The 138,004-nt window shown below is 52.1% G+C and overlaps 6 protein-coding genes across 10 annotated transcripts in view; 5 read left to right on the top strand and 1 right to left on the bottom strand.

The window, feature by feature from the left end:
• LOC122915421 (protein FAM178B-like) overlaps positions 1-40,348 on the top strand; it is a 48,598-nt gene extending 8,250 nt beyond the window's left edge. The window contains exons 6-13 of the mRNA XM_044262222.1: positions 6,662-6,767; positions 10,530-10,614; positions 32,556-32,661; positions 36,934-36,942; positions 38,827-38,920; positions 39,189-39,365; positions 39,660-39,757; positions 40,249-40,348. Coding sequence (XP_044118157.1) covers positions 6,662-6,767; positions 10,530-10,614; positions 32,556-32,661; positions 36,934-36,942; positions 38,827-38,920; positions 39,189-39,365; positions 39,660-39,757; positions 40,249-40,348 — 775 coding nt within the window. The remainder of the gene's footprint in view (positions 1-6,661; positions 6,768-10,529; positions 10,615-32,555; positions 32,662-36,933; positions 36,943-38,826; positions 38,921-39,188; positions 39,366-39,659; positions 39,758-40,248) is intronic.
• A 13,684-nt stretch (positions 40,349-54,032) lies between these two features.
• On the top strand, positions 54,033-79,182 carry FAM178B (family with sequence similarity 178 member B). Its single transcript, XM_044263849.1, has 5 exons — positions 54,033-54,264; positions 62,328-62,453; positions 76,826-76,903; positions 77,234-77,386; positions 78,856-79,182. The coding sequence occupies exons 1-5, from the start codon at positions 54,037-54,039 to the stop codon at positions 78,883-78,885; spliced, it is 615 nt and encodes a 204-aa protein (XP_044119784.1). The 5' UTR covers positions 54,033-54,036; the 3' UTR covers positions 78,886-79,182.
• A 4,577-nt stretch (positions 79,183-83,759) lies between these two features.
• Positions 83,760-94,078, top strand: SEMA4C (semaphorin 4C). 5 transcript variants are annotated; one of them, XM_044263848.1, is made up of 15 exons: positions 83,760-84,184; positions 86,736-86,876; positions 88,402-88,550; positions 88,899-88,961; positions 89,138-89,236; positions 89,326-89,422; positions 89,559-89,675; positions 89,770-89,921; positions 90,009-90,184; positions 90,515-90,659; positions 90,772-90,994; positions 91,130-91,242; positions 92,210-92,367; positions 92,455-92,522; positions 92,607-94,078. In XM_044263848.1, the coding sequence occupies exons 2-15, from the start codon at positions 86,768-86,770 to the stop codon at positions 93,434-93,436; spliced, it is 2,499 nt and encodes an 832-aa protein (XP_044119783.1). In that variant the 5' UTR covers positions 83,760-84,184; positions 86,736-86,767; the 3' UTR covers positions 93,437-94,078. The 5 variants fall into 5 exon arrangements, with proteins under 5 accessions (XP_044119783.1, XP_044119781.1, XP_044119782.1 ...); XM_044263846.1 differs by having other exon boundaries at positions 86,733-86,876; XM_044263847.1 differs by lacking the exon at positions 83,760-84,184 and adding an exon at positions 84,603-84,676.
• A 1,729-nt stretch (positions 94,079-95,807) lies between these two features.
• Positions 95,808-107,051, top strand: LOC122916440 (ankyrin repeat domain-containing protein 39). Its single transcript, XM_044263843.1, has 4 exons — positions 95,808-95,925; positions 100,834-100,937; positions 101,345-101,548; positions 106,658-107,051. Exons 1-4 carry the CDS (start codon positions 95,826-95,828, stop codon positions 106,799-106,801), a joined length of 552 nt encoding a protein of 183 aa, XP_044119778.1. The 5' UTR covers positions 95,808-95,825; the 3' UTR covers positions 106,802-107,051.
• A 497-nt stretch (positions 107,052-107,548) lies between these two features.
• LOC122916439 (ankyrin repeat domain-containing protein 23-like) lies at positions 107,549-114,715 on the top strand. The gene is made up of 9 exons (XM_044263842.1): positions 107,549-109,381; positions 110,693-110,839; positions 111,026-111,154; positions 111,946-112,071; positions 112,343-112,441; positions 112,528-112,626; positions 112,720-112,818; positions 112,949-113,047; positions 113,133-114,715. The coding sequence occupies exons 1-9, from the start codon at positions 109,355-109,357 to the stop codon at positions 113,226-113,228; spliced, it is 921 nt and encodes a 306-aa protein (XP_044119777.1). The 5' UTR covers positions 107,549-109,354; the 3' UTR covers positions 113,229-114,715.
• Positions 114,716-118,517: 3,802 nt separating this feature from the next.
• On the bottom strand, positions 118,518-135,760 carry LOC122915420 (metal transporter CNNM3). The gene is made up of 8 exons (XM_044262221.1): positions 134,410-135,760; positions 126,465-126,608; positions 125,319-125,468; positions 124,795-124,964; positions 124,497-124,593; positions 124,132-124,265; positions 123,545-123,683; positions 118,518-120,046 (listed from the first exon to the last, which is right to left on the bottom strand). The coding sequence occupies exons 1-8, from the start codon at positions 135,758-135,760 to the stop codon at positions 119,982-119,984; spliced, it is 2,250 nt and encodes a 749-aa protein (XP_044118156.1). The 3' UTR covers positions 118,518-119,981.
• Positions 135,761-138,004: the final 2,244 nt, after the last annotated feature.

Raw genomic sequence — 138,004 nt, 5'->3', positions numbered from 1 at the left:
ATGAAATATGTCTCACATGTCGACTTACCATATTTAATTTACCGATTTAGATGCACATACTTTAAAAAGCCCTACATTGCAGCAAATATTAGGTCGCTTATGTATTTATGTATTCATAGCGCCTTTTCCTCCCCCACACCTTGGGAGCATAGAACTCTATCTAGTCAGACTCACCATACATGCCTTTGGGGTGATGTCTCTGCCGACACTGGAGCTACTTTCTGGGCCATCCAGCAGTTTTCCAGCACACATCATCGTCATTTCCGTCTGCTCATTGGAAACAACACCCTTCCGTCATGTGTGATGCTAGCAGTGAAAAGTTCGTCCCCAGCCCCAAGTGCACACTGTAACATTAGGACAGCTGCCCTGTCACACTTCTCCATGGAAGGAAATTTACGTTCGTTATCACACAGCCATGGGTTCTGTTGCTTTTTTTTTTTTTTAAAGATTTTATTTATTTATTTGACAGAGAGAGATCACAAGCAGGCAGAGAGGCAAGCAGAGAGAGAGAGAGGAGGAAGCAGGCTCCCCGCTGAGCAGAGAGCCCGATGTGGGACTCGATCCCAGGACTCTGAGATCATGACCTGAGCCGAAGGCAGCGGCTTAACCCACTGAGCCACCCAGGCGCCCCGGTTCTGTTGCTTTTTAAGGGGATTTTAAAAGCTTGACCACAGCCACATCCAATATTTGCAGTTGGGAGTTCATCTATCTAAGAACGAGAGAGAAAGCCCGCAGGACTCAGGGCAGCTATCCACTCGTGCTCCGGAGGCCAAACCCTGCGGGGTCTTGGTGGCCAAAAGGGATGGGGAGGAGGCCACCGGACTCACACCAGACAGTAGGGAGCCCAGAGGCTGAGCTGTCCGTGGTCTCTTGGAAGCAGGAGTCTTGTCTTTTCCAGCTCTTCAGGGTTTCCTTATGTCTGTTTCACTAATTCTAAAGCCATCTGATTGTCACGGGAAGTTTCAAGTATACGTAGAATAGTGTAATGATTCCCCATACAGTCATCACTCAGCTTTGGCAATCAACTCTAAGGTGATCCTGTTCCGTCTCTACCTCTGCCCACTAACATTATCCCCTCAGGATTATTTTTAAGCAAATCCCAGGCACATATAATTGAATCTGTAAGTACTTCACTGTGTGTCTCTAAAAGATAGGGCTCTATCTTTAGATAGAAGTTAAATGCCATTATTACACCTAAAAAATCCAAATCCTTCAGAGCACTGATATCAGTCGGTGTTCAGCTTTCCTCAGCCATCTTCTAAATGTGTCTTATATGTTGTGCAATGAAGAGCTCAACAAGGCCCTAACATCGCCATTGGTCATGACATGAATGCTGAGAGAATATTGCCTAGCACGAGGCCTCAACACCTTTAGCCATTCTCCTCAGCATATATGTTACTTCTGACCTTCCTCCTTTATAAATGTTGTGGTAGAGAACAACTTCATACCCAGAGCTTTGTCTGGAGCGTAGCCCCGGAAGCAATACGAGGTGACTGGACCTGAGCATCTGCATATCGGTAAAGGCCGATGTCACCACGCTAAGAAGGTGTCTCATAAAGGGACGATGAAAGGGGGGAAAAGAAGCAAGAAGGGTTGAAGGGAAAAGAAGGATAGCAGCGCTGAAGAGAGAGGAGGGGCGAGGAAGGAACAGGAGAGAGGAGAGGAGAGAGGAAGGCATCTTGCAGTGCTGCTTCGCTGCCTTGGCCGGCCATGGTCTGTGTGACAGCAGGTTTCCTGTCCCAGACTGGACAGGCAGCAGGAAGTGTTTGACAGACAAGAGGGCCCATGCGGCAGTGACCCGGGGACTGAGCAGCCCTGCCAAATGGGGCCAGGTGGCCGGCCAGCTACCCCAGAGTGAGGAATTCAGACCCTCCTCCCTCAAGTATGCTAATAAGGCACTGGAGAGGCGGCCTGGCCAGCCCTGGGAGCCCAGGGCCTTTCTGGAGGAATGCCCACCGCCTTCCACATGGTCCGGTCAGAGGGCTCCTGCTACACAGTGGGTAAGGGCCACTTCCTGAAGGTCACCACTTAGCCTTGGGGTCACTCTTATTTCCTGTTTATGCCGAGGACCACAAACCCAGACACAAGAGAGGAAAATTGTGGTTCAATAATTACCCTGTTGTGTTCAGCCGGAAGCATGAAAATGAAGGGAAAATAAAAAGTTACTTGATCTCTCAAGAGGCAGTATGTTCAGTGTTTTGCTGTGCAAAAAGTTAACACTTGGAGGTTACAGGTAACTTTTATTTTCCTTATTATATTCTGTATTTTATGAACACATCTCATTTTTACCATTAGAAGTTTTGGGGGGGGAAGTGAATGCAAGTTTTAAAAACCACCTCTTGAAAGAGATCCATGCCTCCTTACCCATCTGTGAAGAGGGGTATCAGTACAAAGTGGGCACTCTTGGCACGGTGGGGCAAAGGGCAGCTGCAGGAGTCCTCGTCCTCACCGGGCAGCACCTACATAGGTTTCCATGCAAGAACGCATCTCCTGGAGCCCAGAGTCCCAGGATCGGAGATGGCCTGGCCGGTCTGCTCACATTCATCACTCAGCTGGATGTGTGACCTCAGGTCAGTTCCCTGGAACCAAAGTCACGTGCCTTTATAACAGAAGTTGGTATCAGGGGCTGAACTTTTTCCTCCCTTGACAGCCGTTCAAAAGGAAATCCGAATCCCCTGAGTGGAGAAGTGTTGGGACCTATGCCCACATGCAGCTCTGAGGCCAGAGCCGTCTCCCCAGGAAGGGTGGACATTGCCCGCTGAATGATTCATGGTCTTCCCTGGGCCCCCACAGAGCACGCTGGAAGGGGGTGGGAGGCTGTCCACCTCACTGTTCCAGTGAGGTGCTCATTGTGTATGCTCAGGGAGCCCTTCCTCCAGGAAACGTCTTGGCAGGAGGAGGCGGGTGGCACTGAGCTGTGTGTGTGTGTCCGTGTGCTTGAACACTGGGTCTCCCTGAGGCCAGCTCCCAGCTTCTGTTTTGCCAGGACCTCTTCCTCTTCCTGGTGTTGCTGGCAAGCAGGTCTGAGGAACTGGGGGTTGGGGGGAGTGGGGGGTTCCCATGAGGCCAATCAAACGGTCTCTGCCTTCATGCGGGACGGAAATCAAACATGAGCTAGCAGAAGGCAAAAGCAGAATTTGGTGAAGACGTGTAAAGAGAGACACAGAGCGTCCAGACAAGTGGGAAAGGAAAAGAGCAGGAGCCTCGTCTTTGTTTGGGGGTCTGAGGTTTTTACTGAGGATGGTGGTCTGATGTGTATGTCCCCTCAGATATCCAAAGATGAGAGCCCCGGGGGTTACTCCTTGGAATCAGGGGGTCTTGGCATCCAGATGTCTCGTCAGTGGTCTGATATATGCATGTGATGGCTTCCTCTCATCCCTCTCACCTGGTCCTTCCTTAGGTGTTATTCTAGAGAATCATTGATTCCTTGTCCCTTACAAGGAAGACATAACCTATTGACATTACCAGGAATGTGTAAAGTGAGGTGAGGGGTGCAGGTTTTAGCAAGAACAGAAACAGGATAAGAAGCAAAAAAAATAGGTTTGTTTTTTTTTTCTCTTCTCATGGGGTCCCTTCTGTTTCTCTGTCTCACTGGCACAACGGGGTTGAAGCCCCAGGTGAAATAAATCCATCAGTTACAGAGTGTGGATGGACCAGAGCGCCCAGCTGGTCCAACTGTCCCCGAAAAATAAAGAGCCAACAGAAGCACCCTGCTGGGGCATTGCTGGGATCCCTGGACTTCTGACCCGAAGGGTGCTCACTCATCTTTAAACAAAAGAAAGAGAAAAAGAGGAGGAATGGGGATGGAAACTCTGACCATTATTCCGTTCTGTTCTCCTTCGGCATTTTACTTAAACTTGCTCTTGAGGAACTTGGCAAAGACACAGAAACTGATACTGTATAAATAACTACACTTGGTGCTTATCCCTCTGCCATCGCTTGGGATTCCCAAGGCATTTGGATCCTTTGCCCTCCAGGACTGCTGCCCAGAAAATATATGAAGATAGAGAGCCTAGAGGAATGTTGACTTGGGCATTATCAGGAACATACGGTCCAGGTAGAAGGTCCCAGCTCGGCCCAGGAGCCCAACCTGCTGACCCAAGCTGACCTGTGTTTTGTTCGATTCCCCTTTGGGACTAATCCCCCTCTCAATTTCCACCATCCCCCTCTTATTTCCTTCAGCTCCTGCAGCCTTCTGTCTTTGCCATGGGGTCTGAGGGTTAGCAGTATTCTTGGCTGTGGCTGTGTCTCATCCCAGATGGGAACCTCTCTTACTGGGATCCTCAGGGCTGACAGCTGGGACTTCTCATCCAGCCAGGCCTGCATGGCATCTGCTGCCCAGGAGGCCCCATACCTCCCCTTCTCACTCCGGGGTCCTCTGACATTCTCAGGATGACTTCGGACTTAGCATTGGCTTTGCAAAAGGCAGAGTCACCCAGTTGGACCCAGTGTCCGCATTCTTGGTTTGTGGACATGCCGTGGGTTTTTGCAAACTTAACAAGTGATTCTGTAACCCAAGGGTTTTGAGTTTTCAGTACACACTCCTACTTTGCCAACCCTTTTCCTCCAGGCTTCCCTTCCCGCCGCAGATCAGGACAGTGGCTACAGTCAGCCTTGTCCCTTGCACCGAAGGGGAGAAGGCTCGTGGTTCCACTGAGATGAAGCAGCATTCCCCTCCTGGAGCGTGCACACTGGGCTTGGGGTCCAGCAGCCTGCAGAGATTCCTTGCATCTCATGGAGCTCGAAGTTCAGAATTCCTTGAAAGCCATTCGCTTCAAGGCACAGCTGGGCTGCCCTTCTGCCTATCTCTTGCTCCTTGCCTTACCGGCTAACCATCACTGGGCAGCAGAGAACTTGAAGGCAGACTGATCTTTTCTCTGGCAGAAACTGTGCTGCGAGGCTGGCATAGCCCAAAGGAGACATTGCAAACCGAAGGGTATTTCTCCCTCGGAGCAGCATTTGGAAATGTGTTGATCCGAGCCAACGGGGGCTTGTACAATCAGTTCTCCTACTGAGAAACTAGAGAGGTGCCCCCCTGAGCAGAATGCCAGAGCCAGAGTCTCCCTAGAGTCCCTGGGGCACCAGCCTTCTTGCCACGTGGCCTCCAGCCAAGACCTGCCAATCTGTGAGGTTTTCTAGGCATTGTCTGCTGGGGTATTGTCTGCACTCGGGGTGCAGGGCTCGAACCACACATGCATTGCAGGGTCGGCCCCTGAAAGTATCCGGGTGACAGAGCACGTGAATTAGAGCAGAGTGTGCCAGCAGCCCTGGGGTGCACACGTGTTCGTATGTACAAATAAAGGTCTGTTTGAGAGTGGTCAGCTTCACAGACCTAGGAACAAAGCCGCTTTCTCCTCTGAACTTAAATAATTTGGAAAAAAAATATACAATTTGTAAATTGCCTGGACATACTCAAGGAGACAGCAACTTGGCTCAGAGGAGAATCTTTGTTTTGGAGCATTCTGTTCCTGGCAGATTAAAATGTGTCCTTTTTAAAAAGGAGAAGAAGAGGCTGGGCCAATGGAAGAAATTTCTATCTAGAGTCATGACTTTAAATGCTGTCTGAAATATTCTTTGCGTGGATTTGGCCATGAAAAAAAGGAGGACAGACCTGAAATTCCTTTTTTCATTTCCTAGAATCCCTATTCATTGCCTTAGGAACATCATGTAGAACAAGAGAGCAGAGGAGAAGAAGCCTGCCCCAAACTCAGCCTCTCTGGGGGTCACCAGAAAGGGTGACACAGTCCAGCCAGCCCTTCTGAAGTAACTTCTGAAACACCTTCCACCAAAGGCCCTATGACCACATGAAATACTTCAACTCCTTTTACAGGACTGTGGGATCCTGTCTTCCCAGACAGTCTGTGGGGTGGCAAGAGTACTCAAAGCTAGGCTCCTCTCCACACCGGCCCTTTGAGTCTGGGAGCTCCCGGGAGCAAGGAAAGGCCCACTAGGGTCCTGCGATAAGGGAAAGCGCAGGGTAGGAGCACAGGTGGGAGGCGAGTCTCAGTGCCACCATCTCCTCTTGACTCGGCCCCTCCTGTGAACCCTCCACAGCACCCTTGTTTGTTCTTTCCTTCCCCGAATGGCTCTGTCTTGGGCCCCTTTCTGTTATTTTCCCATCTTCTCAGGTGTGCTTTGTTTCGGAAAAACACAAGATGGGGCAGAAATGCTCTGTGTAACCAGAGCTCAGACGCCGGCCCCACGTGGGCCCCGCTGGTAATTCTGCCTGCCTGGGGGCCGCCCAGGGCCCTGGGCTAAGGGCCGTGACTCCTGGGTTCCCTCCTCACCTCCACAGGGGTCCTTTCTGCAACCTCGGTAAATACCTTCCTTTCCCCCTCCCCCACAGGGAAAAGGACAAAAAACGTCCCTTCCCCTCTTGTGCTTCGAACACTGAGCCATGTTCAGGAAGGTCAAATGACTCCAGTGATGGCATGGGTGTGGGTGGTTTTTCCTTCTGACAGCTCCTGGCATCGGAGCTCGAAGCGTTTGTGTCCCTAGCAGTTGCTGCCATGATTCTGGGGTCAGGTGAGGATGCAATATGGGATCCCCACACCCCCCGCCCCCCGTGGCTTCCTCAGACAGGTGTGTTGAGGAAAGGCTTCCAGGCCGCCTGCATGGAGGGCCTCCCACCTACCCTGACCTCACTCCTCTGCCTTCGCAGCTGCCCGCCCGCCCAGCAGCTCTCCTTCCTGCACATGGGCCTCCTGAGCAACCTCTACTTGCACATCCCCGACTGCCCAGTGGCCCTGCTCCGGTGGCTCTTCCAGGTGAGGAGCACAGACCTGCCACTAGGTGGCGGGAGCACGCTGGCCGAAGAGCCTGGGCAGGAGTGGGTGGGGTGGGGGGATGGGCCTGTCCCTTTTCTGGCCTTGGGTGCTGCCCGGTGTGTCCCAGCGGGGGCAAGAGGTTCGAGGGAGGCAGCCTAGGATGCCCCCGTCATCACAGAGTCCCCGGACCAGCCCGTGGTCTCGATCCACTCACCACCAGAGCCTGGGCCTCACCAGGTATCACCTGTAACTCCCAGAGCCCTCTGTGACTCCTGGTTACTCAACAGGAGCTTCCATTGTGTCCAGGCTGCTCCTCGCCCCTCCCAAGTCCCAGGTCCGGGCCCTGCAGCACCCTTAGAAGGGTGAGGGCCCTCGTGCGTTCACGGCTGGGTGTGTGCTCAGGTGTTGGAGCATTTCCCCCTCTCGGTGGAGTTGTAGGATGCCTGGAAAAGTCTAGAACAGCTACTCTGTGTCTACCCCTTTCTCCTCTGGCTGCTGAAATGTTTTGCCTTGGGGTAACATGCCCAGGGCTTAAAACCTCCACCCTGAGAAAGACAGAAGCCGGCAGGAATAGCCCAGGGACAGGACCACCTGCTGTCATCTGAATGCAATGTGTGAGGATGCTGGCCTTGGCCCCTACCCAGAGCCATCCCTGCCTGGGGACGGGCAGGTCACAAGCTCCAGCTGGTCTCTTCCTGCCAGTTGGGGCCTGGACCCCAGCTGTAAATTAGAGCCACCATGCAGGGTGGGTTGTTTAGGAACTCCTCAGCCTGGGTGGACTGGCTGGCTGCCTTCCAGAAAAGGCCCCCCTACTCTCTCCTCTCCCTTCTGGGATCCTTCCCATCATGCCCCTCCCTGCCCCAGAGGAAAAAGACACCCTCAGCTCCTGGGGCCCAAGAGTGTGGCTGCTGCCCTCCCCCAGGTCCAATGGGACAGGCAGAAGGGAACAGGGAACAGTGCTGCCATTCTTCTCTGCCCCTAGTCAGTGCAGTTTCTCTCTGTTCCTTGCACAGTATATGGCCAAATGCACAATCAGGCATTGGGAGGCACAAAGAGCCCATCTGAGATGTGGCCCACAGAGGGTCCTTGTGTGACCCTGACACTGCATGAAGTGCCTTCCCTGTCAGTCCGCCCGGGGAGGAGTGGGTGAGCCCTGCCCAGCTCTTCTCCCAACTCGGTCACCTCTGCAGGGGGCCATAGAACAGAGAACCCAGCCCCAAGGCCAGATAGACACTAGGTGTGAGTTCCAGCTCCGCCCTGTTCTACCCTGTGACCCTGGATGAGTTATTTAATGTCCCCTCTTTGACTCAGTTTCTTACTCTGTAAACTGGGACTCACAGTCCCAGGTGACAACTAAGTGAGAAATTCCTGTGACCTACCTTGTCCTTATGGGTCCCACCACAGCTCAGCCCCGGGCCTGGACATCATCAGGAAGGGATGATGTTAGTGCAATGGCTCTGGTTCTCTATCTTCAGGAAGGAGAAACAAAAGCTCCCCCTAACCCAATGGCTGAAGATAGATAAGTGAAAAGGATGCTCTTGGCCTTGGGAGCCTTCTGGGCAAGACTCTGCCCAACAGTTTCATCTCCGGAAGGGGAGGGAGGAGCACAGCACCTGAGGTCTTCCAGGCCTTAGCAGGATGGACTCTGCTATTTCACTTTGGAGGTTTTGCCTGTTAGAACATATATTCCTATAGAAACAGTAGCATTCATTCATTCATTCATTCTCAGGCTCGGGTGAGTTCCTGCTACTTAGTAAGCTCTATGGATAGAAAGATCTTGGAAATGGTGTCCCAGGTAAATGCACAGACTATGCCCATGGTGCTCAACCTACTTCAGAACCTCACATTGTGACTGAGGAGTATGGCTAGGAGAAGGCAGAAATCCTCGGGGGCTCCCTGAAGCCATTGGTGGGATTCTCCTAAAGGTGCAGGAGTGGTTCCTGGAATCCAAGGGTAGGGATATGGCTGGGCTTCAGAAAAAGCTGGAACCACAGTGGGGAAGGTTTAGGGTCCCAAGACTGGCTTCAGTTTCTCTCTGTTCGCCAGGCTCCATGGCCAAGTTAATTACCAGGAAGGAGTCTTGTTGATCCAATAAAGGTTTAGTGACAACTCCCTTCCCCAGTCCAAGCAAATGCAGCTAGGAGTGTAGGGTCATGGGGCTGCTGGGGGCTCATATATGTGCCTGGGGTTGATTTGAGAGCTAGGGGATGGGTGAGCTAGACAGATTTCTCCAACCCCACTCATTCAACTGTTTTTTTGGAAAAGGACATCCTGTGTTCCCATGGAGACTAAATCCTGCTCCCCACCACCCTCCCTCCTAGTGGAGTGTGTGGTGGCCACTGGGTGAATAGGCTTTGGCTTTAGTGTTCACGAATTCCTAAGCCGGTCACTGAAGCCCTAGTGTATACTTGGAGCAAGGTGAGCCTTGCTGGGGAAGGTGAACAGAAGCAGGTAGCATATGCTGTCAGTGAATGTATATTCTTGTTGGGGAATGGTAGGTATGTAGAAGTTACAAGAAGCTATGAGAAGAAGAGGAAAGCAGAATTCTGGTTATCATAGGCCCAGATCCTTGAGACAATGACTCTGAGATGTGGTTTCCCTGAGGTTCCCTGGGGAGGGTTCCCATAAGCCACACTTCCTGCAGAGTGAGAGCTGCTGGGAGAAGGGGAAGCCAAATGGCAGGGCAAATTCAACAGGCTACAGCCAGTTCTGCAGATGCTCCATTTGAGGCTAGGGGTCCAGGCCTTTGGATTCCAGTACCAATGGGGCCAGATAGCAGACTAAGGCTGCACTTGGAAAGGGAGCGTGACCTCGAGTGAGGCTCCCTTATTGCAAGGCCATTGCCCAGAGAGGGACTTGGCTCAGGGCTCTCATCAAGCAACAACCCCAGCCCCTGGAGATGAGAGCTTCAGGCCTGAAGAGGGGATGTGCCCAGAGAGTCCCCCACAGCAGACTTTGCTCTGCACTCTCAGAAGGATGGTATAATATGCAGCATGACTGACCATGGCAGGAAGAGGGCCGCCAAGGTTCTGCCCTGTCTCTAAGGCCTGGCCTCATTGGTGTGTCCCCAGGCTGGATGGACTTTTGGGGGTGGGGTGCTGTCCCATTGTTCATCTCCACATCATGTTCTCTCCACATTCCAAATCCTCACTTGATGACCCTCAGACTCAAGGAGCATTCAGGTAAAGATCCCAGTGAGTCAGATTGGTGACCTGCCCCCCGATACCAGGTTATTTGAGGGTTGGTACTCAGTACCAACTTCTTCCCAGAGCATGGCCTAAGATGATTCTAAGTTAAGGCAGTGACCTGGAAATGATGTAAGGATCATGGACAGTAGCTGGCTTGTCATTGTCCAGCTGAGTATACTTTCTGCTTTTGAGCTGTGTCTCTTCCTCACACTAGTAAATGCCCTGGAGGGGCATGGCTGTGGCCACAGGACATGAGGGTAGAAAGACGAAAACTCTCACACAGAGAGATGGACAGAGTAGGAGATTTCAAGTCACAGAGGCCTGGGATTGAATCCTGGCTTTGCTCCTTACTGGCTATGTGTCCCTAGGAAGCTGCTTGAGCCCTCTGAGTATGATTTCCTCACCTGTAATATGTCAGTAATGGCAAGATCCTTCTACCACGTGGACTTGTGAGGGTTAAATGGGATTTATTTAATACGGAGTAGTAAAGGTTTACTACCATTATACCATACTGCTATTATACCAGCTAACCTAAATGGCATTTTTTTTGTTTTTGTTTTTGTTTTTCTCCTAGCTGTTGACATGGCCTCCAGAAACTTCTTCGGGAGCCTTCAGTCTCCTATGGGATCTCAGCGTGGATGGGCTCTTCCATCTGTCTGGTCAGTACTAGGGAGCAGGGTGGAGACTTGAGCCCTGAGTAACCCAAGCCCGAGAGCCTGCATAGTACACAGCTCTCAGCAGCCGTGGAGCCCAGCATGCAGGAGAGGTGCTGGTGGGGACTTTGCGTCACCACGGCATGGAGACATCAGGCCATCTTTGGCTCTGGCTCCAGCATTAGTAAAAAGCTGAGCCAAGAGGCTCCTTGGCACCTTGATCTGGCTTCAGATCCATGTCACTGTGGCCAAGTCCAGGCTGACCTCACAGACTCTTGGGATCCCAGAACAGTCTGGAAATTGTGTTTTCTGGATTTAAGGGGACAGCTTGCCTCTGAGTTCTTCCTGAGAGTCCCAGTTTGCTTGCAGCTGGGGGGTGCGGGGGAGGGGTATTTCAGGAACATCTGCATCAACTCAGGGAAGCTCCTCAAGCTGGAGTCACAAAGGGGAAGAGCCTTGAAGCTATGCCCCCACCAGCAGTACCCCTTGGCTCCTACGACATCAGAGGAGCCCCTTAAGTTTGGTCTGGGCGAAAATGAGAGCTTTGAGTCTATACCTTGGTCCTGGCATCGAAGGGGTGATTTAAGTCATCTTTATACTTGAGGATGTTCAGAGCTCCACAGAGCAATCAATTTTCCCTTTAGTGGTGCACCTTCCCAGGCTGTCCTCATTTGGTATCTGAACCTAGACACTTTGGCACCAAAAAATATCACGTAGCCAGCAGAAAGGTGCTTACAGCAGACTGGGAGAGGGATTCACAGGCATCTAGACCCCACCTTTGCCCACAGCTTCAGTCTGCCCACACTCCCACTAAAACGCAAAAGCATGTACGTAGCTCAGAAGGCCAGAGTTAGAGACCTGCAATGCACCCTCAATCTCCCCCCCAACCCCGCCCCAACCAGCCCTTCGGACTTCTGCTTTTGTGCCTCTTGTACTTCAGGAGTTGGCTGAGCAGAGGCCCATCTGTCAAATGAGAGCATTCCAGACTCCTCCTGCTCCCCCCTCCCACACCCTTTACCCCTGATCTGTATGCCGGGACCCTTGCAACTGAAGTTTTCTGAATAGCACCAGTCCCGGCATCCCCATCCTTTTCATAACCTCTGCCCCTGCAGCCTGGGCTGCCCTTTCTTGAGCGTCTAGGGCCTCCTCTGCGGCATGCCTGCCCTTTTGGGGAACAGAGGCTTTCCTTGTCTTGCTCTTCTCCTCTGTGCAGTGGTATGTGTCTCCTCCCGCAGGGGCAGAGGGGACATCCCACTCTTCTTTACTTCTTGCCACATTGTCCCTTATTTGCCTTCTGTCGGGAGAGGCAGGAACCTGCTCTGGAGTTCCCAGCCGGTTCAGCTCTGGCTTGCATCACCTGCAAGCCCAGCCTAGGCTTCTCTTTCTCTCCCACTGGAATAGAGACTGGCCTAGAGAATTCCATCCCCAAGGTCAGGATCTTGACTGATTTGGGGAAAGTCAAAGGCCAGGTCTGCAAACGAACCAAAAGAAGGTACTTAAACATATTTGTACATCCACATTCGAAGTAGCATTAGTCACGATAGCCAAAAGTTGGAAGTAACCCAAATGTCACTGAAAGATGAGTGAATAAACAAAACATGATATACACATGCAGTGGGATACTGTTTAGTGTTAAAAAGAAGGGAAATTCTTAAAAAAAAAAAAAAAAAGGAAATTCTGACACGTGTTACAATGTGGATGACCTTTGAGGAGGACCTTACGGCCTTACGGTAAATGAACAAGCCAGGCACAAAAGGACAAACACTTTCCACTTATCAGAAATACCTATGGGCGTCAAATTCATAGAGGCAGAAGGGTAGAATGGATGGAGAGTTCATGTTTAATGGGTGCAGAGGATGAGATAGTTCTGGAGATGGACGGCGGAGATGGCCGCCCAACAGTGGGAGTGTACTTTATACAACTGAGCTGTACACTTCCAGACGATTAAGATGGAAAACTTTATGTTACGTGTTTTTTGTTTTTGTTTTTGTTTTTCCAAAATTAAAAACAAGTTTAGAGACAAGAACTTGGTACCATCAGAGAGTCTAGCAAAAGCTGTAACTAAAAATCAGCCACCAGTTCAAGAAGCATGTGCAAGGTGAAGTTAGAGCCAGGATTGATATAAAAGGAAGTCCTGCTACTCAGGATTTGTTAGCAACTTGAGGTGCTCCGAAGGACCCCATCCTCTGTGGGACACAGCCCCCCAGGCCAGAACCTTGAGCTGCCTTCCCTCCCATTGGGACTATGTGTTTTCAGGTTGCCTGGCCTTTCGGAGATTTGCATGTGTATACATTTCCATCCTTTCCTGGATGTGTATACATTTCCATCCTTTCCTGGATGGGGAACGTTTTAGAATATTACCTGTATCCCAACATGCCTCCCAAGTAAAGGGATTGCCAAGGCAGGCTGAGGCTTCAGAGCGGACTGTTATAGGTGTACTCTGGGTCACCAGGGCTGAGGGCTGAACAGAGTTCAGGTCTTCACTGAAGTTTGGGGTAAGGTGGATACTATTGTCCTAGTTCGAGAAGAAGCACAAGTCACTGGTTAAAAGCTCCTTGATGAGCTTGGAGAATGGGATATTTCAGAACACTGACATTTTTCACTGCAGGGGCTTTTCTTATTTAGAAAAGATGCATTGAGTGTGTCCTGTATTCGGTACTTTGCTAGACGGCAGAGGGAGATTCAGGGATGAATAGAGTGTGGTTCCCGCCCTCAGAAGGATGACGGCCAAATGAGAGGGGACGGAATGCACAATTATGACAAGAGACGGACACAGCCACAAAACTATGGGAATTCCAAGGAGAGGAAGATTACTTCTAGCCAGGTGGGGTTGAGGGTGCAGGGAGGCTGGAGACAGGGAGGGCTTTGTAGGAGAGAAGACAATTGATTCATCTCTCCAGAGATGTATAAAGCAGGGATTGTAAACTCGTTGGCCTATGGGGACCAAGCAAGTCTATGACTAGAAAGGTCTTACCCTAAGAGGCTAGTAAGTCTGGTCTTGCCAGATCTCTGTTTTCAAGAGAAGCTGTGTTTTAGTTAAGATGTACTTTTACTATAAACAACAATTAAGAGAATTAAATACCCAATCAAGAGAAGTTTATTATCTCACATGACAAGAAATCCAGAGGTGGGGGGTTCTATGGTATATTAGCAGATCTGCAGTATCAGGGCTCTGGCTTAGCTTCTGTGTCTCCCTTCTCACTACTACTCCTCAAGGTTGCAAAATGGCTGCCATAGCTCCAAGTATCATCATGTTCTCCTGACACAGCAGTACAAGGCAGAAAGAAGGGTAGAGGAGACGAGGTCACTCCTTTTCTCTTTTTACCAGGACACTCCATTTTGTCTCATTAGGCAGAACTGGGTCACAGACTTCAGAGCTAGACACTTGCCATGTTTTCTGACTGTGTGGTGCCCTTGAACACCCTACTATGTTTGAAGAACTTTTAGCCTCATGATCCTACACCCCCCAGGGTAGAATCCCGGAGACTTACTCTTCTAGCCTCCTTTCAAATATTTGAATTTTTGGTTTTGGAATTTCCAGTTCTGTATAATTTTTTTTTTAACAGTTTCTATTTCTCTACTGGGATTTCTCATTTGTTCATTCAATATAAGCATCTTTTCATTTATCACTTTGAGCATAGCTATAATAGCTGCTCTAAAATCCTGGTCTGTAATTATAACATCTGGATCATCCAGTTCATTAACATGGAAAATTAAGTATGAAAATGAACATTTGTTTAGAATGAGTAGAGAAATCATACTAAATACTTACTTTGGAAAGTTCAGGTCCCATTCTCCTGGATATCTTTAAGGTATTTTCCAGAAATGTTCACGTAGAAATGCCCACTGATTATAGCTTGGCTTCCCTTTCTAACCTAGAACACTCACAGGGGGCCATGCAAGGAAGGGCTCCAGCACTTAAGCTACATTAACTTGATGGTCAGCTGGCTTCCGACACATAATAAACCGTTTTCTGTTCAAACAGCTAGAGCTTTCCTCTGTTGCCTGTGGCTCAGAGCTCTGACTGCTCAAATAGCCACCCCAGATCAGTCCCTGCAGAGGTAAGTGGGATAACATGGTTCATCCACTGAGGTGGTCTGGGTTCCCTTAACAGGGAGGAAGAGGAGCATGGCCGTTGAATCAGCAGCCAGCAGAGTCTGCCTTAGCCAGAATACCAACATTCATGTGAAATCTCCTCTTGGTAACTAATTCAGTTAGAAGATCAAACACCCAAACCCCCACTGTGAACCCATCTGCAGGCTAGATTCAACTGGAGATGGAATACAGCTCCACTGGTTTGCAGCCCTGGAGGTAGGATTCAGGTGTGGAGAGATGCAAGGGAAGCAGGAATCAGTGGGAACAAAGACAAGGAGGAGGGGAGAGTAGAACTTCCTCAAAGGGGGCAGAGTTGGGGATAAAACTGGACGTTTGGGGCCAGATCTTGGAGGACAGTGGGGGCCATTGTAGACACAGTGAAGCTTTATTAATATTTATTAAGACTGGTACAGAATTAGAGTTGTTTAGATGTAATTCACACGCCGTGTAATTCACCCTTCTAAAGCAGATGATTCAATATGATTCATAGAGTTGCTTAACCATCACCACTATCTAATAATTCCCAAACATTTTCATCACCCTAGGAAAAAACCTCATACCCATCAGAGGCCGCTCCCCACCCCCAATCCTCCTAGCCCCTGGCAACCCCTAATCTACGTTCACTATGAACTTGCTTATTCTGGACATTTCACATAAATGGAATTATACAATATGTGACCTTTTGGGGGGTTTTTCCTTAAGATTTTATTTATTTGAGAGAGAGAGAACAAGCAGGGAGTGGTAGTGCAGAGGGGCAGGGGGAAAGGAAGAAGTAGGCTCCTCTCTGAGCAGGGAGCCTGATGTGGGACTCAGTCCCAGCACCCTGGTATCATGACCTGAGCCAAAGGCAGACGCCCAACAGACTGATCCACCCAGGTGTCTCCGTATGCAAACTTCTGTGTCTGGCTTCCTTCACTAGCATAATGTTGCAAGGGTTCATGAACCTTGTAGCATGTATTAGTACTTCATTTGTTTTCATGGCTGAGTAGTATTCCATTGTGTGGATATACCATATTTATCCATTCATCCATTGACAGACACTTGGGTTGTGTCCACTTTTTGGCCATTGCAGATAATGCTACTATAAACATTTGCACCCAAGGGTTCATGGGGACATATGTTTTCAGTTCTCTTGGGTGTACATTAAGAGTAAAATTGCTGGATTGTATGGTGACTGTATGGTTAATTTTTTGAAGGACTGCCAAACTATTTTCTGAAGTAGCTGCATCCCTTTACATTCTTACCAGCAATGTATAAGGCTTCACACCCTTGTCAGCATTTGTTATTGTCCATCTTTTAATAGCCAAGCTGGTGGGTGTTAAATGGTATCTTGTGGTTTGGGTTTACATTTCTTGAATGACTAAGGATGTTCAGCATTTCTTCATGTACTTAGTGGTCATTTGTATATCTTCTGTGGTGAAACATCCATTCAAGTGCTTTGCCCATTTTTTGATTAGGTTGTTGGGTTCTTTCTTTGCTGAGTTGTAAGAATTCTTCATAGACTCTGGATACTAGACCCTTACCAGATATGTGATTTGCAAATATTTTCTCCCATTCTCTGGATTCTCTTTTCACTGTCTTGATGGTGAACTTGGATGCACAAGGGGTTTTTTTGTTTGTTTTGCTGTTTCACTTTTAAATAGGCTCCACACTGGGTGCCCCTAAAGCACAAGTTTTAATTTTGATAAAGCCTAATTTATCTATTTTTTTCCTGTTGTTGCTTGTGCTTTTGGTGTCAAACAAAGCATCATTTCCTAGTCCAAGGTCATGAATATTTTTCCCTTATGTTTCCTTCTGAAAGTTTTAAAGTTTTAGCTCTTGCATTTAGTTTTTTGACCTATTTTGAGTTTGGTTTTTATTTTTTTTTAATATGGTGTGAGATAGGGGTCCAGCTTCATTCTTTTGCACATGGCTATCCACTTGCTGAAAAGCACTATTTGTTGAGAAGACTATTCTTTCTCTATTGAGTGGGCATTCATGTTGAAAATCAATTGACCATAGATGTATGAGCTTATTTCTGGATTCTCCGTTCCATTCCACTGATTTTTTAAAAAATATTATTTATTTATTTATTTGAGAAAGAGAGAGAGAGTGTACGAGCTGGGGTGAGGGGGCAGAGGGAGCGGGAAATAGAATCTTTTTTTTTCTGTTTAGAATGCAACTTTCTTTTTTGCTGTTGTTCAGATTCAATTAGCCAACGTAAAGTACATCATTAGTTTTTGATGTAGTGTTCAGTGATTCATTAGTTGCATATAACACCCAGTGCTCATCACATCACATGTGCTCCTTAATGCCCATCACCCAATTACTCTCTCCCCCTATCCAGGGAGAGAGAATCTTAAGCAGGCTCCACATTCAGTATGGGGACCAGTGTGGAGCTCTATCTCACTACCCTAAGATCATGACCTGAGCCAAATTCAGATCACGCACTTAACAGACAGCCACCCAGGTGCCCACTACGCCAAATTCTTGTTCACTGCAGCTTGCAGTATTGAAATTGGAAGTGTGAGTCTTCCAGCTTTCCTCTTTTCAAAATTATTTTGGCTATTCTGGGTCTCTTGTGTTTCCATATTAATTTTCGGATGGTTTATCAACCTCTGCAAAAATGACAGCTGGGGTTTTGATAGTGATTATGTTGAATCTGTAGATAACTTTGAGTATTACTGCCATCTTAATTATATTGAGTCTACTAATCCATGAATATGGGATATCTTTCCATTTATTTAGATCTTCTTTCATTTTTTCCAAAACTGTTTTGTGGTTTTCAAAATAAGTCTTATACTTATTTTGTTACATTTATTCCTAAGTATTTTATTATTTTTTTTAGATTATTTATTTATTTATTTGAGAAATAGAGAGCATAAGCAAGGGGGAGGAGCAGAGGGAGAGGGAGAAGCAGACTCCACACTGAGCAAGGAGCCCAATACAGGGCTTATTCCTAGGACCTCAAGATCATGACCTCAGCCAAAGGCAGATGCTTAACCAACTGAGCCACCCAGGCACCCCTTCTTATTTTTGATGCTATTGTAAATTGAATTATTTTCTTAATTTTTGTTTCAGATTGATCCTTGGTGGTGTGTAGAAAGAAAAAAGATTTTTGTATACAGCCCTTGTATTTTGCAACCTTGCTGAACTCATTTATTAGCTCTAATCATTTTTTTAATGACAGAATTTGGTTTTGAAAGCAAACATGTTCTTGTGCAACTAATTGCTTGAAAGAAATGACCTCATGTTTCTTTAACAAACATGCTTTGGCCGTGCCAATGTAGGACTGGCCAGTTAGTCTGCCAAGCACACTGAATAGGCAGCAGTGCCTGGAGAAAGGGAGCTCATCAATGAGATCAAAACACTTTAGAGAGGGAGTAAAGCATGCGTAGGTTCTGTCCCGTCAGCTTCCAAGACAGTGTTGTTCATTTTACCTACCCGTTCCATTCCCTACCAGCTTCTATAATATTTGTGTGGGAGGGGAAGAATATAACAAAATAAAATTACCCTGGCCAGTACATTCTTTGGATATTTTTTAAGTGGGTGAGAAATTTAGTTCTCAGAACAAATCAGTTTCATTTTCATGAGCAGTATCTTTGGACACTTTGTTCTTCCTCACGTGATCACCATACTTTCTCCCCTTTGTTCCTGGGGTTTCAGCATTATAGACATTGGGGCCTCAGGGCTCCCTGGGACAGGCCTCTGTTCTGTGGGTCACTTTCTTTTCTTGCTTGTATTCTGTCTCCCTCCTTCTCACCCTCCTCCCTATTCCCTTTCAGATAATAATTATAAGATTGCTGCTTGTAAAAAGAGTTAAAACAAAACCAAGACCAATAACCTCACTAGCTAGGTAATCCCTGTTGTTATCTTAAAGTATTCTATGTATCAGGTGCAGAAAATTCAAATGTTAGAGACAGGTACAAAATGAAAAGTGAAAACCTTCCTGCACACCCACTCCCTGTGGTACTTCCTCTCCCCAGAGAGTTATTATTAAGAATCATTTCTTGTGATGATTTTCAGGAGCAAAAGCCACATAATACACACACTCCACAATCCACATAATCCATGTTTTTGTATTTATGGATTTACTTATACCATATTTCTTCTGACGCTTTGGTATTCATCTGAAGTTACCTCCAGCCGAGGGTTAATCTAGGACTTTCCCAGCTCTCTCCCCTGGATGTCAGGAGAGATCACAGCCTACATACAGGATTTTCTAGACCAGAGTCTCCAGGGTGGAGGACCTTTGAGGTGGGATGAACCACCAGATGCAGGAAGAAGCATTAACACCTGTATTTACATTTTAGCCCATCTTTTTTTTTTTTCCACGTTTTATTGAGGTGTGTAATTGACATACATTAACCCGTACACATTTAAAGCATGCAGTTTATACACTTGACATATGTATATATCCATAAAACTGTCATCATCATCCAGATAATGATGTCCGTCACCCTTGTTGTTTTCTTGTGCCTCTTTGTAATTAATTTCTCTCTCGTTCCCCCTTTGTAGGAAACCGCTAATCTACTTTCTGTCTCTGCAGATCAGTTTGCATTCTCTAGAATTTTATATAAATGGAATCACACAGCAGGTACTCTTTTTTGGGGGAGGGGGTCTGGCTTCTTTAACTCAGGATAAAAATTATTTTGAAATCCATCAGTGTTGTTGTGTATCAATACTTTATTCCTTTTCGTAGCTGAGTCCTATTTCACTGTATGGATATCCTATCCCTAATGACAGTTTGGGTTTGTTTTGTTTTCAGTTCGGGGACTATTAAAATCTGCTGTAAACAGTCTTGTGCAGGTCTTTGTGTATACATCTGCTTTCTTTCCCCTTGGGATAAATAACTATGAATGGATAGGTTGAGTCATAGGGTAAATGTTTAAATTTTTTTTTAAAGCTTACTTATTTTTGTTTTAGGAATCTCTGCACCCAAGTGGGGCTTGAACATGTGACCCCCAAGATCAAAATTTGCCTGCTCTTATCACTGAGCCAGTCAGGTGCCCCACTGATACTTTATAGTGGGTGCTTTTAGTGCCATATTTAAGAAGTATTTGTGAAGTGTCGCCTCGGTGGCTCAGTTGGTTAAGTGTCTGCCTTTGGCTCAGGTCATGATCCCAAAGTCTTGGGATGGAGTCCTGTGTCAGCAGGGAGCGTGCTTCTCCCTCTGCTTGCGTCTCCACTTGCTTATGTGTACTCTCTCTCTCTCTCTCTGACAAATAAATAAACTCTTTTTAAAAATGAATAATTTTCTTAATTTCATTTTCAAATTGTTCGTTGATAGTGTACTGAGGTATACTTGATATTTGCAAACTGATCTTGTATGCTATAACCTTGATAAACCCCTACTTCATTGAGAACTTTTATCAGGGATGGATGTTAGATTTTGAAATGCTTGTATGGTTTTTCTTCTTCAGTCCCTTAATTTGGTGAATTACATTGACTGATTTTTGAATGTTTGTTTAATCATCCTTGCATTCTGGACTAAATCCTACTTGGTATTAATTTTGTATGTATTATTGGATTCAATCTGGTAACTTTTTATTGAGAACTCTTAATGTTTATGTTCATGAAGGATATTAGTCTATAGTTTTCTCTTTCTGTTTTGGTGTCAGAGGAATACCAGCTTCATAGAATGTGTTAGGAAGTATTTCTTCTTCTTCAGTATTCTGGAAGAGTTTGTTTAGAACTGGTATTATTTCTTCCTTAAGTGTTTGGTAAAAATTAGCCAGTAAAACCATCTGGGCGTTGAGTTTTCTTTATGGGAAGATTTTAATTTACAAATCTAGTTGTTAAAAATAGATATATGGCTATTTATATTATCTGCTTCTTCTTGAAGCAGATAATTTAAAAAAAAAAAGATTTTATTTATTTATTTGACAGAGAGAGATCACAAGCAGGCAGAGAGAGAGGAAGAAGCAGGCTCCCCACTGAGCAGAGAGCCCCATGCGGGGCTCAATCCCAGAACTCTGAGATCATGACCTGAGCCGAAGGCAGTGGCTTAACCCACTGAGCCACCCAGGCGCCCTTTGAGTGAGCTTTTAGTTTGTGTCCATTTCACCTGAGTAGTCAAATTTATCAGCATAGATTTGTTCATAATATTCCCTTACTATCTTTTTAACGTCTGTTGGATCAGTGATGATGATCTCTTTCTCATTCTGATACTGGTAATAATGTGTGTTTCTTTCTTCTTCAGTCAGATCAGTTGGGTTTCAGGTTTATCAACTTTATTAATCCCAGAGAACCAGCTTTTGGTTTCATTGAGTTTTTCTGTTTTCTGTTTTATTGATTTGTGCTCTTATCTTTATTTCCTTTCAAATTCTGCTTATTTGGGGTTTGATGTGCTCAATTTCCCCCCAGTATTTTAAGGTGGAAATCATAGTAGCTCATCCTTTTTTAATTTTTTACTTTTTTTTTTTAATTTTATTTATTATTTGACAGAGAGAGAGACACAGGGAGAGTGGGAATACAAGCAGGGGCAGAGGGAGAGGGAAAAGCAGGTTTCCCGCTGAGCAGGGAGCCCGATGCAGGGCTCGATCTCAGGACCCTGGGATTATGACCTAAGCAGGTCAGCACCCAGGTGCCCCTCATCCTTTTTTTATTTGTGTGTCAAAAGTAGCTCATCCTCTCCTTTTTTTTTTTTTTAAGATTTTATTTTAAAGTAATCTCCACACCCAGCATAGGGCTCCAACTCATAGCCATGAGATCAAGAGTTATGTGCTACACCGATTGAGCCAGCCAGGCACCCCATAGCTCATCTTTTTTAAATTTACTTTTTAAGGGGCACCTGGATGGCTCAGTGGGTTAAGCCTCTGCCTTTGGCTCAGGTCATGATCTCAAGGTCCTGGGATTGAGCCCCAAATTGGGCTCTCTATTCAGCAGGGAGCCTGCTTCTTCCTCTCTCTGCCTGCCTCTCTGCCTACTTGTGATCTCTGCCTGTCAAATAAATAAATAAAATCTTTTAAAAAAAATTCACTTTTTAACATGTTATATCACAAACATGGCATATTAGCATCAAGGTACATTTGTAGAGCTTATAAATGTGTATTTGTTAGAGGTATACATTTTTAAAAATTTAATGATGGATATGCACATCAAAAAAGTTTTGGAGGGGCACCTGGGTAGCTCAGTAGTTTGAGCCTCTGCCCTTGGCTCAGGTCATGATCTCAGAGTCCTGGGATCGAGTCCCGTTTTGGGCTCTCTGCTCAGCAGGGAGCCTGCTTCCCCTACCCCTCTGCCCGCTTCTTGGCCTCCTTATGATCTCTCTCCCACTCTGTCAAATAAAGAAATAAAATCTTTAAAAAAAAATTGGAGAGCAGCACAAGCATTCATTGATTGGAGCTGCAGGCTGAAGCCTTCCTGGGAATTTTGACATAATGTGGGAACCTGGTGATGCACGATGGGTGACAGAGCATAGGATGGGGTGGATGGAGTGGATACAGGATGTCTGACAGTCACTCCTTTGGGAAGACCCCTACAGCAGCATGCAGCAGCGTCAGGACACAGATGGAACTTGGCTATTCGACTGACCGAGTCCTCCTCCAAGTGGCCAGCACTGAGCACTCAGGATTTCAGAGTTTTCAGGGTTGGCAGCAAGAACAGAGGGGGAGCACTGGGTGTAGAATGGATACTAGAAATATGATCGCTATTAGCAGGGCAAAAATGTATTTCTACTTGACTCAGAGATGGCTAGATAAACCAAAGGAGCCAAGCAGCACAAATACTCTGATCCCTCTTCTTCTTTTTTTTTTAATAAAGACTTTATTTATTTATCTGACAGAGAAACACACAGCAAGAGAGGGAACACATGCAGGGGGAGTGGGAGAGGGACAAGCAGGCTTCCCATGGAGCAGGGAGCCTGACGTGAAGCTCGATCCCAGGACGCTGGGATCATTACCAGAGCCGAAAGCAGACACTTAATGACTGAGCCACCCAGGCACTGGCTCTTCCCTCGTCTTAGTTCCTCTAGTTCTGTTTTAGCTGTTCCTATCTCACTCTGTTCTCAGGTGATTGGTTTTTGTTTTTCTTTCCTCAGGTGGTTTCTAAGCAGTCAAAAATCCCTTAGTCTATCTATTCGGTTGACACTTTGCACCCTTCACTGTCTCATTAGAGGTTGTCCTCACTTACCCTGACCTGCCTCTCATGGTGCAGGGGAGAGTTTCCCTCTGGGGTGGTTGGAGCAACCCATCCAGAGCGTCCAGCAGCCTCCCAGGATAGAGGCCCTGCCGAGAACAGCTGCCCCTTGGGCTCCACACAGCCTGGGATCCCATGTCCCGTGGTAGCAGTGGTGGCCATCCACGTACAAGGAGCACTCCTGTACGGGGCCCAGAGCCCAAGCCCTCTGTTCACGTGAGGGTGACCTTCACTGCTGACTTCACAGAGCAGGTGCCTCTCTCCCTGGGCCAAGGAGGCAAGCTGGGATCCAGCTGTACTCTTAATCCCCACACTGGTACTTCGAGAACATGGTGCAGACCCAAAGGAGCAGGCAAACCCTGTGAGGACCACCTTGGAGAGCCCAGCCCCCTCAGAGCTGTCATTTGCTGGGCCCAGCCCCTTCAAAGTCTCCAGTTGGAAAGTAACAATAACAGTAATTCAACTTCAGAATTGATCCTCATTTTAAAAACATATTATTGTCTATAGTGAGCATAAAAGTTGTTTCCTTGAAAATAATAGCTCACGTTTCTAGAGAGCTTGTGCCAGACCCTGAGTGCTGGGCCCAGCCTATCTCATTTAATCACCACGGCAAAAGTCTCCAAGTAGATACTGTGATTTTCCCTTTTCCTAACAGGGGGCTGGAAAGCCCAAGCTTCACACAATTTTCATGACCCACAGCCTCCTGGGGGACGCGGACCCCCAGTTCTAGCTCATTTATCACTTTATCTTCTTTTCTGTTTTGCCGTCTGTGCTCTAGAGTGCAGGGGCTGTGGCTTTGCTTGCCTTCGTTTTACCTTCTCTTGAGTTCCTGGTGGCTCCAGCAGCCGGGATGCAATAGACTCGGGCTGTATTCTTTGGATGTGCAGTTGAGTGTCGGGAATGTGTGCCTTGTCCGCAGCAAGACATCAACATCTTTTCCCACCAGCCCCTCTGATCCTGTGCTATCAGGCGACTTTGAAGCTGTGTGCGTGGGCCAGACTCCAGACGTGCTGTCCAGCTGTCCAAGGTCAGAAAGCGGGATCCGCCGGCCCTGTGAGGAACAGGCATGTGTGTGATACCCCAGCCCAGCCAGCATCTCCTTCGTGTCCCTGCCAGGGTTGTGTGCTGCCCCCCAGGTGGATCAGCACCTCCAACACGGTGACGACAGTGCCTGGCATGAACTTTTAAAACTCCCAGGTGCTTCTCATGTGCAGTCAGGCAGAGAGAGCACCAGGTTATGAGGCTTTAGCCACGTGCATAAACCTCACGCAGTAATATGGTGAGCACTTCTTCATGTTAGTCTTTCAGACCCTGATCAAAAAATCTCCATGGCTCCCCTAGGACACAGCCTCTAGCCCCAGTTTTCAACTGTGTCTAAGCTTTAAAAAGGACCAAGTCTGGGGTCCTGCCCTCTGAGACTGGCCTGGAGTACAGCCCGGGCAGGGGCATTTTAAAACCTCCCCCAGATGATTCCAGTAAACAGTGGGGCTGAGGACCTCTGAGTTCCTGCACCTTGAGAGCAAGGCTGAAAGCTGGGGGTATGCGGGGAGCTGGGGCTGCCTTCCGTGGGCTCCTCCCCACACCCATCCTACCCCAATCATCCCCCAGAGCATGTGTGGCTGGGTCCCTGTACGCTGTTCTGGAGTGAGGGCCACAGCTCTCTTTAGCTCGGTGGTTTCCCAATGTAGCTGCATTTCAGAATCTCTCGGGATTTCTTTTTTAATTCTAGAGCCCAAGCCAGGCTAATTAAACCACAGTAGTGGGGCACTGTGGGGGACAGCTGACAATAGTTTGTGAAGCTGCTCCCTAAGAGATTCCAGAATGTGTGCACAAGTCTGAGAACCACTGCATTCGGTTCTCAGCTGGGTCCTTGATCCAGAATGCAGTGAACCCCAGATCCCTTAGATGGCAGGGAGGGGCCGCCCACCCTGCTGTAGTGGGAGGGAGACATTTTCCGCTGTTCCCTTTTCTCAAGAGTTCCTTATTTTTATTGTTGTTGTTTAAAAATTTATTTATTTAGGGACGCCTGGGTGGCTCAGTTGGTTAAGCAACTGCCTTCGGCTCAGGTCATGATCCCAGCGTCCTGGGATCAAGTCCCACATTGGGCTCCTTGCTCGGCAGGGAGCCTGCTTCTCCCTCTGTCTCTGCCTGCCATTCCGTCTGCCTATGCTCGCTCTCGCTCCCTCTCTCTGACAAATAAATAAAATCTTTAAAAAAAAAATGTTAAAAATTTATTTATTTAGGAGAAAGTGAGCATGCGCAGGAGGTGCAGAAGGAGAGGGAGAATCCCAAGCGAACTCCAGGCTGAGCGCAGAGCCCAACACAGGGTGTGATCCCACAACCCAGAGATCAGACCCAAGCGGAAACCATGAGTCAGATGCTCAACACACTGTTGCCCCAGTTGCTGTTGTTTTAGAACAGTTTTAGGCTTACAGAATATTTGATCAGAAAGCAGTTCCCTATGACTCCCTCGGCCTACCAGCACCGCCCCCAGTGCACACTAGTTTCTTCTATTGACATCTTAGATTTGTACGGTGTATGTGTTAGGATTGATGAGGCACTATTGATAGATTATCATTAACTGAAGGCTATTGTTGAAATTAGGGTTTACTCTGGAGCGCTTTGGTGGCTCCAGCAGTCAAGCGTTCAACTTTTGATTTCGGCTCAGGTCATGATCTCAAGGTCCTGAGATCAAGTCCCACATGCGTTGGGCTCCATGCTCAGCAAAGAGCCTGCTTGTCCCTCTGCCCCTTCCCCTGCTCTCTCTCTCTCTCTGTCTCAAATAAGTAAATCTAAAAAATATTAGTGTTCACTCTGTGTGTGTACATTCTGTGGGTTTGGGGAAATGTATGACGTGTGTCCATCATTCCTGTGTCATACAGAGTAGTCTCGCTGCTCTGAACATCCTCTGTGCTCCCCCTGTTCATTCCTTCCCCTCTTCGTCCAAACCCTGGTAACCCTGGATCTCTTGGTTGTCTCTAGAGTTTTCCTTTTCCAGAACGTCATCTAGCTGGAATCATGCAGTATGTGGACTTTTGGGACAGGCTCCTTTCCCTTAGCAGTATGTATTGGAGGTTTCTCCGTGCCTCTTCGTGGCTTCTGAGCTTATTTCTTCTTGCTACTCAGTAGTAATCCACGGCCTGAATGTACCACAGTTTGCTAGCCATTCACCTCCTGAAGGATATTTTGTAGTTTCCAGTTTTTGACAACTACGAGTAAAGCTGCTGTAAACATTCCTGTGCGGCCTTCTGTGTGGGCATACATTTTCATTTCATTTGGGTAAATACCAAGGAGCACAATTGCAGGATTGTGTGGCAAGAGTGTTTTTAGTTTTGTAAGAAACCACCAGACGGTCTTCCAAAAGGGCTCTTTCGCATTCCCACCAGCAAAAAACGAGAGTTCCTGTTGCTCCACGGCCTTTTCAGCGTTTGGTATCTTTTGTTTCATTTTAGGTAGACATCAGGAATATTCCAGAAATTTCAGGTTCAGAAATCCAAAGTGAGAGAAATCCTGAAGGGCCATGCATTCAAGGGACATTACTGGGAAGCTCTTGATTGACTCTAAATCCGTCTCATATTCTTGCTTTTTAAATGTGAGAGGGTGGTTTGCTCCTGCCTTCCTGAGTCATACTGAGGGGGCCTTGCATCATTAAAAATAACCCAATAGTGCATCCTGAGGTAGGAAAGTGAGGAAGTGGTTGCCTAGAGTAGAGACACGACAGCTGGGCCTCTGGCAGCCATCCTGGACCATGAGGCGATCTTAAGGAGAGGCACATGCTGAGAAGGGCAGAGCAGAAGGGCACTCAAGATCCTACAGATCAGTCAGGTCCCTGCACTAGTGTGAGCCACCTGCTTCTAGACTTTTTCATCAGAGAGAAATAAAATTCTAGCTTATCTAAGCCCAGGTAGGTTTTTTGTTTTGTTTTCAGTCTTTTTGTTATTTTTCAGCAGAACCTAGTTCTAGCAGCTCTGGCGGTTTGGTGGTTTGGCACAATGCAAGTCTGTCCTACACAGGGGGGCCAGCAATGCTCCATGGTGTTAGGTGACAGTGGTGTCAGTTACAGAGGGCAGGAGAGAGGAGAGGTGGCCTGGGGACGGCCTCACCTACCCTATACACGCCCTCACGCCCATGAACAAAAGGACCAGGGGCTGACACGGACTCTGTGTCAGGGCGGGGTGGGGGTGTGATTGAGCTGGATGGGTGCTCTGTGTGTGTGTATGTATGTGTGTGTGTGTGTGTGGATTGGCACTGTATGTCTGGTGTGTATGTCTGGTGTGTGTCATGATATGTGCAGTGTGTGTACAGATGGGGGTGTGTGCATAGTATGGGTGTGGTATAGGTGTGCACAAGTCTGTGTGTAGGTGGGTGTTGTGTGTGTCTGTGGTATATGGTGTGCAGGTATGGGGTGGGGGGGGTTGTGTGAGTTTATATGACTGTGTGTAATGGGTGTCTATGGGGAGGTGTGCATGGTGGGTGGATTTGGGGGTACATGTGTGTGTGTGAGGGTGTGGGGGTGGGGAGTGTCAGCTGGATTACAACAAGGCAGGCATGGGGTTGTAGGGCACCAGCAGGAGGTCCTTAGCTCAGGGTGAGCAGGTAGGAAAGGGAAAGCGAAGGGGTCATTGGGATGGGTTGCATGGCAGGGAAAGAACAAAAGGAAGACTGGAAAGAATGTGGGTAGAGCCGTCTGGAGAAGGAGCCAGTGGGGATGGGAGGCTAGAAGAGCTACCGGGTCGGAAGCTTATCCCGCCCCAGACATGCTTCTGTCCCTGGTGAGAGGCAGCACCAAGCCGGGACAAAGCCAGGCTCCTTCCCCTGCTAACACTGTAGTTGGGCCAATGAGATGCGCATGTTTTTAAAATACGGACTTGATGGAATTTTGTGTATTTACCACATACAGGGATTACTCCATCCTCCTGAGACCACTTGCTTCCTGGCCCCAGTAGGCAGGGTGGGTGTGGTGCGGGCAGGCGGGGCCCGAGGACCCAGAGGGGGTCCCACAGGGCCAGTCAAGAAGGTTGTTGGCTTCGAACAGGATAGAAATCAAAGTGAGCCAGGAGGAAGTGAGAGCAGAGTTGATCCAATAGCATCAGTGATAGAGTATACCAGATGGGTTGTGCGAGGGGCTCAGAAGGGAGAGGAGAGTGAGTCTTTCCTTTGCTTGGGCTCTGGGCTTTTCATTGATAATGGTGCCCATGTATTCTCAGGAACCCAAGAACTGGTGAGAACAAGGACAAGGGTCCAGGCGTCCTCCACAAGTCACTTATGCCCAGGAGCCATGGGATCTTAGTGTCAATGTCTAAGGTCGTTGAGTTTGGAATAGGTACCTGAGGACCCCACCCAGTCCCTCCTTGGATGTTATCGACTATGCCGGAAAACTCCAAAGAAATCATGCACACCTTGACCTTTACAGTTAGGACCTATGTTATTTGTACTCTAAGGTGTGTGCAAGGTGGGGCTGCGGGTCCTAGCAAGAACAGAAACAGGGAGAGAAGCAAAAAGGTCTTTCCTGTCTCACGTGGGTCTGCCTCCCGCTTTCTGTCCTTAGCCTCTCACCCCTGGGCATCGCACCCCTCCGGCACCCTGGGTTCCTGGCTGGGCCCAAAAAACAAGGAATGGCAGCCTGGCCTCAGGGTGCACCCAGGGCTCCTCCTCCTGTCTCTAGCTCCCCCCGCCTCTACCCCCACAGCACCCCAACTGCCTTTCATTCCCAGCCATTTATAACACCTGGCTTCACTTGATGTGTTTATTCTTCATGTGTTTTGTCTGTTTCCCTGCTCAACCATCAGCTCCATGAGACCAGGACTTTGTCTCTTTTGTTCACTGCTGGGCCCCCAGCGTTTAGAAGAATGCCTGGTGTCCAGTTACTGTTTACTGAGCAGTGAAAAGTTTAAATGACAGGCTGAAGCTGATTGCCTAAAGCCACTGATATTGAGACACGTGTAAATTTAAATATAGAAGGTCAGAGGGAAATTAAGTAATCACAATCAGGAGGACAAGAAACGGTGAGAGGGGCGCCTGGGTGGCTCAGTTGGTTAAGCGTCTGACTCTTAACGGGTTTTGCTCAGGTCCTGATCTCATGGCTCATGGGATGGAGTCCTGGCTCCATGCTCAGGGCGGAGTCTGCTTGGATATTCTTTCCCTCTGCCCTCCCCCACTCCAGCATGTGCACTCACTCCCATTCTCTCTCTCAAATAAACAAATAAATCTTTTTTTTAAAAATGTAAGATTTTTTTAAAAGAAAACCACAGACCCAGTATGGCGTCACTTAGGCCAAGTCACCAAACGGGCTTAAAACCTAACCTAACTACAGTTTCTGCCTCCCTCCCCACCCCCCTTAAGTCTGTCAGGCATTTTCTGATAGACGTCAATGAGGTAATCTATCTGTATAATAAGACCCCCCTGCCCTTTCCCCTAAGGGAAGGTTACCTTTCAGGGAACAATCCTTTCTTTTCTTTCACTAATAACATTCTTGCCCCACCCTCCTCCCTATAAAAACTCTTCTGTTTTGTTCAACTCCTTGGAGCGCCCGGCTCCCTGCTGGGGGGGTCCTGCATGATGGCAGAATGGCTTAATAAAGCCAATTGGGTCCTCTTAACTGGGTTCGATTATGTTCAACAGATAGTAAGCTTCCCCTCAAAGTTGTGAGGCCGCTCCAGTTGGGATCTGGGCTCAAGTCTGATGAGGTAGTTGCTTACTTTTCCTGAGGAATAAGCACCTCCCTATTATGGCTGGTGGGGACACCCTTCCTGGAGAATTGTGGGGTCTCTAAGATGGCGTCAAGAATCAGGACCCAGGCAGATGGTTGGCCCTCCTCAGGCAGCTATCCTGAACATTCATTAACCATTCGATTTGGGGTTCCGGGGAGGGGGAGAAAGAGACCAGAGTCGGGCAGACCCTGTGCCCTGTCATCAACCCGCTAAGGCCCAGAATGGGATCTGCTGTGTGGGAAGGGGTGATGGAGGCCTGTGGAGGGGAGCTGCTGGGCCAGCATGTCAAGCCGAGGGAGGTTCTTGGGATGTGTGTGTGGTTTTCCCATTCCGTGACAGTGGTGCCAGGAGAGCGGAGGCGGTGGTGTTACGTGAAGTAACGCTTCTTCTGAGGCACAGATGGAAAAGTCACTTTTATTTTAGGCCCCGTGCTTTTCCTCCCCTGCCTTCCCCCAGAGCATGGGTTCCATCCCAGGAAAACCACCCAGAGGGCCGCTTCCAGACTCTCAGCCTCGAAGCAGAGCCTGGGAGCTCAGGGCTGCCAGCACTGGCATTTAAAAAGGCACAGGGCCTCTGCTGCTCCCCTGGGGAATGGCCTCCAGGGACTGTAGTGTGGGTGTGGAGTAGCGGAGGGAGGGAGCTAGAGCTGGCAGCCTGGCTGAGTTCTGGTCTGTGTCAGCTTTCCGGAAAACCCCCCTTTCCGGACACTCCATGCTTAGGAGAAGCTGAGCGCATGGCCTAGTTAGAGGCAGTGTTAATTAGGCGCTCTCGGGCGCCGGTCATCATCCTCATTGTCCTCATCACTTAGCCAATTTCCAGTGCTGTTGATGGGGCCTGATACATCCCGAAGCAGCCCAGGCCCCTTGCTCTGAAACCTCTCCTGACCTGTCAGCCGGGTGTACCACCTGTCAGCAGTGGTGCAGAGCCATTCCCAGGTGGGGGCAGGGAAGGGGACAGCGCGTGGCTCCAGGTTTGGAGCTAGTGGCATGCCGCACCCGCAGCCGCTGCTCCCAAGAGACTTTAAACAAGCAGCGGATGCACCTGCACGGGCTGAGGAGGAGGGTTGAGGGCAGCTGAGCACAGCACCCTTTGGGGTCCTACACTGCTGGCAGGCTGTTCCCCCCGGCCCCAGCTGGGCCTCCAGGGCCTCACCCTAGGCCAATTCTCTTTGCACACACATCCTCCCTCCCTGGAAAGTTCGTCAGCCCGCCCACACGTGCGTGTGCGAACGTGCACAACCCCCAAGGGGCCTAGTAAACAGCGCTCGCTCGCGCGCTCTCTCTCTCTCTCTCTCTAGTGAAATCTCATTGTGTTTTGCAGACTTCATTCTTCTCAGCTCGTTTGTAAGCGGGCAAGGGGTATCATTACTCTTACTTGTTAAGTTGCCTGAGAGGAAAAAAAACAAACAAGAAAGTTTTTCCTCCTCCCAGAGTCTAATTACTTGTTGGGTGAGCCCCGACCCATATACATTTCTAAAGAGAGAGACACCGGATGCCAGCGGAAGAGAGGGCCTTGGACAGGGTTCAGAGACCCTCTGACAGCCATACCAGACTGTTGCCACAACTTCTCAAGGTGCTGAGGATGCTTTGTTTCTCACCTTGAGCTGCCATGCTCTTCCATGCTTCTCTGCCATGGTCATTTCTGTCCTTTGCTGTCTACCTGCTTCCTTTCCTGTGACCTGTGCCATGTTCCCTCCCACCCGCACCCTCACCCCCGCCCCACCCCCCACCCCCAGCCTACTCAGTAGGCTCTCTGAGTAGGCTCTTCACCTTTCCCCTGCTTTGCTTTTGAATACACTCTCCTGTATTTATTTCTCTCCCTGACTCCCCTCTCTCCTAGACCGAGAGCTCCCTGAGGTCAAGGTCTTCCCCACCTAAACCCTGCCACCTTTTTATCCTGGGCGCCTGGAATGGTTCCAGCACACGGGAGGACCCACTGAAGTGGGCCTTTCAGAGGGAACTCGTAGCCCCAGAATGGTTAGGGCCAGCCACCTGCTGCTAACAGCCTATTTGCCCCATTTCCAAGCTCTTGATTCCGCCTCATCTGTCAAAGTCGACATCCGTCAACATCCCTGACGTGGCCAGCTTATCTTACCGCTGGTCTTCAGTTTCCCTCCCCACCCTCCAGGCACTACGTGTGTCCAGCGGGCCCTGCCCTCATGGAATTTACATTCTAATGGGGAGACATAGAAGAGAGGCCCAGTGTATCAATCAGTAAGATGCTGTAGAGGAAGAACCAGTGTGGAGACGTGGACTCCGCCTTTCTGTGGGGTATGGAGAGGTCAGGAGCCTGTGGGAGGCAGACAGGTTTGCAGCCATCTTTGGGAAATAGGATCCTCCACACTGGTTTTTGTTTTTCTAGTTTCCTGGTTCTCAAAAATGTCCTTAAGTAGTCTGACAGAAGAAAGCCCCGAGTCCGGAAGGTTTTCCCTCACTGTTGGTGAGATCAGATTACGGGTCATGTTTTGTCAGACTAGTCAAGAGACAGTGCTACCTTGAGCTCAGGCTGGCTGCAGAGACACGTCCTAGGCTGCGGGGAGGGCCCTGGGCTGGAATCCTGGACCTGGCAACACCCTGCTGTTGCTGCAAGGACAGCACCGAGTCAGCACGAGGCCCAGAGCTGGCCTCAGCCCTTAGCGGCGAAGGGCCCGGGGCTGCTGAGACTTGTGTCTTCCGCATCTTGCAGTTCTGAGGTCTTCATCGGGCTCCGCTCTGGGCAGTTCAGCACCCCGACGGTTGCCTGATGGAGCAGGTCAGGGCACCGTCATCCTTGGGCCCTTGCACTTCAAGGTGGCCAGAGCTTAAAGACAGGAGAATGAACGAACAGGTTCCCAAAGCTCCAATGCATGTCTCAAAACCCCTAGTTGCTGGATTCCTCCAGAAAATACCTGCGGTGCCCGACAAGGCAGGAACAGGTCCCCTTGGGCTAAGCTGTCCAGGGGCTGTCACACCCTGCCCTCCCATGGGAGTAGTATGCTGTATCCCATCCGCTGTCCCTGACCCTCTGCCCTCCTTGGCCTGACAGATGGAGACAAGCAATGGTGGTGCCCCTCGCTGCAAGAGGTCATGGAAACATTCCACAGCTTGGGAGCCCACAGCCCTGCGCTGGACCCCAGTCAGCCTGGTGGGAGGTGAGTACTTCCCCTTCCTCACTGTCCTTTCCCTTCCAACCCCTCGACTTGTCCACCTTAGATACATACAGGTTTTTCCCTATCAGTTACACCTCCATCAAAATGGTAAAACAAGGGACGCCTGGGTGGCTCAGTTGGTTGGACGACTGCCTTCGGCTCAGGGCGTGATCCTGGAGTCCCGGGATCGAGTCCCACATCAGGCTCCCAGCTCCATGGGGAGTCTGCTTCGCTCTCTGACCTTCTCCTCGCTCATGCTCTCTCTCACTGTCTCTCTCTCTCAAATGAATAAATAAAATCTTAAAAAAAAAAAAATGGTAAAACAAAACAAAACGAAACATTAGCCGAGAAAGAAAGATTCATTCTTCTCAACGTGTATTCATGCTAAAAAATATTCAAGTATTTCCTATTCTAGAAAGGTAATACAGCATAACGGGCCATTCGTTGTACAAAACTATCTGTCTCATTATTGTTTGTGGTCTGTATCCTCAACTCCATAAGCATTGTGAGTTAGAAAAATGGAAGATTCTCTCTGATTAGTATTTGAAATTGTGTGCATTTGGGGGGAGTAAAAAAAATTTCCCAAACTCGGGCTCTTAGCCCCCATGCTGAAGCTGTCTGAGGGATTCTAGAACAACCACACACGAGTACCCGTGGATATGGGCATCACACCACGAATGGCAAACGTTCCAGTAATTGATCCTGCTCCCAGCTTCGGGAGACGGAAGAACAAGGCAGGGGTGGGTCCTGCTGCTTGGGCTGACATCTTTTCCTGCCCCTCAGTGACTCAGAGCCCTCCCCGCTCCTCCTCTTCCAGGACATGTCCCAATCTCTGTGGTCTACCTCCAAGCCTCAATTTTGGCCCATTACCTAATAACAACTCATGGCCAGCAAGGCACAATCTTGCATGTAATTTCCACAATGGCCCATTTGTTTTGTGGGTGCCCCCTTTGTGCACTGGGCTGGGTTGGGGGGTGGGTACTAATTTGCATGCCCATTGTCCCTGCCCTCTAGGAACAGAGCCATACAATATGTAAATGACTGTTGTTGGGTGGACAGCAATTAGGTCTAGGTTGTAAAAGTGTTACATATTGTAAACTTGTTCTACAAATAATATTACATTCAAACGCTCTCTTGATGATTCTTTGAGAAGATTTAACAGGGTGTTTAGAGCCCTGGACAGGCTGTTACACAGGAGCACAGCACCCCCGTCCTGGTGACAAATCTTTGGGCCCCAGGAGGTGCAGGGACCCTTTTCCCTGCTGTGGCGGACAGGCGGGTGTTCCTGAACAGGGAAGGCCAACACTTTCATAAGAACCTGTTCCACGACTGTGTTTAGTAATAGTCTGCCAAACTAAACCAGACCAAACCACACTTGCTCAGCTATAAATACCCCACGCATGTGCCAGCCTGCCTCGCTCCTGCCTTGCTCCTGCCCCTCTCCCTTCCCGCAGAGCTCCACATCTGGTGTAATAAGCCACTTGCCTCTTCCCCAACACAGAGCTTCAATCACCCCGCCTTCTAGAAGGAGTCAGGGGAAGAATTACACTTAGAAAAACAAATGCAGGTGGGAGGGGGGCTTAGGAGCCTGTGGGGTTGGAAGAGCTATTTCTAACTGTCCTGATGAGCACTTGGTGTCCACCTGGAAAGTGAGAGGTGCCACCGCAGACAGAGGCTTATAACCACCCAATTTACTCCACGCCCTGCAAAGTGCCACTTTCTCCGCCCCCCTTTTCCCTTCCCCCCAGGATTCCATGGCTTCCTGCTCCCTGTGCGTTGTCCGGGACAAATCCATCCTCTCTGGAGGCCATGGTGGGGGTTGGGGGTGCACAGGTGGGCATCAGAACAATGGCTGTGTAAATCTGCCACCTCAAATTCTTGGGAACACAAAGCCTGGCACGCAAACTTCCAGCTCAACCAGGCAGTTTGCCCTGTGTGAGAGGAAGGCAAACCCACGTGGTCCCAGAGTGTCGTCAGAGCTGCGTGGTCAGTCACATCACCAGACGTGCCGTTTGGACACCCTTCCTCTTCCCTTGGGCCTCATGTTGTTGGCCGTGATTCCCCGGAGAGGCCTCAGAACCAGCCCAGAGGAGCTGGCCAATGGCTTCAGGGCTGACTTGCTTATTGTGGCCCTGTGGAGGTCTTTCTGCCTGAACACAGCCTCTTTTTGAAATGCAAACACATCCTGGAGACCCTTCCAGTGCCCTCCCCGAGATGTGAGGTAGCAGAGATGGCTGGGTGAGTTACCTGGGCTGCTTGCTGGTCTCTGCAGTTGGGGAGGCTCTGGAAGTCATAGGGTTGGAAAAGAGCTCTTCTAACTGCTCAGGAAGATCTGGGAATGTTCTGGCATCTCCTCCACCGGGGAAATGGAATCCTTCATAGACACATGGACCACAAGAGGAACATCAGGGCAGGCTGCCTTCTCCCCACTGTCTTCCTCATCCTGTTCCTGACCAAGCTCAAGTTCATCCCATGCCAGCTGGCTCCGTGTCACTCACCGCTCTGCAGACTTCCGGGGATGTCCTAATCTAGGGCTCCTTGAAGAACAGGTGCTCTGGGGCCCCTCCTGGGCACCCACAGAGCCCTCACATTGACCAAGGTTGGAAATGAGGGGTGGAGATATCACTGCACGTGGCCCCACACCTGGGCTGTCTTTTTAATGTCTGTGGGAAAGACTGTCTTTCTTTCACCATTTGTTCTTAATCTCCGATTTCCTTGAAACCCATCACCATCTCATCGAATGCTTCAAGGTCTCCTTTCAAACGATGCAGTCTTTCTCCCGCTGGACCATGCGATGTCCACCTCATTGCAAACACAGTAGCCCTCTGCCCAGTGACAAGACTGGGGAGGGGGGAATCAGGAGGGTCTCTGGGGGCAAAAGGGCAAAAGAGGGACCAGATCCGAACACCCGACCAGGAAGCAGAGGGGAGAGCTTGAGGGAGAGCTTGAGAGCAGACACTCTCCATCACGGGCTCCCGTCTCACCTTGGAAGGTGGGGAAGGCCCTTGGTCACCAACAGCTGGTCTTCCAAGGCTGCTCCCACCTTACAAAAGCCCAGCTGAAAGTCCAAGTCAGATAAGTCAGATACACGGGACTGGCCCACCAAACTGCCATAGGCAGGTGCTGGGAACCTCCATCCACTCCGTTCTCTGAAAGGGCAGCCTGGTGCAGAGGCCAAAGGGGTAACTCCATGACAGTTAATCCATTGAAAAGGTATCCTATCCAGTGTGGGGGAGGCTGGTCAGTGGCCATCTCAGGACACTGTAATCTGACCCAGATAAAATGTACTTCTTTCCCTTCCCATTAGCTCAGCATCGATTCGCCTTCGCAGCATTGACCTCGGCTCGTAGGGCCTGGACGGGTCCAGTCTGGTTCAGCAGTACAAGCCCAGGGGAGAGCATTGCCTGCAGGGTGGGGCCCTGACCCCTGGGTGCCTTGAGGATGGCTCACGGTTACAGAGGTGCTGTGATCATCCGCCTCTCTTACCATCCCCCTGCTGAGAATGTCAGTGTACCCTACAGACTGTAACTTGGTATGGTTTTCAACCCTTGGGGAAAACAAATCCAGAAACGGGGGTAGAGGTCAGTGACATACCCCTCTTAAGATTACTTGTGAGTGTAGAACAGTGTCATCATAACCCAACCTCCAGCTCCCGGGTGTTGGCCACAGGCTGAGCCCAAACCCAGCCAGCTGGAGGTCGGGGCTGAGGGGCAGGGCTGGGACAGAAAAAGTGCTTTGTCGATGGAGTCCAGTGGTGGGACCGTCACCTTGCTCTTAACCTGCGAAGTCCAAGAGGGGCGCGGGGTGCTAGGCTGTGAAGGCCTGTGCTCTGGGGCCTCCCGCTCGGAGTGTGGAGATGGAGGCCTGGGCATCAGCGGATGCCACATCCCAGAATAGCAGTCACAGATGCAGCTGGTCCGGTGAAGTCGTTCCTCAGAGCCTCGGAAAGGGAAGGGACAGAGGACCCCATTACATTGCCTGCTGTGCCCAAGGAGAGGGCGGCGCTGGAAATGCTGGAGCACGCACTGGGAGTCTGTCGGGCCTCTCCACTTGCCACAGACACACTTCCCTCCCCAGCTCACGTTTTCCACACTCCTGCTGCCTCTGGCAGCGCCAGCCTGTCGGAAAGCCCATTCCTCTTCAGCGGAGTCACAGTCAGTTCTGTGCCCGCCCCCACCCTTGGGGAAGTCTGAACGTGTTCCCACTCGAGCTTCTGGCCCCCACGCCTGCTCACAGGGTGGAGCGGACCAGAACACCTCTCCTGCACGGACACAGATCCAGCAGGTGCCCAGATGTGCACACGCAGCCTCACCCATTCCCTGGCCCTAATAAAGGCTGAACTCTGGAAGAATGGCCAAGCCCAGTCCTAACCACTGCCCCCGCCCTGACTTCCGTGCATAGACACCAATTCCCCTAGTGCCTGGAGATGGATTTCTCCTCCTTCCCCTCTGAGAAGCAGCACCAGTGTCAAGTAAAGAAGACCAGAGAGTCTTCCTGGAGCCTGCTGGAACAGAGGGCTGCCCCTTTGTCAGCAGTCTGATGGCTACCCTCAAGGCTGCCCTAGTCAGCAGAGTTGCTATACTCCATACCTTCGTTTGCAGAGAGCCCGCTGTTCTCGAGAGCTCCAAGCCAGTTGGTAAGAGTGGAGAAGTGGATGAGACGGCACACAGAGCCTTGTCGTAAGCTCACCTCAACGGTGTCCAACAATTAGCAGTGTACACTGGACCAGAGAGAGAATCATTTAGTGAGACGGATGCTACTGTCTTCTGTCCAGCGAGTGGACATCTGGGAAGTTTGTGCAAGTGTGGTGCAGCTCTGCTATCCCCTGATGGCCCTCCCACCAGAAGGCCCTTGCCACTCTGAGTGTGACTCTAGTCTTTAAAGAGGTGTTGTTGTTGTTTTCCTATGACCCTAAGCTCTAACTTTCTCTGAGCTCAAACAGATAGATTTGTCTTGCACTGGGCAAAACTAGCCGTGTCGCTAGATAGCATGTTAGTGTGACACCTGTGGAGGGGTTCTCAAAGATCATTTCTACTCCAAATTTCCACATATTACTGGCTGACATTGGAAACTGGCCCCCACATAAGCTACCATGTGGCATACTTTTCCACACATGCAAAGAGTCACTGTACTGCTATGGACAAAGGCTATTCTTTTTTTCTTTTTTCTTTTTTTTTAAGATTTTATTTATTTGACACAGAGCGAGGGAGAGAGGGAGAGAGACAGAGAGCAAGCACAAGTAGGGAGAACAGCAGGCAGAGGCAGAAGCAGGCTCCCTGCCGAGCAAGGAGCCAGACATGGGGCTCAATCCCAGGACCCTAGGATCATGACCTGAGCTGAAGGCAGCTTCACTTCACTGACTTCAGCCCCTCACTTCACTGACTGAGCCACCCGGGTGCCCTACAAAGAAATTTCTTGAGGAAGACTCTTTCGGGGCAATGGAGTAGGATTTTCTAGTCTTTGAGTTCCTGAGAAGAAAATCCAGGGGCCTGGCTGGAATGGCAGCAGTTGGGAGCCGGCCCCCAGGGATCCCCACCTTCTGGCATTCCTCCCCCGTGTGGCTCCCACTCCCACACGGAGTCTGGATGGCCTCTGCAGACCGTAGAGATCAGCAGAAGTGATGGGGATGTCACCTCCAAGACCAGCTTATAAAGGCTGCGGCTTCTGTCTCTCATTCTCCCCTCTCTCAGATCACTCACTTTGGCGGAAGCTGGCCGCTGAGTTGAGGAAGCCTGTGGAGAGCCCCCCAACCCTGACGTCCCGTGTAAGGACCTGGAAGCCTGCTGGCAGGCACATGAGTGAGCTTGGAAGCAGTTCCTCCAGCCCATTCCATCCTGACATGACAGCAGACCCACCCCCAACATTTTGGAGGCAATGTCCCAAGAAACCCTGAGCCCTGGCCTCCCAGCTAAGCCGCTCCCAGATTCCTGACTCTCAGAAGCTGCATGACATAATAAATACTTGTTGTTTTTAAGCCTCTGTGTGTTGGGGTGATTTGTTATGCTGCAGTAGAGGACCCGTGCACACAGGGCATGAGTGTCCCAGGCTGCATGGGCCATCCTCAGGCTCCCTGCTCTTGAGCAGCCCCCCCACCCCGCTCCCTGCCTCAGTTCTCCCCTTGCGTCCACCTCCTCTCATGTCCTTCCTTTTGTTTTTGACTTACCTTAGAGTGCTTAAAAACGACATCAACCTGAGCTGGAGTCAGCAGCAGGACAGCCCGCCAGAGACTGCCTTGGACCTTAGCCTGAGCTACATCTGTAAGGTTAGTCAGACACGCACTTCTGTTCACTTCTGTTCACTTTCCAGACCTGCTGGGCAGGTGCACGTGGTCAGTACCACATCGAAAGCCCACAGTCCCCACGACCGGGCCTGCCACCCGAGTACCCCATGGGGGGCTTGACTCTGGGCTTCACTGCTTGTTTTTCTCAGCCACTGCACAGCCCAGACACGGGGCTCACAGAGCCATCCCCTCCTGCCCTGCCGGGCCCCCAAGGGAGGCCCTCCCTGCCCTAGCTCTCTCTCCGCTCCAGTTCCTGGCACTGTGTGCCCTAGCCCAGCCAACGGCCTACACCGATGGGGAGCTCTTGGGCCTGATTGAGCTCCTGTGCCGAGCTGGCCTAGATGTGGGGCTCCGCCTGCTACCCAAGACTGATCTTCAGCAGCTTCTGCTTCTGCTCCTGGAGAACATCCATGAGTGGCCCGGGCAGGTACCATGAACCCCCAAGCCAAAGCCCAAGCCCTAGCCTCCTCTTTAATGTCCTGAGCCTCCTCCCACAGCCTCATCACTAGGGACTGAAGTCGTACCTCGAGTGCACTCCATGGGAATAGCAGGCTTGGAGGTCACCAGGAGGCCAGGGAACATTCTCACCAGTCCCTGGCCTCTGTGACTGCCACCCCCCTGGCCCCTTAGTCTCTGGCTTCCGCCCTAAGAGGGCTGGTGGGGAAATCAGGGTGAAGGCATGCCCTCCTGCAGCCCACCTTGCTTCCTGCCGTCCCCACAGCTCCAGCCGCTGTGCTGTACCCTGAGCAAGGTGTCAGATCACCACCACAACCTGCTGGCTCTCGTGCAGTTCTTCATGGACGTGACCTCTCGGAGCAGGTGGGTGCTGCTCCACCCCTGCCTCCTCCCTCTGAAGCTCATCCCTTCCCCTGGGACATGGTGGGGTGTGGGGGTCCATAATCCTCCCCATCAGCCCCAACAAACCTCCCCCTCCTGCCTGATCTCTAACACCCAGGAGAAGGAACTAAAAATACAACTCACTAATGAGTTCATTACGAAAGGAAAAAAGCCTAATTTTCTTAACATGGTCTTATTAGCAAAACAATTGCCTTATACAATTAGCTTCTGACTGCAGCAACGCCCCCCCCTTCCTTCCCACTGCCTGCTCCTTCCCAGCCCTTGGTAGAGGGTTCCTTCTTGTCCCTCAGACCTCAGTTGCATTATGTCCCCTAATCCCTCCTCCCCCAGCCCTCTCCCAAACCCTCAACTCATCATTCTGCTTTGTTTTCTGCACAGCCTGGCTTGCTGCCAGAAATTTATTTTACTGTTTGTTCCTTGTTTTTGGTGCCTTTCCTCCATGTTACCTCCAGGAGAGCAGGTCCCTTAGTGGAGTCACTGCCTTATCTCCCAGCATCTAGAATAGTACCTGATGTGCTCTTGGCAGTCTGTTCATCCTTTTCAAATGAATGAACGAGGTGAATGAACTCAGCGCTCTGCTCCCCCAAGGGTGAGACCCAGTCACTGGACCTGGCTCCACCCAGTCTATCCTCCCCTCCTTCCTTCCCCCACTTTATAGGCTACAGCCAAAGTGAATTCCTTGCCCTTCCCAGAGCAGACCATTCCTCATCAATCCTCTCTTCTCACTTAGAATGATGGCCCTCCTCACCCTTGCAACCGGGCCCATCCTAGGGCCTTTCAGGAAGACCCCCAACCTCCCAGGCTTCACAGCCATCTCCTTGGTAACCCTATCCACGGGGGCCATTCCCCTGCACCTCTCTCCCCAGAGGCAGCTTCTGGAAGCAGGCTGGGCACTCCATTCAGACCTATATCCCAGGACCCAGTGGGTGCAGTCATGCTGAGCTTCAGTCCTGAGATGGAGAATTCAGTCTCTTGTCTGTGAATAAAGAGAGGAGGCCTCTCCACAGTCCTGAAAGGGAGTTGTTGCTCTTTATTTGAAAGAACTGGGCTTCGAGAAGCTCTGTCTGAGGCCTTTAGGTGTGAACACTAAAGCAGTGCCTCAGTGGGTGCCATCTGCATTAAGCCCAGACGTGTGGGAAGTCTTGCCATAGGATCTGAAGAGGCTGACCTCTGCCTCCAGGCTCCCTGCTCAGCTCCAAACACCTAGTCCGCTGTGTCGCAGAGTCAGAAATTGTAGGCTCAGAGGTCTCTCCCATCCCCAGTCTGTTACGCCCATTCATCCTAAATCCTGTCCATTCTGAGTTCCAAATCCCAAATCCTGTTTGTGGTTGCCTGTCCATGTTAGCTCAGTGAAAACAGATACCCTGTCTGGGTCTCAGCCACCTCTGTCCCACCTGCTCCTGCTTTCATGTCCCATCTCTCACCTGGATGGATGTTGGCAGTGGCATTCTGACTCCCCCCTCGAAGTCTGTCTGCTGTATGGATGTATGGGATTATTGTGTGTCTGCCTTACCTTCAGGCCAAGTCCAAACCTCCAGGGCCCATGTTGTCCCACCCAATTTCCCATGTGCTCCCGACAGGCCACATTATTGGTACTTGCTTATCTTCCTTTCTTCCTTTCTTTTTCTTTTAAAGTAGGCTCCATGCCCAACATGGTGCTTGAGCTTACCACCCTGAGATCAAAAGTTGCATGCTCTACCGAATGAGCCAGGCACCCCTGTCAGTCTCGCTTTCATGTATTTATATATACATGTATGTGTATGTCTACATACATATATGTATGTGTATGATGAACTTCATTAATTTTCATAGCCGTGTAGTGTTCCCAGGTATACATACAACCAGGGTACACGCTTTGTACATCTATGTAAATATTTCTATAGGATAAACTCTTTGAAGTGAAATTGCAGTCCTAAGGTATATACAAGGTATATATATAAGGTATATATATATATTTAAAATTTGGCCTCTAACAAAAGCTGTATTAATTAATAATACCGCCAATGGACATGAAAATGTCTGTTTCTCCACTGTGCATTCTCAGTTTTGTTTTTAAGTTTTAGTCAATCTGGTAAGTGAAAAATGTGATCCTGTGGTTCTGATTTTTATTTCTTGGACTCCCAGTGAATTTGAGAATCTTTTTATATGTTCATTGGCCTTTTGTGTTCCTCTTATTGTAAATTATATCTTGATACTTCTTGCCCATTTTTCTGTGGGGCAGTTAATCTTATTAACATATTGGTTGTTGCTTATTCTATATGTTTCAGCACTGTATTTTCTTCTAAGTGTATATGTCTTTTTTTTTTTTTTTTTTGCACATCCTTTTTAAACCGTGTGTGATATCTTTCGTTGAACTGAGGTTTTGGGTTTTTCTAAGTTTTATTTTAGAATAGATGTAGCTTTACAGAAGAGTTATGTGGATGGTATAGAGAATTGATTCTCACTGAAGCTGTGTTGAAAAGAAAAGCCTTCCCCATCCCAAGATCACAAAAATACTATGTTCACTTTCTCTCAGTGCTTAAGTTAACTTTGTTACTATTGGTTCTTAATCCCATCTGGAATCTATTCTTTGAAGATAAGAGATGAGGATGTAACTTGATTTTTTCCACCTCTGAAGAGCCAGCAGGGTCAACACCAACCTTTTTTTTTCTTTCTTTCTCTTCATAATCCACCTTTCCTAGCAGATTTGAGACTCCCATCAACATATCCTAAATTTATGATGTCGTTCATCTGTTAATCGAGTCCAGTTGATTCCAAGGATCCATTCTTTTCCAGGGTGTCTTTGTAACTCCAGCACCCCCGCTAAGTGTTCCTTAAATGCCAGGAGTGAATATAATGGAACACTCTGGTCTCACTTTTTTTTTTTTTTTTTAGAGATTTTATTTATCTGAAAGAGAGTGAGAGAGATCACAGAGGGAGAAGGAAAGGGAGATTCAGACTCACCGCTGAGCAGAAAGGCTGACACAGGGCTCGATTTCAGGACCCTGAATCATGAGCAGAGCCCAAAGCAGATGCTTAACTGACTGAGGCCCCCAGTCAGTTTCAAACAGTCACTTCAACTAGGGTGATAATTCCTGCCACACTCCTTGCTAAGAAAGAGGGATGAGTATTATTTATTTATTTCTCTATCTGTCTAGAAACTATATCTTACTTTTCTAAATAGATAAAACATTCAAATAGGACAAACCATAAGTGACTCTTAATCTCATGAAACAAACTGTGGGTTGCTGGGGAGAGGGGGGTTGGGAGAAGGGGGGTAGGGTTATGGACATTGGGGAGGGTATGTGCTTTTGGGTAAATTGGATGGGGAGGTGAACCATGAGAGACTATGGACTCTGAAAAACAATCTGAGGGGTTTGAAGTGGCGGAGGGGTGGGAGGTTGGGGTACCAGGTGGTGGGTATTATAGAGGGCACGGCTTGCATGGAGCACTGGGTGTGGTGAAAAAATAATGAATACTGTTTTTCTGAAAATAAATAAATTGGAAAAAAAAAAAACATTCAAATAGAACAAAATTCAAAACACACCAGGAGTACTTATTTGAAATGTGCCCCTCCCCCTACCAGCCACCTAGCTTGCCTCCATTTCCCCTCCGGACTTCTTGTGCCTGTTCTCCTTGCCCTTCTTTTCATTTCAAGGTATGTTTTGGCAGTCGTTCCAAATGGGGTCAGAAAGCGCTTCTAATTCTTTTTTACAGTCTCGCTGTGGTCCTTTACCAGCCAACCCCCACTCCCCAGCCCATGCTCCCTGTGGTGGCCATATTGGAGGAGCTTGTTGGCGGCCTGTTCTGCCCTGGTTGGTGGCTGCCCCACTGGGCTCAGTGCCCAGACGGACCCCAGGAAGAGGGCGTACTGTTGTACATTCTGTCACATTCTTCATCTACTGGCTGGTTAAGCACAAATCAAGAACTTCCACCAGCGTTTGTGTGAAGCACCTCCCCGCCACTCCCCCACCCCCCCTGGACCTTGGTGACCGAGATTTCAGGGAGGCACTGTAAATTGAAGGCACACTTGAGCTCGATCGAGAGAAATGAAAGTAAATACAAGAGCAGACTGTTTGAAATGAGGCCAGTGGGAAGACTTTCCCTTGGAAGAGAGTCTCTCTGGGGACTCTGGCCCCTCTGGGGTGGCTCCAGGGAGCTGGGGGAGGGGGGACAGGCAGGCGTTGGGGGGACTTGCCCTTCCAGCCTCTGTGCAGGGTCTCCAGTGTGTGTTCTGAGTGAAGCCCTGCAGCCACTTCCAGGAGCCCCTTTAGGGGGAGGACAGAGACTGAGGGCTCTCACTCTACCAAAAGCTGATATGCGCAGGCTCTAGGACTCGCCTCCTTCACCACCTGCGAATGTTTATTAAATATCCCAGGGATGCTGTTTAAACTGCAGCCTCCAAAGTAGAGGGGAAGATGAAACCAGCTTGAGCAGGCTGCCGGATCAGCCAGATTCTGGCCAGCAAGGAGCAGCTGACTCCCCAAGTCCAAGTGCTAGAGTCCAGGGGAGAAGGTGTACTTCAGAGGCTTCAGGTCTTTGCACCCTGGGAATAAGGGCCATGGCACGTGCAGGCACCCCATAGTGTTCCCCAAGTCCTTCTTGTTTCCCTTTGTGTTCCAAACTGCTGGGGTGGGGCTGCTCACTCCCCTCCGGGCAGGGTCAAGGGCTACACCTTAGCGGGGAGTCATGCCCCCAACGCCCATCGGTGCATCTTTTGGTGCAGGCCCTAAACCAGTTCATTGTCTCCCAGTCCATCTGCCTCTGCTGCCTTCATGTCCTGTCTCCTTGCTCCACCACAGTTCCCTTGCTATGTGCCACCACACGTGGCCTGTCCCTACGTGGTCCCCTGATCCCTTCTGGCTGACCAGGACCCACTCTGAATGGCTGGCCAGCCTCCTGTGGCCCTCAGTGGATTCTGGATGTCACCCTGTTTCCCACTGCTGAAATCTCTACCTTAGCAAACCGCTCTGCCCCTTCTTTCTCTACTGTCTGAGTGCCAGCCATCCACACACCGAGTGGACCCACAACTCACCTCCTTGCTTTTCTCCTGGCCCCACCTCCCATACTCAGGACCCCAGCAGTCCTGCCCCTTCCAGACCTTCTGCAGACGCCCCTTATTCCTATCCCTTTCACTTTTTAGTCGCTGGTGTCTCTTCCTCTGCAAATACATGCACTCGTGTGTCTCCCACCTTAGGATAGCAGTTTTGCTGCTGACCCCCTCCTCCAGCCCCTCCTACCCCTCTAAGCTTCCCTTCCCCTGGTCTCCCTTTACTCCATTCATCCAAAACAGGCACCCCGAACCCTGCCCACCCTGGACACATGGTGGATTCTTCAGAGCTCAGAGTGTTGGACAGAGTTCTCACCTGAGAAAACAGACATCTCAGGCTCTGGGGGTGGGCAAGGCCAGAACATTCTAGAAGGAGGCAACCATGGTCCAAAAACCATCCAAATTTTAGAAGGTCTCAAAATCCAGAGGGACAAGAGGCAAGACGAAGATTAGGTCTAGGGGTCGAGAGGCCATGCTGGAGCTGAGAGGACAACGGAGGAAAAGTGGGTCCTGATGAGGCCAGGAGAGTGAGGGGTTATGGCTGAAGAGGATCTGCCTTGCCTTTATGAGTGGGTACGCATGTAAGGGGTGGTAGGAGTGACCTAAAGAGCTAGGAGTAGAGGAGACGCACCTCATCTGGCACTCTAGCCAAACTGCCTTATCACCCCTGACCTACCGGACTTTCCCTAGGAATAATCTTATCATTTTCTTCCTTGGCTACACAGTATCATTCTCCCGCCCGACTCCCCTCCCCTTCTTTGGCCCATCCTTCTCAGTTGCCGTCACCCAGTTCCTTTCTTCATAGCTCCTCAAGCCTCAGTTTGCCTAGGAATTCTGCCCCAGTCCCTCCCCTGTGATCCCTCTGCGCAGTCTGGGGAGCTTTCCAGGCTGGGTACTGCGGTGCTCTGTCCATATGGTCCCGCTTCAGGATCTGGTGCCCTCTCCCCAGCTGTGGAGTGTCACCCTGCCAGCCTACCCCAGGAATTCCCTTTGCTGAACACCATCCCCTTATCTGACGTTAGGTGCCTTCCTTGGGAACAGCCCAGTGCTGGGGGCAGAAAGGCCTGCCCCTCTGCCTCGATCTGGGATGTCTCTGAAGGACTTTGCCAGCCCCAGAGGTCCTTGCAGGGTCAGCCAAAGCGCTTTGCTGTGTCTGCGTTTCAGCCAGGCTTTTCCCTTTGGCACATACCTGCTTCCTTCTTCCCTGTAGGAGGTCATCCCAAGAACACCTGTCTCCCCTTCTCCCAGCATGCTCCCCTCTGCTTCAGAGTCCACCTCCTGGGAAACTTGACCTGGGAGACACTATCTCTTCCTCTCCATGGCTGCAGCTCCAAGCACATGCCAGGGACTCCCAAGTCAATACCTTCGGCCAGATTTTTCTGCTAAGCGCCAGATCTGCATAGACAAGTATTTCTGGTTTAGCATGTGCAGAATAGAAGTCACCACCTTCCAAGGAGGACCACCTTCTCCTGGTATCTCCAGGTATCAGCACCTGCCTACTGCCTGAAGCCTGGGAGTCTGGGGTCACCTCCTGTCCCCCTCCACCTCCTCCTCCCCAACAATAGCCACCTCTCCCATTACCCTCCCACAGTTCCAGCTCTGGCATCTACGTAAATCTACCCCCTGGACTGCCACCTCCTCCAGGCTGTCCTCCATCTGACCCATGCTTGCAGTGTCCAGCAGTATCACCTCCCTTCAGATGCACAGCTGGCCAAGTCATTCTTTTGCTCTATTAAAATCCCTCAGGCTTTGGTCCTCAGGGTGAAATTCAAACAGTGGCATACTAGGCCTCTGTGCCTTCTTTTCCAATCCTACCTTATCCCCCTGCCCAGCGTCCTTGGCAGGCTCCCCTGCGCTAGTCACCCTAACTCAGGATTTGTCTCAGAGCCTATCAGCATCAGTTCTATCTTCCCTTATCCCTCTCCTCCTCTTTGCCTGGATTTCCTCGCCCTCAAGATGAGGCTCAGACCAAGGCAACTTTACTGAGAAACCTCTTGATACAGGCATTGATTGTCAGCACCCTTGGCTCACCCCTTGGGCTGTGAGCTTCTTGAGGGAGGAGCTGTGACTTTGCTCCCGGGGCCCCGGCACTGAGGGACTCATGCACGTGCTCGTGAAGCAATTGCTTCTGGACGGCAAATCTCAAAGAGCATAGAGTTGGGTTTTTAGTAGCCAATTCCAAACAGAAAGATGGCTCAGGCAGGCTCAGAGATGGGGTGTGGTCGCACTTTGAATGGAGGTTGCAGATGAACCCAGTAAGGCAAAAGGGGGAAGTATCTGAAGGTCACAGGGACTTCAGCCAGAGTTCAAGTATGGTCTCGGATTTTGAAAGATGCAGAAGATGGAAAGTAGGATGCAGAAACAAGGCAGATGGACAAACGGCACAGATCAGTGTTAGACCCAGTGGGGAACACGGAGGCCCAGAGGAGGGACTTCCGCGTAGTTGTTTATGAAGCAAGGAATGCTGTTTAAGGCTGGCAGTGAAATATTGACCCTGATGAAGAGAGAACAACACTACATAATTTCTATTTTGCTTCTCTTCTCTTTGTCGAAGGGTATAATCTTTCATCAGGACTCCACTATTGATCAAAGGGAATTGAAGCCTAAGACAGCACAGGAGGAGACAGCAGGGGCGGTCTCCCGCTGTGCTGAAGGGGGTGCGGAGGGTTAAGTCCCCTGTGGTACAAGGGTGTCCCCTGTCAGTCCTGGAAGAGGAGCAGACAGGGTCCCTTGGGTTCACGGAGACCTCCAGAAGTGGGGAGGGAGGGTGCAGAAGGAGCACGGCGGGCTTGAGGTGCCCCCCAACTCATTCCCCAGGGATGGTTTGCCGGCACATACACAGCAAAGGAAGCTCTGCTTTCTAGGATTCCTAAGAATAAATCATACCAGACTAGCCTCATTTATGTTTTGACAGGCCAGCCAGAATAGTACTCTGGAGAGGGCTGTCTGGGTTTTTATAAGGCGCTTGTTACAGACTACCATCCAATCCTGAGGACAAGGTGAGGAGTGTGGGCTGGGTAATTGATGCTGAAGTAGCTGGGCTCCTCGTGGTCAGGTGCGGCTGGCCAGCAGAGTCCAGGCACCCAGAGTCTTGTCTTAACTGACAGGTTGGTCAGGGAAGACCCAGTGTCTCCACCGAGGCCATTAATGGAACAATAGTCAGACTCACACATGACCTGAATACAGCTGACAGAGAACGGAAGATCCCAGAAGATCTCAACAAACCATAATGACAGTCTGAGAGGAAACGAGAGACCCAGCTGCACAACTAAGAGGATCTGGGAAATGGGATTTGACAGCAAGACATGTGAGAGAGACGTTGGGCTCAGTCTGTGAACTGCGTCACATGGCGGGGGCAGCCAGGAAAAGGAGCCTCAGGGCCAGCTTGGAGCACCTCAATGACAAGAATGTTGACCGCCCCCAGGACCTTCAGAGGACCCAACCCACAGTGGCAAAAAGATTCTGAGAGAGAGAAAAGTATGGGTGTCGCATACATAGAGAAGAGATAGTTGTGGGAAATGGCGGCCACCTCCCTCAGGTATGTGACAGGACGAATTAGACGGACAAATCTGCGGTCATGAGATGGCGTGACTTTTTTTTTTTTAAGTAAGCTCTACCCCCACCATGGGGCTTGAACTCATGACTTACAACCCTGAAATCAAGAGTCACATGCTCTACCAACTGAGCCAGTCAGGCGCCGCCTAGATGGGGTGACTTTGAAGATGTATTCTAAGCCTGAGGTACTACGGATTTCCTCATCATACCGAAAAGAAAGAAAGAGGGAAGCAGGATGGTAAAGAGGATAGGCGTTGGGTTGTAATCATCCGTCTGAACTTTATTTACTGAACAGCAGTAACCTCTTTATTTGTATAATATACTTGCGGGAAAGTTTGCATCAGAGGGGGCTACTCAGTGCTCTCTGTGAAGGGGACCGTCTGTGTTAACTACTGCTGTATCTCAGGGCAGACCATCACCTGCTCCCCAGAAACTCCCTCGAGCCCATCACAGGCATTCTCTCTACAACGAAAACCCCGTCCCTGACTCCCATCCCATAGCTTCGTTTTGCCTGTTTTTAAACCCGGGCGTAAATGCGGCCGTGTACAGTGTTCTTTCTCGTATCTGGGTTCCTCGGCATAGCTCTGGGTTCCTCGGCGACACTTTGTGGCTTCATCCATGGAGAGGTGAGCTGCTGTGGACGGATCCTTCACGTTGCCATGTGGTGGTCCCCCGTAAGGATCTGTGGCTGTGTCTTCCTGAATGCACTGTGCATGCCCACACTTAAAAGGGTCCCAACATGTATGTGGATGACGGGGCGGACTCCCAAGGGGATTGTTCTGAGCTCCGAGCCCGGGACCCTGGTTCTCCCTGCCTGGGCACTATATGCTCACGTGTGGGTAGGCTCCAAGTGAAGGACTGGGGGCATGGGGGATGTGGAAGTCAGCATCATGATGGGGGGCCGTGATGCCTGAGAGGCAGCGTGGACAGTCCCCGGGAGAGACGCGGGCAGATGTCCTAAGGCAGGCTGTTGGGCAGCCCTTCCACAGCGGAACAGGCCACTGTTGTTGCTTCCTGAACTGCCCTAGAGACATGGAAAAGGCAGTTCACGCCTTTGGCCAGATGCCTGATGGCCTTTTAGGGTAGTTCAGCTCTGGCAGGGCCTGGTTTCCTTCTGAACAAGTGAAGGCAAGGGGCACCAGAGTGGGCCACGCTGACTTGTAGATGTCCCAAGGCCCTAGCGGCCCACACTGGTTAGTGCCTTTGCCCTCTTCTGAGTTCTTGTGGGGTGCCCGGCGCCTGGCTGGGCTTCCCCTTGCAGGAGCTAGAGGGAAGGCTGGAGGCTGGGAAGCAGAGGGCCTGTGTTCCACTTCCCAGCTTTGCTGTGGATTTGGAAAAGTCATTTCCAGGTTTCGCAGTGCCTTAGGCTCCTCTGAGCGCTAATCCAGTGTCCTGATCTTACAGAGGCCCATGGGGGGAGGGGGCCTGGAGAAGTGGGGAGGGTGGCAGGGCTAAAGCGGAGGCCTGGCCTGGTGTGAGCTTACAGAGCTGGAGCTCGTTTCCTTATATGACAGTGGCTGGGATGGCTCCAGTCCCTTCTGCATCCTCCTTTGTCCGTCTGGTTTGAGTTCCGGGGAGGCCTTGCTGGGTGGGGTCAGGCAGCTTCTAGGAGAGGAAGAGCCCCTGGCCAACCTCAGCTGGGCCCTCAGGACCCCTTTGCTTGTCCCCTGCATAGTTTGGGTGTTATTTGGGGTGAGTCTTTGCATTTTTCTCCTCCGTAGAGTAAGATCCCCTTCAAAATTAAAAAACAATCCTGTCCCCAGTCCCTGTGTCCCAGTGTGAACTGAGAGCACGGGAGCCTGTGTTTCAAAGACAGGGGGGCTGTCATAATGAAAGGCAGTGGGCAGGCGGGGACAGCGATGGGGAGCATGCCACCCTCAGATGTGGGTTCCTTTTCATCCATTCACCCGGTGCTTTTTCTGGTGCTTTTCTTCTTTTCTGGACTGCAGCCCTGTCCCGACCCACCCAGCCTGCCTCTTCCCTTCTGGAACCACCCCAGCTCAGCTCCACTGGCCTGCCAGCACCCCCACCCTCAGGTTGGCCCCTCCCCACCCTGTGCAGTGTAAAGGAGCTCCCACACAGGCCTGGGTTTCAGATTAATGAAGGCCAGATGCAGAACTTCTGACTCTGACTACAAGTTAGCTTTGGAGCAACAGCACAGAGGGGCCGCTTACCTCCCACTGTGCTCTGGGGCCAGCTGCTGCTGGGGCTCCCGGGGAACAGCTGGAGAGCAGGTCCTGGCTGCAATGAGATGGAAGCCATGCGGGGTGTGCCCTTGTGCCGTGTGGCCAGGGCTCAGGGACAAAAGGGAAGGTGGGGTTCCCGGTGAGGGGCGAGGGTCTGGCCACGCTCGGAGGGGTCTGGTGTGGGGGACGATGAGGGACTCCTGTTTTCTACGCCATGCCGCTAAAGGAGGCTGTCTCTCGGCAGCTCTCAGAAGGTCAGGTGGGGATGCTGAGGTGCTCCGCAGAAAGGGATCAAGGCTAAAGGGAGACAGGGTCCTGGCGGGCCCCGTGCTGGTTAATGTCAGGTCTTCTAATCAAAAATGGATCAGGGGGCCACCTGGGTGGCTCAGTGGGTTAAGCCGCTGCCTTCGGCTCAGGTCATGATCTCGGGGTCCTGGGATGGAGTCCCGCATCGGGCTCTCTGCTCAGCAGGGAGCCTGCTTCCTCCTCTCTCTCTCTCTGCCTGCCTCTCCACCTACTTGTGATCTCTCTGTGTCAAATAAATAAATAAAAAATCTTTAAAAAAAAAAATGTTTAAAAAAAAAAAAAATGGATCAGGGATGGTTGGCCCCTCCCTGGGTTGCCAGATAAAATATAAACATTGCATGGGGTGTGGTTGCGGGGTAAGGGGGTTCAGACATATGGTAAGAAAATGACTCTTTGTTTATCCATAAGAAATTCACATTTAACTGGGCATTCTATATTTTTCCTGGCTAAATCTGGCAATCTTGTCTCCCCCTCCACCTGAATTTCTTCTCTGCGTAATAGTTTTATTGAACTACAGCCTACAAGCAGAACAGAACCCAGCTCATAGGCACGTGGCTCAGCGGATGGCCACAAGGGGAACACGTGTGAAACCAACACTTAGAGCAAGAAAGGCAACAGGAGCAGAACCTGCTGGTCCCCCCAGCCATTACTACTACCCAGGCTGCCAACAGCTGCTCTTTGGCCATTTTTGTACTTCATAGGAATTGAATCGTGCACATGTATTCTTTTGAATCAGGCTTCTTTGGCGTGACACTGTGAAGATCATCTGGGACTTTGGGTGTCATTTTAGCTCCCTGTCATTACGAGGAGGATTGAATTGTATCGATAGCGCCCAACCAGGATATGCCTTCTAACGGTATATTTAAAGTGCACTTCTGTCTTATGTGTGCGTGTGTGTGTGCGCGCGCGCACACGTGTGCATGCGTAGGTACCGAGGAGGAGGATTTCTAGGTCATGGGGTGAGCACAAGTTCATCTTTTGTTGATCTTGCCAAGCAGTTTCTTGAAGTGGATATACAGTTCGAATTCCCACCGGCTGGATGTGAGCGTCTCTGCGGCCCACACCACCCCCAGTGCATTGCCCCCTTTCTCATGTTCTCCTTTCTGATGGACGCTGGTACTGCCTGCTGGGGCTTTTTTTTCTCTTTTTCATCTGTTGCTTTGCTGATCCTTCTGACTTTCTTGACAAAGTGCTGAGAACATCAGTAAGGCCTCTGGTTGCGGTACTAGCCTGTCCAGCCCCACAGCGACATCGAGGAGCCCTTCCTACCCCAGTTCCTACCCCAGTTCCCCATTCCTACCCCAGTTCCCTCCGTCATGTGAGGCCTGGGCAGCAGCAGGCCCTGCTCTGGGGAAGTTGCCGTGGAGACTGGACTACCAAGCCTGGAAGTGGCCAGACTGGATCCTGCCTCCCCAAAGTACTTGCTTAGCATTTCCCAGTGCTGCCTGTAGCAGGCTGTTCCCGATGTCTGGTCTTTCAGTTCCTTGTGCCGTCATTCCAGGAACACAGGGGAGAGCGGCTGTGGGCATCGTCCCAGCAGTGCTGTGACCTGAGGGCATTTCCCCTCTGAGGAGCTGGTTCCAGCCCAAGTGTCTTCTTTCAGGTTCCTTCTGTTTCCTTTGGCTTCAGGATCTCTCCTTTGCTTCTGCTGATGGCGGCTCTGATTTCTGATGCAGAAACCAGGGACTGTGACCACATCAAGGTCCATGCCAGGGGCTGACATCTTCTGCCCATGGGGAACCACAGTGTATGGAGGTGCAAGAGAGACATGACCTTCTTGGTAGAGATGAGTTATGGCACGGAGCTTGGGCAAAGGAGAGGCCCTCAACCTCTCTTCCCATCACCCAGCCTCCTCAATCACTGCCACCCCAGTGTCATCCTCTGGTCTCCACCCCCCCCTTTTCTCTTTCTGCTCACTCTAGTCCTCAAGGACCTGTGGAAATCAGAGCCCTGAACATGAGCATCTGAAATCCCCATCAGAGGTCTTGAGTCCCAAAGAGAAGAGATACTAGCCCCATGAGTGAATCAGTTAAGACTAGTGCTAGGGGCACCTTCCTTCGGCTCAGGTCATGATCCCAGGGTCCTGGGATTGAGCCCCGCATCTGGCTCTCTGCTCAGCGGGGAGCCTGCTCCCCCCACTCCACCCCGCTCTCTCTCTCTCTGCCTGCCTTTCTGCCTACTTGTGATCTCTGTCTGTCAAATAAATAAATAAAATCTTTAAAAAAAAAAATAGTGCTAGACTCAGAAGCCCAGCCCAAACTGACTGAAGCCAAAGGCACTTTATTGGCCCACATGGCCAAATGACCTACTGAACGGTCCAGGGGCTGGGGGCTTCAGGCACAGCAGGCTCTGGGCTCTAGGTATTGTCAGAGCTCTGTCCCTGTCCTCAGTCTCTATTTGCTTCATCCTCCAGGCTCTCCCACAGGGAGGCAGGATGGTCACCAGCAGGTGTAGGATTGCCTCCTGTCAGATCAGTGGCCCTGCTGGACAGGCACACGCTCTGCTGATAATTACAACCAGGGCACCTCTAAGTGGCTCAGTCACTGCGACTCTGATGGGCCATGCCTGACTCCTGGGCCCACCCTAGCTGAGCCGGTTGTTTAAAGGAAAGTTGATGCTGGGTGGAAAAAAAAAAAAAAGACAAAGTTTAGCCCCACTTTCCACTACCTTACCCTAGGTACCTTTTCAGCCTACCCTATGTGGGCTGAAAGATTCTAATGCTGCAAAGGACAGAAAAGGCCAAGATCTTGGAAAAGCAATTGAATGTTCCTTATTTCTGTGTATTCTCAGATAAGCACAGATACTCAGAAAGACCAACTCAGAAGAAAAACACTGCTGAGCCAGCCTCTGGAATCACCAGTGACTTTAATTTTTTTTCCTTTTGCTTATTTTTCAACTCTACTGTCTTGTTTTATTGCTTCTAAAATACATGATAAATACTGGGGCGCCTGGGTGGCTCAGTCGATTGAGCCGCTGCCTTCGGCTCGGGTCATGATCTCAGGGTCCTGGGATCGAGTCCCGCATCGGGCTCTCTGCTCGGCAGTGGGCCTGCTTCCCTTCCTCTCTCTCTGCCTGCCTCTCTGCCTACTTGTGATCTCTCTCTGTCAAATAAATAAATAAAATCTTTAAAATAAAAAATAAAAAATAAAAATAAAATAAAATACATGATAAATACCATAAACCAGAAGAACAGGGCAAAGTCCTCCAGACAGCACGCTTCTCCCATGAGGCCCCCGTGTGCGCCTCCAGCCCACTCACTCGCAGAGGGTCCCACCCTTCATCCTTCTCACTCCTTCCCTCACAGGCAGCTTCGAAGCCAGCTCAGCCTCCTGGTCATTGCCCAGATGCTGGACCAGCAAGAGACGCTTCCTCTCTGGCAAGAGAAGGCCCAGGTGAGTCTTGGCCTCCGCTGCGCGACATCCCCTTAGCCCAGGAAGCCTGTGGATGAGCAGAGGGCTCCTGCCAAGGCCTGCCTGCTCTTGCGGTTTTCCCAAAGGTTGGGAGCCTCAGGCAAAGAGAGCCAAGTTGAGGGTGATTTTTTTTTACTCATTCAGCAATTACTGATTTGTATGCCTACTGTGTGCTAGGCGCTGAGGCTGGAGCAGTGAGGGGGTAGCATGTGTTGCTTGTTTTTGCTTTTTTTTTTTTAGTTGTGGTAAAATATGCATGACAGAACATTTACCGTTTTAATATTTTTTGCTTTTTTTTTAACCATCATGACAATTTTAAGTGCAAAGTTCAACCATTCAAAGTGTCCAGTTCAGCGGCTCTGAGTCCATTCACAATGCTGTGCAGCCATCAACACCACCAGATTTTTTTTCACCTTCTCAAGTAAAAACTCCATACCCATTCAGTGCTAATTCCCATTCTCTCCTTACCCATCCCTGCTTATATTACTTCTTATAGGTGGGGAAAAAAACAGTGCAAGTGAAACCCTATGCCCTTAAAATTACTCACTCCTAGTGCTTCTCCTTTTCCAGTGTTAGACATTCTTGGGGCAGCAAGAAAAGTAGAGCTTTGTCTTCTTTCCCCACCCCCCTTCTCTCCAGAAAGCTCTGACCACAGCCTCTGCAGCTTGGGGCCCTGGGCGCAGCGTGGGTCCCAGGCAGCCAAGGGTAGATGATCGGGAGGCTGAACATGCTGTCACCCTCTCCCCCTAGAAGCTCCCTGGGATCCCAGAATAGTTGCTGGGTACCACCAATCCCTCCAACTCAGCAGCACAAGGGGGACAAGGCAGTCCCTGTGAAGGGCTGTGTGTCTCTGCTTGTAGAAGTGTACTTGGGAAGCCTGTGTCACCCCTTGCCCAGAGCGCTGAGAGATCGTTCTGGCACATCCTGGGGCAGGCTGGACAATATTGCTGAGTTTGCAGTGCTGGAATTGCAGAGCGGGAGCTCAGAAAGCTGACTGGTTGTGTTGGCTTTTCCTAGTGGGCTTGGCCTGGCTTTTGCCCCTGCTGCCCTCTTTGCCATAAATCCTTTCTAGAAGGACTTAGCCCAGCTGGAGCTTTTTGTCATTCCCGTTCCTGCTGAAATATCACCTCCACTCAGAGGCCTTTCCTAACCACCCAAGCCAAAGTCCCCAGCACATCACCCTGTATTAAATTGTTTACCTCCTGACATTTTCTTATTTATTGGGTCAGGGTCTGTGTACACACACACACATACCCTGGCTGTAGCTCCTTGAGTGCAGGGACAAAATCCTTCCTATTCATCACCGCCCGTCTGCACCTAGCACAGTGCCTGACACACAGGGACTCCGGGTGTGCTTGTGGAGTGAAGGAGCCTGAGGTTGAGCCCCTGGAGTGTGCGAGAGGAAGTTCCCTCTCCCCTGGGGAGAGGTGGGGGAGGGAGACATAGCAGGCAGACAAGACCGCCTGGTCCCAGAGAGCTCTGGGGGTCAGTGAGCCCCAAGGAGAACAGAGCACGAGGTCAGAGCGAGGGGAAAGGCCAGAGCGTCGGTATCAGGAAAGGCAGGGCCAGCTGCAGGTGGAGGGTGGGGGCGGCTGCCCCCCTGCAGTGTTTGGCGGCCACCAGAGAGGGGCTCAAGCATCAGGGCCTGGGAGCTCCCAGCTTCTGGGGCCCAGCCCTGCCTAGCTCCAGGGCTCTCCAGCCATACTAGTCACCTGCATGCCCACCGCGCCCATCTATTCAGGAGAGCCCAACTAAGCATCGCCTGTGTGCCCGGCTCAATGCCAGGCTCTACATCCAGGACCAGGCCTCCGAAGACAGGGTGTGAGCAAGGTGGGCTGAGGGTGCAGTGACTAACACTGCCCGAGGGCAGTGAAGTGGCTTCCAGAGAAGGTGTCCTGAGCCAGGTCTAGGAGGCTGAGTCAGTGCCTGTGTTGCCCAGAGGAGAGTCTGCTGGGGGCCGGTGCGTGCCATGCATGGCTGCGCCAGCCTCCTGGGGCTCTGGGAGAGGAAGGACCAGCCGGGGCCTGCCTGCGGCCCTCCCTGTGTGCTTCCCCCATCTCCACTGCGGGCTTGGGGCTGCTGCCAGCACCTCCCAGGTCTCTGGGCTGTAGGCAGTCCCCTTTCCAGTCTGGCCTGTCAGATGGATATTCGCCTTCTGAGGGCCACCACTGTGGCCCCAATAGTCACCCACGTCAAAGCCCACAACGCCCCCTCTCCCAGCTTCTCTATGCGACCTGCCCTGCCCATGCCACTGTTCTTCCCAGTCCTTGTTGTGGGCCAGCCCTGCTCTCCCTGCACACAGCTCTGTGCCCTGACCTCCCTGTTTGTATCACATCCCAACCGAAGTGGTGGGAGCTAACATTCTGCCTAGCATGGGCTGTGTGCCGGGGCTGTTCTCAGAGCTTACCTCTCATAGCAGTCCCCAGCAGTGAGGACTGTTACCATCAGACATTTTTCACAGATGGGGAAACTGAGGCAGGCGCTGTTAGGAAACTTCTCAGGGTCATACGGCAGGAAAGCCATGGAGCTAGGATTCAACTGCAGGGTCCTTGCCCTTGACCCCTGCAACATGGCGTCTCTGCTCCTTCAGCCCCTTCCTCTGCTCTCACTATGGTGAGCCCAGACCATGCCGGCCACTTCCTGCTAAAGGTGCCCTGCTAGTCCCTTGAGCTTTATTCCAAAATGGCGGCTAGAAGGACAGGGGCTGCGGTTTCTACTTCCTTCATTGATGTGTAAATACTTGATAAACCTTATCAATTGATTGACTATGAAGGGGACCCCAGGGATTGAGAATTGACTCATCTAGGAGAGGTTCTGGGGTGAGTGCCTGGGCAGAGGCCTCTCAGGACACCGCTGAGCAGGAGGAGTCCCTGACCCTTGGATGGCTTGGCTCTGTCTCAGGCTGAAGTCAGAGGCCCTACCAGCAAGAGCTAAAGAACTAGAATTTAAGGAATAAGACTTCTGTAGGTGGTCAGGATGCAAGCCCCTCCCCACAAGGCCCGCATTTTCCAGGAAAGCCTTGGGTCAGGCCGCTTGCTGTTGTCCTTGGGAATCCTGGCAATATCCCAGAAACCCAGGGTTTTAGCTTCATGCACCAGTGTGCTCTAGACCCTACTCAGAGCACTGAAGATACCGTTCTGAACAGAAATTAGTCCCTCCCTTGTGAAATTCAGTCTAGGGGCAGACGGACAGACACAGGCGCCAAGAAAAAAGTAAATGTTTGCCATACCAGATGATGATAAGGGCTCTGGAGCAAAATAAAGCCAGATAAAGAGGAGAGGGAATGTTGGGAGATAGGGACATTTGTGCACACAACTGAAAAAGTCAGGTTTCTCAGGAGAATAGCAAGTGGGCAGATAGAGTTCTTTTAGGTTGGAGGAAAAACAGAAGCCACTGTGGCTGGAGCAGAAGACTGAGGATGGAGTAGTAGAAGTTGAGGTCAGACAAGTAAGTGGGGACTCAATCCACCACATCTCCGGGCCATCATAGCGACTTTGTGTTCATGCCAAAGTGGAGAGCCACTGGGAGGTTTTGATAAGAGAAACAAAATCTAATTTATAGAATTTTTTATTTTTTGGGACGCCTGGGTGGCTCAGCTAGTTAAGCAGCTGCCTTCGGCTCAGGTCATGATCCCAGCGTCCTGGGATCGAGTCCCACATCGGGCTCCTTGCTTGGCAGGGAGCCTGCTCCTCCCTCTGACTCTGCCTGCCATTCTGTCTGCCTGTGCTCGCTCTCTCTCCCTCTCTCTCTCTCTGATGAATAAATAAAATCTTTAAAAAAAAAAAAAAGAATTTTTTATTTTTTATTTTATTTTTTTTTAAAGATTTTATTTATTTATTTGACAGAGATCACAAGTAAGCTGAGAGGCAGGCAGAGGGAGAGGAGAGAAGCAGGCTCCCTGCTGAGCAGAGAGCCTGATGTGGGACTCGATCCCAGGACCCTGAGATCATGACCTGAGCCGAAGGCAGCGGCTTAACCCACTGAGCCACCAAGGCGCCCTAATTTATAGAATTTTTTAAAAAAGATTTTATTTGGGGCGCCTGGGTGGCTCAGTGGGTTAAAGCCTCTGCCTTTTTGGCTCGGGTCATAATCCCAGGATCCTGGGATCGAGCCCCATGTCGGGCTCTCTGCTCCGCAGGGAGCCTGCTTCCTCCCCTCTCTCTCTCTGCCTGCCTCTCTGCCTACTTGTGATTTCTCTCTCTCTGTCAAATAAATAAAATCTTTTAAAAAAAAAGATTTTATTTATTTGGGGTGTCTGGGTGGCTGAGTCATTAAGCGTCTGCCTTTGGCTCAGGTCATGATCTTAGGGTCCTGGGATTGAGCCCCAGGGTTCCCTGTTTCTCCCTCTTCCACTTCCCCTGCTTGTGTCACCTCTCTTGCTGTGTCTCTCTCTGTGTCAAATAATCTTAAAAAAAAATTTTAGGGGCGCCTGGGTGGCTCAGTGGGTTAAAGTCTCTGCCTTCAGCTCAGGTCATGATTTCAGGGTCCTGGGATCAAGCCCCGCTTCGGGCTTCTGCTCAGCAGGGAGCCTGCTTCCTTCTCTCTCTCTGCCTGTCTCTCTGCCTACTTGTGATCTCTGTCAAATGAATTTTTTAAAAAATTATTTGTTTATTTGACAGAGAGAGAGAGAAAGGGAGTACAAGCAGGCAGATCAGCAGGTAGAGGGGGACGGAGAGCCAGGCTCCCTACAGAGCAGGGCTCCGACACAGGACTCCACCCTAGGACCCTGTGATCATGACCTGGGCCAAAGGCAGACACTTAATCAACTGAGCCACCAAGGTGCCCCTAATTTATAGAGTGTTTTTAAATTACTCTGGTGACATGTTGGGCTTAGGCGATTGCAATAATTCTGGTAAGAGATGACAATTGTTTGGCCTGGGGAGATAGCAGAGAAGGTGGTGAGAAGTGGTTGGACTCTAGGTGTGTTTCCCAAGCAGCCAGTGGGACAGGAGACGTGAGAGGAGGGAGACCAGGAGGGCTCTAGGACCAATGCAGCTTGGCAGGTTGGAGAAGCCCTTTACCAAGATCAGCAAGGACAGGGCGCCTGGGTGGCTCAGTGTGTTAGGCCGCTGCTTTCGGCTCGGGTCATGATCTCAGGGTCCTGGGATCGAGTCCCACATTGGGCTCCCTGCTCAGCAGGGAGCCTGCTTCCTCCTCTCTCTCTCTCTAGGAAAAAAAAAAAAAAAGATCAGCAAGGACACAGGTGGATCAGGTTTGGAGACCAGCCGGGAGTTTGCTGCTTATCCCAGGCCACCTCTTGCAACATAGCAAACCTCCTTTGTCAAGCCATGGCTTCCAGTTTGGAGTTGAGAAGACATGGGCTTTAAATGGCCAAAGTGCAGGGGAAGAGGGTGTGCATCTCCTAGGGAGAGGCAGTCTTGCCCTGCCCTGCATTCATTCATGGAACAAAGGCTTATGAAACATACACCATGTGCCGGGGGCTGGGTTTGACCCTCCCAGGACTGCAGGGGAACAAAATTGCCCTCTTGGGTCTTACGTTCTAGAGAGGGAATGGGGACAGTAAGAAACATAGTAAACAAGTAAATTATAGAACGCCTCAGGAAGTGGTAAAAATGTGGTGAACGCAAAAGTCCAAAAGGGGGCAAGGGGATTAGCAGGTGTGGGTGGCATGGGCAGCAGTGTAGACCTGGGGGCCTGGGGCTGGTCGGTGGACAGGGGCAGCTACGTGCATCTGGTCAGAAGGCCCTGTCGGGGTGTGGGCCCCAGGGGACAGTGGGGCTGCCTGAGCCTCACAGACACTTAAGATCCTGGCCTTCTGGGACACCTGGGTAGCTCAGTTGGTTAGGTGTCTGCCTTTCAGCTCAGGTTGTGATCCCAGGTTCCTGGGTGCGAGTCCCAAATTGGGCTCCTTGCTCAGCAGGGAGCCTCCTCCCTCTGCTTGCTGCTCTCCCTGCTTGCACATTCGTGCTCTCTCTGACAGAACAAAATCAAAAAAAAAAAAAAAAGAAGAAGAAGAAGCTCCTGCCCTTCTCCACTAGGCAGATAGAAGCACTACTGGGGCCTGAGCACAGGAGTGACCAGCCATGTGGCCAGCCACCTGGCTGGAACTCTCTGGCCTTCTCCTGCCTGCCGGGCAGACAGAACCAGTGGAGGCCTGCCTTCTTGAGTGATCCTTCCGCCTCTTGCCTGGAGGTGTCTGTCCTAATGGGCTGAGTGTTTGCAGAGACAACTCCCAGCGGTGGGGGTGAGGTGGGGAGGTGCGATGTCAGGCCCTGGCCCTCCCTGCTGGGATGCACACAGTCCAAATAAGCCCTGGTGGAGGGGTGGGGGTGGCTGCCAGAACTGGAAACAAAGGAGAGTGAGCGATCAAGGCGGCAGCTTGCTGCGCGCAGAGCCCGCTGAAGCTGTTTTCATGGAGAGGAAAAACAGGGGAGCTAGCGGAGCCGGCGAGCTGCTGTTGTGGCCCCGCCCAGGGCTCCCGTAGCAGGGAGGGTCTAACTGGGGCGAGGCTGCCTGCCTGAGGACAGCTTCTGGGGGCGTGGGCTGCACAGCTGTGATCCCCAAGCAGGCAGGGCCCTTTTGGAAACCATCCCCAGCGTTGCAAGGCCTGAGCGAGATGGCACAGCTCTGGTCTGGGGGAAGCTCCAGATGGTGCCTCTCTTTGCCTGGAACCTTCTCTCTTTCCCTGCCTCCTCCTGTCCCTTACTAAAGGGATCAAACACGAGGCCAAGAAACCCTGGCCCCCTTCCAGGAGCTGAGGCCCTAGGCCTGTCTCCTAGCCCTCAGCCCAGCTGCTCTTGTGGGCTGTCTAAGTCTGTGGCCGGCTGAGATGCTGAGCAGGTGTCTTCGGGTGAGTCAGGGAGAGGAAGCCAGGTGTGCCGGGCAAGGCTGGGCTAGAGCAGGGAGCTGGGCTTGGGGGTTGGGCCTAAACCCTTTGGGCCAGCCTACACCTGTTCCATCTAAAAAGATGGTGCGTCTGTGAGCTCCGATGTCTCTGCTCCTTCCGTCTGCATCCCCCACTCTCCCAGGGTGGCAGGTGGGCCCAGAGGCGCCAAGGGCCCACATACTGCCTGCCTCTGTCCTGACCACAAGTTAGCTCCAGGGCAGCTGAAGGGTCCTTGTTGGGGCTGAACCCAGGCTGCACAAACCAGGTGCAGGGGCTGGGCCAGAAGGAGTGGCTTCCTGAAGACAGCGGGACTCCCTTGGGCCCTGTTCCTGGGAGGGGTGGGGGCACTCCCATTTGTTCAGAGAAGGTCAGCAGTTTACATGGGGGGTGGGGGCGGGACAGCTAGCAGATCAAGGAACAACCACACGCAGTGTGCGGCCCTGGTGGGCAGTCCCCATTCCAACAGCACAAAAAGTAAGGACACTTTTGAGACAATCAGAGAAACCTGAACATAGTGTTAGAGCATATAAGGAGTTCTTGGTAATTTTGCTGGGCAGGAGAATGATACTGTGACCATGCTGGGGAAAGAAATCCTTATCCCTTTCGGTGAAAAGCTCTTTATGGGTAAAATGATACAGTGTTTGGATTTCCTTTAAAATCCCCTGGAAGGAAAAGGGCGGGGGCGGAGAAATGGGGGCAGACAGAGTGATGGGGAGCAAGCGCAGCCGGCAGGAGAGCGGGGGGTGGTTCAGAGCCTCTACTCCTCTGTATGTCTCTCCAAGCCCACAGCAAGTTCAGGGGAGTGAGGGACTCGAGCAATAGCTTGGGGCAGGAAGGGTCTGGCCCTCTCTGGGGGCCTTGATTCTTCTAGGCCTGTGGGCTCCCTCCAGGGAAGTGGATCAAATCCCCAGCCTACAGAGATCTTCTTGGTTCACTCCTTTAAAGGAAGGCTCAGCCTGTGCCAGGCCCCATGTGCACGCGTGACTGTCCTGTCCTGGGAAGAGGCTGTGCTGTTGTCTCCATTTTGCAGATAGGACCCTAAGGCTCCAAGAGGCCACACAACATACCGGTGAGGGGGGATCCAGGCCATGGTAGCTGGTGGTCTGGCTCCAGAGCCCATGCTCTGACCTACTGGTGCCGGCCAGGTCCCCCAGTGTCCCAAACACCCCTGTATGACAGCATCTCTTCTCCTTCCCAGCTGTTTTTGCTCAGCCAGCTCCTGAGTCTCATGAGGCCATCATCTCTCAGGCAGCATCTGGGCTCTGTGACCTTGCCACCCGGCCAGGAGCAACAGCCAAAGGCCAGTGCTGAGCTAGACCACAAGGTGAGCACCCAGCACCTGCCCGCGTCGGCCAGGCTCAAAGGAAGGCAGAGCCGGCCTCACTGCCCGGCCTGCAGGGCCTTCATGCTGCCAGTCCTCCTAAAACCCCAGGGCCTTAAAATTCCAGCAAGCTGCCTCCCTCTGGTGAGAGGAGGTGCTCACCATCCCTGCAGAGCCTGTAATTAGTGCCCTTCATGGAGGCATAGTGGGGCGCTGTGTGCTTGGGCATGCACAGCCCCCTGGCCCTGCTCTGGGGTTGTGCTGCCTCCTTTATGGTCTGTTAGGGATGTGTTAGCGTGGGGTGCTCTGTGAACCACACAGCACAATTTAGAGAGACACAGGAGGTAAATGCTGCTGAGGGAAGTGGAGCTGGGCGCCTTCTCCCTGTTCCTCATGGTTGCCACTGAGGCTGAGCCCTTGGCCTTTCCCCCAAGTTGTTCCTTTTTTTTTTTTTTTTTTAAGGTTTATTTATTTACTTGAGAGAGAGAGAGCACGGGGGGGGGGGGGCAGAGGAGGGGAGGAGCAGAGAGAGAGGGAGAAGCAGGTTCCCTCTGAGCAGAGATCCCAACATGGGGCTGGGGTTTGATCCCAGAACCCTGGGATCTTGACCTGAGCTGAAGTCAGCCACTTAACTGACAGAGCCACCCAGGCGCCTGTCCTCCAGCCCTCTTAACTGACTTTCCAGACATTGCCCATTTCTCCTGTAAGCCCAGCTCTGGTGGGAGTCAGGGACAAAGAGGTACCCCTGAGCCTGCAGGTCGTGTGGTTTGGAATGGGGAAGACTGTAGACCCTGGGAGTGAAGGTCAAGCAGGGGCAGTGGTGTGGGATGTAGGGGCTTCAGAGTGGGAGCCCCAAGCTTGGCTCTGGGAGGAGAGGAGGGCAGGGGGAGAGGTGTGGATCTCAGTGGGCTCCCCTCTCCCTGGGGCCTCGAGGATGAGGAATGGAGATAGAGATCTTTCTAATTTAGGAAAGTAGTTATTCCAAAAGCTCACTTGGAGGTTGGATGTTGACAATCTAGAAGTCCACCCTTTGGGCATTGCTTTGCAAATCAGATAAATGAATTAATTTACTTAATGAACACAAATGAACCATTAAGAAGATATGATAATCCCAGGTGTATGTGCCTCTTTTGGAAAATGTAGGTAAGGTTATCTTTGAGTTGTGCCTAATGTTAGTGCATTTACGAGACAGCCGCCTGCCTCCCAGGAGAGCCGGAGCCATGTGCGTGAACCCATTCTTGTCTCCCAACAATTTCCTGAGAAATGAGCTGGTGCAGAGGCTGCGTTTGGATATTCCAGGGCCTCTAGAAAGGAGGTGGGCTTGGTCCATGGGCGGGAAGGGTCTCTCTGAGCAGAATGCAGTGGGCAGGCCCCAGGCTGGACTGAGGGGAGGAAAAAGGAGAGAAAGAAGGGAACAAGGCTTGTAGCTGATCTGCCCAGTGAAGATTGTGTACGTTAAACACTTTGGAGGCTACTCCTGTGACCACACCCAGCAGAGCTGTGACCACCAGGGCACAGACCTCCACTTGGCTCCTTGCTTTTAGGAGCCCATCTGGTAGCAAATGTCTGTTCCACACCCAGGGAAGAGGAGTAAGTGGTCTGAGGGTGTCCTTTATTCTGAGCACTGTTCTCAGGCATGTAAAGGAAGCTGTGTCCCCCTGGTCAGCTACCATATTGGAAATGACTTCTGTGGCCTGGAAACATGGAGGGTTCAGGGTGGCTTGACAGGGTGTCCCAGAAGCCGAGAATGGGGGCTCCCACCCAGGGCAGTGAAGGAGGCACATGAGGCCAAGGCAGTTCTCCAAGACCTTTGCTGCCCTCCCGCCCATCTAGGATTGGTTCTGGCCTGACAGGGAGGTAGCCAGGAGCAGAGGAGGGCAAGGGCACTGGCCCGGAGAAGGGGAGAAGGAGGGGCTGGTGCAGGCATGGGGGTCTGCACAGCAGTGGGAAGCGTTCTGTCCCCCTGGGCGGGTGGTGACCAGGCGGGGCCAGGTGGGGCAGATGCCGGGCTCCCACAGCCCAACCCTGCTCCCACCTTGGCCAACTGACTCCTCATTAGGCCAGAGAACGTTTCATCTTCAAAGGAGATCAGGCTACTCACCAGCCAAAAAGAGCAGCGGCGTCACCCGCCCTGTTTTACAGGGAGTGGTGGTCTGCGCTGGGACTGAGCCTTTCATCCCTAGGGCTCAAAGTCTTTGCCTTCCTTCTCTCCAGGGGCAGTGGGGAAACTAAGGCCAGAATGAGCTTGGCCCGAGGCAACCCGGCCTGGAGTAAATTAGGGCTTTCCCAGTCCTTGGGGCGGCTGTGCTGAGCCCCATCCGCCAGGCCCTGCTTACCCCTGTCTGGGAGATTTCCTGTGAGAGGCTGGGTGACAGCCCTCCTCCAGCCATGCAGATAAACACTTCTGCCAGGCCCCCCTCCCCCTGCTCTCCCTACCTCTTCCTTTGCCCCAGGGTGGGGTGGGGTCGGGGGGGCTTGGCTCAGTCTCCTCCCTTTCATAATAAGGTTCCAGCCTTCCTCCCCTCCCTGGCCTGCCCTCCCTGGGGGCTGGGAGAGCTGCTCTCCCTTGCCCAGAGGTTGACTCTCTCCCCACTGATCCTGTGGCTTTGCAGTTGACCCTTTACTGGTGGGTCTTCCCAGCTAGACCGTGGGCACAACAGGGGTGCCTCCCACAGCCCCAGTATATTGGGCACCGGATAAGTGAATGAATGAACACACAGATGAGCACAGTTTGAGTTCCTCTCTCCCTCTCCGAAGTCTCTCCTTCCACTCCATTAGGGCCATACACTCTCCTTACCCTGTTTCCAGAACCCTCTCCCTCTGCATGCCGTCCAACCAGCCTCTCCATGTCAGCCCCCTTATCTCTGGAAGTCCTTATTTTCGTGACGGCCGTGAGGGTGTATAGTGGAAGCATCTTGTGTTGGAGCATCTTGTGTTGACTTCAGAAGGCTTACCTGCTCACCAGAGAACCAGTCGCAGCTCATTGTTTGCCATTACAGCTGGTGAGATTCCTGCCTGGGAAAGGTCACCACCACCACCAACAAAAGCAGTGAGCTGGTCTGGCTGCAGGATCGCAGGAGGGCCGGGGGTGCGGGGAGGCTGTGGCGGGCTGGGGCGTGCGCCCGGACTAGCTGGCTGTCCCAGCCTGGTCAGAGCACGAAGTGTCCTAGCAAATCACGGACGCATTTGTGTAGAGTCTAAGACTCTGCTTCCTGACGAGATGAGAAAAACACTTTGGGCATTTTCAAGTGCTTTTGGTAAAGAAATGGTTGCTCAGCCCTTTGGTGGTTGCTGGGGGCCTTGTGCTCGCCTGATTTGAGCAGGGCTGTCCTGGGGGAGAATAAACGTCTAAGTCAGAGTGAGACGGACCCTTGAGAGTTCAGCTGAGAGAGGTGGAGAGGATGTTTTAATGCGGGAGGTGACTGCAGAGTGGGCGTCCCAGGGCTTCCCTTGGGTCCTTGGATCCTGTTCTGTAAGAGACCAGTGCGGCCCCAGGCACCGGGTGGGAGCCTGTGCTTTTGTCGGCCCTGCAGACAAACGTGTTACTGGACATACTTTGCTACCGTCTCCTCAAAGTGCCCCTCTCAGCCTCCCAACCCAGAAACCAGGAGTTGTGGCTTGCATGAACTGTCTTGGGCCAGATTTTGTCCAGTTGCATTCTGCCCAATCTCAGTCTCAGCCTATTCATTTTTATTGCCATTCTTGATGTTTTGGTCTTATTGGACCCGCCATTGTATATTCTATTCACCACACTTTCCTGTTGTTACTTGCTTTTTCTCAGGCCGTTTGCTATAATGAAGGAACTTTTTTGGTCCCATGTTTACCCCCCTGGGGATTCGGAAGGTCTACAGACCCAGGATCTTTACAGTGGGATGGAAGTTTTCCCCCAGTTTGGTGAAATCTGGGACGTTTGAGGAAGTTAAGCGTCATCTGGGAAGAAAACGGAGGTCCCAAAAGGGGCATACCCAGAGTTGGGGCTGCACTGAGGCTCCAGGAGATGGGTTCCTGTCTCCCTGTCTTCTGGGGCATGTACCCCACATAATCTGCTGAGTGTCCTCATGGGACCCACGGTGTGGGGCCCACTGGGGACTCTGTATCTGTGATGGTCTGTCCCCGCCCCCAGGGGGGCCAGTGGTGGGACTGAGCCTGGGGACCTCAGGTGGCTCCCATCAGCTTCCTCACCGTGCACACCGAGTGCTATCTGGCTCTGTGCTTCCAAGGCTTGGGGATGGCTTGTGTGTTGGAGAAGTGCGTGTGTAAGAAGTTGGTTTTTATGCGGGGGTGGGTGAGTACGCCACGCTTGAGTGATGCTCTGGGGTAAACAGACTCTGTCCTGCTGCATGAACTCCTTTGCACCTCACCCCTGGGTCTCTGCACATCTTCTACAGAGGCTGTGGGCTTGCCACACACGCACACACACACGTGTGTGTGTGCACATGCGTGAGCACACGTGCATGTGTGTCTGGATGCGAGCATGTATGTCTGTGTACATATGTGTTGTGTGTATCTCTGTATATCTTTGTGGTCTGCCCTTGTGTTAATAGAGCTGACAAACACGTCTGACTGCTTTTGCTCCTGCTGGCCTGCCTCTGTGTCTGGTGACCCTGCCAAGAGCCACTGGAGAGACTGGGGTGTGGTTTGGGAGGTTGTGGGGAGTGGGCAGGGAGGGTGCCCTGAGGCCCTGGCAGCTCTGTGCCTGGCTCTGCCTCTCCCACAGACACTCAGCACCAGCAAGGGGACATAGTCCCTCAGGCTTGGCTGGAGCTCAGGCCCCTTGGCCTGTGTTAGCCAGAAGCCCAGGGGGAGCAGGGGCCTTTCCCTCTCCCCGTACCCTCTGCTGTCTCACCTACAAGTGTCTGTCCTCATTTCTTGCCCCTTTCCCCGCGGTGCCGGGAGAAACCTGCCCACAGGGCTGGAGACATTGGTCAGGGCATGATTAGGTGGGTTGGGAAGAAAGGAACTGGCTTGAAGAAACACAAAATAGATATTCAGGAATCCTGAGTTCTTCCTCGCCTGTGTTGGGTTCCTTCTTCCTTCCTCCAAATTGAGTAATATCAAACATCTTTTGAAATAAACCTCGAAGAGATGGCCTCTGGGAAGCTGACCCCGAGGGGAGATCCATGCACCAGCCCCGGTCACACCACCTCGGAGGTCCCCGAGCCTCTTCGGGATGGGTACTTGTGAGCAGCTGAAGGCCACTTACAGCCCAGGCCCAGACCCGCTTTGTTTGGGTCCCAGGAACTCTGGCTTCTTTGCAAATGTGCAAGAGGGCTTGAAGTGACAGAGTGAAGCTGAGGAGGGCAGGCTTGGGTTCGTTAGGCAACTTCTGAGCCTGTTTTCAGCCCCAGGCCCAGTGGTCCTGGGACTCTTGGGGTACCTCCCCCAGGCACAGCCCTTGCTCCACGCAGGATGACTCACCTAGCACTGACACTGGCTGACCTGACAGTCCATCTCTTCCACCTTTTGAGTCCTTCTAGACAACCCTGTGATTGTCTTCTTCCCAGTCTTACTTAAGGAAAGGCAATCCTAAGGGTCCATCTCATCACAACCATCACAACAATCACATTCAGCCCCTCTGTCCGTGGGCCCTACTTCATCCCCACAGCTTTTCTCCCACACGTCAAATCAGACTACTTGATTCCAGGCAGCAGCCATCTTCCCCAGACATCTTTGCTCCTGCTGTTCCTTCTTCCTGGCAATGCTTGGCCTCTCTCCCCTGTCCTTGGATTCCTGTGGTCATTACAGTCTGTTCACCTGACCCATGGCCTGTCCATATGCTGCTTTATGCACCTAAACAGTCACCTTTGAGGATTGGGTCCAGAGTCTAGCTCAGCAGCATCCCACTGCTCCCGCTAAATGGGCGCCCTGGCAGGTACAGCCTTTGGGAGGGACACTTGCCATCTCCCCTGCACCCAGCCCTCCCAACTTGTCTCTTCTCCCAGGCTATACCTTCTCAGGGACGGCAGCTTCTAAGTGCTGTGTCTAAGCAGCCTGGGCTCAGCTCCCACCACACACCTAAGGAGGACCAGGAAAGGTGTGTGAAGTCCCTTACTTATTTCCCCAGTTGGAGGAGCAGTTGCCAGGCAAGTTATGGCCTTCTCAACTACTCTTCTGTTCACTGCCTTTTTTTTTTTTTGGGGGGGGGGTTTCCAATTTATTTATTTTCAGAAAAATAGTATTCATTATTTTTTCACCACACCCAGTGCTCCATGCAAGCTGTGCCCTCTATAATACCCACCACCTGGTACCCCAACCTCCCACCCCCCCACCACTTCAAACCCCTCAGATTGTTTTTCAGAGTCCATAGTCTCTCATGGTTCATCTCCCCTTCCAATTTACCCCAAAGCACATACCCTCCCCAATGTCCATAACCCTACCCCCCTTCTCCCAACCCCCCTCCCCCCAGCAACCCACAGTTTGTTTCGTGTTCACTGCCTTTTTGGTCTCTTCTCCCCTGTCTTTGCCAGGACTTTGTAGTAACAGAAACACAGACACACATCTTGGAAGGTTCTAGAATAGCCCATCAGCCTCAGCTGGACCAGGAGCTGAGCATCTCCTAGCTCTCTGCATCTCTTGGCTCTGCCTTTTGGTATATTCCCAGGCAGGCTTTCCCTGCTGGTCCTGAGAAACTCCAGGCTTATGTCCTTCCCTTAACAGCCCTAGCCAGGGGGAAAGAAAGAACTTCTATCCTAGAGTCCTAAACAGAATCCCAGAGTTGAGTCTCATTGGCTTGGCTCATCTGTAAGCCAGTCAAATCGGCAGGCATACAGTGGCTGGCCCAGGTCACATGTCTTTCCCCAGGGTCAGGATTGAAGTCATTGCCATGGATGGAGTATAGGGAATTGGAGCCTGCGACACTCTGACAAAGGAGGGGCCAGGATCCTGGGCACCCAAAAACCATGGTTGCCCATAGCCTAGTCTGCAGTCATGGGCAACGGTCCTACTTTCCCATATCCATGGAAGTGTAAGGACTGAGTGCTTTCCAGGGTCTTCCCATGCCAGCACACCAGGAGACAGTTCAGGGAGTGAAAAAGATACAAAAGAGAAGAAGCTATTGCTTTTGAGGAAATGGCCTTTGAGAAAGCCATGACTCTCCCCGGGCTCTCCAGCCTCTGGCAGATGCCTGTGTCCCGTGCCCTGGCTGGTTTCAGTGGTTCCATCCAGCACTGGCACCCACATACTGATGTGCTCGTGCATGGCCCGTCCTAAATTCAAAAACATTTGCACTGAGAATCTGGTTCTTCTCTGGGTGATCAGCAAAGCTGAGCTTCCGGTCCAGATCCCCCTGGGGTCAGGGTCTCTAGTGCCAGCTGGAGGAGCAGGAAGAGCCAGCTAGTCCCTGCTTGTCATCTCCCCTACTCCCCACCCCAGAGGTCAGCAGGAAGCCAGAAAGGAAGGGTGGGCTGGGTGGAAGCCCTCTAGCCAAGGTTTGCCTACAGCCCCTTGTTCCAACCCCCAGAAGACAGGAATGGGTCAGAAGCCCTGAGATAACCTCCCTGCAGCAGGTCCACAGAACTAAAACCCCTCAGCCTTCCTGCCTTTGTCCCAGATCCCTCTCATTCCCACCCTGCCCCGCTGTGCCAGGGCCTCCTCGTTCCCTCCTCATCCTCAGTACCAAGGGCAGGGACTGGTCCCAAATTTGAGATAAAGCTTAAAAGAGAATGTCTTTGTCTGTCTGGAGTTCAGGGTCTGGAATGTCTGCACTCACCGTCTGGGCATCTGGAAGCATCAGAGCAGGCGGGCTGGGCCTCCGAGGTCCTGCAGCAGGCCCTGTAGATGCTACCCGCCTGGCTGCCCAGCGGGGACCCCAGAGCCAGCTTTCCAGGCAGCAGCTGAGCTAGAAGTCCCGTTTCTGGGCAGACTCTGCCAGCCTGTCTCCCATCACCGTCAGCTGGCCTCATCCCTGCTCCATGTTGAGGGCCCCCTCCACCCCCGTGCCCAAATAGGCACTTCCACTTACAGAATTAAGTGTCTGGCCTTGTAAGCCGGAGGGTAAGTGTGACAGGCCCTCCCTGCCTGTGACATCTTCTCTCCTGCCTCTGTGCTCTGTGCCTTCAGGGACCCTGGGCTAAGGAGAGGTGTCGTGTCACCCTCTCATTTCCTAATTATCGGTCATGCATCCTTGTTATCTCCTTCTTATAAGCTCTCACTACCGATGACCTGTTCTGGTCCGAGTCTCTTCCGAACTCCACTTTCTTTGGGCCACAGCCCTCTGCTTGCGGCTTTCGTACTGGCCCAAGCCAAGGTCAGGGAGTAACCTTGGAGCAGGAGCAAGCTTGAGCAAGGGGAGTAGGTCAGGCAGTTTGCCTGTGGGCACAGGGAAGAAATAGCGTCCTAGAGATGATGGCAGGTGCCACACTCCAGGACCCCTCTAGACGGGGTTCACCTAGAAAAATGCATCCCCTCTCATCTTGTGTTCTATGACCATACCAGCTGGACAAGGTTTGGCTCTTTCCACCAGACTGAGGCTCTTGGCCTGGGGCCTCTAAGTAGCCCTACCTCAGGATTACTCATTACTCATTATTGTTGTTGTCTGCCCATCCTGTGGTAGAGTACTGAGACCATGCCCTTGGGGCTCAGGCTTGGGACCCCACTCCCCATCCTAGGGGCGCAGCCTCATCCTCTCTCTGTCCTGTGGCTAACAGGCCCTTGAGCCTCTGCTGTGCAGTGCAGAGGGACTTGTTCATTCTGAAAGAGGGTGTCTCCCGTTAAATCCCCTTTATGGGAAATACACATATACATACACACGCAAACGCATGCACACACACACACACGGAACTTGTCAGCCTTAGGGAGAGAGTACAGACATCTGCTTCAGACCTAACCCTTATTGGAGATGGTCATGCAGTCAGGGGATCTCTCCAAGCTCAGCTTCCACATCTGCTCAAAATGAGAATCATTAGGCCTCTCTGGGAGCCCTGCTGGGTCTGGGCCCTGTGAAGTGGTGTAGATTTAAATTTGATTTAAAAAAAAAAGAAAGAAAGAAAAGAAAAGAAAAAGAATTTGTGGAGGCCTAGCTCTACTCTTGGGTCTGAAATCTGCCTGGGTAGACAGACTGGGGCTGCTCCAGGCTCTCCCAGACCAGATTGGTTCTAGAGTTGACCCTCAGCATGTGTGTGTACATCTGTATCCAACAGAAACAAAAACCCACATGAGGCAGGGATGGGACCTATGCAGAATTCTCCCCCTGGGGTCCAGCGCTGGGCGCTCTGGACAGGGCTGAGAGCAGCCCAGCCAGACTGCAATTGAATGTAGGTTCCCCCCCCCACCCCCACCCCCAGCAGCCACGCAGTCACACCCCCCCCCAACCCAGGGCTTGTGAGCATGGACAGATGAAAGCAAAGGAGGCTGCTTTGGGGTCCCTGCATCCCAAGCAGAGGGCTGGCACCCGTAGGCCCTTCAGGGCCAGCATTCTGAGCAGAAGCCCCTTGGCCCCAGCAGCCAGGCTGGGAAGGCCATGTTTTTCTGGGTGAGTCTCAGTTTTCCCCAGCAGGTGTTCCTGAGTCAGCCTTTGTGTCCCCCTTCCAATCCCCCTCCCAGCAGCTGTCCCAGAGCCTGGCTGAACCTGCTCCCACGGGATGCCCACCCAGCTTGGCAGCTTCCAGGGAAAGGGCTTGGTTTGGACACTTGCCTGGGGCAAGCCTAGATTCTTGGTCATGACCTGAGGTGGGAGAAACCATCCTGTTCCCGCCAGAGGGCCAAAGCGAGTGACTTCCTGGGAGAGCCTCTGCCTCCTCCTTTCTGCCCTATTTTTGTGTAAATAACCCAGGCCACAGCCTGCTCCCTTGGCATTAGCTAGAGGGGAATTTTCTGAAGGGTGAAGTGTCTGGGAAACGTTCACCCTTTTTTCCTTCTGTCTTATGACAAAAGTGCTGCAAATGGAGCCTTGGCTGGTGGTTCCTGGGGTGAGAACTAGCGGGGCCAGGAAAAGGAGACTCTGACCTTCCCCTCCTCCTTCCTGCCTCAGAGGGTGACAAGGCCTATCTCTCATCCTTGTCATCCTTCCTCAGGGGGAGGGCAGGGCTTTTTAAGGCTCTAGACCCAGGAAGAAGGCATCATGCATAGAACTTCCCAGAAAAGTTGGCCTGTTGCACTGTGGGGAGAGACCCAGAAAATGAAAGCTACAGGCCTCGCTGGCGGGGGATCGTCTCATCTTGTCAGCATTGCGTCTAGGCACGTCCCACTTTTCACCCTTACCCTTGGACTCTGCCTTTCCCTGAGTTGCTGATTGAGGTTTCCCTGGCTCTCTTTTCCATGGGGACTTCCCAAGCCTCCGCTGACCCCCAGTGGGGGAAGAGCTGGGCAGCCTGCACTGCTGGAGGCCCATTTCTCAGACAAGATTCTGAAGGCCTGAGAAGCATAGCACCCCCCTCCCCAACCCCAAGGAGTGTCTCTGCACTACCCTTTAACCCTGAACCCACACTAACTACTACATCCCCTCCAACACATGACCCTAGGGACTTGGAAGTTGCCTCAGGTGAGGAAAGGGCCACCTTGTCCTTCCAGCTGTGGAGGCAATGGAAGCAGGCAGAGGGAGAGGTCTTGGGCCTCCTCGTCTACCAGCCCAGCTGCTGCATGGCCTCCACCCAGCCTTCCCCATCTTAAAAGGGAAGACAGAGCCCTGTGTCTCTGTGGTGCCAGCCAGGGCAGGAATGGGCTTGCTAAGTTCAGGAGCTGGCCACAGCGTGACTGGAACAGGAAACGCAGCTCCCACAACCTGGCTGTTTACTTTGTGTCCCCAGGAATGGCCGCTCTTCCCACTGCTGCTGGTGCTCTGGGCCTTCCTCTCTGAGGAAAGAGGCTCAGGCACAGCCCACTCCTTGCCAGAGCCCCAGGTTCTGCTGATGTCTGCTTCTTGGACCTTCCCAAAACAGGACCGGGGGTGGGGTTCAGAAGAAGCTTTGCATGCACCCAGTGCCACCATCTGTCCGGCTGTCTGGATGAGATCAGATGCTCTCTGACCTCAACGCTGGGACTGTGGGTCTAGGGGAAGATGGAGGGCCGTATGGGCTGGGCACTACCCATGCCATGTGAAATCTTTTTTTCCCCCCAAAACACTACCGTAAAGACTGCTGTCTTTGTAGGGAATCCTGGGCACAGGAGGTACTCTGTCCCCCAAGTTGGATCAAAGTCTTCCTTAAAGGGCCTCCCCTCACTTAGGCCCAACTCCAGGGGGTCACCCTTGAGGGCAAGGAAATAAAATGCCCTCAGCCTTCCTTGCAGGTAGTGGGCAAGGTTTTCTTCCCCCTTGGGGAAATACAGCTGATAACATATGCTCCACAGGGATTAGTTTCAAAGCCACCATTTCCTTCTTGCTATTCCCGCCCCCTCTCCCCAAAAACACACATTCAGAATAGTTTCCCTGGGATTTTCCCCCTGGATTCAATGATGGGAATCAGCATTAAGAATGAAGTTGTGAAACCTGACCTTGTGGACTCAACTAGTCCCTAGTTCTGCTGCTTTTTTTCTCAGTAAATCCCCACTGCACGAATTTTCCTCCAGGGCGTTCCTCAGATCCTGGACCCATCTTCACCTCGCCTCCCACTTAGGAAGATAGATTCTGCCCTGGGGGGGGGGGGAGGCAGGGGGGTGGGGTAGGGTGCCTAAGACCACCCCCCACCCCCCACCCCCACCCCAACACAGAGACTGGCCTCTGTACCAGTCCCAGCGTGACTCCAAGGTCCCTTTTAGCCCCAGCACTGGGACCTCTGAAATGCAAAGATCTCTCAGGCCCTCTCTGCCTCTCCCGGCCTTGGCCTTCCTCTGACTGAGATTGGCTCTGTGGCCCCTGGATATTTTCCTTGGTGTCTCCCGCCACCGCCACCACACCTCTCCTCTCACAAGCAGCTTGCTCAGTGCCTTCTCAAGCAGGGGCCTGGGTCCTGAGAGTGCAGCTCCTTCTCAGGGTCACACGTCTGTCTCCCTTGCCCCACACCCACCCCAAACCCAAGAGACTCGGGCATTTGTAACTGGTATTGTCTCATTTTAAATTAACTTTAATTGTATTCAGATTATAGGAGTAAAGCACACACACTGTAGGAAAATAAGCTTAGGAAAGAAATGATGAAGGCTGTCCTACAGTCCTTTCTGTCAGAGACAGCCACATTTTCTTGCTGGTGGTCTTCCATCTCAACTGATTCTGATGCCTCCTGTGGGGGGGGCAGTCTGTCCCCCACAGAGCAGCCTTCCTGCTCAAGACCCTTGAACTACCTCCCCACCTCCACTGCCCACTGCCCCCGCCCTCCGGGGCCAGACCGGTCCTCAGAGGGCCCCCTCCTTCCGCCCTGCTCCAGCTCAGCTACCTGGTGGCCGGTCCCCCAACGAGCCCTGCCTCTGTTTCTTGCATCAGCCCTAGGATCTGTCTGGTGTTGCAATCTCTGCCCTGCCCCCACCCGCACAGGGCCATCTTCACCTCCTATCCTACTGTTCCTTTGAGGCCTGGGCTAGGCTTAGTCACTTCCTTCCTGAAGCCTTCCGAGCTGCATCCCACCCCCTCCCCGACCAGAAAAATAGAAAAAAAAAATCCTAGAAAGACCCTTTCTCTTTTTGGTCCATGAGGAAGCGGAGAGTGTCAGTATTTGTTGACCAAACGACTGCCTTCCTGAAGTATCTTTTTCTAACATCTAAGTGTTTGTGGCTCTGTCTTAGTCAAGGAACAGTGTCTGGCACACAGGCCTGTGCCTGCTTTATGGGGGTGGTGGGGGCGGCGGGAGCCTTTTGCCAGGGCTGCAGACTGAGAAGGAGTTCTGAATGTTGTGGACCTCCTCAAGGCGAGGCCAGGCTGGAGAAGGGGAGCCTGAGGGGAAGCAGCAGCTTGCCAGCCCAGATGGGGGATGCAGGCCTAGGTAGCTGCAGGACCCCGCAGGGGCAGCTGGCTCGGAACCTGGGTCTCGCCCCACCTGGGGTGGCCCTGCTTGGAGACTCGCTGGAGGTCCCCAGGGCTTTGCACACTGCGTCTTCTCCCAGCCTGCGGTGTGTGCGGTGTCGTCCAACCTGGCCAGGCTCTGGGGTCAGGCCCCTCCATGAGCCTCGCTGTGGTGCTGAAGAACAGTTTGGGTCCTGGGCAAGACAGGTGCTGCCGGGGTGGAGGTGGGGTGGGGTCCCTTCTCAGGATTTTTGCATTGTGGTATTTTGAGTTCAAGAAAATAGTACTCCAGGGACAGCTGGGTGGCTTGGTGGGTTAAGGGTCTGCCTTCCGATCAGGTCCTGGGATCCAGGTGGTTGGGCTCCCTGCTCAGTGGGGAGTCTGCTTCTCCCTCTCCCTCTGCCACTCCCCCTGCTTGTGCTCTCTCTCTGTCAAATAAATAGTTGGAATCTTTAAAACAAACAAACAAACAAGACAGTCCTCCAGAGTACCGTGTCTGATGCCCTCAAAAATGGTGCAGAGTGGTGCTGCTGTTTCTGGATGAGATGGGCAGGGGAGATAGGGGCACAGGGTAGTCTTGGGCTGGTTCTGAACTCCAGCCTTGTTGTTTCCAGGCCCTGCCGGCCTTCTCCGGAGCTTGCCTTTCCCATCCCAGCTCAGCCTCAGAGCTAGTTATCTGCAAAGGGCGCAACAGTGAGGGTGTTTCCTGGCCCCCTCCCTGCCTTAGACGTAGGAGTCTAAAGGGGACCAGGCGACAGGCACTTTTGAGTGGAGGAGTTCAGACTGCCAGGAGCAGGCTGTCTTTCATGGCAGAAGCCACACCTGTCTTTGAGGGTGCTCCCCTCCCTGTGCCTCTCTTTGTCTGGGTAGCCCCAGAAAAGAGTGGGTGCCGACGGAGTCCAGGGGCACCCTGGGATCCAACCATTCCCTGAGCCAGTGGAATTGGCCTTTGTCCTGTCTGTACCTCTCAGAATGTCGAGGGGGCAAGAGCAAGGGTACGAGCCAGAGGGTAAGTGTACAGATGCTGAACCGAAGCCATCTCCCGTCTGCCTCTCCCCTCTTCGCTGGCCTCCTTGGGTCAACACGGTCTGACTGTCCACACAAGGGGTGTCCTGCCGACCCAGGAGGCCATGTCCCCTCCTTAGAGAATAGTGGCACCTGCTATAGGTGCCTCAGGGAACAGAGCAGGACCACAGACCCTGTGCAGAGGGGAGAGTGGACGGGCCCCTCTCCCCAGCAGGCTTTCTCTTTGGGCCTCTGGGACAGGCCTGAGGGACAGGATGGGTTTCTGGATGGCAGAGGTTTCTTCTTCTGAATGAAGGAAGGACAATCATCCATTGGAGGGAGGGTTCTGAGCTAGGGGGTCCACAGCCCTCCATTAGGATACCTCCCTAGAGACTGTGCCTGGAAGCCCCAGCCAGCAGTGGGCTGAGTCCCTACCACAGGCCTGCAGGCATGGAGTCTGGAGGTGACAGACTGAGGAGAGCCTATCTCTCTGTGCTCTTTCCAGGCCTGCTACCTATGCCACAGCCTGCTGACGCTGGCCGGGGTGGTGGTCAGCTGCCAGGACATTACTCCAGACCAGTGGGTGAGTCTCCCAAGAGGCCAAGATGGAGGCCAGCCCACTGTTGGGAGCTGCAAAGAGTGGGAGGCTCTGAAAGAGTGGGAGGCTCTGAAAGAAGTGGGCCTAGGGGAGCCAGGCTCTCTCCTTCCCCCAGCGTCCTGCAGGGCATTCCCAGGGGATCCTGACCTGACCTCCCAGTGGCTGCTCTGTTCCTCTCCTCCCCTTCCCGCCCTACTTCAGAGCAGTCATTCAAATGCATTCCTCTTTCTCTGATTTCTTGCCCCCTCCTCCCGTTCTGTGGAGGGGCCTGGCCTATGTAACACCCTCCTCCATGCACTCCCCCCACCCCTGCAGGGGGAGCTGCAGCTGCTGTGCATGCAACTGGACCGTCACATCAGCACCCATATCCGGGAGAGCCCCCAAGCCATGCACCGGACCAGACTCAAGGACCTGGCAGCCCAGACCTATATTCGCTGGCAGGAGCTGCTGGCCCACTGCCAGCCCCAGGTGGCACCCCCTCCAGGCCCTAGACTTGGGAGGGGAGGGAAGTGGTCAGGCAGGCTGACCAGAGCTGGCAGCATATCCACCCCCATGGCAGCTCCTGACTGGCAGGTGGGTAGAGATGCCTCAGAGGACCTTCACCATGGTCACCGAGAAGCCAAGCCACTGGCCAAATGCAAAGAAAAACTTCGCCCTGGAGAGGAGGAGCAGTAAGCAGCTCCAGGAAAGGGCACCTTAGGCACCAGCTTTTCCCCCTCTGAGCCCTTGCCTTGGGGCCTGAGGCTGGCCTCCTGCTCCTGCTCCTACTCTCAGCCTGCCCTGGCTGAGGTGGCAATTTCAATTCAGTTCAATTCAATTCCCAATTTCAGGAGCAACAAGCTCCATGCCCCTGATTTTTGTCAGGCTCTCTTAGGGAATAATATTCATAGCTCATATATATTGAACAAAGATCCACTTTCTCCCCAAAGCAAGATAACCCCCATGAGACAGGTACTATTACCATCCCATTTTACAGATGAGCAAGCTAACCAGAGTCACTGAGAGGTTAAATAGCTTGCCCCATCCCAAAGGCAGTGTGTAAACGTCAGAACCAGGACAGAAATTCCGTCTGACTCCCAAGCCTGCAGACTTTCATTTTTTTTTTTTTAAGATTTTATATATTTGAGAGAGAGAGAGCATGAGCAGGTAGGGGGAGAGGGAGAAGCAGGCTCTTCGCCAAGCAGAGAGCCCAAAGTGTGGCTAGATTTCAGGACCCTGGGATCATGACCTGAGCTGAAGGCAGCCGCTTAACCGACTCAGCCACCCAGGTGCCCCTCAAGCCTGCAGGCTTAAGCACAGTCCAAGCCCCGCTCAGATAACATCTCTTCTGGCCTCTGTCCCTCTGACAAGCAGTATCAGCTGCCTTGGGGGCTCTTCTCTACCCTAGGCCCCAACCCTGATGGTGACAGGCTGGGTCTGGTGAGCATCTCTCCTCCCATCCTCCCTCAGCTCCCAATATCTCTATCCTCTGACTTCTCTGCTCATCCTTCCTCCTGTAACCTCTGACTTGGGGCTGACACATTGGCCACAGGCTGTGGCTTGGGTCTCAGATTTCGCAAGTCTCTGAGAAAGCTGGAGAGCAGACCTCACCCTCAATCCCCGAGGAACTAAATCACACTAGTCTCTGGTGGGAAACAGCATGTTTGTCATGAAAAAAAAAAGGGAAAAGTGCTTTGTGGCCTGGCCATGTCAGGGGGCAGGCCCCACCTTCCTGTCACACTGCTCTGGGCCTTCAGGCCATGAGTAGAGGGCACCCAGACAGAGCACCCATGTGCTGTGCTCAAGTGGCCTGTTGACCTGCCATGCCGTCTCCTGGATGGGGAGCTGCAGGACTTTTGTAGCTCAGCTGTAAGGGCACAAGGAGGCCTGTAGTGGGTGTTGACGCTGGACAGTCACCCGGCCCCAGGGCCATCGCATTGTTTTCCTCCTTGCCACAGGCCCAGTACTTCAGCCCCTGGAAAGACTAAAAGAGCAGGGCACAGCTGGTCCCCAGCTCTTGGCTCTGGCTGGAAGTGAATGGGGCTCAAGCAACAGGAGGAAGCGAAGAACAGAGGCCAGAGGAGGGCCAGTATGATGAAGTGAGAGCCTGCTTCCACACTGCCCCTGACCCCCACCGGGCAATGGATATGTCTCCCTCCCTGCTCCTCCGCCCTCCTTCCCTCCCAGCTTTCTCCTCTGCCCCAAGGCCTTTGTCTCCACTCTCCTGTTTCCCAGGGCCTCCTGGGCCCTCCCCACCATCCTTCTTCTCTCTGTCACTAATGTGAGCATTCTTTGTACACACTAAAGTCTTATTTCAGCATCGGTGGTTTAGAAAATTTCCTTCAACCCCTGTCCTGAGGGCTCTTGCCCAGGGTCCAGTTTCCTGACATCTCTCTACTGGGACTGTGCTGAGTTCCCACCTCTGACAGTCATGTGACGTGGTCCTCTTAGGCTCCTCCTCCTGTCCCAGAAGGCTGTTTGTAAATCCTGAGGGAAGTTATTCCTGTCAGAAACACAGGCAGGAGGGCTAGGGAGGATGGGTTTGGACCTGGTCTGGGACCATACCCCCCCACCCCTTACTCACTGCCCTCTCTGGGGACAGTCCACAGACTGAGCTGGTGGGTCAGGAGTGTAATTACACTTAATTCAGTTTATTGTTGAGTTCTGAAACCAACTCCACAGACTTAGAAGTGGGGAATGGGGGATGGATGGTAGGGGCCAAAAGACAGTTCTGGATACTGCTGCTGCTTTCCCTCAGCCTTACCCTTGCTCTGATTATTAAGGAGGTGCTAGATGTCTTTGACCCACCCCCCTTGAGAAGCAAATGGGCCCTGAGCAAGCCGGCGAGATCCTGGGGTATGCCCATTCTCTGTCTACTCCTCCAACCCCAAGAATCCATTTTAGCAGGCTCCTCCCAACTCTGGGTTGGGAGAGGGTTTTGCAGGGTCCATAAGACATGGAAATAGCAGAGGATCACCCCTACACCCCTGGCCCGTGCCCATTCATCAGCTCAAGCCAAGCGTGTGCCGACAGCTTCGCCATGGCTGGTGCTTACAACTTTCTCTGTTTATGTGCCCCTTTCCCTTGTACTTTTATGCCACAGGGGCAGGACAGGCTAACCAGGAGAAAGACTACCCCTATATAAAGGACCTTCAGGGCAAGTGGCTCAATTTGCAGACCTGAAGGGTATCCCATCACTTCCTGGGCCTGTCTTATTTATTTGTTTGCTTGTTTTGTTTTATTAAGTAGGCTCCACACCCAGCGTGGAGCCCAACTCAGGGCTTGAACTCATGACCCTGATATCAAGACCTGAGCCAAGATCAAGAGTTGGATGCTTAACCTACTGAGCCACCCAGGTGCCCCCCGGGGCTGTTTTAGACACAGCTGCCTCCCTCCCCCAGAAGGCTGGGACCTGGGACATCTATAATTCAGAGGGCCTGAGCACACAGCCGAACGCTGGGTGCCATACCGGTCGTCGCCCTGCCATGCTCCCTTTGCCAAGTGACAGGTGGAAGAAGTCCTTGGCCAGGGTGACTTGGATGCCCAGGTGACTTGACCGAGAGTTCTGGTTTCTGTTCCTGGCCACATCACAGGGCCCCCTGGCCGGGGCACCACGGAGGCCCCAGCGGCATCAGGTAGGCCTGAGATGGTCTGATAAAAGTGAAGGCTCTGATGAGGCAGCCTCTTTCATGTCCCTCTAGGCTGCCCCCGCTTCTGACACTGTACATCCTGACAGCTAACCCTCAGCTCTTCGGTATGCTCTGGAAACCTGGAAATCACCTTTGAAATTTCCCCCCTTTGTTCTCACTGCCAGGGGCAGAGAGGGAAATGTCTAAGAGGCTGAACTGGGGAGTTTCCAATTCTCGAAGCTGCCCCTACCTGGCTCAGAGAAAGAGATCATGCTGTCTATCAGCACAGACACCCGGGGCCTTTCTCTCCAGTCCTGGTCCTTGAGCACTGAGCCCTCCTCCCCTGTTCCCCAAACACACTTGTCCCCAAGGGGGAAACAGATACCAAGGAGAAAGTAGGTGTTGGTGACTACTCAGTCCCTCCAGAGATCTAGTGGTAACCTGAGCAGAGGGGTGTGCTTCAAGGTCACCCAAGGGCGTCCCATATCCCCTGGGACATGTAATGGGCCTTCACTGGAACTGGCTGGAGGCTGACCAGATATTCTAAAACCGGTCTGGGACCAGTTAGAGACTCAGTCTCCTCTAGGCCAAGAATTCCACAGTGCTGCTGGCGACTTCACCACTTGCCCTTTCCAGATCCTTAAGCCCCTGGGAAAAGGCTGAGGGATATCCTGATTGAAGGCCCTGGAAACGTAGCATCCGGGGCTGTGATGACGGATGTTTTCCGGCTTCCTTTTGGTGATGGTGGCAGGGAGGGGCTGGGAAGGGAAAGGCTTCCCAGGTGGACAGCTTTGATAACTCTCTTCTAGGAGGAAGTAGAGGAAGTCCTTTTCCTATGTCCCCGCTCACCTCAGTCCCCAGCCCTCCAAAAGATCCCTGAAGGGTGGCTGATCCAGGCTTTCTCATTTCCCCCTCTGTGAGCTAACAACAGCTCTCGGATCCTTTGGAAGTTGGCCAGGAAGTGCTCACTGGAGAACCCCAATGTGAACCCTGGGCTCCACTCTGGTCTGAAAGCTGCCTTGCAAGAGCTAGTGGTAAGGAGCTCAAGTGAGGGACACCATGGCACATGACCAGTGTGTGGGGGAGGGACTGGGAGGTTGACTTTCAGGCAAGACCCCTGGACCCATCTGTAGGGACTGAGCTGAGTCTGAGCTGAGCTGCCAGTGGATCCTTGGAGAAACTCGGAAGGCATTTAGCATATGTGGGCTTTCCTTGACTTGGCCAACAAGCAGATGAGCAAGAGGGTCTATCAGGGCCTAAGACTTGAAGCATGGGTACTTTTTTTTTTTTTTAAAAGATTTTATTTATTTATTTACTTGACAGAAAGATCACAAGTAGGCAGAGAGGCAGGCAGAGAGAGGGGGAAGCAGGCTCCCTGCTGAGCAGAGAGCCTGATGCGGGGCTCGATCCCAGGACCCTGAGATCATGACCTGAGCCAAAGGCAGAGGCTTTAACCCACTGAGCCACCCAGGTGCCCCGAAGCATGGGTACTTTAAATAGAATATGCCAGATAGGCCCTAGGGAGACATGACAGGTACAAGAGACTTTCCTCCTTCTCCTTCCTCCTCCTCCTCCTCTTCTCCTCCTCCTCCTTCTTCTTCTTTCTTCTTCTTCTTCTTTTCTTAATTTAAAACCCAGGAATGTTCATTTTTGACCAGTTGTACTTTTATTTATTTTTTTTTAAGATTTTATTTATTTATTTGACAGAGGTCACAAGTAGGCAGAGAGACAGGCAGAGAAAGAGGGGGAAGCAGGTTCCCCGCCGAGCAGAGAGCCCGATGTGGGGCTCGATCCCAGGACCCTGGGATCATGACCTGAGCCGAAGGCAGAGGCTTTAAACCGCTGAGCCACCCAGGTACCCCCGGTTGTACTTTTATTAAAAAGTATGAATCATGAGCAAGTAGTCATGCAGGAAACTTTATCCTCTGCCCACCCACCCATGGAAAAGGCCAGTGCTGGAAATTAACAGCAGGAAATGAGTGAAGGTAGAAAAGGGGAGTGGGGTGGAGAGCTGCAGCCTTATCTTTGAGGAGCATTTGGGAGGGAAGGGCTCCCTGAGTCTGTTAGCAGGAACAGAGAAGCTTGCCATAACATACAGAAGACTGTCCCTGCCAGTGAAACCAAACCACCTTTTGAAACTTTCCACTGGGGCCGTCTTGCAGGTGGAGCTCTGCCTAGTGGAGGTGGGAGCAGAGGTGAGGGAAAACAGCAGGAGATGAGCTGTTTCTGGCTTAAAGGTTGTCCAGATGCACTCTGACTTGATGGAAAGACAGGACTGGGAGTCCCAAGACCTGATTTAACATCCTGACCTTGCTAATTATCTACGTTACTTTGAGCAGGTTGCTTCATCCTTCTGAGACTCATTTTTATCTCCAAAATCAGAGACAAGGATACCTGCCGTTTGAACGGTGGTCAGGGTGGATGATGTGAGGAAATGAAAGTGAAGGCAGGTGGCAAAGTGTCAAGCACAGAACAGATATGAGTGCTATCTGCATATCAGTTCACCTCCACTCAAAAAGACTCAGGGTCTAACCTGGAGGAGGGGTCACCCCCAACTCCCTCCCAGCCAGCAGAGGCAGAGCCTTCCCTGCCCACCCCATGCTAACTGTTAAGGCTTGCCCGCTATCTCCAGAATCTCCAAGACCATGGCTTTTTTTTTTTTTTTTTTTGCCTAGTGGAAAGGAGCTGGGAAATAAGGCTTTGGCCAGTTCAGGAGAAGGGCCCTTTATGTGTACCAGCAAAGACCCAATTGTTACTGAATCCAAACTGGGCTGCTTTTCCCAATTATCTCCACTACTCTTCTGGTCTCCATTTTTAGATGCCAAGTTTTAACTCAGAACAAAAGCTCCTGTCGGGACTGATTTATAATGCAGATTTGCTGACGGGGCCCTCCAGTGTTCCTCTCCTCCAGGACTGTGCCCGCTTAAAGTCCCCACCAAAGCCTTGGGGCTCCAGTCTCTTTACCTCTGTCCTTTGCTCCTAGCCAAGAGGAGGCATCTGTGTCTGGGTGCCTATGGGGCGGCTTCCCTGGGGTTTGTCCACTTGCCCAGCTCTGAGGACCAGCTGGCAAGGTCCACACCAGCACCACTCCAGCGGAGCGGGCCAGAGCTACAAGTGACTTCTAGGAGCTGCTGTGGGCGGAGGCAGGCGGTTCTAAAAGGTGGTAGCTCTCCAGCGCGCCTTCCCCTCAGCTGCTTTCATCTGAACATTAGGGCTCGTGTCACTTGTTACTCAGCCTTCTGGCATCAGAAGGACTCATTTCTTGGGGGCAGGCTCTGTGCAACAGGAGTCTCCCGGAGGGCTGTCTTCCCGGGGAGCTGGCTGGACAAGGGCGCTGCTGTCCCTCTGTGTGGAGCATGAAAAACAAGGAGCAGACTCTCCGGAGATTAGTGGGTCTAACTGGTTGGTAAGACCCGTTCCAATCTGACTGCGGGGGCCAGCTGGTGTTGGGGCCAAGAAACGAAGCAGAATTTCGGGCCAAAAGACCCATTCTGGTCTGCCCCAAAAAGGAGCCTCGATTTCCCCGGCACCCCTCCCCCGGATACTCGCCCCGAAGGGGCTTGCCCGCGTTGGTTCCAGTAACTGCAGAGTGGGGAGCTCCTCGGCCCCATTCCCGAGCCCAGCTGCCCAGCGTTGGGGGACACTTCGGAAAGACCGGGTGAGTCCGATCCCCTCAAGGCAATGCCCGGAGTCCCTCCCTCGCCCCACCTCCCCGCGCTTGTGGCGTAGACCGAGACTCCGAGGCGCGGGGCGGCAGGACGCGGGGAGGGGCAGGGGTCCGAGTCCGCCGGCGGGGAGCCAGTGGTGGGGGAGCGGGCGGGTCGCGGTGGGTCGCAGCCCCCTCCTGGGCCGGACCTCGCGTCCCGCCCCCGGCCTCCGCTCGACACCCCCCACCCCGCCTGACGTCAGGGGGGGAGGGGGCGGAGAGCGGCGGCAGCGCTGGTGAAAGACCCGGCGCCCGGCGCGGTGGCGCGGGGAGCCCGAGCCCAGGGGCGCCGAGGAGAGCCGGGACCGAGGGGCGGTGGCAGAGGGGACAGCGGAGGAGGGCGGGCGGGCGCGCGCAGGCGGGCGGCGGCGCGCGGGTAGGGGCGGACCGTGATCCGAGCCGAACGCGAGGGCGGCGCCCAGGGATTCTAGCCGCGAAGAAGAGGTGAGTGAGGCCAGGGTTGCGCGGGGCGGGAGCACCAGGGCTACGGGGCCGCCGCTTTGTCCCCCGACTCGCGCAGGAGCCGCCGCATGCGCGAGGGACAGGGTCCGGGAGCGCACGGAGGGCTAGCGGCGGAGACAGCAGTCGGTCCGAGATCCTTCCTGCGCCCCCCGCGGGCTGGCCGGCGGGGGCTCGGGAGCCGAGCAAGCCGTGCCCGCAGCCATAGCGTCCCGAGGCGCGCACTGGTCTAGGAGAGCGGGGCTACGCGGAGCGGGGATCCCCTGTGCTGTCGGGTCGGAGGCCAGGATCTTCTCCCAGGCCCCCGAACTGCCCCCGGCTCCCCCACCCTCGACGGAAAGTTTGGGGCGGGCTTGGACTGAGGCCGATGTTGTGGGATCGGATTTCCCTGCCGCGGCCCCCCACCCGCCCGACCTCTCCGCTGGGGAGGCGGGTTATCCTGGAAAGCCAAGCTCCTGACCCGAGCCTGGCTGCCCAGCCCCTGACGGGAGCGCCCGCCCTGCAGCCGCGGAAGCGCTGTTCGCGCCCGGCTGCTCGCGGTGGGCTAGGGTAGGGGGGCGCACCGCCTGGGCCCCGCGCTCCTCCTGCCCTCACCCCACCCCACCGGCTGCTCCTGCTTCCGCGCCCTGAGAGAAGCTGGGGGTGGGGGCATCGCCGTGCTGGCCGATTCTCGGAGCGCGCCGTGGGGTCCGGCCCGAGCCTTGGGTAAGGGGCAGAGCGAGGGCTGGGGGTGTGTTGGGGGGACGGAGGAGGGAGGGGTGAACGTGTGCCTAGCCCCCGGCCCTTCCAGTGCTGGGATACTGGGCCGACAGGGGGCGTCCGCCGGCCAGGCTCGCCACGCTCCCAGCGCCGCCGCTTTGTTTGCATTCAAATCCCGGGAGCTGGGGGAGGGGAGAATCTGGGGTGAGTGGGTGACCAAGGACGAGGTCTTGGCGGGGACCCTTTGTTTTGGGGTGAGCAGGTCCCCAGCTTCTGTGTCTCTGTGCCCGGCACTGGAGGGCTGGGGCACTGTCAATTAATGTAGATGACTTGCCCAGGCCGGGGTCCCAGGGCGCAATCCCTGAGTTGGGAAGGTTCGTCAGACCCGGCGGGGGGAGCGCAGCAGGCGCCGGCCCTGCACCGGGCGTCCCCGGCGGTCGGAGAGGAACCCTTCGCGCTCCCCACCCGCCCCTCTACTCCCCCCACCCCCGCCTGAGAGCTTCGCCGGGAGATCCCTGATTAGACCGGAGCCGGCTCTGTTGTTCCGCCGCCCCAAAGGGTGAGGGCTAGTGTCTCCTAGGAGGCTGTGCAAGGAACAGGATGAGGCCCTGGTCATTTCCACGCCCATCCCACCCACTTCCTGCCTCCCGTCTTGGGCAACAAAGGGGCCTCGGGAAGCTGGGCCCCTTAGGCTCCCGGCCCCACTTCGGCCCTGATGATTTGGATTAAGGGTTTGGGGCTCTGCCTGGCTATTGTCTGGGGGTAGGGGAGAGGCTGGGGCCGGGATCCCCGCAGGGCCGGCTCCATCAGGTGGGGGGGAGGAGGGGTGGGGGGAGGGGGGCTTCTGCAACCGCCCACCCACTGTATGCCCCTTTACCCAGCCGAGGGGTATGCGTGCTAAAAGATCTTGGGACTGGCTGGAGCCCGAGTGGGGGAAGGTCTTGCTCCCAGAGGTTATTTTAAGAAATCCTCAAATTTGTCAGGCTTGAATGTGGGGGAAGGGGTCCCCTTTTAATTTCTTAAACAACTTCCTGTTGGGAGGGAGTGGGTGAGGGCCTGGAGGCCAGAGAAGGTTTCTTGGAGTGTCCAACCCTCCAGCTGACTCAGCTCCTCCCCTCCCCTCTGGGATTCCCACCTCTTTTGGAATCTGTGGGGGCTGAGGCCAGGTGTTGGGGGGAACCAAGTCTCTACTTCAAGGATTGGGTAAGGAGGGAACCCAGGAGGCTCCTGGGGAGGCTGATCAGGTCATATGTCCTGTCAGTGCCTCCTGGCATGGGCTTGTGTGGGCCCCCTTCCGGTCTGTTTTCTCTGGCTGTGATTCTGACCCTTTCTTTTCCCCCAGCAGGGCAGCTGGCCTGGAGCTTAGAGGCGTTTGCCATGGCCCCACACTGGGCTGTCTGGCTGCTGGCAGTGGAGCTGTGTGGCCTGGGCATTCGGGCTGAGATGTGGTGGAACCTGGTGCCTCGGAAGACCGTATCTTCTGGGGGTGAGTGACTAAAGTCCTGAGGAGGAAGACCAGTGTGGGGAGGGGAGGCCAGGAGGGACTGCAGCGGGGAGAGGAGCAATTGCCCCTAGATATGCCAGCTTTATTCTGCTCTCGGACTCAAAGCCTACAGGTGACACAGCTGTCCAAGAAATGGGAGTGAGTGGCCCCAGGGACCCAGAACTGGTAGTCCTGGGATATCCCTTCTTCAGATGATTAGGACTTGGCTGCCCCTGTTATGCAAGGAAGAGAGACCCTTCTCTTCTGTATCATTCTCCCCATGCCTTACTTGTGGAACTAGCACTTGCACTGAGAGCCCACTGAGAGAAAACAGAGCCCGGATAGGCATAAGGCAAAGAGTGTCATCACCCCCCTCCCCAAAGTCCTCCTAGCTTTTTGCCCCCAGGAGCCCCCTTATCAACCATAATACACCCCCTCTGCTACCTTGACACTTGTGCCCTCTGGTGGCTCTGGATGTGTTTACGCACATGCTCGTGGTGGGGGGACAGCAGACCTGACAGTCCTTTGATAGTCTTTTGCACACGCACACACCTGTATTAAGAGGTGATGTCAGGTTGTTTGTATCATCAGTGCACTCTGGGGACCTGGGATGAGCTCACCTCCCACAGGCTCCACTCTGGTGCTAATGAAGCCCTCCCTTGCTAGCCTGTGTCTGGTTCCAAAGGCTCAGGCTGATTTAGGGGGACCCTGAGGACAGGTGGGCAGCTATTTGGGGGCTGATGTAGGAATTCTCTGTCGTAGTGTCGTACTGTCATAGTGCCTTGCATGGTGAATAGTAACAGAGCTTCAGTGCCTTCTCTGGTCTCAGGCCTCTGGTTCCCCCAACCACCCTGGCCTGGCCTCCCAGCCCAGTTCAGCCTCCCTCATTCCCACCTGTCCCAGTGGCCAGCCGTGTTTGGATCTCTGGCAGCCTGGATTTGGGTCCCGCTGGACTGAAGAGTGTCCTCAGGCAAGCAGTGCCTATAACTTCAACTTCAGTACCCTCGGCTGTGCCAATTCCCAGGCTGGGGCCTGGCCGGAGCCTGGTGTGCGCAGCGGGTAGCAGGCAGCAAAGAAGGAAGCAGTAGCAGAGGAAGCGGGGAGGGGGAAGAGCCCAGTTCTGCAGCCAGAGGTGCTGTTGACCCTGAGAATGAGGGCCATCAGTCTGATGGCTTCCTCTGGCCGGAAGCTGTGGCTGAGATATCCTTCCTTCCTCCTCACCAGCCCAGATTTGCTGCCTCCCAGGCTGGGAAAGGCCAGGGAGGCTTGGAGGGAGCTGTCAGAGCCAAAAGGCTATTAGAGAAGGCTCTTTATTGCCGGTCAGGGTGCTTAGCTGGCATCCGCTTGTGGGGTGCTAGCTGTAATGTGGGGCAGCAGGGGTGATTTGGCCCAGGAGACCACCATACAGAGGAAGGCTGATTCTGTGGGGAAAAGGATGCCTGGAGCCCCGGGAAGGCCTCTGCCCATTCACCACCCTGCTCACTCCCTCTCTTGTCTCCCCGCCCACCCCCGCTTCTTGGCCCTGCAGAGTTGGCTGCAGTAGTCCGGCGGTTCTCCCAAACGGGCATCCAGGACTTCCTGACGTTGACCCTGACTGAGCAGACAGGGCTTCTGTACGTTGGGGCCCGGGAGGCCCTGTTTGCCTTCAGCGTGGAGGCTCTGGAGCTGCAAGGAGCGGTGAGAGGTGGGGGAGCGGGAGGCACACAGGTGTGGGGAGAGTGGCAGGACCCAAAGGGGTGTAGCCTGAGGAAGCTGGCCCCTCAGCCCTGTTCTTCCCTGTGGAAATCTTTGTCCAGTTTCCATTCCCACCCTTCTAGCAGAGCCGACACGCTGCTTTTCCTCCTCTGCAGCTTTGCAGCAGTCTGGGGCTTCTGTTCTCTGTTACACTCCCGGGCAATGGGGACTGTGTACGCTCCCTTGTGGTGTCCTCATGTAGCTGCCAAGAGCCATGCCTGTGGCAGATACTCAGGGCACGTGCTCAGTGGCTACTTGGGATGTTGATGTCTCCCCCCACTCCCTTCCCAGATCTCATGGGAGGCACCTGCTGAGAAGAAGGCCGAGTGCATCCAGAAAGGGAAGAGTAACCAGGTGGGTGCTCAGGATACGGCCAGGAGGCCAGAACCACCCTCCCATAATTCTGTTGGCCAGGCCTGCAGTTGTCCCCCACCTCCACCCTCTCCCTTTGTTCCAGACAAAGGGAGAGGTCCTTGTGTCAACATGTCCCATGTTCTCATAACTTTAAGTGAACCCCTTTCTCTCCCCAGACGGAATGTTTCAACTTCATCCGCTTCCTGCAGCCCTACAACACATCCCACCTGTACGTCTGCGGGACCTACGCCTTCCAGCCCAAGTGCACCTACATCGTGAGTGCTGCTTTCTCCCCTCAACCCCCATCCTCGCCCTACTCTGCCCACTCCCCTGGGCGCTTCTGCATTGTCTCTTCCGCCCCTAGGACATGCTCACCTTCACTTTGGAACGTGGAGAATTTGAGGATGGGAAGGGGAAGTGTCCCTATGACCCAGCTAAGGGCCACACCGGCCTCCTTGTGGGTGAGTGGCTATCCCCACGGCAGGCTGGGGGAGTATCCTACCCCCACCCCTCCGCCTGCCATCTCATTGTGGATCTGCGTGGCCTGAACGAAGTTTCATGTCACTTCTGGCCTGCCTGATCCGCTGTCTTCCATAGACGGCGAGCTGTACTCGGCCACACTCAACAACTTCCTGGGTACAGAGCCAGTTATCCTGCGCAACATGGGGCCTCACCACTCCATGAAGACAGAGTACCTGGCCTTCTGGCTCAACGGTGAGCCCCAAGGAGCTTGCGTGGGGCCCAGGGGGAGCCGTGGGTGAGAGGCCCTGCAGCACCTGCCCTGCTAACCCTCCTCCCCTTCCCGTAGAACCTCATTTTGTAGGCTCTGCCTACATCCCAGAGAGCGTGGGCAGCTTCACAGGAGACGATGACAAGGTCTACTTCTTCTTCAGCGAGCGGGCAGTGGAGTATGACTGCTATGCAGAGCAGGTGGTGGCTCGGGTGGCCCGTGTCTGCAAGGTACAGAATCCTGTGGTGAGTGGGGAGCCCCGGGAGGCCTGGTGGCTCAGCGGGCCTGCCCAGCAGTGCCCCCTTGCTATCTGCCAGGGGGACATGGGGGGCGCGCGGACCTTGCAGAGGAAGTGGACCACATTCCTGAAGGCAAGGCTGGTGTGCTCGGCCCCGGACTGGCAGCTCTACTTCAATCAGCTGCAGGCTCTGCACACCCTGCGGGATGCCTCTTGGCACAATACCACCTTCTTTGGGGTTTTTCGGGCGCGATGGTGAGTTGGCTGGGAACCCTGGGGGGTTTGGGGGGAGGGGGGTTGCCCAGGAGGGATGGTTGGGGTTGCAGGCCACTGGGTAAAGGCTTAAGTGGTTCGCTGACCAGAAGGCAAGGAGGATGTTGGGCATCTGCTCCTCTCTGAGTCCCCCCTCCCCTGGGGGAGGTGTGCAGTGCTCTTGCCCCTGCGGTAGGTTAGAGCCAACATGACATCACACATGGCCATGATTGCTTTGTGTGGGGGGAAGGGGCTATCTTCCTGGTCCATGACATGAGCTGGGGTAAAGTGGACACCACACCTCACCCTTTGGTTCCCTCCTTGGTATGACAGGGGCGATGTGGACTTGTCAGCGGTCTGCGAGTACCAGCTGGAAGAGATCCAGAGGGTATTCGAGGGTCCTTACAAGGAGTACCGTGAGCAAGCCCAGAAATGGGGCCGCTATACTGACCCCGTCCCCAGCCCACGGCCTGGCTCGGTGAGTCCTCCAGGATGGGGATGGGTTCCTGCCCTCAGCCGCAGTAGCTCTCCACCATGCTGACAGCTCTCCCCTCCTCCCCCCTGCCCACACCCCACCCCCCACTCCCCAGTGCATCAACAACTGGCACCGACGCCACGGTTACACCAGTTCTCTGGAGCTGCCGGACAACACCCTCAACTTCATCAAGAAGCACCCACTGATGGAGGAGCAGGTACGGCCCCGGTGGGGCCGGCCCCTGCTCGTGAAGAAGGACACCAACTTCACCCATCTGGTGGCTGACCGGGTCACAGGGCTTGATGCAGCCACCTATACGGTGCTGTTCATTGGCACAGGTAGGCACCTGGGGAGGTGGGTGTGGCTGCTGGAAACTGGGTAAAGGCCTGTGTGTGTCGGGGCAGGGAGATCTAGAGATGCTCCAGGGGCCCCATGCCCTCTCATTCTTGCCTGTCCTCCCCAACCACCCACAGGAGATGGCTGGCTGCTCAAGGCCGTGAGCCTGGGCCCCTGGGTCCACCTGATCGAGGAGCTGCAGGTGTTTGACCAGGAGCCTGTGGAAAGCTTGGTCCTATCCCGGAGCAAGGTAGTAATCAGGTCCCGTCCACCACTGTCCCTACACCTTCCCCCGTCTTTGGCTTGGCCAGGACAAGGCTGGGGAGGCACTAGAACACACCTCGCTTAGCTTAGGGCGAGTTCCAGGAAACGAGCGTGCTAACAGAATCTGTGCTCGGCGGCTGGCAGGCATTATATATAGCCAGGTCCCCGTGGGGGCAGTGTTCCCAGAATTGGGCCTTGGCAGCGGCTTGCCACGCTTCCGTCAGACCCCTCGAGGCTGTGCTGTGCCTCTGTGACCTACAGCCTCTTCTCTATGGTGCTGCGGTGGTCGGGGCCCCTCGGGCTCATGCTGCCCTCATGCTGCTGGCTGTCTTTGCGCCCCCATCTCCCCCAAGTCTAGCCCAGCCCAGTCCTGGCCCTCCACTCCCTTTCCTGTTTGTCTAAAGTGCTGCTTGCACCTACCCTTCTTTCTGGCTAGTTTGTGACTCCTGTGAACTTTCATGTACTCGCCCTTGACCAACTGCCGTGGCTCAGATTGTTCCCCAGAACGTGGAATAATGGCAGAAAAAAAGTCCGTGGTTGAAGAAACACGGATTGGCAGTGAGCATTCAGAGGAAAACACCTTAATGCTGTGCCTGTTCTATTACGAGGACTGATGGGCCTAGCGGAAAACAGGCTTCCTGCACTATTTATACTGCACTGAAGCACGCGCGCGCGCGCGCGCGTGTGTGTGTGTGTGTGTGTGTGATTATATTCCTCAGCCTCGCACTTCACTGTTTGGGCCTAAGAAGGTCATGTCTCTAAGGTGCTTAGGATTGTGTCTGGCTTGTAGTAAGCCCTGGGTGCATTCTTCAGTCCTTCGATTTCCCTCCTCAGAGTCCTGTGCCCTTTGTCCTCAGGCCCCTTTGCCCTCGTGCTCCCATGCAACTGTCAGAGCTGCCCCCCAGGCCATGTCCCGCCCTGGCTGAACCTCCCGCACCCCGCTTCTCTTGCAGAAACTGCTCTTTGCGGGCTCCCGCTCTCAGCTGGTCCAGCTGCCCCTGGCCGACTGCGCAAAATACCGCTCCTGTGCCGACTGTGTCCTCGCTCGGGACCCCTACTGTGCCTGGAGCGTCAACACCAGCCGCTGCGTGGCCGTGGGTGGCCCCTCGGGGTGAGTGGGGCTCAGCCCTTGCTGGGACCGGGGTGGGAGCAGGGTGGTTGGAGCCGCAGTGCCCATGGACCCTGTTTCCCCAACCAGGTCCTTGCTGATCCAGCACGTGACGGTCTTGGACACCTCAAGCATTTGTAACCGTGGCAATAAAAAAGGTGAGTTGCCTTTTTTCTCCCTCTCCCCAGTAGGATGGGCCCTGGGTTTCCTGTGCTAACTCTGCTCACTCTCTACTATTGCAGTCAGGCTCACACCCAAAAACATCACCGTGGTGGCGGGCACAGACCTGGTGCTGCCCTGCCGCCTCTCTTCCAACTTGGCGCACGCCCGCTGGACCTTCGGTGGCCGGGACCTCCCCGCGGAACAGCCTGGCTCCTTCCTCTATGACGCCCGCCTACAAGCCCTGGTCGTGATGGCTGCCCAGCCCCGCCACGCTGGCGCCTACCACTGCTTTTCGGAGGAGCAGGGGGCGCGGCTGGCTGCCGAAGGCTACCTGGTGGCCGTGGTGGCCGGCCCATCGGTGACCCTGGAGGCTCGGGCTCCCTTGGAAAACCTGGGGCTGGTGTGGCTGGCTGTGGTGGCCCTGGGGGCCGTGTGTCTGGTCCTGCTGCTGCTTGTTCTGTCGCTGCGCCGGCGGCTGCGGGAGGAGCTGGAGAAGGGTGCCAAGGCGGCGGAGAGGACCCTGGTGTACCCCCTGGAGCTGCCCAAGGAGCCCACCAGTCCTCCCTTCAGGCCTGGCCCAGAGACTGACGAGAAGCTCTGGGATCCCGTCGGCTACTACTACTCAGACGGCTCACTCAAGATTGTGCCTGGACATGCGCGGTGCCAGCCTGGGGGTGGGCCCCCCTCTCCACCTCCTGGCATCCCCGGCCAGCCCCTGCCTTCTCCAACCCGGCTTCACCTGGGGGGTGGGCGGAACTCAAATGCCAATGGCTACGTGCGCTTACAGCTAGGAGGGGAGGACCGCAGTGGGCTGGGGCACCCACTGCCCGAGCTGGCCGACGAACTGAGGCGCAAGCTACAGCAGCGTCAGCCACTGCCGGACTCCAATCCCGAGGAGTCCTCCGTATGAGGGGCCCCACCGCCTCGCAGGGGCAGCGTGGGACGCGCGGCTCCTCCGTTTTTGCACAGGCACCAGCTACCTCAGGGACATGGCGCGGGCACTGGCTCGGACTGGGGCGGACCCTGCCCCGCACCCGCCCGGCCATGAGAACCTGCTCCGCTCAGCACGGGCACTGCCACTTGGTGTGGCTCACCAGGGCACCGCCTCCCAGAAGGCATCTTCCTCTCTGTGAGGGGCTGTGAATCACGGACACATGGGACCCCAGCCGCCAAAACGTTTCAAGGCAGAAGTTGGAGATTGTGGGTGTGTTTGTATCTAGGTGTATGTGTATGTGGGTGTGTGCATGTGTGTGTGACCTAGTCGTCTTGTTTCTCTGTGTGTGTGTGTGTGTGTGTGTGTGTGCGCGTGTGAGGTAGTCTTCCTTTTTCTGTCCAGTCTTCCCTTGGCCTGGGGTCCTCCTGGTGAGTCATTGGAGCTATGAAGGGGAAGGGGTCGTATCACTTTGCCTCTCCTACCCCCCTCTGTCCCCCGTGGGGGTCAGGGATGTACATAATGGGGGTGGGCTGGGCAGGGTGCTGTGCCCCTTTTGGGAAGTCCAGGGCTCTGGGGTGGGCCTGGTCCTGCTCCTAGGGCTGTGAATGTTTTCAGGGTGGGGGGAGGGAGATGGATTCTCCTGTGTGTTTTGGGGCAAGGGTGGGAGGGGCCTCCCACTTGGCCCTGGGGTTCAGTGGTATTTTATACTTGTCCTCCCTTACTGGGCTGGGAAAGGTTGTGTGGGGGGAGGGGGAGGGAGAAGGAGGGAAGAGGAGAGAGGGTGGGCATGCTGTGGATATTGCATATCCTCTCCCAGCCCTAGGAGGAGGGCTCCTAACAGTGTAACTTATTGTGTCCCCGCGTATTTATTTGTTGTAAATATTTGAGTATTTTTATATTGACAAATAAAATCAAGAAAACAGTAAGTGTTATGTGATAAGGATAAGGCATTTGGGCCAAAATCTTCTGGGCAGGACTAGCCTCACCTCCCCATAGTTGTAGTGCAGCTGTCGCTAATGTCCCTGCCTACTTGTGCCAGAGGGAAGATAGTCCAGGCTCCAGTGTTTTCCCACAGTGGTAGCTTTGGGGCTGGGAACCCGACCAGGGCCAGAGCCTCCTGGGAGCCAGCTTTGGCTTCTGGTCAGAGGGAGAAGTTAGGGCATTGGGACAAGGCGGGAAAGGAGGGGCCTGGCTTCCCAGAACTATGGGGAGAGGGAAGTGGGAGTGAGGGGCTAAAGGAGGGGGACTTCTAGAAAGAGCTTAAGGTTGTATGGACTAGCTTATGTGAGGATGGGGCTCCCAATTAGCCTAGGGGAGGAAAGGTAGTTACTTCCAGAAGACTTTCAGCCTTCTTCCTACCCTCCAGGAATTTAGTCTTGAATGCTCCGGCTATATGGAACATGGAACTTTCCCCGCTGCCCCCCCAAGTGTGCACCAAGCCACTAACCTATGCAAGGAATGGGTACAGGGAGGGCCCAGATAATTGTAAGGAACGGAAGACTTACCCTGGATTCTGTAATTCGTGCCCACAGATGGAGGCAGTCGTGAAATGGACTTCCTTCATTTGACTGCTCTGGAGGGCCTGCAGTGGCTGAAAGGGGCTGCTGCCCTGTGTCCTTAGCTTTAGGAAAGGGCTGTGATGGCCGACTTCTGGGTATGCTAAGCTTTCAGCTTGGTCATTAACCTCAGCCCCCAGGATGTTTTGATATATGAAGATCGATACAGTAAATTCCGCTCCCACTGGGGCTGGGTGATTTGGCACAACCCAAGGCTCTGTTCTTGCCCTTGGGGCGTATGTGCTCCTAGTGGCAAAGGTGGTGGCCACCTGCTTCCCACGGGTTTTCAGGAAATAGTGAGGTGGCGCGAGAGCAGAGAAGGGGAAGCGAGGTCACTGGGCCTGGGTGGTGCCGAGAAATGGGGCGGACCTTGGGGCGCGCCCGGCGACTCCCCGTCCTAGGAAAACCAGTGGGACGTAGGGAGCCGTGGAGGGCTGGGCTCTGGCGGGCGGCCCATCCGCCCACTGCGTCCCCACACCCTACAAGGCTGGCGGCCCGCGGGCGGTCCGCCTGCAGTCCGGATCTGGTGATCTAGCGCAGCACCCTCGGCACTCCGCTTAGCCTGGGGCGCCCTCGCGCGGCGGTCTCGGAGCACGGTGCAGAACCACAAGCCCCGCCCCGCCGCCTCGATTGGTTCCCGAACCAAAGCCCCCGGGGTTGGCCTCCGAGGACTGGCGCAGCCGCCGTGCGGACTGATCCCAGGCCCTGGCTCTAGGGCTGCCGCGTCGGCCCCGCCCCCCCACCCCCCCGGCCACGCCGCGGCCGCGCGTGCGCACAACAGCCGGGGCGGAGCTAGCTGCGGGGTCAACATGGCGGCGCCGCAACCTTGTGCGGAAGGCCCGTGCTGCTCCTGGCCGGGTGCAGCGTCCGGCGTGCAGCAGACGCTGGACGAGATGGACTTCGACAGGGGTGAGACTCCCGGCTCTCTCCAGGTCTCTGGACAAGGAGATGGGAGAGAAGCGGGGACCTGAGGGCCGCAGTGGGCGTAATGGGCGTGTGGGCGGACGGTGGGCTCACAGCCCCCGCATCACTGAGACCCCTCCAGGGACCCGGCACGAGCCCGGCCACTAGAAACTTGGTCTCGGGTCTAGGTTGGGAAGCCGAGAGCCTGGTTTCAGTAACTTTTCCAAGTGGTGGGGCGGGGCCCGGCCCCTCAGCTGGTGCGCCCCGGGGAGGCTCGGGCCCGTGCGGGCGGTTGGGCGTGGGTGTGGGGGTGTGTATGGGGGAGTGTCAGAAAGCAGAATCTGCAGCCGGGGTACTGCAGCCACCCCGAGGGCATGGAGCTTCAGAGGGGGTGCTGCGCTGCCAAGGGAACTAACGTGCTGACCGATGTGAGCCCTGATGTGGCAGGCCATGAATGCTTTAGATATGGCCGAGCTGGTCCTCCACGCCGGTGGTGATATCTCTTAGCTTTGGGGCCCGGAGAGGTAACTCCTTTACCCCACACTCTAAGGAGATTATATCGCCTATAAGGAAAAGAGTAGAGCTGAAAAACAAGTCCGCTCTTCCTCGGAGGCTGTGTACCGTGTGTCAGTGCAGAGGCAGCTTATGCAGTAATAACATTTTCATAGCTCTGGGTGGATGCTACGGTTTTATATGCGTTCTGATCTAACTTGCTCTTAAGGGGCTCGTGCGCCAGTCCACCTCCCTCCGCGTCGCCACGCTCTGGGCTCCTGAAGCAGTTCGCTCCTGGGCCTTCCTCCTCCCACTGCTGCCCTCCTCCAAAGTTTTCTGCTTCACACAGAAGCCAGAGTAACCTTTTGAAGATATTAAATCACATTATTTCATTGTTTTCAGAATAAGTTCAGATTCCCTTCACGGCTCACACAACTGTGTGATGTTCTTGCTGCCTATTCTACTTCTCTGCCTCCACTTTATTTCTCAGTCTTTTCTTTTCCCACTCACTATGCTTTGGCCACACTGGGCTTATTTTGGTTTCTGAGATATGCAGGATTTCTCTCACTTAAAGCCGTGGTACTTGCTCCTTGGAATGAACTTCCTGCAGCATTAGGCTAGCTAATGCTTTTCCTTCTGGTCTTGGTTTAAATGTCACCTCCTTGGAGAGAGGGACCCTGGACACCGAATTATGGTAGTTCTCAACTTAGGGGATGGGCAACAACACCCCATTCTAGTAGTTCTCAGTTGGGTGGGGAGGGTGCAGTTCTGACCCTTAAGGGTCTTTGGCAATGACTAGAAACAATTTCAGGTGTTAAAACTGGGAGGGTGCTACGGTCATATAGTAGATAGAGGCCAGGGATGCTGATCTGCAGCCTACAATGCACGGTACAGTTCCTTGTAACAAAGAATTAACTGGCCTGGGCTGTCAGTTTTGCAGCTGTTGAGAAGGAAACCTGGCCCTGTTCAAAGTAGGGCCCCTTCCTCTCCAGGTTTCTGTATCCCCTTGCTTTCATCAAAGCAGTTTTTATAACCTGATGCTACTTTTTTTGCTTACTCATTATTTATTTCCCCACAAGGGAAAGATCCTTATCACGTGGGCTTCCCCCCCCCCTTCTTCATATCTGTCTCTGGGTTCATTTTCCCTTTCCCTAAAATATATCCTTTGAAAGTTTTTTTCAGTGAGTATGATTCTCCATCTCTCTCTCTCTCTTTCTCTTTCAACTGTAGCTTACTTAGGTATAAAATTCTAGACTGACAATGTATTCCCCCCCACTCAGACCTTTGGAAATGTTATTTATCTTCTTTATCTTCTACTGCTGTTAAGAATTTCACTGGGAGCGCTCAGTTGGAAGAGTGAGTGATTCTTGATCTCAGAGTCATTGTGGAGATTACTAAAAAATTAAACTTAAAAAAATCCTGATAATCTGATTATAATTCTTAAGTGACTGGGGCGCCTGGGTGGCTCAGTGGGTTAAAGCCTCTGCCTTCACCTCAGGTCATGATCCCGGTATCATGGGATTGAGCCCCACATCGGGCTCTCTGCTCATTGGGGAGCCTGCTTCCTCCTCTCCGCCTACCTCTCTGCCTACTTGGATCTCTGTCTGTCAAATAAATAAATAAAGTCTTTAAATTTTTAAAAAATAATAATTCTTCAGTGACTAATGAGCTTTTCTTTTTGGTAACTCAGATGTTCTCTCGATGCTTGGTGTTTGGTCATTTTACCATAGTAGATAGTTTGTTTAATTCAGACATATGTTGGTACATTCTGTCTTTCATGTTTCCTTACCTCTCTTTAATATTTTTCTCTTTACCATTCTGCATTCTTGGTGATTTCCAAGTCACTCATTCCCTCTCCGGTGGGTCTGCAGTACTGCCCAACCATCTGTTACTGTTTTATTTCAGTGATTCTATTCTTTTAATTTACTGACTTTAAAAGTAATCTCTACACCCAGCCTGGGGCTCAAACTCATGACCCCGAGATCAAGGGTCACATGGTCTACTGGCTGAGCCAGCCAGGCGCCCCTGCTTTTGTTTTAGACCTCCCTGTCCTTTTTTTTCCTCCCTCATGTTCTGTTGATTTGTGGATTGTATTCCTTTTTCTTTTTGAACACATTAAAGATTGTTTTGAAGTCTTTAGATTGTGCTCTTATGGCTCATTTTGAAGTATGCATTTTTCCATTTGTTGTATTTGCTGACTATCTCGTGGCGGTGGATTACTTCTTGTTTTGCAGCTTTTAATTTTTGAGCTGGTGGGGTTGCGGGGGGGTGTCTTCTCTTGTTAGAGATTATCTGCAACAGAGCCACACCTGTGTTGGCCTGTGGAGGTATCCTCATAGACATTTTTGTTTTTTTTTTTTTAAAAAGATATTTATTTATTTATTTATTAGCGATAGAGAGAGAGAGCGCGCGCGCTCACAAGTAGGCAGAGAGGCAGGCAGAAAGGGAGGAAGGGAAGAAGGGAAGCAGGCTCCCTGCTGAGCAGAGAGCCCGATGCAGGAGCCCAGGATCACGACCTGAGCCTAAGGCAGAGGCTTTAACCCACTGAGCCACCCAGGTGCCCCCATAGGACATTTTTTAAAAATTGCTTCTGTGCAGTTTGTGTAGCATCCACTTGACCTATTTTTATGACAGAGCCTTAGCTTGTGGGTCTTGTTCCCTAAGGCTGTGAATAGATATAAGTCTCCTTGTACAGTGATTTATGTCAACTCTTTCTCCATAAACCTGGAAAAAATATGCAGTTAATAAAATTTACATGACGGGAAAAATGCAAAAACAAACAAATATAAATATATATCCCACATCTCCAAGTTGAGTGGGTCATGGTATCTGATTTTTTAGTTTTCTTCTGCCTTTGCTGTATTCTCACACCTATTGAAATGGTGCCTTTCTCATTTCCTTTAAGTTTCTCTTCAGATGTCATAAGAGATGCCATCCCTGACCACTGCTTGTATCCCTTCTCTGTTTTATTTTTCTTCATAGCACTTAGCACCACCTGACTTATTTCATTTTTTTTTTTTTTCTTTATCTGTTTCATTAATTAGAAAGTAAACTCCAGGGCACCGGGGTGGCTCAGTGGGTTAAAGCCTCTGCCTTCAGCTCAGGTCATGATCCCAGGGTCCTGGGATCGAGCCCCGCATTGGGCTCTCTGCTCAGCCTGCTTCCTCCTATCTCTGCCTGCCTCTCTGCCTACTTGTGATCTCTGTTTGTCAAATAAATAAAATCTTTAGAACAAAAAAAGAGAGAGAAAGAAAGTAACGTCCAGGGTGCCTGGGTGGCTCAATTGATTAAGCCACTGCCTTTGGCTCAGGTCATGATTCCGGAGTCTGGGGATCGAGTCCCGCATCAGGCTCCCTCCTCCAAGGGAGTCTGCTTCTCCCTCTGACCTTCCCATCTCTCATGCTCTCTCTCGCTCTCTCTCTCAAATAAATAAATTAATTAAAAAAAAAAGAAGAAAGTAACCAAAGTAACCTCCATGAGACCAGAATTTTGGGGGCAGCCCTGGGAATTGGGGACCTTTAATTCTTGGCTGACCTCTAATTCCCAGAACAGTGCCAGATGCATGATAAGTATGCAGTAAATACTTGCTGAGTAAGTAAAGTGCCTGGGCCTGGCAGCTTGCTTTCTGCTGCTATTCAGAACAGGAAAGTAGAAAATTTTCCAGGCCCCATTCATGCGTGAGGTGGTACTTCTGCCTCCCAGCTTTGTGTATAGAACTTTGTTGTCTCTCTTCCTGGCCATGCACCTGACCTGCAGCTTTTGCTCCAGACCCTGCCTAGTTGTTCAAGCCAAAGCCTCTAAGGTGTGTGTCCATTTACACAGACTTCCAGGATTCTGCAGGTGGATGCCCTGCTCACCACTTTGGCTATGGTTTTCACCTTCTTCTGGCAACTGGCAGTGTCCTTTTCTTGCTTTTGAGTTTGCTTCTATATTCAGACATTTTAAACATTACTTTATTTAATATTTATGTGTTTAAAATGGGAAGAAGGGATTTATGTCTGCCGAACCATACTGTCCTGATTCGACAAAGCTCCTGTCTGTCTTGTTCACAACTGTAGCACCAGCTGCTCGGACAGTCCTTAGCACAGAGATCTCAGTTAAATTTTTTTAAGATATTATTTATTGATTGATGGATGGATGGATGGATGGATGGATGGGAGGGGCGGAGGGAGAGAGAGAATCTCAAGCTGAGTGCCGAGCCTGACTCTAGGCTCGATCCCAGGACCCTAAGATCGTGACTTCAACCCAAACCAAGAGTCAGGAGCTCAACTAATTGAGCCACCCAGATGCCCCTCAGTTAATATTTGTTGAATGAATAAATCCCCATTGTATAGATGAGAAAATAGAGGTGATGAGGTAAAGGAAGCACTAAAAGTCTCTAGTCACTTGGCATTATTCAGCACTTCAGTTGTCTTTCCACAGGAATCTGGTCGGCAGCCCTGAATGGAGACCTAGGCCGAGTCAAATATTTCATCCAGAAGGCAACAGACCCTAGCCAGCCCGACTCAGCTGGCTACACTGCTCTGGTGAGTTGGGGAGGGAAACCTGCACTCGGGATACCTGCTCTCCATGCGGAAGGGGTCATGTTGCCTTTAGTTTGCCCTTTCTTCTCTCCCAGCAGGTTTTCAGTTTTAAGCACTGTGCGAACCTTGTTCTTGGTTTGTTTGTTTCTTCCTTAAGTATTAAGTGCTTTATATCCTTTATTTAATTTCATTTACCTAACAATCCTTTGAGGTAGGAATGATTATTATCCCCATTTTCCTGTTGAAGAAACTGATGCTAGAAATGAAGAAGCTTGGCTAGGTCCCATGGCTAACGGAGGTAGCCCCTGAGGTCATTGACATCCTCTTGCTCCAGAGCCCATGCTCTCACTTGCCCACCGCCCTTGTCTGCCTGGGCTCTGCCATCTGACCTTGGTCTCTCTTCCCTGCAGCACTATGCCAGCCGCAACGGGCACTATGCCGTATGTCAGTTCCTGCTGGAAAGCGGGGCTAAGTGTAATGCCCAAACCCATGGGGGCGCCACAGCTCTGCACCGGGCCAGCTACTGTGGGCACACTGAAATCGCACGGCTCCTGCTGTCTCACGGGTCCAACCCTAGGTTGGTGGATGACGATGGCATGACAAGTCTGCATAAGGTATGCTGCCCTCCCCAACTTCACGAACTTGGTTGTTGTCATTATAAACATGATAACATGTTCACTGTAGAGAACATGGGGAAAGCAGAAAAGCACTTGTGATGTCATTGCTTACCAATCATCACCTGAGGGTTAATGTGTAACAGGCCAGCATTTCCCCTGTGCATGTAAATTCGAATTACATGTACAGCATCATTTTTTTCTTTGCTTTCATAATCTGTCATGAATGCTCTTCCATGAAGTTAGTTTTCTGAAGCTCACACCTACTCACGCCTACCCCTGCAGCCCACTTTCCGAATGGTAGCCAGGGTGATCACTTTAACTTTCTTCTGACTGGAAATTCCTACACGTAGTGAGGAGTTTGAGGATACAAAACAGTGCAGCATGAAAACATTTCCCTTCCACCCTAACCCATGGTACCTCAGTCTTCCAGGACACCCTGCTCAAGGCAGGTTATGGCTTATATATTTTAGAGAAGTGGTTTATGCATATTTTTGGCATATATCTGTAAATGCATTCTTTTGTGAATTTTAAGAAAAAATTTAAGTAGTTGACTGCATGATGTACCAGGAGAACCTGTGGCAGACACTTTTTGCAGTCCACTGAAAATTTGTGCCCACTGGGGCACCTGGGTGGCTCAGTGGGTTGGGCCGCTGCCTTCGGCTCAGGTCATGATCTCAGGGTCCTGGGATCGAGTCCCGCATCGGGCTCTCTGCTCAGCAGGGAGTCTGCTTCCCTCTCTCTCTCTCTCTCTGCCTGCCTCTCCATCTACTTGTGATTTCTCTCTGTCAAATAAATAAATAAAATCTTTAAAAAAAAAAAAAAAATTTGTGCCCACTCTGTCCTTTTAGAGACCTGGCTCTCAGACAGTGCTCTATAATCACACACTACATTCTATTCCCTCTAGCATCTCACATGGCCAGTTCTCAGCCACTAGAAGACAAGACACACCAGTGAGCTTTTTTCCAGGAGGAGAGCTATTAGGAGCCGGTGTTCCTACTCCACACATTCTCCTTGGTCACCTCAGGCAGGACAGACACCTAAAGGTTGGCAGATCCCTGGCAATCAACTTGGATTCCAGAAACACGTTAGCACAGAAAGGTTGCTTGCTCAGTGACAGCAACCTTGAAATGTTACCCCCACAAAGATAGAGTTGTTATTTTTATTTATTTTGTACTTCTGACTATTGAATAATACATACTATTTTTTTTTTTTAAGTATGATGGGAATAGGGCTAACACTTTGGTAGAAACACTAGTAGAGATATTTAAGAAATATAGGAAGACTGGGTGGCTCAGTCGGTTAAGCGTCTGCCTCACGCAGGGTCCAGGATGTCAGGGTCCTGGAATTGAGTCCCACGTCAGACTCCTTGCTCAGCAGGAAGCCTGCTTCTCCCTCTGCCTCTGCTCCCCCTGCTTGTGCGCTCGCTCGCTCGCTCTCCCCCACCCCCATTCCCTCTGACCCCCCCAAAAAAATATTTATTTATTTTTTTCCCAACAGGTTTTGTTTTGTTTTTTGTTTTTTTTAAGATTTTTGTTTATTTATTTGACAGAGAGAGATTACAAGTAGGCAGAGAGGCAGGCAGAGAGAGAGAGGAGGAAGCAGGCTCCCTGCTGAGCAGAGAGCCCGATGCGGGACTCGATCCCAGGACCCTGAGATCATGACCTGAGCCGAAGGCAGCAGCTTAACCCACTGAGCCACCCAGGCGCCCTTGTTTTGGTTTTTATATGTCATGATGCCTCTTATGTGAGGCACAGGCACACCTCAGAGATAGGCCGACCACCGTAATAAAGCAAGTTGGAGGAGTTTTTTGTTTCCCAGTGCACATAAAAGTTTTATTTATCCTATACTGTAGTCTATTTAGTGTACACTAGCATTATGTAAAAAAAAAAAAAAAAAAAACATTGTCGTATGTACCTTTTTGAAAATACTTTCTTGCTAAAAAATGCTAACCATCATCAGAACTTTCAGCAAGTTGTAATCTTTTAACTGGTAGAGGGCCTTAGCGCGATGGGGATACCTGCATAGGGTATCAGGGAGGTCAGGGTAGTAGTTGCTGAAGGTTTAAGAAATGGCTGGGGCACACTGATTCTTACATTAAGATAGCAATGAACTTCGCCACATTGATTGACTCTTCCTTTCTACTTGAGCGCTGAAAGGCCATTGCCGGGTTATTAATTGACTTACTTTCAATGTCGAGTTTCTGGGAATAGGGAGCCACGGGGAAGAGAGAAAGACTGGGGAACAGGTGCCAGAGCAGCAGTCAGGACACAAGTTTATAAATGAAGTTTGCTGTCTAATATGGGTGCAGCTCCTGGCATCCCAAAATAATTACAGTAGTAGCATCAGTGACCACAGATGACAGATATAATGATGATGATGAAAAAGTTTGAAATAGTTAGGGAGTTAATGAAAATGTGTCCAGATAACGAAGTGAGCAAACGCTGTTGGGAAAATGGCACCTACAGACCTGCCCGGTGTGGGGTCGCCACAGACCTTCAGTGTGTACAGTGTCTGCACAATGCAGTAAAGCAGAGGGCAATAAAATGGGGTGTGCCTGTGTAGAAAATAGTCCCGACACAGGAGCAGAGTGGGACGGTGGTGGCTGGGCGGTCTGGAGGTGCTGTTGAGCTGGCGCATTGTCCCTGAGGAAAGTAGATGAAGCGCAGCAGATGACACTGCGTCTGTGGGTGACCGCGCGGGTGGTTTGTTAGGAAGGGCGCCAGCCCGGCTGGATCAGTGAGTAGAGTATGGGGCTTGTGATCTCAGGGTTATAAGTTCAAGCCCACATTGAGTGTGGAAGGTGGGGGGTGGCTATCATTAAACAAAAAGAACAATTACCAAAAAATTATAAGTAGGTTGATTGATTTGTTAAGAGGTCAGATTTCATCTGAAGTGTTCTTATCACAGTAAGAAGTTGGGTGGGAGGGTATTTCAAGGACCAAATTAATTTTTAGGAAGCCAGATGTGACTATTTCACAGTCCGAGGATTTGCAGTTATATTACACTTGTGTGCATTCGTGGGAAGATGTCAGCGTTTCCCTCCTCCAGTTTCCTTCTTTCTGTCTTTCTTTCTTTCTTTTTTTTTTTTTTTTTTTAAGTTAAGCCATCTCTGTGTCCAGCGTGAGGCTCAGACTCACCATTCCCAGATCAGGACTTCATGTTCTTCCAACTGAACAGCCACATGTCCCTATCTTCACCCCCTTGTCTTTTATCCTCAGGCCAGTTTCTTGACCCATCACGGTGACACTCCAGAGCCTTACATGTCACGCTATCTCTGTCCAGATGCCTCTCCCCTCCTAGTTTTCACCTGTCTTGTTGCTGTCCTTTCTGGATCTCAGCTTCTGTATCACACCTGCAGAGGGTCTCCCTGTTCTCAGGCATGGGTGGCTTCCCCAACGGCGCAAAAGCACCCTGCACTTGACTTCTTAGAGCTTTTCTCTCTCTTGAGATTCTGTATGAGCGCTTTCTTCCGAGAGATAGCGAAGGACTTGATCTTGTTCACTGTGGTGGCTCCAGCTCTCAGCACAGGTGCCCAGTGAATATTCGCTGAGTGAACAACTAGATGTCATTTTATTTTCTTTTAAGATCCTTGCTAGCTGAAGAGGCAGATTGCTGCTTTCTCAGTGGTCCACACTGTTGTTGCTGGGATGGTATAAGTCCCCTGGAGGGTGTGTACCAGGAGGACACTGCACACCTGGTGCTGGCAGGTCTTACAACTTGAGGCCTTCTTGCAGCCTCCAGCCCTTTCGTTCAGGGGATGCAGATATGAGAGGAGTTACGAATTCTTTCTTTTTTAAAAAAATAAGCTACTTTGGAACGTTGGTACCTTTTATTGTACAAAATTCTTTGGACTGCATCTTGCATCTTCCCAGAATGCACCCCAGAACTGCTCACAACATACCACTGACTGAATTGAGGCGACAAAACTGGGAACCTTATGTCTGTACTCATTAGGAGGACTGGCTAAATATCTGGATTCAAATTTGAGGTGGTATTTGCTACTAATACTAATTTTGACACCTCTCAGAAACCCCCGGGGTGCCTCAGTCTGACTGTTGAGAGGGAATAGAGTGGTGTAACACAGTTGTTAAGAGTCGAGACGTGGCAGTCAGACAGACCTGGTTTAGGATCCCCAGGCTGCCACACAAGCTCTGTGACGTTGGCCAAGTCACTTACCATGTATGAACTTCAGTTTCTTCATCTGTAAAATGGGAATGATGATAGTTCCTACCTCTGATGGTTATTATGGAAGTTATATAAGCTAATCTGTGTAAATCACCTTAATCTTTTCTGGAGAAGGTAGGTTAAAAATTGACATCCAAGTTGGGATAGTATATTTCAAAGGAAGAGGAGAAAGCCAAGTACCTGAACCCATTTTTCTGTGCTCATCTGCACACTCCTGGAGGGCAGGGGCTGTGTCTGGTATATCTTGTGCCTACGGTGCCCAGCTGATAGAGGACTGAACATTTATAAAAGATACTTAAGAGATCCAAGTTTCTATATTTGTTTTTGATTATTTAAAGATTTTATTTTTAAGTAATCTCTGCACCCAGCATGGGGCTCAAACTCACAATCCCAAGACCAAGAGTCACATGCTCCATCAACTGAGCTGGCCAGGCGCCTGTCTATATTTATTTTTAATGTGCAAACCTGGACAGAGAAGAATGGCTGCGGAGCAGAGAACACAAGAAAGAAAAACTCAAGCTAACTGCCAAGAAAAGCACTAGATAATTCCACCAATCTTCCTGCAAGTTGTTGGACTTTGGTAGGAATTAGGGGAAATCTATTTATTTTTTATTTTTTTAATATTTTATTTATTTAGTATTTTATTATTTTGAGAGAGAGAACACAAGCAGGGGGAGAGGCGGAGGGAGAAGGAGACTGCCTGTCAAGCCAGGACCCGGAGATCATGACCTGAGCCGAAGGCAGACACTCAGCCATCTGAGCCACCCAGGTGCCCCGGAATTAGGGGAAATCTACTTAGATAGCCAGTGTCTTCCATTTCCACAAGACCTGTTTTAGGACCAAGAGATTCCCCGAAGTGGAGCAAGGAAGGGCAGGGCCCAGTGGGATTATGGCTTTTGAATCTGGCATCTTTCTCCACAGGCTGCTGAGAAGGGTCATATGGACATTTGCTCCCTGCTCTTGGAACACAGCCCAACCCTGAAGGCTGTCCGGGATCGGAAGGCACGCCTAGCATGTGACCTGCTGCCCTGCGACAGTGACCTGTGGGACCTGCTGGCCACCTGAGCCGCCACCTTTCTGTCTTGGGCTGCCATTCAAGAGGACCCAGACTAGCACTCCTACCCCCTGTCGTGGCGTGCATCCGTGCTGCAGGGTGGGACGTTGAGGCCCGAAGAGCCCCATTCTGGCCGCTGTGGGAGCGAGGGAGTAGTTGTGGGGCTGCAGGTGCTTAAACCTGGACAGATGATCATACTCTAAATTAGCTCATGTAGAAACATCTATCTGTTTGGAAAAATAAAACTGTATCCTTACCTCATCCCATGCACAAAAATAAACTTCAAGTAGATTAAAGACCTAAATATAAAAACAGAACTATGTAAGTATTAGAAGAAACTGGGGGACATCTGACAAAATCTGCTTCCTAGCTGAGCCCTTGGGAAAGGTCACTTTGCCCATCTGCCCCTAGTTCCTCATCTGTGGTGAGGATGGTTGTAACAGGGACTGCCCCAGAGGCTTTGTGGAGGTTAGATGAGCAAGTAGATAGAGGGCCCCAGACTATGTCAGAGCACCCACTTCTACTTTCTTCGATTTTAACAACCTGATAGAATGAGTGCTTTTGCTTTGTTGTGCGTTGCTAGTGGCCACCTACCTTCTCTGAACTTTCTGTCCATACATGTGGACTGTTTAAAGATTTTCTTCTTTTTATTGATTCATAGGGATTATATATTCCGGATATTAATCCTGTTTATGTGTATATGAATATATTTTTGTGTGTGTGTGTATATGTGTATATATATATATATATATTTTTTTTTTTTTTTCTTTATTTCTTTCTTACCATCACTTTGTTGGTGTCTCTTCATGGAAATTGGTACACCCACCATGGACAGGAGTTTGGCAATTTCTATTAAAATTTAGGTGAGTAGGGCCAATAATTTGATTTCTCTGTAGCTACCTAGAGAAATGTCCACATGTACAAAGATGGTTATTTACAGAGACATCTATGGAGTTGTGCATTAGAGCATGTGCTGTAATGTAAGGAAGAAAGGAGGTAAGCTAAGTGCTCCCAGCTAGGGAAATGATTAAATTCTGGTACAGGAGTCATTGGAGTACTGTGTAGACTAACGCGGAAAGGGTCCTGAGTTGCAGTCACAGTATGACGCCTCTTAAAACAGGTCTATGGAAACCTGCATGTACATGCACACGATTACAGGGAACAAGTCAGGAGGGTGTGTTACGCCGGTACCCGTGGTGGCCCTGGGTCTGCTGTGGTGAGAGGAGTTTGTCAGGAGCCTCTTGAGCTTTATTTGTTACATTTGGGTTTTTTACAAGGAGTGATTTGTTAAGAATTAATACCAGTCAATTTCCTGTGGAAGAAACTAGTTTTCTGGTGAGAATTTCAGATGAATCCTGTTGGTACAAAATGCCCTTGGCCTTGAATGTTGAAGAAGAGGAGTTGTAGTTGGCAGACTGGGGAGTCCAGAGCTGTCTTGCTTTTCTTATTTACCCTCACTCTAGTCTAGGCAACTTTCCCTCTTCATAGCCAATGGTAAGAAAGCATCTTTGACCAAAAACCCCTAACACATAAGGACTGAATTTCTTTTAAAAGCTCTGGATTCCCTAAGTCTCAAAACTTGGATGTATTTACTGAGAAGCCAGCTGTGGGTGGAACCATTCCCAGCCCTTCAGGGCCTGGGCTGTCCTTGACCTGTAGTTCTCTCCCTCCCTCTCCCTCTGGTCATCCCTGGTCATGCAGCTCCCAGTTCTGGAGTCTTACTATCAGGTTTCCTTTCAAAGGTCAGGACAGAATTCAGGGCATAGCTGGGTGAAGGGCATGCTGGGCATCTTAAATGAGGAAGTTTGGTGGCTTGCGACAGCTTGTTTTGTGACTAGATTAACATTCCGTACTTGGACCCAGAGCCGATCTCAGTCCAGCTTCTCTGTGGGATGGCATGTTCCCTGCCCAGGAGAGCATCGGGAAGGGGACCTGCATGTATGGGGCATGGAAGGCTTTTCAAGGGGCGGGAGGTGCTGATGACAGGCTGGACTTGGCGCCTGGCCAGGGTGTAGTTTAATACGCTGGCTCTCGGGGTGGTGCGGGAGAAGCAAGGGGCGCCAGGGGACGGAATGCGGCAGGAGTATGGAGGGCAGCCTTGAAGCTGTCTGGGAGTGGGGAAGCTGCTTGAAGCCTGATTTCCTCCTGTAGGTGCCATGCAGATTCCTCACGCAGAGGTCAGCCTCTTGGCCTTTCCTTCCCAAGATCTTTCAGAGTCTCAGGCGCTGAGACCTGTAGCAACATGGACGCTCACACTCGACATTTTTCTAGTGGCCCAGGCACCCCCCGGCTACATTTGTTGGTCGAACTGATGAGCAGGTGTAGAGGATAACACAGGTGCAGGAGAGTGGGTGACCGAGGGTGCACCTGACTCAGCCCAGGGCGGCTCCTGCCTTCAGCGGGCTGCACGCCCACACTGGTATTTTGGTCCGTGTTACAGAACCACTGAGCTATCTGGCCCAGACACGAGCCCCTAGTCGGCCCTGCCCCCAGGACACTGCTCTCTATAAAAGGGCTGAGCAGCTCAGCACCTCTCACCGGGGGCGTGAAGAGCAGGGGGGACCATGGATATCATCAGCATCCAGCAGTTGGTAAGGACATGCAGCAGGCGGTGGGAGGCAGGTCATGGTCTAGACATCCCCAGGCCAGGCCAGCAGAATGAGGAGGTCCTGCGAGAGGCAGGCAGGTGGCTGCGTCCTGGGGTCAGAGCATAGGTGCAAGAGCGGAAACATGCAGTTGTTTTTTGCTGTATCCGTCTGGTTCTGCGAGGCAGTGAGAGATGGAAGCAACAGGAAGATACCAGGTGATGGTGTGGACATGACGACCCTCGAGTTGACTCTTGCCCTGGACTGGGTGGTGGTGGGGAGGGGGACGGAACAGAAAGTCACAGGCTACTTCAGAAGACAGGAGCGTGGCCGCAGGGTGGGTTTAGCTTTGCCGCTGTGATAGCTGTTGCTCTGGAAACGGTCCAGAGGGTCTGGCTACTTTGGTCCGGGAGGAAGAAGGGTGCTCTTGAGTTCCCCGGGAGTGAGAGAAACGGTCACATGGGTGACACTTTGGGGTGTCTGTTTTGGTGACGTGAGGCCCGGGAGTCACACTGGCCTGCAAGCCCCACAATGGTGGGCCAGGGCCTCAGCCAACCCGGCCTGGTACAGCTGCTCCTGAGAGGCAGGTTGCCAGCATGTACCATAGAAAAGAACGTAGTTTGTTTTCCGTGGCTGGAAGCCCTAGGCTCTGCCATCCTATCATTTCTAGCCTTTTCCCTCTCCTCTAGCGTGCTTGTTCCTCAGTGCTCCCCAGCTCCTGAACCCCTGGTAGGGGCAGGAAGGAAGAACAGATCACTGTATGGCAGGTTCTGCCCCGGTTTCCTCCTCCCAGCCCTTTGAGCAAGATGCTAGTTTTACCCCATTGACCTGACGAAGAGACAGAGCCTCATGAGCTGAGATTTGAACCCAGGAATTCAGCATTTTACCCAGGAGGCATCTCTGTCCCGCTGAGCTCAGGGTCAGGTGGCAGTATGGCATGATCTGGTAGGAATGTAAGGACAACAGCCCAGGAGGGAGGCTGAGGTGTCACCTATACTGAGCGTACCTGGACACAAGCCCAGCAGTATAAATAGATATGGTGTCATGCCCCCGACCCTGTGTCCTGCTGACAGGACAAGGTAGGCGGCAGTTATCCTCCTGGGCCCCGGGCAGCACTACAGTGGGTGAGAGCCAAGAGCCACAGGCATCAGGGGGCATGCCAGCAGAGCGCCAGGAAGCTTTGCAAAGGCTCAGGCCACTCTGACATCCACAACACTAATCTCTGGGTCAGCTCTTGTCAGGACCCCTGTACTGCACAGCTGTGTTTCTAAGGCTTCCTCATTTTTCTGAGTCTTTATCCTTATCCTGCTCCTACAGGTATGTGGAGACAGGGTTGGAAGTAAAGTGTTGGGATGTGGACATGGAGTTCCTGATCCTGGAGGCGGGCCTGGGGCCTGGAGGCCCAGAGCCCAAGAGGCCGTGGCCCGGGAGCAGTGGAAACTGGAAGAAGAGAAGAAGAAGAAAGTGAGCAGTGATGGGGATGGGAGGCGATGGATGCCGACCCTGGGGCGGACAGGCTCTAAGCAGTGAGGACCTCAGGTGGCTGGGTCCTCTTGTAGGTGGGAGAGACAAGGGCCGGACCCACCAGGAGCCTGCCCCTGAGGCTTTGGCGCCCCCGTGGCTGACCGCTGGCCTGCTCTTGTGCCGCAGCTTGAAAGATTTAACAGCTCCAGACTCAATCTGGAGACTCTGACTGACTTGGAAAACTTGGTTCAAAGACGAAGAGAAAAGCGACTGAAACGCAGAGTCCCCCCCAGGGCACCTGAGTCCATGGTTAAGGTGAGTGACAAGTCAGGGCCACACGGAAGGGTCAACACCTGGGGCTTGAGTTGGTGAGGAATCTGCTTTGTGTCCCCACGGGAGGGCTTGGGGAAGAGTGGATGCTGTCAGGGCCTGCTCAGCTGGAGGCTCCGCTCTGGAGGCCCCACAGCCCTTGTGACTTTGCTAGGGACCACACACACACAGGCTTAAACAACAGAAATTTATTCTCCCAGTTCTGGAGACTGGAACTCTGAGATCAAAGTGATGGCAGGGTCGGTTCCTTCTGAGGACTGTGGGGGAGAATCTGTCCCCGCCAGTCTTCTAGCTTTAGGTGCTTGGTGGCGGGCTTCGGTGTTCTTCAGCTTGTGGGTGCATTGCCCCGATCTCTATTTGAGCTCATATGGCATTGTCACTGTGCATGCTGTGTCCACTTGTCCGCTTTCATTAAGGACACCAGTCATACTGGATTAGGGTTCCCTTTACTCCAGTGTGACTTCATTTTAATTACAGCCATGATGACCCTATTTCCAAATAAGCCCACATTCTGAGGTCCTGGGGTTGGGACTTCAACAAACTGGGGGTGGGGGGGGGGGAGAACAGCAACCCATGATGGGGATAATAGATGCCCCACCAGTCCGAATCGGCTGGGGGGTGGGGGGTGGTTAAGAATTATGGTTTGTACCAGCCGCAGACCAAATGTAGTCCTCGGCTGGCTCTCGGGAGCTGCCTGGCTCGAGTGGTGATGTGGCGGTGCCCCAGAGCCCTGCGGTTTGAGAAAGTGATTTGGTCTTGTCCTCTAACATACCCAGCCGCAGCCCCAGGCCCAGCCGGAGTCTGTGGACCTGGAGATGTTCCTGAAGGCAGCTGCAGAGAACCAGGAGGCCTTGATTGACAAGTACCTGACAGATGGAGGGGACCCCAATGCTCATGACAAGGTAGTAAGTGGGAGGAAACTCGGACTGCAGTGTCCGAGCTGCAGGGGTGCCACCGTTTGCATGTTCCAGTCTCAGCCTGGGAAACAGCTGGGCTTTCCTGTTCTGCAGCCCTAACCTGTGGTGCCTCCTGAGTTGGGAATGGTGGGGCCCTGGGTGCGAGCAGGGAGGGGGCAGATGCGTGTTCGGGGAACATAGTGCTGGGAATAGGACCCAGGAAGGGGCTGCAGGGGGCAGCCGTGCTCTCTTGCCGATCTCCCATCTCCACCCACAGCTGCACCGCACAGCCTTGCACTGGGCCTGTCTGAAGGGTCACGGCCAGCTGGTGAACAAGCTGCTGGAGGCAGGTGCCGCTGTGGACGCTCGAGACTTGGTGAGAAGCAGGGAGGGCCCATCCTCAGAGCAGGGGCCCTGTCCCTCACCCTAGCACGCCCGTGCATGGATACTTTCATCTTGTAGCTGGACAGGACACCCGTGTTCTGGGCCTGCCGTGGAGGACACCTGGATGTCCTCAAACAGCTGCTTAACCAGGGAGCCCAGGTCAACGCCCGGGACAAGGTGAGGGGTATGCGGCTGGGGGTTGGCCTCATCCTGGGAAAGAGAGCACGTGGTCCCTTCACCCCAGGGGTGACACGGATTCTCACCCCCCAGATTTGGAGCACCCCCCTGCACGTGGCCGTGCGCACGCGACACTGTGACTGCCTGGAGCATCTCATTGCGTGTGGCGCCCACATCGATGCCCAGGACAAGGCAGGCGCTTGCTGTTTGGTTTGGGTCTGCTCCACCAGGGGGCCTGAGCTCCAGGGTGCTCCCGTGGACTGTACTGTGCAGGGGGTGAGGGTGGGGGAGTCAGGAGGATGACCCCACCCTTTTCTGGCAGGAAGGGGACACAGGTCTGCACGAGGCGGTGCGGCTCGGCCACTACAAGGCCATGAAGGTGCTGCTGCTCTATGGAGCCCATCTGGGTGTGCGGAACGCGGTAGGAGCCTGAACCCGGCCCCTTGGTCTGCAGAGGGTGGGGGCTCTGAAGAGAGGACTGACTGACCCAGGGTCCTTGTTCCCAGGCTTCAGTGACCCCAGCGGAGCTGGCGCGAGACTGGCAGCGGGGCATCCGTGAAGCACTGCAGGCCCATGCGGGCCACCCTCGCACTCGGTCCTAGCCAAGTGCAGCCTGCAGGGTCACTTCTCAGCCACCATTCCACCTCACCCTCCCCTCCCCTCCTCATGCCCTCACAGTGATCTGCACCCCTCTGGGGTCATCCCCTCAGCCCTCAGGCCAGCAGTGCCCACCAGGGGACAAGGCCGGCCTCCGTTCTCCACCAGGCTGCGCACAAGGAATGGCTGAGGCAGGGGACCCCAGAGAAGTGGGACACAGCGCAGGTCCAGTTGAGGAACAGTGCAGGAGAGTGGCGGTCCAGGTTGGAGCAAAACTGGAGTCCTGAGCCTTGAGCTGCCCAGGGTCAGGCACTCGGTGTCCTCCGATCCTCTCTTCACAAGGGCCAGTTTCCCACCCGGTGGGGCTTCAGGCCACAGCTGCCATCCAGGCCACACCGCTATGGCATGCTTCCGCAGCTGACCAAGGCCCTCCTGGCAGGGGTTTCTCGGGGACTCCATTCCTGTCAGCAGCAACCCTGACAGCAGGTGGAGTGGCTCTAGACTGCTCTGGCTGTAGGGCTTCTGGAGTTGGGTCTGGCCGTAAGGAGCAGGTGCCCAACAGGGTTAGGCCCCCCTGCAGGCCCCATATGCTACCAGCCCGGTTGCCTCAGAAGCCCTACAGCTGAGCAGCTAGAGCTCATGTTTGTTTTAGGGAAACCTCATGCCTACGGTCTGAAGGCCTTGGCCAGCCTGCCTGCTGCCCTCTAGTTGGCCAGCTGACTGCGTTCCTTGTAGGGGTGAAATGCCTGGGAGCTGGGGATTGCTTGTGGCCCACCCAACTCTTGGGGTGGCGGCCCGTAACCCTACTTTGCCTCGGGCATCACCTAGCACTAGAACTTGAGCTCTGGCCTGGACAGCAGTCGCACCTGCTTGGCTTCCCCCCACTGCTGGGACAGGACACCAAGGCGCTAGTGGCTCAGCCCCAGAGGGGAAGCAGAGGAAAGCAAGGGGCACACCTGCTTCCCCCCCTCTGCTGAGTGATGGCAGGTTTAGGACCCAGACTCACCCCAGTTCTCCTCTAGGTTCCTTCCTTCACTGCCTTTTCTGTTTCACTCACACTGGTGTAGACCCATACCGCTGGCGGGGCTGGGTCCCGAAGTGGCAGAAAGTGAATCTTAAGGAACTCTGCCCTAAATGGAGAACCGCAGGCTGAGGGACCGGCTTTAGATGCAAGGTCAGCCTCCTTCCCATATGTAAAGTACCCATATGGACATCCATTTTGCAGCAGTTCCTTCCAGTCTAACACTGGCGGCCTTCTTGGGCCAAGCACAAGGCTATTCTGACTATATGAAAAAGCGACTACAGCTCCGACCCTGCACAGAACTGTGGTGACAGTTCCTCCGGGTGCTGGAGCCATAAGAGAAACAGGTTCGAGTTCCTCGAGAAGACATCGCCCCATCTAGAAGATGGGAACCCTTAACATGACAGACAAAAACACCTTTTTATACACTTCAGTATTTTTTGTTCATTAAACTGTTGACTATCCATCACAGCCTAGGTGTCTGTTTGGGGCGGGGGGTGGGGGCAGCAGGTCATTAGGCCCAGGGCCTGGTCTTCCTCAGCAGCAAAGCTCAACCTGTGAAGGACACTGGCCTGACAGCAAGATAGGCCCGCAAATGCCTAGTGGGGAGTGCAGGCACTTGGCTCTGTGCTCAAGGCATCTCTCCACTCAGTGATGAGCTAGTTCAAAGAGCAGCGGTTCTCAGCCTTGCTGCTCCTCACAATCACAAGGGAAGGTGTTTCAAGTCCTAATGTGCAAGCTAATTCAGTCAGTCTCTAGGGGTGGGACCCAGGTATAATTATCATGCAGAGGACATACCTGTCTACTTAGGAAATCCTTAGGAATGTAAAAAAACACCTAGAATAATGGAATTTGGCAAGATCTCAGGATAGAAGATAAACCTACAAAGACCTATTTCTATGTATTAGCAATGACTACATGAACACAAAAGAGCACAATACACTTAAAGTGGCCTTTAAAAACACTTAGAAGTAACTCTAACACTTAAGGACTTGTATGTTGAAAACTACAACACACTGATAAATGAAGTCAATGAAGACCTACCTTATTTGTGGATTGGAAGATGAGATCTACTGTATATATATTTTTTAAGATTTTATTTATTTATTTGACAGACCGAGATCACCAGTAGTCAGAGAGGCAGGCAGAGAGAGAGAGAGAGAAGGAAGCAGGCTCCCTGCTGAGCAGAGAGCCTGATGTGGGGCTCGATCCCAGGACCCTGGGATCATGACCTGAGCCGAAGGCAGAGGCTTTAACCCACTGAGCCACCCAGGCGCCTGGAAGATGAGATCTAGTAAAGAGGTCTATTCTTTGTCAAATTGATGCACAGGTTTAATGCAGCTCCAACCAAATAACCCAGCAAGATTGTTTTGTAAATTTAGTTAGTAAGATGGTTTAAAAACTTATAGCTAAGGGGTGCCTGGGTAGCTCAGTTGGTTAAGCATCCAACTCTTGAATTTGGCTCAGGTCATGATCTCAGGGTCCTGGGATCAAGCTCCACATCAGGCTCCCTGCTCAGTGGGGAGCCTGCTTCTCCCTCTCCCTCTGCCCCGCCCTATGCTCTCTCACTCTAACTCAAATAAATAAAATTTAAAAAAATAAAAACTCATAGCTAAAACAATTTTGAAAAATAAAGTGGTAGGAGCCAGTCTACCCAATTTCAAGACTTACTGTAAGAGCTCCAGCAATTGGGGCACCTGGGTGGCTCGGTGGGTTAAATGTCTGCCTTTGGATCAGGTTCTGATCCTGGAGTCTGGGGCCTGAGCCCCACACTGGGCTCCCTGCTCAGTGGGCAGTCTGCTTCTCCCTCTCCCTCTCTGCTCCTTCCCCTGCTCAGTCACTCTCTCAAAATTTTTTTAAAAGATTATTCGAGAAAGGATATGTGCACAAGCAGGGGAGGGGCAGAAGGAGAGGGAGAAGCAGGCACCTTGCTGAGCAGGGAGCCCGATGCAGAGCTCCACCCCAGGACCCTGAGATCAAGACCCAAGCTGAAGGCAAATGCCCAACCAACTGAGCCATCCAGGTGGCCTCAAATAAGTAAAATCTTACAAAAAAAAAAAAAAAAAAAGAAAGCTACAGTAATCAACACAACGTGGTACTGATGGACAGACACAGATCAATGGAACAAAACAGACAACCCAGAAATAGACACAAATATGCCCAACTGATTTTTGACAAAGGTGTCAAATTCAATGGTGGAAAGCCTTTGCAACAAATGGTGCTGGAGCAACCAGATGTCCATAGGCTTAGAAAAAAATAAGACAAAAAACCTTGACCTAAATCTTATACAAAAATTAAAAAACCCTCAAAAATTAGCACAAAGAGGGACGCCTGGGTGGCTCTGTTGGTTAAGCGGCTGCCTTCGGCTCAGGTCATGATCCCAGCGTCCTGGGATCAAGTCCCACATCGGGCTCCTTGCTCAGCAGGGAGCCTGCTTCTCCCTCTGCCTCTGCCTGCCTCTCTGTCTGCCTGTGCTCACTCTCTCTGACAAATAAATAAATAAAATCTTTTTTAAAAAATTAGCACAAAGATAAAGCATAAAACTATACAAATTTTGGGAGAAAAAACCCTAGGAGACAATCTTTGGGACCCAGAGTAGGTAAAGAAGTCTTAGACACGATACCAAAAGCATAATCGGTAAAAGAAAACTGGTAAACTGGACTTCATCAAAATTAACAACTTTTGGGAGACCTGGGTGGCTCAGTTGGTTAAGCAACTGCCTTTGGCTCAGGTCATGATCCCGGAGTCCTGGGACTGAGTCCCATACCGGGCTCCCTACTCAGCGGGGAGTCTGGTTCTCCCTCTAACCCTACCCACTCCCATGTTCTCTCACTCTCAAATAAATAAAATCTTTTAAAAAAATTAACAACTTTTGCTATATAAAAGATCCTGTTATAGGATGAAAAAAAAAAAGCTACAGACTGAGAGAAAATATTTGTAAGCTATAGATTGAGAGAAAATATTTGCAACCCAACAAAGGACTATATAAAGAACTCTCAAAAGACTATATAAAGAACTCTCAAAACAACAGTGAAAGACCATACAATCCAACCAGAAATGGGTGAAAAACAATAGTTATTTCACACAAGCAGCACATGAAAAGACCTCCATCAGCCCTTATGTTAATACAACTGGAAACCACAATGAGATCTCACTATACACCTACCAGAATGGCTAAAAATAAACGATGACAACATCAAATGCTGGTGAGGATTTAGAGGAACTGGCTCACTCACACATCACTGGTGGGAATACAAAATCGTACAGCTAAAGGCAGTGTGGCGGTCTCTTTAAAAAAAATCATGCAATGACCACACAACCTTGTAACTGTATTACTGGACATTTTCCTCAGAAAGCCAATGTTAACACGAAAACCTGTAAGGAATGTTCGTAGCAGCTTTATTTGGAATAGCCACCCAGATGTCCTTCAACAGGACAGTGAGCATACCAAGGAATACTAAGCAGCAATCAAAAGGAACAAACTACTGACACACACAACCACCTGGAACCATCTCTGGAATATTCTGCAGAGTGGAAAAAAAAACCAATCCCGAACTGGTGACTGGTGGGTCACACACTGTATACAATGTTGTTGAAATGACAAAATCTTAGATTAGTGGTTGCCAGGGATTGGGGATGGAGGCCGAGTGGGTGGCTGGGGCTCTAACGGGGAGCTCCGAGAGAGACCGCTGTGGTGGTGGGACAGCTCTACTGAGAGTGCAGTGGCAGCTACACAGATCTACCCAGGAGGACAGAGAACGATTCCTCACACTTGGCCAGTGTCAGCTTCGTGGTGTTGATACTGTGTTCTAACTGTGCAAGAATAAGCATGGAGGAAAACTGGGTGAAGGGTCCCTCCTGCTTGCAACTTCCTACAAATCTGTAATTGTTTCAAAACAAGTCAGAAAAGAGTAAGCAATAACTCTAAATGCAACTTGGTATCCTAGATTGGATCCTGCAACAGAAAAAGGACATTACTGGAGAAACTGGTAAGATCCAATGAACTCTGTAATTCAGTTCACGGGTTTGTACCGATGTTAATTTTTTTTAGTTCTGATAGATGTACCAGGTTATGTAAGATGTTAACATTTAGGGAAGCTGAGTGAAGGGTAGATGGAACTCTTCACTCTTATGTACAATAAAATTGTTTCAGGAGTGCCTGGCCAGCTCAGTCAGTAGAGCACACGACTCTTGATCTCAGGGTTGGGAGTTCAAGCCCCATACTGGGTGTGCAGGTGACTTAAGAGGAAGGAAAAAAAAAAAAAAAGTATAGTTGGTTTTTTTTTTGTTTTAATTAAAATTGTTTGAAAAAATAAAATCCTGATCCTCAGATTAACCAAATCAGGCTCCCTCAAAGAGGGAGGCCTAGATATCAGGTATCTGTATTTTTCAATTTGCCAGGTGATTCTAACATGCAGCTAAAGTTAAGAACCACTGTTCTGGAGAGAGATGATCATAAAACATGTTTCCCACCTGGGTTTGCTCTTAGAATTCCTTGAGAAGTTTCTAAGTGAGCATGCCCTTGTTCTTTGGCCTTCATTCCCACTGGTCCCAGATAAGGGACCCGAATTCCTCTGAGAAGCCTCTAGAAGTCCTCCTCCCTCCCTATCCAATCTGCAACGCTATGTCTCTGTGACGCCCCAGTTTCTACACAATTGAAGAACTGCAGGAGGTAAAAATGGGTAAACCAGAAAGAAAACATAAATGCCTTCTTGTTCCCAATCCTCTAAAACCCTGTAGCTAAGAACAGCAAAAAAAAAAGCAAAGAGCTGAAATGTTACAGATACAAGAAAAACGATGGGGTTTTTTTTGTTTTTAAAGGGGATGAGGCTCTACCTGCTCCACAACCCTTCCCCTCCTTGCTGCTCTCCATGGAGGCCTAGGAAGGAGGTACAAAGGAGGCCTAACGGTTGGCTATAGTCCCCGGGATCCAGCAACTGAGAGAGGGTTAGGAGCAGCACACCCCGTCGTCCTACGTGTGACCTCTCTTCTTCAAACACAAAAAGGACAATACTGTTAGTGGCAACTAAGTAAGAAAGGCAGAGAAGCAGAAGGAGCAGGCCTCCTCAGGGCCACTGGGGGCCAGCTTGCTCACTTGGGGCTCTGAGCGCAGAGCTCAGAGAAGCAACCTCCACAGGAGGGAGCAAGGCAGTGGGACATACTGGTGGGTCACTGAGCTTCGAGGTTTGGCACATGGGACAGGCTGGGGCACGTGCTTGGAAACATGGCATTGTAAGGGAAACCAAATAGTTCACTGTGGCCAAGGATGTGAACCCCCAGCCCAAACTAGTGCCCCTGGTTTGCTCAGAAAGTGCTGCCGGCAGCAGAAGGCTGGCAAATTAAAGGCGAAGTGAGTACAGGTCACAGCCACATAAAGGCAGTAATCGTGCACTCACATCATGGCTTGGCCCAGAGAGGTATAAATACACTGCACTGTCACGGGGAGAAAGCTGGGTCCTGGGGACCAGAGAGGATGGTGTCCTTTTCATTCCCATTCAGAAGCAGGCCTGGAGGGCTGTGCCCCAACTGACCCCCATTTCCTAAAGGAGGGCAGGACTGCTGAAGGCTCCCGGCACTTAAGTCTGGTTCTGAGGACAGCCCAGGACCCACATCTATAAGGGCCATCTAAAACGTGGCCTGGAGGGGATGGGGACAGGCTGACAGAAAGCTACTCCTCGGCTCTCCAGTTCCCCACGTGCTTGTCCATTCCCCAGACCTGGGGCTGCTTGGCAAGCAGTTAAACCCCTGGGTTCCGCCCAGGGCTCTCCTCCGCTGGAAGGCCGGGTCTGCTGTGGTGCGGCCCTAGAGGAGAGAGGAAAAGGAGAATTAATATCAAAGCCAGTGAAGGGAGCAGGTCCCATCCAAACCAAGTATCAAAATTCTCTTCAGGACAGGAAGGGGCTGGCAAGGCGGAGGAGCCACAGGACACCTCAGTGCCAAGGCAGAGCTGGGAGTGAGCAGGCAGGAAAGTGGGCAGGCTAACTCCACCTCCCAAGAGAAAACCACTGGGAGGAGGAGGGCTACATCGGCGAGAGAGGTGGGAAAGCAGGCCGGGGGTTTCTGCTCACAGCAGGCCATAAGGCTGGGTGAAAGAAGCCTGCCTGGGACACAAAAGGCCCTGCCCCAAAGGAAGCTGTAGTTTCCACCACTGAGCAGGTTCTTTCTGCTCAGTGACCTCGCCTGTCTTTTAGCAAATGAGAAGGAAAGCAGCAATGAAGGACAGGAAGGGCCCCCTCTCTCCACCCACCCCGGGAGAAACACCTCCCTGTCTGGGGGCAGCAGTGTCCAGGGCCCCTCCCGGCAGCTACAGGGATGGGGAAGGAAAGCAAAGGAAAGGGAAAGGGAAGATATTTACCTTGGGTGTTTTCTGAAAACAAAAAATGCTCACTAGTCCACAGTCAATTATCAACTGCAGTTTCCAAATGTGCCAAAGAGGGAAAGGTCTACGGGGAAGGCTAGAGAGAGCAGAGGGGAGAGAGACAAGAGGAGACCAGCTGTGCAGCTGCGCCGGCAGGGCAGCTCGGCTTGGGCAACCCCGCAGGCTGCTGGAGAGGGGCAGGCGGGGGCCGGACAGGTGTGTCCCCTGTGGCCCGAGGCTCGGAACCAGAGGGAGCAGGTAGCGCAGCATCTGGAGTGGACTCTCCCTTGGAAATCAGTTCTGGGAATGGTCATTGTGCAGGAGCTATGCTGAGTCTGACATGATGGGCCAGGGGTCCAGGAACCTTCTGCAAAGGGCCTACATTTTTAGGTTTTGTAGGTCTCCATCCCTGTGGCAACAAGTCCGCTCCACAGCTGCAGCCAAAGGCAGCTATATAGAATCCATAAACAACCGGCCAGTCTACCCATCCCGGCTGCAGGAGTTAAAAATTTCCCAAGCATCTCAATAAAGGCATTTCTCTGCCAACAAATCCAGTGCCCAAGTCAGTCAGGGGTGGTTCCGACCCACAGCGTTCCTGGCGATATCACAAGCGCAGCGGCATGAAGCCCTCCTGGGGGCAGCAGGGGCCACCAACCACAGATGAGCCACTGACATGAAGACCCTCTCGGCGGTGGCCGCCGAGCACAGATGAGCCGCAGCAGGGCCTCAGAGGGCTGAGGCGGGAAGGGGGAGGACGGCAGGCCAGCCGCATGGGGGATAAATATCCGGTCTCGAATGGGGGAAAACCAACATCCTGACAAAAGAATGAGATGGCAGTGCACTATGCTCAGCATAATGGCCTCGGAGAAACGTCACTGGCGAGGACACCACCGGCCCCGTGCAAAGCGGGTAAGCCATTGCAGAGAGGCAAAGGACCCACAGGGCCAATGCAGGTCACGCGTCTACCCCCCGCCTCCAGAGAGCAGAGCGCTCCCATGAAATCCTGTGTAAGCCAGCACAGCATAAAGCAAAGAAACAATTACCATTTCATAAAGCAAAACTCCTCTTCGGAGTTCTTTCAGTTAGTGAAAATGGGCACCAACCTAAGACTTTTGTAAAAGCAAAATGGTGTAAAGAGAGCTTTAGGGGACACCTGTGTTTCCTCAGAGAACTGCCCAATGAACGGCTGAAGCCCAAAAAGGACCTTAAAAAACTGCGTGTATAATAAAGGACAAAATGATGGAAAAAAACATCATTCTTAGATTTTAAGTGTATACCTTGAATAGAACACATACAGTCTGAATAAGCAGATGAAGGCAGAAAAGATTCACATTGAAAAAAGACAAAACCGGGGCGCCTGGGTGGCTCAGTGGGTTAAAGCCTCTGCCTTCAGCTCAGGTCATGATTCCAGGGTCCTGGGATCGAGCCCCGCATCGGGCTCTCTGCTCGGCAGGGAGCCTGCTTCTTCCTCTCTCTCTCTGCCTACCTGTGATCTCGGTCTGTCAAATAAATAAATAAAATCTTAAAAAAAAAAAAAAAGAAAGAAAGAAAGAAAGAAAAAAACAAAACTAAACACTCACATTTTGAAAAAACAAAAATATACTGACTTTTGAGACCCACGTCTAAAGTGACGGTGTAAGTGGCATCTCACAACAGAACATCACAGCAGGTAAATACAGACCCGTGATCAGTCCTAAAACACAGAACACCCCTTCTCAGTACACACTCACTGAGAAGGCCCAGATCCAGAGCTGGAGCAGCATGCCTCAAGCTGGGGCCCCCTTTCGCTGGCGCAGAGATGGAGCGCTCAGGAGCTGAGCCACTCGCAGGCCTGCGGCGGGGTTCCTGTCCCTCGCACCTGCGTTATCTCCTCTCAGAAAGCAGGCATCACAAAAACACGTTCGTGTTCTCAAGGGTGGGTCTAAGTAACCAAACCCGATGTCTGTGTCCCTGTGACACACCAATGCCCAGAGGCCAAGGGCATGCACAGGATCCAAGCCAGGGTGCCCAGGTCTCTCTCTGCTCCTTATTCTTCATCTGTAAAATAGGTCTAACAACTACCACCTCTGAAAATGGAGAAGTTGTCTTAGACGAGTGAGGACGAGCGAAGCTCCTAGCGTGTTGCCAGGGAGAGCTAGTGTTCAAGGGAGTTCGGTGTCCCCACTTCAGAGTGCCCAGGGCAGCCGGCAGCCTGCAGCTCCTTCCACAGCCTCTCTGGAAGCCCCACCCACTCCCCCAGGACCACCCAGCCTTCAAGTGAATCTCTGACCCCAACTTAGAAGCTCAATCAGAATAAAAGTACCTTCCTGAGTAACAAGGCAACCTGAACTTTTTAGCACTCCTACCCGAAGCCCACTCTCCACAGGCTCCTTTTTATTTTCCCTCCTTATAATCTATAAGGCAGGGTTTGCTAGTCCATGCCTCACCCCACATTACAAAGTCTATTTCTTCCAAGGTGGTATCCGGCTCACAGTGGAACCCGAGATGTGAAGGACAGGCCTTGTATGTTAGCTTGACCTGACCAAACACCTCAGCTGCTGCCCTTCTCAGCTCCTGGGATGGTGTCCGCCAGCCAGACACCTTCAGAGTCGGGCCCACTGGTGACCTACCCCCAAACCTAACTGACCAAGAGTGTCTGAACTTGATCTTATTCCCATCAGTACCTGTTCTCTAACTAAGGCAACCCATCCTAACAGTCCTCCAGAGAAAATGCTGACTGAACATACTTTCAATGCCAGCTGGTCTGTGGTGCACTGTCACTGGAGCTACTAAGAACAATGAAAAGAGAAAAAGGGAAGGATGGGCAGAAAAGGGGACAAGGAAAGAGAAACACAAGGCAGAGTGGGGGCAGAGTGAGTGTGTGTGGGAGCGGCAAGGAGCGGCAAAGGACATGCCTGCCCTCTGGGCTGCCACACCGAGGGATGTGGCCTTGCGGGGCTCACCTGCTGCTGTGGCTGTCTTGTCCCCAAGGAGCCTGGTCTGGCTGCCTGGGATGACCTGGAGGTCTGTGTTCTCCGGGGACTGGGGCAGGCTCTGGGCTCGAGTAGCCAGGAGTGCATTGAGGTACTGCAGCCGCGTGACCTGGAGAACAGAAAGCATTCCCAGGCAGGTGCAACTCACGAAGCCAGGCGGAGAAAGTAAGGTCCAGGAAGGTCGCATTGTCTCCCTCCTGCCCATAAGCACCAGAACTAGGTGGGAGCATCACATTCGGCAGGATCAAGAAAAAAAGAAGAGCTTCAAGCCAGCTAAGGGCAGAGATGAGCAATCGAGCAGTGTCTTCAAGATCTCAAAAGGAAGCTGGGTGCACAGTCCCGGCGATGGGACTAGATTGCCAGAAGTCAGAGGGACTTCCTGGAGCCAAGGACGTCTGTCCCTCAGGGCAAGTAACAAGGTCTTGCTCTGGCAAGTCTCAGAAAGACTCAAGCAGAATTTACTCTTAATCCATACAAACTTGTAGCTGGCTGGTTTAGCCCCTTCGGGACACAAAGCTGGCTAACAGCCAGCACCAATGAGCAGCCCAGACAGTCACCTTAATGAGCTGCAGGTCAGAGAGGGCCCTCACGGTGTAGTCAGGACAGTACGCAGACAAGCAGGCACCGTCGGCTGGCTCGGGCGGCAGGTCGTGGCGGAGGGACTGGAGCGAGGACACCGGGGACTGGTGAACTGGCAGAAGGAACAATCAGTGACGTCTCTGGTGGGGACAACTGCACCATCTCGAAGATCCACCCCACAGATCCCTCTGCGAGGAAACATGGCTACAAGCACAGAAAAGGAGGGCAAGCAACCGAGACAGCCCCAAAACAAACACTGCCCCCTCCCTCGACACAGCCCAGACAGGAGAAAAGCCATCCCAGAGTCCTGGGCCCTGGGGAGCCAGGAAGGGCTGCAGCTTACCCGAGGATGGTGATGTCAGGGCAGACACTCCATAGTAGGTGAAGGCCCCATTCTCGAACTTCAGGCCCTCTTTCCCGATCTCCACCTCAACCCTGCCCTGGGAGGTGTAGGGAGAGGGAGGAAGGAGGGGCAGGGAGAGAAACAGATGTGGACAGATTACCTTGCCTGCCAGAAGAGAGCACAAGGAGAAAGCACCAACCCCAGTTATCCAGGGGGTGTGGATGGAGATGATCCCCCCTCTCAGACCCTCCCCTACTTTCTGAGCAAGTGGGGGGCTCCCGCATGGGCTGGCAGTTACCTGCAGGATGAGAATGAAGTAGTCCACCGGCTGGCTGCGCTGGTACAGGTAATGGTGAGCAGCTAGGCGGTTGCTCTCATCAAACCTCACTTCCTGGTTGACGCTGGGATGCTTCAGCAGGTGCAGCAGGACCTTCTCGGAGATCCGCAAGGGGCTGAACACATCCACCTCTGCCCCACGGTGGAAAAAAGGGACAGTGTCCATTGGGCCCAGAGTGGCCTGCATGACTACACCCGACTCCTGCTGCCCCCAGCCAAGTCACCTCCCCAACACAAGAGTACTGGGCAGGCCACACTCCCTCAGGCCAAGGCTAGCTCCTGCTAGCCTAGCTCCTGCTCTCAGCCCTGTCATGAGGAGCTGCCCCCTCAGATGCCTGGAGACGCTGGTGGGGCTAGAGAGAAGCAAAGAAGTTCTCCAGGATACTCTCCTCCTTACTGGGAATGAGGGCCCTCGGTGTCTGCCCTCGGGGCCTCCTGACCCACTGGACGTGAGCAAGAAAGCAAAGGCTAACCCTTCACCCTCACCTTGGGACAGGAATTGCTGGGTGGCCAAGAGGAGCTGAGGTGAGATCTTCACTTTATATTCATCATCAGACACCTTGAACAGGGAGAAGTCCTCTTTCCGCCTGAGAGGGGCACTCAGAGGAGCGGGCTTCTTCCTCACGGCAGCGTCTCCTAGGATGGTGAGAAGGCCCACTGAGGCACAGCGTCCCTCCAATCAGCATGACCAAACGAAGGCATGGTGCCAAGGCCTGGGGGTTCTCAGTAGGGAAGGCAGCATCAGAGCCCAGGGATACAGCCTCGGTATGCTGCCTTGCTGGGCCCGGCGGCCACTCCCAGCACGGAGCAAACCTGGCATTCACGACAGAGGGCACGGGCCTTTACTCCAGCTATAGCCTGAGGAAGTACGGGAAGGGACTGATCCTCTCCTCAGAGCTGGGAAAGTAAACACTGATAGGACAGCAGGGCTGCTTTAGAAAGAGCCACAGTTGGTCACGAGAAACCATGTCATTGCAGATTATAGGGGCTACACAGCAGCAGGGGCTACACAGCAGCAGGTAACCTGACGTCCCCATGCCTATGGCAGTCTGAGGAGCCAAACTCAAGAGGCTGCATTTTGGGGACAGACTCTGGGCAAAGCAATTACTTGACAGTAAACAGAGGTGGGGGGGTTCTGCCCCAAGAGTGCACGTAAGGCCTGGGCCATCAAGCACGGGCTCTGTGTCTGCCCTGCACACCTTAGCCATCTTCCTAAGAGGCAGATACCTCTAAGGCACAATCACAGGCCCCAGGATGTTCAGTTTTGTTAAGACCATCTCAGCAGTAAAGAATGGAATTCTTTGAGGAGAGGCTGCTGCAATGTAGGAAAGAACATGAGAAAGCCAAAAGGCCAAGGAAGAGGAGAGCCTGGGAAAGGCCCATAAAGGGCAGAGGCCCCACCCACCAGGCCACTGCAGCTCTGCCTCCAGGCACAGATTGGGGGACCTCCTGCAAAGAGGCCATGCTGGCCCCCTCCCTCGAATGACTGGCTAGGTAATAGCTCAGACTGGAGATCCAGCCTTGTTTCAACAACATGGAGACCTACTGTCCTCTGAGGTTGATGAACACCACACATCTCAGCAGGCTTGACAGACCAGTTGAGATGGAACAACACCAGGAGTCAAGACTCACGGTAGTCCTCAGACTCGTCCAGGATCTCAGACTTAATGATCTCCTCAATGACGTCCTCCAGGGTGACCAGGCCTAGCACCTCGTAGAAGGGGTCACCTTCACCCTCGTTGTTCACCTTCTGCACGATGGCCAGGTGGGACTTCCCTGGGGGAGAGGACACTCAGATTACAGCTGGCCGGGGGGCCTCCCATTTTGCTTAGTCCTGCCTGGTACAACCTCATCAGAATGACAGAAGCTGATGTCTGTGTTCCCACATGGTCCCACAAGGTACAAGGCACTAGTGAGATTCTCCCTAAGTTCTTACCTAAGACTCTCAACACACTCATGAGGATGAGCTTCCCTTTACACACAAGGACCCTCCATCTCAGGCACTGTGGTCAGCTGCACAAGGCCACCCAGGCAAGGGCAGCGTCATGTCAGCCTGGGTCCACAGGAACGCGATTTAGGTAAGGATGGTCCGACCAACCAGACGAGGGAGGGATGCGTGCACAAGGGCACTGACTCCAGAAGCATGGGCTCCCCTGGGACGGCCTAAATTGGGTGCAGGGGCAGAGGGGCCACCCAGTTCTGAAAGCTGTCCTTTATTTCCAGAAGCCTAGGTCTATGCAAGTCATCCAGGGGAAGACAACAAATGGTGAGCGACCAGTAAGAGCCCAGATGGTGTGGGAGGAAGAGCTGCAGCCTGGAGCTGTTCACTTTCCCCTCCTTCAGGTGAGCTTACTGTTTGTTTCCTTGTCTGATAAAGAAATAGAAGTCTGGGACGCCTGGGTGGCTCAGCGGGTTAAGTCGCTGCCTTCGGCTCAGGTCATGAACTCCCGAGTCCTCAGATCGAGCCCCGCATCGGGCTCTCTGCTCAGCGGGGAGCCTGCTTCCTCCTCTCTCTCTGCCTGCCTCTCTGCCTGCTTGTGATCTCTCTCAATAAATCTCTCTCAAATAAATAAAATAAAATCTTAAAAAAAAAAAAAAAAAAAGAAAGAAAGAAATAGAAATCTGAACAAAAGCCCAAGCTTCAGAATGCTGGGGAATGTTGAGAAAACTTCAAGAACTGACTTTGCTTTTCTTTTTTTTTTTTTTTTAAAGATTTTATTTATTTATTTGACAGAGAGAGATCACAAGTAGGCAGAGAGGCAGGCAGAGAGAGAGAGGAGGAAGCAGGCTCCCTGCTGAGCAGAGAGCCCGATGCGGGACTCAATCCCAGGACCCTGAGATCATGACCTGAGCCGAAGGCAGCGGCTTAACCCACTGAGCCACCCAGGCGCCCGACTTTGCTTTTCATCTATAAAACTTTATACCCGCCCAAAAGAAACAGAATGGAAACCACATACACAATTTTAAATTTCAGAGTAGCCACATTAAAAAAAAAAAAGACACAACCGAAATTAACAACATATAATTAACTCTGTATAGCCCTCACTATCACTTTAACATGCAATCGATATAAAAATATTAGAACAGGGGCTCCTGGGTGGCTCAGTCAGTTAAGCATCCAATTCTTGATTGATTTCAGCTCTGTTCATTATCTTAGAGTTGCAAGGTCAAGCCCCACATCAGGTTCCACACTCAGTATGGGGTCTGCTTGAGATTCTCTTGCCTCTTCCCCTCCCCCTCCAGCTCTCTCTCTCTTCCTCTCTCAAATAAATAAAATCTAAAAAAATTAAAAATATTAAAACAGGGGCAGCTGCCTGGCTCAGCTGGTAGAGCATGCAACTCTTGATCTTGGGGTTGTAAGTTCAAGCTCCATATTGGATATAGAGATTACTTATAAATAAAATCTTTAAAAAATTAATTAATTTAAGAAATTTTTAAATTTTGGGGCGCATGGTGGCTCGGTTGGTGAAGCAACTGCCTTCAGCTCAGGTCATGATCCTGGAGTCCTGGGATGGAGTCCCACATCGGGCTCCAGTTCCATGGGGAGTCTGCTTCTCCCTCTGACTTTCTCCTCGCTCATGCGCTCTCTCGCTCTCTCTCTCAAATAAATAAATAAAAATAAAATATTAGGAGCGCCTGGGTGGTTCAGTGGGTTAAGGCCTCTGCCTTCGGCTCAGGTCATGGTCCCTGAGTCCTGGGATCGAGCCCCGCATCGGGCTGTCTGCTCAGTAGGGAGCCTGCTTTCCTTCTTCCCTCTGCCTGCCTCTCTGCCTGCTTGTGATCTCTGTCAAATAAATAAATAAATAAAATATTTTTAAAAACTTAAATTTAAACATATATTCCTTTTTTGTACTGTCTTTGAAGTCTGGTGTGTGTTAGGCACTGCTGGCACATCTCAGTTCAGCCCAGCTACCTTTTAACCCCATGTGGGCAGTGGCTGCTCAAAGGAGTTGTGCAGGTCTAGGATATGAACTCTGAGAAACTCATCTCAGCCATGCCCTTCATTATTAATGAAAAAGGTTTTGGGTAAAAGGAAGCCTGGTATCTGCTTCAAGAATCTTTTGGTAGGGGCGCCTGGGTAGCTCAGTGGGTTAAAGCCTCTGCCTTCAGCTCAGGTCATGATCCCAGGGTTCTAGGATCCAGGCCCACATCAGGCTCTCTGCTCCGTGGGGAGCTGCTTCCTCTTCTCTCTCTGCCTGCCTCTCTACCTACTTGTGATCTCTGTCTGTCAAATAAATAAATAAAATCTTAAAAAAAAAAATCTTTTGGTAAAGCGAAAAGTCAAGTTCACTCCTTTGGGTCAATTATACTTTATATTGCTTGGGTTTAGTTAGGGTGTAGTGAACTTGAGTTCAGAAACATAGCCTCTTGAAGTCTATCTGGCATGCTCGGCCTCATTCTTTCAGCATCCACGCCCCATGCTCCAGCATCAGATGCAGAAACACCTCTGCTCCAAATTAGGTAGAATGAAAATGTCCAGTCAACCAAAAGCTATTATTATTAATAGACCACTGGCCAAATGATCAAGAAAGGAATGAGGGAGGGGCGCCTGGCTGGCTCAGTTGGTGGAGCATGCAACTCTTGATCTCAGGGTCGTGAGTTCAAGCCCCATGCTGGGTGGAGGGATGACTTAAAAATAAAATCTTAGGGGTGCCTGGGTGGCTCAGTAGATTGGGCCTCTCTCTGCCTTTGGCTCAGGTCATGATCTCGAGGTCCTGGGATCAAGCCCCATATCTGGCTCTCTGCTCAGCGGGGAACCTGCTTCCCCTACTTTCTCTGCCTGCCTCTCTGCCTACTTGTGATTTCTCTCTATAAATCTTAAATATTTAAAAAAATAAATAAAATCTTAAAAAAAAAAAAAGGAATGAGGCTCTAGAAAAGAAAAAGAAAACATTTAATGTATTTCATCAAATTGAAGATGCTGTCAATTGTGAGGCACATCCTGATTGCAGAAATGCTGAAATGCAAAATGCAACACACCTCTGAACTGAAGAAATGTGGCACAAATGTGCCTACTGTGTGTTGGCCACTAAGTGCTGTATTCACTTAACAACTTACTGGGAAGGGACGCCTGGGTGGCGCAGTTGGTTGGACGACTGCCTTCGGCTCAGGGCGTGATCCTGGAGTCCCGGGATCGAGTCCCACATCAGGCTCCCAGCTCCATGGGGAGTCTGCTTCGCTCTCTGACCTTCTCCTCGCTCATGCTCTCTCTCACTGTCTCTCTCAAATAAATAAATAAAATCTTTAAAAAAAACTTACTGGGAAGAGAGTATTATTACCCCATTTACAGTCTGCTGAGAAAACTGAGGCTAAGAGAGCTTCAGTGACTCACCAAAGTGCAAAACCGAGATTTGAACCCAGGCAACAGGATCCTGAAATGCGTTTTTTTCTTTTCTAAGATGTTATTTATATTTTATTTATTTATTTGGTAGAGAAAGAGACCATGAGCAGGAGGGAGCAAGGGAGCAAGGGGAGGAGGAGAAGCAGCCCACACTAAGCAGGGACCTCCCCCAACACAAGACTGGATCCCAAGACCCTGGGATCATGACCTGAGCTGAAGCAGACGCTTAACTAACTAAGCCACCCAGGTGCCCTAAATCCATTCCCTTTTTTTTTTTTTTTTTTTAAAAGATTTTATTTATTTATTTGACATAGAGAGACAGTGAGAGAGAGCATGAGCGAGGAGAAGGTCAGGGGGAGAAGCAGACTCCCCGTGGAGCTGGGAGCCTGATGCGGGACTCGATCCCAGGACTCCGGGATCATGACCTGAGCCGAAGGCAGTCGTCCAACCAACTGAGCCACCCAGGCCGTTCCTAAATCCATTCTCTTAACCCTCATATTTAACTCACCTTCACTGGAGAACAACAGACCAAATCTTAGGAGACCCTCCCTTCTGGGTGAGTTACATTGGGCTAGGGTACTGTCTCCAGCCCAGAGGCCCTTCTAAAGAAAGCACTGTTTTTCAGGATGCTCTAACATGTTCAGACAAAAATGAAAGGCAGAAATAACCGCACTGTCTTCCCCCTTTCCAGGAGAAAAAGGCCAGGGGTCCCCGAGAACTACCTGCTCATTCCTGCTGAGACAGAAGTACTAAATGAAGAACAGCAGCATTTCCAGATCCTTCCCACCCCTGGGTATCTGTGCTGGGAATGGCTCACACAGGCAGATGGGGCATCACTTCTGTGAGGACCAAGCTGACCCGCCATGTGATACTAATCTGTCAGACTGGATGAGGAAGGCTGAAGCTCAACATACAATTTTGGTCAGAATCTGGGAACCAAAGCCCAGGTTCTAGATGACCGTCTAAGGGCAGAGAGAATCCGTTTCAGCTGCATTCTTCCAGAATGCCAGCCCCTCAAGCAGGTTACCCTTAGAAGAAACTAACTTCTCCCCTGCTTTCAAACTTCTATAAAACAGGCACAAGTCTCTCAGTGACCTGCCACATGGGGTGAATGGATAACAGACGAAAACAGAGCCCCTCAAAGATCCCCCGACACAGTGGCCATGTGATTTCATCTCAAGACAGAATGTCTGAGGGGTCGAGACGGCAACCATGAAAAAGCAGGAGGGCTACACAAAGAACAGGCAGCTGGAGGGATTAAAATTTATTTCTCATCTGATGGGATACAATGCTCTGAAAACACACAGGCCCCTGGCTGGCTGACTGGAAACACCACAGGCCCCAGGATAGGTGCCTACAGCTCTCCCGGAGCACAGAGCCTCAGGTTCAGGGGCAGATTGTGCATCTTAACAGCATCAACCAGAAAGCCCTAAAAAAGCTCTACAGAGCTTTTTTTTTTTTTTTTAAGATTTTATTTATTTGTTAGATCACAAGTAGGCAGAGAGGTAGGCAGAGAGAGAGGAGGAAGCAGGCTCCCCACTGAGCAGAGAGCCCGATGCGGGGCTCGATCCCAAGACCCTGAGATCATGACCTGAGCCGAAGGCAGAGGCTTTAACCCACTGAGCCACCCAGGCGCCCCTCTACAGAGCTTTAATTCTAGTTAGCAGGCTCAAATGTACTCCTAAATTACACAGATGCTATAGAACTCTTCCACAATGCCTAAATTCTAGGATATTTGTAAAAATACAGATGGAGTTTAAATTCCTCTGCCTTTCTTTCATTAATTTATTTATTTGAGAGACAGTGAGAGAGAGAAAGCACAAGCAGGGGGGAGGAGGGAGGGAGAAGCAGACTCCCCACTGAGCAGGGAGCCTGATACAGGACTCGATCCCAGGACCTCGAGATCATGTCCTGAGCCAAAGGCAGATGCTTCACCTACTGAGCCACCCAGGTGCCCCCCATGTCCTTTCATTTTTTTGAAAGGGAGAAAAGTGCTAGGTTAACATTCCTCACAGCAGGTCTGACTCTTTTCAGAATCGCAGGGATCCTTTGGTTTCTGACAATTAACCTGATCTCAGGTGGTTTAAAGCAGAGATTCTGAAAGCATGCATCCTAATTCCTCCTTTGGTTGACTGTCCTTAAATATTCTCATGGTGGGCTGACAAAGACAGCAGGATTAAAAGCTTTAAAGAAAAGCTTTGGGGGGTGCCTGGGTGGCTCAGTGGGTTAAGCCGCTGCCTTCGGCTCAGGTCATGATCTCAGGATCCTGGGATCGAGGCCCGCATCAGGCTCTCTGCTCAGCAGGGAGCCTGCTTCCTCCTCTCTCTCTGCCTGCCTCTCTGCCTACTTGTGATTTCTCTGTCAAATAAATAAATAAAATCTTAAAAAAAAAAAAAAAAAAAGAAAAGAAAAGCTTTGGGGACGCCTGTGTGGCTCAGTTGGTTAAGCGGCTGCCTTCGGCTCAGGTCATGATCCCAGCGTCCTGGGATTGAGTCCCACATCGGGCTCCTTGCTTGGCGGGGAGCCTGTTTCTCCCTCTGCCTCTGCTGCCACTCTGCCTGCCTGTGCTGGCATGCTCGCTCTCTCTCTCTCTCTGGCAAATAAATAAATAAAATCTTTAAAAAAGAAAAGAAAAGAAAAGCTTTATTTATTTACTGCAGCTCCAGAGTACGCACTCTTCCTGATAATGTTTGCCCAAAATATTCCATATCATCTCAGGCCTGCACACTAAGAGGCGCCTCACCAGAGAAGGGGCCTTTCCCAGACTATAGAGTTCTAAAACAGACAGTACTCTGAAGGGATGAAAGGCACAGGCCCTGGAATGATAGCTGCCAAGATGCCAAGACTCCAGCTTCAAGAAACTTAGAGGGCACCACCAACTCACACACTTGGCAGAGAGACGGGAAGGGAATAGATTTCTCAAACCTCAGGCGCCATAAAGGCTGCAATATCCCCTTTGTTCATAAGCAGAATGAAGAAAGGGGTTAGGCTAAAAAGGACTTTTATGAGGAAAAACTGGTACCTGCCAAAGGAGTGCACTGCAAAGAGAAGCAGAGAAAGGCTCCAGGATGTCAGAGGAAAGACGAAGCCAATCTGCCCCTGAGAATGACCCTCACTTGTCAGAGGGGGAGAAAGGTGAAAACTGAGGAGCTCCTCATTCAACCCTGGGGTTCCCCAGAGCTGCTCCAAGGGCACCCATCATCCCAGAACAAGAGGAGCCTAGAGGGTGGGCCTTCTCTCCCAACTGGTTCCAACTTGCCCATCTTAAACCGAAGAGCAAAGTGCCCCCCTCCAGCTGACCTCTCTCGTGTTTTCTCTCTCAAATAAAAAACAAAAACAAAAACACTTTAAAAAAAAGAGAGAGAGGCCCTGACAGACCTTCCTCATAGTCAGAAAAGGGAAGTTTAAAAAAAAAAAACAGAAACAAAAAAAAAAAATCACAAAAGATAAAGCAGAGACTAAATCAGCATCCATAAAGTTGTTTCTGATTAAATCAAAGTGAAAATGTCTTCTACACTTGCAGAAAATCAGGTATCATTCCTTCTTCTGTTATCAGCAAGGCAGCAGCCCACAAAAGACCTTAATAATGATCCTTGAAACGTCCCAGGCCCAGCTAATTTATTTATTTATTTATTTATTTTTTAAAGATTTTATTTATTTATTTGACGGACAGAGATTACAAGTAGGCAAGAGAGGCAGGCAGGGAGAGAGAGGAGGAAGCAGGCTCTCCTCAGAGCAGAGAGCCCGATGTGGGGCTTGATCCCAGGACCCTGGGATCATGACCTGAGCTGAAAGCAGAGGCTTTAACCCACTGAGCCACCCAGGTGCCCCAAGGCCCAGCTAATTTAATGTTATGTGTGCAGGTGAAAGCGACCAGGTGTCTAGAGACCATCCTCTTTAATGTTCTTTTAGTTTCTACTTACGAATTTAGACCTGTTACAAAGCCAAAGCCCACAAAAATGACCTTGAAGGAAAAAAACTGGTGGGTTAGGGTCAAGTGGACCTAGCACCCCAAGTTAGGCCTACCAGGGAAAGCGGAATTTTGCTTTCCACGGCGCTCTGAACGACAGCGTTTGAATATTTCAAAAGGGTCACTGAGAGCTGTGAGGCCAGCATCTAAGTACTCGGAGGGACCTCGGTAAGGATAAGACCCTTTCCTCAAAGTTTCCGTATGCCCCACCCTTTTTTCCAGCGGAGAACGCTGGCATTCGTGTCCCCTCCCCGATGTCCCGTTACCTCGTTTGAACTCCTCCAGGACAGCGTCCAGCTTGGTGTCGTTGAAGACGAAATGGAGCGGATGGTTGTAGAAGCGGGTGATGGTGCTGAGCGGCGTGCAGTCTTCGGGATCCACGAAGGCCAAGTCCTTGAGGTAAAGCATGTCCACGATGTTGGAGCGCTCCTCCTCATACACTGGGATGCGCGTGTGGCCGCTCTGCATGATACTGGCTAGGACGCCGAAGTCCAGCACGGCGCTGGCGTCCAGCATGAAGCAGTCCTCGAGCGGCGTGAGCACGTCCTCCACGGTCCGGCAACGCAGCACGCCCTTGCTGAGATCGCTGTAGGGGTCGCCGCCGCCGCGGGCCAGCTCCAGCACGCGCTCCCGCAGCCGCCCGGGCCGCGCAGCCAGCTCCAGCAATTGGCCCACGGGCAGCGCCACGGGAAGTGTCAGCAGCACCGCGAGGCGGCTGAGGAGCAGCGCGCGCGGCGCCAGCGCCAACGTCCAGCGCCCGCTCACAGCAGCCGGCACCACCTCGCCCACCAGGAACACGAGCCCTGCGCTGCCCAGCACGGCGGGCACGGCGCGCTGGCCGGCCGCGCGGTACAGCAGCACCGCCAGCGCCGCCTGCGCCAGACTGGCCAGTAGCAACAGCGCGCCCAGGGCGCAGCCGGCCCAGCGCCGCGCGGGCTCTAGGCGCCGCGCCGCCGCACGCTCAGCCTCCGAGCCGCTCTCGCGCAGCACCTGCACCTCGGCCGGCGCCAGCGCCAGCGCGCTCAGCTGCAGGCCCCGCGCCAGCGCCGCCAGCGCCAGCAGCCCCGCCGCCCCCAGGCCCAATGCCCAGGGCGGCGCCGCCTCCTCGGCTGCCGCGCCGCCTGGCTCCACGCGCACCGCCAGCAGCGCGGAATGCGGGCGCACGGCCTCGGCGCGCAGGCGCAGCAGCGCGCTCCACTCGCCCGCAGGGGCCACCGCCTCCTCGGCCGCCGACGCGTCCGGCTCCCCGCGCACCGCCAGCAGCGCCGAGTGCGGGCGCACGGCCTCGGCGCGCAGGCGCAGCAGTGCGCGCCACTCGCCCGTAGGGGCCACCGCCTCCTCGGACGCCGCGGCCGGCCCGCCCTCGGGGCAACCCGCCCCCTCGGGGGCCACCCAGGACCAGGAGCTGTTGGCCAAGCCGGAGCCGAAGAGGCGTAGGCGGAAGGTGGCCTCCCGTGCAGTCCGCACCTCTTCTCCGCGCTCCCACCCCACGTCCGCGGCTCCGTCCTCCTCCAGACAGACGCCCAACACTCGCGGGCCCGACGCCGCCTTTACGGCGGCGTTGCCCAGGCACAGCGCGGCGAGCAACCAGCCTAAAAGACCCGCCGCCGCCGCCATCGCCTGCTGCCCCCTCTCGGCCTCCCGCGCAGCCTACCCTCCGCCTCCCCCGAACCAATCGTCGCTAGCCCTGGCGCCTCCTCCGCCAATAGGCGGCGGACGGGGGCGGGCCCCAGGGTCGGACTAGGCTGCGCCGGGGAGTAAACAAGACGCGGCGCGATCCCGGGGCGGGCTGGGGGCGTGGGGCTCTCGGCCCGGCCGGGCTCAGCTGTGACTCCCAGGCGAGAGGGGGCCAGAGCCCGGACGCGCGGAGCGTCGAGTTGGGCGTCCAGTTTCCACAGGCCGTGCGGGCGAGCCTGGAGGCCGCACTTGTCCCTGAACCGGGGCGCGGAGCGGAGTGTTCCAGGCAGAGTGTTCAAGTGTGTGTCATGGACCGTTTCCTAGGAAAGGGCCCCGTGAGCCACTGGCATAGGCGCAAGGAGAGCTGAAACAACCGATGACCGGACGTTGGGAAGGTCAAGTTTCCTGAAGATTGTGCCCGACTGTGTCTGGGGACGTGAGACACAGCCCTTTGCCTTCATGGAACTTGCATTCCTGCCAGGGAGAACGATGGTAATGATGTAAACACGGGAAATCACTACCTCATTGGACCCTCATAGCTCCTTTTACAGGAAAAAAGCGAAGCATGACTTAGCACGGATGCAGGATTCCAACACGACCTGCCTGGTCACTATCTCAGCCACGTTAGCAGAGGGCAGCTGTGTCAGAAATTACTGTTACCTGGTCACTCCACTTCCAGCAGATAATCCTTGGGAAAAAATCTCCTCGGGAACAACAGGAACTATTCAAGAGGATCCTTACTGGAGAGTTAGTTTTAGAAGACAGTGTGGTTCATTGACAGGCTGAAATGTTTTTCACCCATCGTATATGATCTCTGTAAGATTGGAAGTAAATAGAAAAACCGAACAAGGCTTTTCTACAAGGATCCAGATTGTTTTTGTATTTTCTTTACATTTTTATGTATTTTCAAATCTCCTTACAAAAATAGACTTTTGATAAGGGTGCTCATATACAGGTCATTTAAGTTTTTCCTATGGAGTCTACGGAAATACATTTGCTAGGTCATGAAAAGAATAAGAAGAAATAAAGGCACTGTGGCCACAGTTAAGTAAAATCTGTAGAAGGCAATGTGCCAAAATGAGCAAATCCATGGCAAATGACCAAAAACAAACAAACAAAAACTTCTGTGGAAAAACTCTTCAAAGGATGCTAAGAATCTCTCTTCAACGTCATAAATTCAGTGCTGTGATTCAGTCACATCTCCATGTTTTCAACTTTTATTATCTAGAGGGTGCTACACCTCACTGGCAGATTACAGAATAAGCCACCAGCAGAAGCAATAATGACACTACTGAGTCTTTACACTGAATCAGTACGACTCCTTTGAAGGAAAAAAAAACTACGGATTCAGCCCCTTTGGTTCACATGTCTCCAAGTCCAGATAAAATGCTGACATTGAAATAGAATGGATGATATACTTGAAAGTTAAGTGCCTGGAAAGTTATTAATGAGCAAAGAACAGTTCCAGAGCAAAGACAGGAAAAATTCCCTACGGATCTGGTCTCAAGCGCCCTTGGAGAACAACCGGTTATTCATTTTTTTGGAGAAAATATTTGGGTAGGACAACTGGATCGCACTTGAAAACACAAATGGTCATTTAAACTGTGATACCCAAAGACAGAAAGAATCCACAGGGCAAAGCTGCTCAAGGAGCAATTTTCTGTTAACAATAGAGGCCTCAACAGTACTTCTCTAGCTTCTTTCTTCATTGGCTCTGCACCATTCTTTATCCTCCATCATGGGTGGTAATTGGATCAATGGGTGGTCATTGCATCAATGGAGACACATACCACTTGACCTTCAGTCCCTCACTGACCCACCCTGGGCCATTTTCCTTACTGTCCATTTGGTTCAAGACCTTTCCATATTTCATCTCAATACAATTCTTGAGTTTTAAACTCGTTTTAACTACTGTGAATTCACTGGCTAATTCCTGCTTATTTTCAAGTCTGCAAGTGTCACTTACTCCAGCAGGTCTTCCTCAACCATCTTGACTAGGTTGGGTCATAGTTATGGGAACTATGTGCTCTTCCTTAATAGCATCCAGTACTTACCTTTTTCTAAGACCCATTCACTCATTCATTCAACAAGTGTTTCCTGCAATGTACCACATAACATGCTCATGCTGGGAGTATGCAGGAACGAGAAAGCCCCCCGCCCTGCCAGAGCTTTTGTTCTAGCCTG

Source organism: Neovison vison, chromosome 8 (assembly GCF_020171115.1).
Source record: "Neovison vison isolate M4711 chromosome 8, ASM_NN_V1, whole genome shotgun sequence".
In the NCBI taxonomy this organism is placed as follows: Eukaryota; Metazoa; Chordata; class Mammalia; order Carnivora; family Mustelidae; genus Neogale; species Neogale vison.
The sequence above is the reverse complement of the archived record's forward strand: the minus strand, read 5'-3'. Positions and strand labels throughout refer to the sequence as shown.

Coding starts and splice junctions, on each gene's coding strand:
- SEMA4C (XM_044263848.1), top strand. CDS start 86,768: ATGGCCCCACACTGGGCTGTCTGGCTGCTGGCAGTGGAGCTGTGTGGC. Junction 88,551..88,898: donor CTCTGGAGCTGCAAGGAGCG/GTGAGAGGTGGG, acceptor CTCCCTTCCCAG/ATCTCATGGGAGGCACCTGC. Junction 89,237..89,325: donor AGCCCAAGTGCACCTACATC/GTGAGTGCTGCT, acceptor TTCCGCCCCTAG/GACATGCTCACCTTCACTTT.
- FAM178B (XM_044263849.1), top strand. CDS start 54,037: ATGATAAATACCATAAACCAGAAGAACAGGGCAAAGTCCTCCAGACAG. Junction 62,454..76,825: donor GTGCTGAGCTAGACCACAAG/GTGAGCACCCAG, acceptor TGCTCTTTCCAG/GCCTGCTACCTATGCCACAG. Junction 76,904..77,233: donor ACATTACTCCAGACCAGTGG/GTGAGTCTCCCA, acceptor CCACCCCTGCAG/GGGGAGCTGCAGCTGCTGTG.
- LOC122915420 (XM_044262221.1), bottom strand. CDS start 135,760: ATGGCGGCGGCGGCGGGTCTTTTAGGCTGGTTGCTCGCCGCGCTGTGC. Junction 124,594..124,794: donor ACTTCATTCTCATCCTGCAG/GTAACTGCCAGC, acceptor TACACCTCCCAG/GGCAGGGTTGAGGTGGAGAT. Junction 123,684..124,131: donor CTGACCTGCAGCTCATTAAG/GTGACTGTCTGG, acceptor TCTGTTCTCCAG/GTCACGCGGCTGCAGTACCT.
- LOC122916439 (XM_044263842.1), top strand. CDS start 109,355: ATGGATATCATCAGCATCCAGCAGTTG. Junction 112,819..112,948: donor ACATCGATGCCCAGGACAAG/GCAGGCGCTTGC, acceptor CTTTTCTGGCAG/GAAGGGGACACAGGTCTGCA. Junction 113,048..113,132: donor ATCTGGGTGTGCGGAACGCG/GTAGGAGCCTGA, acceptor CCTTGTTCCCAG/GCTTCAGTGACCCCAGCGGA.
- LOC122916440 (XM_044263843.1), top strand. CDS start 95,826: ATGGCGGCGCCGCAACCTTGTGCGGAAGGCCCGTGCTGCTCCTGGCCG. Junction 95,926..100,833: donor CGAGATGGACTTCGACAGGG/GTGAGACTCCCG, acceptor GTCTTTCCACAG/GAATCTGGTCGGCAGCCCTG. Junction 100,938..101,344: donor CAGCTGGCTACACTGCTCTG/GTGAGTTGGGGA, acceptor TCTTCCCTGCAG/CACTATGCCAGCCGCAACGG.